We start from the raw sequence: 140,959 nt of genomic DNA, 5'->3' as shown, positions 1-140,959 counted from the left end.
GCCTAAGAAGATCTGAGAACAAAGAACTCCAAGTAAGAGAGGTTTGTATTTGGATTTTACACAAACTTTGCACAATTAATAATTGTCCTGCCAACTGATATCCCCTCCAAAAGTTTATTTTCAACATTAAAATCTTTGTCTGTTTTGGTCGTTGTTATCTTTCCACAACAGGTCATGCCCTGTTTAAGTATCTCCTCAACTTTTAGGAGACACTGAGTCACATAGTGACTCAATGGTCATTATTACATGTGGGCATTATGTTGAACCCAACTTTTTCCATCTTAAGAAGATTTACATTTTGGAAAAAGTGTCCCTCTAAACAAACTTGTGCAGTTCTTGAATGGCAACCGAACTCCAATGAGATTGGTTGCCATCAACGAACTCTGGTCCAGCTGCAAACCTCGGTCTCTGTCCGGTTGAAGTAAACTCTGACACGGTTCGAATGCGTATGTGGACGCCACATGGAGCAGAGACCGCTCCAAATGCAGGAAGTGGACTTCGGCGGATTCTGGGTAAGTTCAAGCAAAACAAAGTCTGAATGCAAGTAGAAAAAATGACTTGTGGTCTTTTACTAAAGACAAAAAAAATAAAATAATCCTTCAACCGCTAAAATCTGATGCCTCTTCATTTTTGTTTGCATTACGTGAAGGATTCATTTCTCTCCTGAGGTTTTCATGCAATTTCCTCCAGCGGGTTTTGGTGCAGCGCCACCACAGGCGAGGAGGAGAACAACGGTTTGGTTCGTTTTGACAGAATGAAATCAATTCTCACTGGCTGAAAATGTAACAAAAGCAGTTAAGAGACACTTTTATATCGTCAGGCTTTTAAACTCATTTATCTTGAAGTTTTTTCTCGTTTCTATGTTTGCGTCATTGTGATTTCTGCTAGCAGGGCTTCTGCCAATAAATCGATTCCATTTATTTCACGTGAAGTGGGCCAGCGAGAGAAACACATCTGAGCAGAACAGATCTGAACAAAAGAGGGGAGAACTCGAGAGGTTCAGCTGTAATTGTCTTCTCAGTAGAGGAGTCACCAGAGGGCAGGGCAGTGGCATGACTACATCTCCCAGCATGCTGCGGTCACACTGGCATGAGGTGATGGACGAGACGCTGGGGAAAAAGACAAAAAAAAAAAAAAAAAAAAAATTACTGATTCAATACATCCACCAACAACAAAATCATATTTCTGCTAATTCCTGTTAAAAACACAGAATCGTCAAACCGCTTCATCCAGATATATCAAATGGATACAGGAAGGAGGAGGTTGATTAAAGAGCTGCAGAGGAGGCTTCTCTACACCAGTTGGTGCGATCCTATTGGCCCATCTTGATGCCCCTTCCCCCATACCGATCCCAACTCACAGACTCCTACTTGATGTCTCTCATCTTCAGCACATTTCTACGTGCATCAAGCCAAATTCACAGGCGGCCATGGTGGGAAGAGAGAAATGAGTCCGACAGCAGTCGGGGGTTGTGTACATGGTGTAGAAATATTTATCGCAATCTAAGCGAGGAACAATATAGGTAGGAAAAAGTGGGGGTGTAAAGGGAAGAAGGGGTGGCGGCAGTGGAGGGGTGGCTGTTTTTGGGAAGATGGATGTTGTTCAGAATAGGAAATGGAGGCAGCAACAGAGGAGGGATGGGGGGGGGGGGTTCATATTGGGGAAGGGGTGGTGGTGGTGGTGGTGGTGGATGGTGGGAGACTGGGCTACATGACGTTTGTTTCCATGGTGATGGTCTCTCTGTCTCCCACATGGAGGGAGATGGTGCTTTAACATGTGTGTATCTGTGTGTCTGTGTGTAATGGCGGGTTTTTTTTCTCCAAAAAAGAAAAAAAAACCTGTTTGTTTGTTTGTTTGGTGGCCATTTTATTGCTAAAAGAGTAAAACCACAGTTATGAGCCGTGGCAATCTGCACTCTGAAATGCTTCCAGGGTTTGCAGTCAACACAGATTTCAGGATCATGATTCAACACAAGCCTACTGGTTTAAGAAAAGAAAAAAAAAAAGTGTCTTTTCTTGTCCAGTCCTGTTACCGGTCCAGAACCGGTCGTTGAGTTAAGGTGTAAATGGCCACAACTGCTGGGTTAACATTAAGAATCTTTCATCTTTGCTTTGAGATTAAAATAATATTAATAAAGATTAAATCTGTTGCCAGACAAGCACCAATTCCGACTGCAGAAATGCTCCCAGATCAATTACAGCGTTTTTCCCGCCCGTGTTTCCCGCCATCTCGCCGATTAACGTCATTAAGAACTCAAATTGCGGGAGCTGAAGATTTTGGTATTTGGTTAAAAAAAAAACACAGCGTGTATAAGATCTACAGCTGGGATGAAGGTGGAATTTTAATTTGTGGGGGTGTGGAGGGTTTCAAAAAAAAAAAAAACGTCAGACGGTGAGCGAGCCTGGACGCTTCTGCACGTGCGTTTCATTAAGGATGTGACACTGCATGTGTCGGAGAAACGGGGCTGATATCTGCGCGGGGCGTGACCGGCATGGCAAGAAGATCCTGTTGCGATCCGTGCCGAACTGGAAGAGGAGGAAGAAGGGCCTGGGAATTCTGCTCAAACCTGAAGGCAACATCGGCATCTGCTGTCGGGAAAGAAACACTGCACTTCTGCTGAACAAATCCAGCAGAAGTGCAGGGTTAGGGTTAGTGAGGGTTGGGGTTAAAACACAGTAAGCCGCATTTTGCTTACAGATGGTCAGACGCATGATTGGGGCAGAGGAGTGTCGATTCAGGGTGGACACACATCCATCCTCCTCCATTGACCACACATTTTTTTCCTCCTGTTTTTAATGTCATTATAGTATCGTCTACAATTTGGCACCCAGAAATCTGCACAAAAGCTCAAGTTTGAAAGAAAAAACAACACAAAACAAGAACTTGCAGCTGAGTCAGAAGAAAAGAATCGCTGTTGTTCTCGACAAACGGGTCAAGCCTTTCACCTGCAGAAATAAGAGGATAAGCTGAACTGCCGGAACTGAAAGTATTAGAAGAAAAAAAAAAAAAGCCATTAGTAACCCTAAGGTGATTAGTGATGCTAAGTAGTGTAATTTATGGATTTAAATGCAAAAGGCTTGGGTTTGATTCATCTTTAGCAATAATAAAGTGGTTAGTTTTAGGTTTTCTTTGCTCCGAAAACACAAAATCGTAAGTATTTCTGGTCTAGTTGCTACTTCAAATATCTCAATACGTTTTAAATAAGATCAAACTAACTTACAAGTAACTTTTCAGCATGTGTAGAAGCTTGTTCTAGCTTCTATGTTTGGCATAGAAAAGGCAGTTTTAATGATTGCAAACGAACGAAAATAAAATTTGATTTGTATTTTTTTCCCCTAATCATTTCAGTCTGAGCAATTACAAACCCTTATTAAAATGATATATCTCAACTGTGCCCATTGGCTAAAAAAATAAAAAATAAAATGCCAAAATTATACACAATGTTCTGATTTTGTGCATGACACATAAACAATATCTGCAGCTTCCGTTTAGCATCCGTGAAGTGTGTCAGTGCCTCTCAGTTTTCATGTCAAAGTTCTGGCCCTTTTGTTTCTTTCTCCCACCTTTCGTCATTCTCGAGGGTTAAGCCACAGAAGAAAGCTCTGTTTTTGTGAGAAAGATCAGCCGTGAAACCCATAATCCTCGCTCCGACAAGATATTTCCCTGGAGAGACGATCTAAATAAAACCGGAGTAAACCTGATGTTTGAACTAAACATACAATCCCTGCTAAGTCCGTCCTACGGTTTTTGAGACTTTACGGTAAATTAATGGATCGCCTTGGAATCTTTCCACGTAATCATCTCATGCAAAGGTTCATAAAATGTTTTTGAGCCTGGAATTGAGGATTTTGGCAAAATGCAGTGTTTGTTATTGGTTTCTCTATGATGTTTTTGATGTTTATGTATTTACAATGCGATGCACATTGAGCTGCCTTACTGCTGAAATGTGTGATACAAATAAACTTGACTGGTTGCCATTAAACATCTGAACAAGACGGGAGCAAATTCAACAAACGGCCACAAGAGGGCACCGTGAACAAAACGTTGTCACACCTCCAGTCAGATTCCTGCTATGTCTGAGAGACAATCTGTGTCCATCTGTTCACCACTGAGACCGACACTGTCTTTAACTGGTGCCTCTGGCTCAAAAGGGTCAAAGGTCACACGCCAAAGATCTTCATCTCTGTTGGCTCAGGCGCAAATATTGAAGCTCGGTGCTGCAGATACAATCTGTGCCAGAGGCTCAGAGGTTGGATGTTTTGGGAGAACTTTTGTTTGAGTGATGTTCACTTCAACCCAAAGTCATACGCGCGATTCCTCCGCCGTCCTGCTCAATGACAAAATTTTTATTTATTTTTTTGCTCAACTACCCTTAGATGATAATAGTCTCTAATTCCGGTTGTGAACTGTCTGCCACCCTTAGTTTGCTTACATAATGGCCTCAACAACCCTGGAGCGGAAGGTCACACGCCTCATTTCACCACCTTATGGATGCAGGGAAATAAGAGTCTGGGCTCTCTTCACACAAGCAAAGAGGCGGCAGAGTTGATTTTTACATAATGACAGCACGCATAAGTCATGGGCTAAAAACAAATGAGATCTGGTCCGGGTAAAGACGGACCTCATGAAAAACACTCTTGGGTGTTTTCACTTGAACGCAGAAGCCAGGATTTCCGAGTTTTAAGTGGAGAAAATAAAAATAAAAATCTGGAGCACATTAAAAGTGCTTCAAGCTTTCAAACATGAAGGAGCGGTAAATCTTCCTGGTAGCTAGCAAACTGCCAAATTTCCTTAAAAGGGAGTGGAAAAAGACCTCCCATTTCTTCAGGTCTAACTTGCTTTAGTTAAAATTAGTGTTCAAAATTCTACATTAATAGGAAACCAAGCAGAAATTGCACTCATGGGAGAGTTCCCAGGTGAAAACTACTGTTAACCAAAAACAAAAATGGCAATCTCACAATACCTAAAAACATCTTGATGATCCTTGAGAAGGACAATTTCATAATAATAACTACATGATGCCTACAGTCAAACGGGACGCTGTTTGACTGTAGGCAAACAGGTACAAGTTCTCCAAAGTTATGATCTGGTGTTGCTTTGCTGGTTGTTCCAGAACCAGACTGCCCTGCTGTAATTGATGAAACCTTGAATTCTGATTCATCCAGAAAATCCGGATGGAGTATGTCTAGCCATCAGTTTGTGGCCTAAAGTTAAAGTCCAAGAGCACAGACTCAAATCCGACTGAGATGCTCTGCAATGACATGCTTGAAAACCCAGAATGCAGCTGAATTAAAGCAATTCAGCATTGAAGGGTATGCTGATGGATCCATGATGGATAACACAATCTATTAAACTTTGATTGTGCTATTGGTCAAAGTCAAAAGCTCAATTTCACCAGCTAGATTTGCATGTTATTGCCAGTGTCCAATTATGGAGAGTGATTTTGCATAGCAATCGTGAAAAGGAGGGTAGAAATGGAGCACAGCTAAGAAAAGTTTTCCTAATGGTTGGAGGGTTTTCTATTCTAAAGGAAGAAAGAAAGCAAGCAGCAGGGCATAAGAACAGGAGCTCCTTTTCTTGCTGGAAGGTCAAATTATTTAATGTGTGCATTTACACATGTTCACAGATTCATCTGTACGTTTTATTTTTCTTGTTTGAATCACAGACGTGGGAAACCAGGAGTACTTTCAACGACTTGAGCTTAAATTCACCTGTTTATAACTGCTTGTCGTTTTAGTTGGGAAAGTAAACGCTTGAAATTAACATTCGGTGTCATATTTGATCCACTGCATTTGTATTTCTTCAAAAATGTCTTGCACAGCTATTCTAGTGTTTCACACTTTCTTTATTTTTCAGGATGAAGCGGACACTTCTGCTTCTCCTCGCCTTCTCAGGTCAGTCTGTCAGTTGTGCAGAAGGGTGAAACTCAAAGGGACAGGTCTGATGTTTATACAGGTACAAGTTCTCCAAAGTTATTTTCAGTACCTCCAGTGTCATACAGGAGTGATTTTGAAGCGATTCAGACCTTGTCACTCCACTGTAATCTTACCATGAATGCTTTAGTTTTTTTACGTTGACAGTTAAGGTACTATTAATTGTTATTGCAAGAAAAAAAAAGGCTAAATATTAAACGGTACAGTAAGATAAAGATAGTTCATTTTGCTGTTTGAGCTCATTTCCCACTGTTGGTTTCACAGCATATATTCTAAATCTAGATTATATTTATATAATATTGATTGTTTACAGAAGATGTGTTATAAGATGAGGTAATTAAAAAAAAAATCTCTTGTCCAGCGGGGGTTTATGTTCTGGCTACCAACTTGTTTCGCAAGTACCACTATGTGAGCATCCCCAAGACGTGGGCTGCGGCTCAGCGGTACTGCAGAGAGACGTACGCCGACCTGGCCACCGTGGACAGCCCAGAGGAAAACGACAGACTGCTCCTGGAACTGCAGGGATCCGGACAGTTTGCCTGGATCGGGCTTTACGACAACACAACGGGCTGGAAGTGGACAATGGGAGACGATGACAATAACAGTTTCCGACCTTGGGAAGAAAATCAGCCTGACAACTATGGCGGCAAGCAGAGCTGCATAGTGATGAATTGGGTAGGAGGATGGCGGGATGAAATCTGCAACACAGAGCGCCCTTTTATCTGCCTTGACGGTAGGTTACTCCACTTTTCATTTTCCAAATCTAGTGGCAAAGATGAAAACATAAGACAAAAAAAACATAATGAATGGATATATTTAGGTCAGACAATGGTTAGGATTAAAAACAGTAGAAGAAAAACATCTATAGTAGTTTGAAAGAAGAGAATGAGTGAGGATTGTCTGTTTTTTCTGCGCGGTTTCAGAAATTGACGGTCTGACCGGACGAGCCCCCACTTTCCCACTGTCTCACCAGGACATTTTCTGTGCTTTTCCTGAGTGCCATTCTATGACCGTAGGAGTGTAAAAAAGAGAACATAAGTGAAGTTTATTTTTTTGCTGTCTTTCTCTTGTCTTGTAGAACATGGCCCTTCGAAACATGTTGTGGTGTCTACATTCATGATTTGGGAAGATGCTAAGAACTACTGTCGGTCCAAACACACGGACCTGGTCAGAGTGTGGAACTCGTCTCAGAACAATGAAATCCACCCACTGATTGGGAGGAACCACTGGATCGGCCTTTACAGAGACCTGTGGGCTAACTGGTCTGACCACAGCCCACTGACCTTCACTAACTGGGAGACGGGCCAGCCTGACAACAAAGGCAGCACCAACATGACTTCCTGCGCTGCTGTGGATACGAGCACCAGAACCTGGTGGGATGTTGACTGCAGCGAAGAGCACGAGTTCATCTGTCAGACTCTGATTCCATCCAGTAGGAAGTTGAAGCTGCGCTTCCAGTCTGAGGCCGACCTTAATGACCCCGACGCCCAGCAGCAGATTTTACAGCAGGTACAGGAAGCCTGAAAACTGGTGTGTCCTCTCGAGTTTGCAGATCTAAAGGGAAAGTGCAGAATTTGTTAATTTAGGGTTCTGGTGTGAAGTTTTATGCAGTCAGTATCTCCACTTATTCAAACAAAAACAAACTTTGTTGCCGAAAAAATAATCTTTTAGTGTGTACAGAATTACTACTGATCAATAAATTAGAGTATGCATTCTTTATTGGCTCACATTTGTATATTAAAAATAGTTTTTTATTGGTCAAAGGTAAGATCTCCGTTACCTCTGCGTTTCCATTGGCTGTTGGTAGAAATTCACCACAATTAACAGAAACAAAAGGCTTGAAACTATCGTACCATATGTAATTAATTCATTTGTTGCACTTTTCAATTATATTCCTGTTTGTTGACTGTTGTAAGGCTGTAGATAATGTCTTGGATACTGCAGAAACTCATCAATTAAAGTAAACCGTTTTTAGCTCAATAACTTATAGGAAATCAGCTCTATACCAAACTAAAAATTACTTCATTGTACAAAAAAAACTTCACATGACAGATTGTACAACATCACTATTTATCACACACATAAAAAAGGCCGAAATGGATACTTAATATTTATAAAGGCTGGGGATTATAAAATCTCCTCCGCTTTGTTTGACTACATGTAGATATGAAGATCGTATTATGTAACTCTGTAAGCCATCATGTATGTGTTTACAGAAAATTAAGTCAGAAAGCCATATGACAATGTGCTTTGATCAACTTAAACAATCCGCCATAAAAACTAATCAATTATATCTTTCATTTAGCTCCACACTAAACTGGAGACTGATGGACTAACAGACTTCAAGCTCCGCTGGATCGAGAAAGACGGGCAGAACTTTCACAAGGAAACAAAGAAAAAAACATAAAAAATAAAAAAAATCTTCTTTTTAAAATTGAGTCTTATTATTTCAGTAGCATTTGCAACAGTTAGTCAAAGATATATTGTTTTTTTTTGTTCGGTTGTCTATTTAAGTTTCAGACGGAAGAAGCAGAAGACTCTCTATCTGTCCATATATGCATTATGTGAACATGTAACATTGTTTCTTTCACTCTGCTTTGTTTTATGAGGTTGGAAAATTGATGGACTGTGGTTCAAAAGTCTTGGATAATTACTTGTACTGCAGTCTTTCTTACGTTGGGTTACATCATACGTATAGGTTGCTTTATTCTTTAGTTGAAGTTTTATTGTTATACTAAATGATCTAACTTGCTGTAAAATTCTATTACCTTTATTTTATTTTATTTTATTCATTTCCAAAGCTTGTTTGTAGTTTAAAATGAAGTTAATATGCCAAACTTGTGTGGTCTGAATTACAGTTTGTCTCTGATCACAAAATGATTGAGTGACTCAATAAATCGGATCAAACCATCAATACAATGTGTGAACTTATTGACGTCACAATTTGTCATTTGTGGTGCAAAACATTAACATTGAGATTTTTACACATTTTGTTTTTGTTTTAAGCAAATACCCTCAGTGTGAGGTTAATACAGACTGCTAACAGACATAATATATTTAGTTCAAAAGGAGATTGTCACAAAATTTGAATTTTAATTGCAGAATTGTTGGAGTAAAATATGCATGATGACATACTTTACTCAGTCTTATCGGCATGAAAAAAAAATCTATTTGACCTTAAAAGATAAGGAATTTTATGTTCATGAATTTTGATTTGTGTGTTTTCACCAAAAATCAATCACAGATTTTTAAAAAAGAGTAAATTTACTGTGAATTAAATTAGGAAAAGACATATTTTAATGGAAGCCAACTAGCTGCATTATGGGTGTATAATATAAATAAATATCATGTGTCATAATGTAGATCGTAATGAAACTACATGATCAGCCTCTTTAGTTTTGTCTGCTGGCTTCTGGTATTTAAAGAACCATTGGGGGGAAAAAATTATATTTCTGTCATTTAAACACAAACTTACATGTGGTTTTGCTCATCTAATCAATTCTTACAAAGAGAATGAAAATAAATTAATCTATGTTCTTATTTGCCACTTTGAATGGATTCCCAGTAGTTTTTATGCCATTAAAAAGATGCTTGTCTAAAGCATGTGTTAAAATTCGAGCTTTATGTGACATATTATGTCAAATTTATAATTGCAGTGTTCTTCTACATCCTACTTTTATTTTTAAATCTTTTTAAAATATATACGCCACAAGAACAAAAGCGTGTGACGTTCACCCGTTCATTTGACTGATCCGTTCTCCTTGAGGTAAGGACACAAACATTTACAAATCTTTAATTGAAAGTTAGAAAAAAACAACTTAAAAACAAGTCTCTGCCTTCTCCCAGTGCTAACTAACCAACCAATCAGAGCCAGGAGGAGGGTCTTAGCGTTGTCAATCAGGCTCGTGTGTGTTCCGCTCCCCTGTTTGCTGTTTGCTTCTCCCCATCAGCAGAGCCTGAAATGAACGGCAACAGCAGCACATGGAGGAGGTGGAGAAGATTGATCTTTTCACCATCTCATCTTAGTTTGATAGTTTTAGCAAATATGTAAAATATTTCTTTGCAAAAGATGCAAACGAAAGATTTAATGCTTAAAATTCCTCCAGTGAGGCTGAAGAGAGACGAGTCTAAAAGATAAAATAAAAATACCCCAACAGCATTGCAAACCATTAACTAAGAGATATTGCTACCATGAGTATTAGCTTGGTGTATAAAGCTTTTGTCCTTAAATAAATAAAATATATTGAAAACTGCTTGTTGTTCTATCTCTGCATGTCTTTGACATTACATTGTATTTTGATGACTAAAAATAAATTCAAAACAGAGCAGAAACTAACTGTTGGATTTCGCTAAATTTGGCTTAGAAACACACAGATACGGTGCATTGCTAGGAGCCAAGCTTCTTCCTTTTTATATTTAAATAATGCCTCGCTGAATGCTCGCCTTGAAAATGGAAAACACAAAACATCTGCGCTATTAACAACCACTAAATGTCTTCCGGACAGTATTTTCCCTAATGACAGGGCCCAGGTTAGCCACCTCATTTCACACAGTTCATTTGTATTTGTTTTACATCCTGTTCTAATGAAAGCAGAAAATTACTCAGGTTGTGTTCAAGTACTTAAAATAAGGAGGAGAAACATTATAAAAGTAAGCAGAATCTTTTCATCGAAGCAAAGATCCAAGCAGGATACCAGAGCTCTCTTCAAGACCAAGTAAGCCTGTTGTGTATTTCTTATTTGATCATGCCTTTTTTGTCGTTATGGTTGTTTTTTTTTTTTTGCTTTTATTGACAAATTAGAAATAAAGCTTTCATTGAGTCTTAAACTTAAAAGAGATATCTCTAAAATGTTAATTGTCCAAAATATTATCAATATTATCAAAATATTATCAATCCTAAATGTTCATACAGTTTTTATTTTTGACTTTTCTCTTCATATAAATAGGATATGTGATCTACATGTTTTTTGTTTTGTTTTTTAACCCACAATAAAAAAAATTTTACATTTGAAATGTTTAAATTGACAGGATGAGGAAGACACTGCTACTAGTTCTCACCTTGTCAGGTGAGTTTTCTTTCAGGGGGAAAATGAAGCAATGTTTTCATTTTCTTAAAATAAAAAAGCTTCATAGTTATTTTTATCATTATCCTTGTCCAGCGGGGGTTTATGTTCTGGCTACGAACTTGTTTCGAAAGTACCACTATGTGAGCAGCCCCAAGACGTGGGCTGCAGCTCAGCGGTACTGCAGAGAGACGTACGCCGACCTGGCCACCGTGGACAGCCCAGAGGAAAACGACAGACTGCTCCTGGAACTGCAGGGATCTGGACAGTTTGCCTGGATCGGGCTTTACGACAACACAACGGGCTGGAAGTGGACAATGGGAGACGATGACTTTGTTGGCAATAACAATTTCCCACATTGGGAAGCAAATCAGCCTGACAACTATGGCGGCAAGCAGAGCTGCATAGTGATGAATTTGATTGGAGAATGGCGGGATGAAATCTGCAACACAGAGCGCCCTTTTATCTGCTTTGACGGTAGGTAATTAAAAAACCCTTAAATATTCACTTCACAAATCTGCTATCAATTAAACCATGAAAGGTTAATACTTTTGCGGCGCCGTACGCTGCAGTGGTTAGAGCAGGCGCTCCGCATTCACAGTATAGAGACATATCCATCCCAAGTTCGACTCCTGCGCTCAGTTCTTTGCTGCTTATCTTTACCCCCTTCTATCTGCTCCCTTTATGTCAAATTATTGTGTAAAAAAGGCCAACAATGCTGTAAAATGTTTTCAAAATAAAATCGGAGAACATCGGTCCTCGCTTTCATAAGGTTTTTTATTTCTGTGCAGTTTCAGAAATTGACGGTCTGACCGGACGAGCCCCCACTTTCCCACTTTCTGACCGGGACATTAAAAAAGAGAACATAAGTGAAGTTTATTTTTTTGCTGTCTTTCTCTTGTCTTGTAGAACATGGCCCTTCGAAACATGTTGTGGTGTCTACATTCATGATTTGGGAAGATGCTAAGAACTACTGTCGGTCCAAACACACGGACCTGGTCAGAGTGTGGAACTCGTCTCAGAATGATGAAATCCACCCAATGATTGAGAGGAACCACTGGATTGGCCTTTACAGAGACCTGTGGGCTAACTGGTCTGACCACAGCCCACTGACCTTCACTAACTGGGAGACGGGCCAGCCTGACAACAAAGGCAGCACCAACATGACTTCCTGCGCTGCTGTGGGTATGAGCACCAGAACCTGGTGGGATGTTGACTGCAGTGAAGAGCACGAGTTCATCTGTCAGACTCTGATTCCATCCAGTAGGAAGTTGAAGCTGCGCTTCCAGTCTGAGGCCGACCTTAATGACCCCGACGCCCAGCAGCAGATTTTGCAGCAGGTAAGTACTGTAAATGAACACTCTATCGTCAAAAAGTTCTTAACACCCTGACACAGGTTTTGTTTTATCTGACATTCAGCTGCAAGCTAAAATGGAGGCTAATGGATTAACAGACTTCAAGCTTCGCTGGATGGAGACTTTTCACAAAGAACCAAAGAAAAAAACATGAGGAAAAATTTTGCGTTTTTCATCCACCATTCATGAGCATAACCTACAGAAATTCACATCCATAGTTGAGTCAGTCAAGGACATTTTCAGTACCTCTTTTTTTGCTAAGCTAACCCTTTACAGATACACTATTGAACTTATGTAATCCTTTCTGGAATAAGTCGACCCACATATATGTTTATTTGCTTCTAAATGTCTAGGTGCACATTATACGTAGCTAATATCGTTAATAAGGAGAAACCTTATTAACCTGTTTAACAAGGTAAAACCTGACATGACTACCCTTAATTCCATATGCGTTTCCTCAACTTGAAGTATGCAAATGATTTGCTTTTCTCTTCACATGATGTTTTTATGCTGTACGATGCACCATACGTTCTATGGACCATTTAAACTTTATACCTGACCGTTTTCTTGAGTTTTATATCCAATTTGTTACTTCTTTTTTTCATTTGTTGGTTGTTAAAAGAATTTTAAAAAATGCAGTCTGTCTTGAGTTTTGTCTTTATGCAGGATAATTATGGCAAACGTACTTTCAGCTGACCGATTAACGTTCTTCGTTGCTATGATACATGTGTGATAATCTTGTGGCGACAACAGGATACTTAACATTGTGTACTTTCTTCTGAAAGTACGCAAATAAAGATATTTACTCTTTGACTCACTCACTTATGTAGCTCTAATAAAGAAAATGAAAACATCCTCATTACTTATATCCAAGCACACAAATTTGGAAAATGGCTTGATATATGCAGGCTAATTTTATATGACTCAGTGGAGCCATATAAAATTTTCTGCTCAGCATCAATAAATCCATAAACACGTGTATTTTATGGCTCGGTTACTCGGACTGCTCGTCTCAAACTGTGTTAATGTTGGCGACTGTGAAATGATGATGAAACAAAAGGAGCTCCATGAGGAAACGCACTCTAAAAATAAAAACTGTGGAACAAAATAGCACCTAAACAACTGCACTTTTAATCTAGAGCAGATTTAAAAGGTACATTCATCTGAAAAACACTTGGGACAGGAAAAAGAACGTCGTAATGTGAGTCAAGAGACAAAAGTTATTCCAAACACTGTCTAGATTAAGAGCTAGTCTGCCGTTCTCTAACATTTCCCACGAAACAGAGAAATAAATCAATACGAAACGTCCTTTTCTGAACTTCTTTAAGGGTTTCTGTCACTGCAACGTTTTCTTCTGCTTGAAATTAAGGGTTCTGATCAGTGTAAGATTCACATGTGAACATAAACGATTAATGCCTCATAGGTTTATTTGGAGAATATTAGGAAACAAATAGCATCAAGAAGACCAAGAGGAAGAGCGTAAAGGTCAGAGAGAATGTTTTAAAACGATATTCCAAGACTGGAATGAACTTCTCAGTGCAAAAACAGAAAAACTACAACCCCAACCCTGCTAACGTGTGGCACTGAGGCCTAATCTGATAGGCCAAGTAAGAAGATGAGGTCTAACTTAGATTGCCACGGCAACAGGGATCCTCAACTCCGTTGGGCGAATCTTTTAATACAACTCTGGCCTTTATGGAGAAGGAGGCAAGAAAGAAGCTGTTCGTTCTATTTTCATCCAATTGTCACACAAATTCCTAAGCAAACTTTTGAAATTTCTCAAAAAGGAAATCATCTACATCTTCGAAGTGAATCAACCAGGTTAAAGTGTTATTCTGTCAAATGGTGATGGCACCTATGGTTGTAATAAACAAGACGCACAGGTTGCCAACCTGCACGAAACACACATTTCACAAAAACTGAGAAGTTTCTTACCTCCAGCCGAATGTGTGGACTTAGAAATTTCTCAGACTTTCGTGTCTGTGGTAAGGCGTAGACCCACCAGTGGATGGGGTTGATCCACCTTCCCAGCCTGGACTGACTTTTCACACGACGCTCCGAATGTCCTCGTATTTTCTAGAAACTTTCTCAGATTAGTCTCAATTTTCTGAGTTTGCCTCACAAATTTGAGACTTTTCAAGCTCAGAGACATCCTCATTTTTTCCAGAAAATTTCAGTGATTAACCTCAAAATTTCTACGTTTCTTGAGGGAAATTTACTAGAACGCTGTCATAGAGAATAAGTGCATGAACTTACAGACATCCCAGATAAATTATTGAACAACTGGAACAGAGACAAATAAAAGGAGGGACATGAGTTTATCTTGTCGCCATGTCCAATGAGGTATTGTAGAAGATGTAAACAAATCTCAAGAGAGGTATCGCCATACCAATCCTTTCTTTTACAGCTTCTTTAGATCTCTCTCCCTCTGTACTAAAAAATGCTCACATGTGCTGTAGACAGAACGGCTCAGATTACACTTTGGTTTATGAGGTGATGAAAGATTAAGTACAGTCAATAAGCTTTTGTTGGCAGGGAGGTAACAAGACTACAAAGACATCGGCCCACCTCAACCGCAGCGGTCGGCAAAAACCTGCCCGCTAAATCAGTTTGGATCACCAGTCGCCATAGCAATGCCATAAAATGAAGCATCAAGGGATCTTGAACAGAAACCAGTCAGTCTAGGATTAGCGTTTTTTGTTTGTTTGTTTTCTTGGTTTTAACAGGCTGCTGTTTTTTCTTGTCTTTTTAACTCAAATTCCTGAAGATATAAAGATGACACCTATGACGACCCGTATCTGTGTGTTGGCAAGCATCGGTGACGTCAATGAGTATTCAAAATGACAGTCAGCCACAGAGTCTCTCTCTACGTAAGTGTGCACATCCCCTCATACCCACACGCACACACACACACACAGATAAATAGAGAGGAATACAGGAGCTGCAGCGTGACAGTAATTCAGCCGTGCCGTAGGCCGGTGCAAGGCCATCTCTGGCAACACCCTAAATGAGTTCTCATGTCCCCCACGGTAAGACAAAGCACCTCTGATAAAGCTGAGCTGCGGACCTCGGCTTTCTGCCACCTAACTGCAACTAAATCACAGTCCGCCTCCTGCTCTCGCTGTCAGGTCTGGGCGCAATGGGAGGTTAAAATAAAATAATGAAAAAATGAGGATGCAATAAAACATCTTGGCTAACAGTGTGGGGTTATGTGTGCGCAGGTATGTTGCTGTGAAGAGATTTTGTCACAAATTCAATTCAGTTTACCTGTACTGCGCCAATTCACAAGAAATATCATTTCAAGGCACTTTACCAAAAAAAAAAAGAAAAGTTAATTAAATCCAATTATACATACACATTACAATCGATTCAGTTATCAAACATTATTCATTTCGGTTCAAACATTTCCTATCTAATCAAATCCTGCATATTGTATGAGTCTTTTACTCATGTCAATTGCAAATCAAACTTCGGCCAGAGTCCTCCAACCTTAGCTTTACGTTGCTAAATGTTTTCACTAATCATGGACCTGAGAGACATCCATTTATTAATCCATGGGGTTTGATATGAAAAGGTTGAGCCCATCTCTTACAAAAGCAGCCCCCCACACCTTTACCCCCTTGGGGACATATTTTATCCTTGACTCCAGCACCAAACTCGACCCCTGCTGACCACATGAAGGAGGTCTGGAGACATTGATGGCAGAAAGTTGGCACCTTTGGCCATAAAACACCTGATTCAAACACCTGATGATTGGATGGGTGAATGAAAACTTTTACAAGTGTAGTGTATGTTGTAATTGCCTCACAAGAAAACTAACTGCTTTTAAAAAGGTGTACAAAATTTGGCGGGACATCTTAGCTCTAGAAAAGGGGCCTACTCCGTTGCAGATTGGTGATTGGACTCCTGATAGATATTTGGCTACATCAAATTCCATTAAGTTGCATGTTTTCATGTTTTTGTTTTTTCTAGAGCAGTGTCTTCATGTACTGTGAACACTTCACTATGTGTGCTCATTATCTTCTGCAGCTTGTGCTTTTTGAATAATGTCTGAAAGCAAATTAAAAAAGACTTCTAATCATTATGTCCTTTGTTCAACACAATGCTATAAAAATCACTTTCATTGCCCGTAGTCAGATAAATAGATTAGAAAAATCCAAGCAGACAGATTTAACAAGACTCATTCAACCATCACGTAGTTTCTGTTTGAAATCTATAACCCCATAAACATTTTATGAATCAGTTACTCAGAGTGTTTGTCTCAAACTGTTTTAATGTCAACGATGGTGAAATGATGATGAAACAAATGAGGCTACCAGACGACGTATTTCATAAATGAACCCCACAGATCAGGGTGCAGTGCTGGGCAGTGGAAACCAGTGGCAGCTGGTGAAAAACATTCTTGGTGTGGTTGATGTGCCAATAGATTTCCCTTCCAAATCCATCAGTCAAGTTGTCAACAGTTGTCGCCATCATCGAATTTGAATCTTTGGATTACGCCTGCATCGTCTTCTTGATTTTTTATTGGCTGTTGGCAAGAGAAACGTCAGGTAAGCATTACCGCCATCTACTGGTTTACCCGCATATTCCAGGCAGAGGAGAAATTCAAAGCACCCCAATGACATTGAATTCAGCGAAGCTGAATGGCCAAATGTTTCTTAGTTTCCCCTAGTACCTGCACACGCTATAAAGGAACACTGGCTAGTACATTTTTTTTTCTCTGCGAATTTCATTCCAAACCTAAGAGAAAGTTTCTGTATTATCAAAATGTGTGTGTGTGTGTGTATGTTTCCCCTTACTTTCAAGCTACAATTGCTCTGGAAGAAACGGATCTCTTTTCTCTTTCAATCTGCATTTCAATCAAAGCCCTTTAATGGAAGGAATAAGGGATTACGTTTGACACCAGCTCGGTCACCATTTGATGTAAACAGCTTCCCATCCCTGTCTCCATGTTTCATTAGTGATCTATAATGTCTTTTTAATGGCAGCCTTAAATTAGAACTCCGGTTTCAGCTGTCGTTATGAGTCATCGTCGTTTTCTGTTGGCTCAGCAGAGCACGCTCAGTCAAGTCGAGTTTGAACAGGGCGGCAACTTTGCCAAATGTATCAGTTTGGGAGTCAGCAACGCGAAAGCTGCCAAGTCGCATCAGCTGCAGAGGTGGAATGACGCTTAGTGATTAGCAGCAAGCCTGCAGACTGGTAGAGGTCTGCATATTGTGACTTTTATCACTTTGTTTGAGGACAGTAGAGTAAATGGACTTTTAGCAATTTTTAAAACAAAGTTCTGTGGGAAAAGGTGAACAGCAGATCAGATCTGAAAATATATAGTGATGGAACATCAGAAAAGTAAAGAGGTGTACCGACTAATTTGAATTCACACTAAACGACTACAACCAAGAGAGTGATTTACTGCAGGTAAGATATAACATGCTTGTAATTTTGGAACAGAGCCCCACTTTGAAAACACAAATCTATCCCTTTAAAACATAAAAAGTCACCTATAGTCTTTGATCACTTGAATGATGCTCAAAATGTGAAATTTGGCTCTTGTTGGCATTTCTGGTCTTTGTCAGGCATGCACAAGAATAAAATATGACCCCATTTCTGCAGCAATTCCTGAAAAAGTGACGCAGGCACCGCTGGCGTCCTCACTTGGCATTAGCCGCCAAACTTCAGCCTCATCTCACCGCAATTCACACGATCCTGTCTGATGAGTGATATTCAGCGCCGCTCTCAATCTCAGCCTTCACACTTCAAAAGCCACTCTGTCACCATCTTTGTCGTCGTTGGGTAAAAAGTCAAAGTGTGAACTTCTTCTGTTGAGGCGAACCTGGTGTGAGGTCTCTCTTTGTGACCTTTGACCCGCTCGTGGCTCGACGGTGCAAACGGCGTCAGAATGAGGATCACAAGCGCTGTGAACGACCCGGGTGAGATCAGCAACGTTTCTTTACGGTTCTTAGAGGGACATGTCTTATTACGGCGGATTTGATCCCATTACCTTGAATGTTTCCCAACTCTTTACAAAACAGTCATGAATCCAAATATGTAACAAATCCTTCAGCGTTTTGAACTGACGAATAGCATTTTCTAAACTTTTTTTTTTTCCTTGCACCTACTAGAGAAGCATGTTTGAGTAGTTCCACATCTAAAATCTCAGATTTTATCTATGTTGGCAGATAAACACCATGGACTTTAAGGCTTTAAAATAATTTTTTCATTGAATTTGCAAAATGTGAGAAAGAAAAAAATCCAACCAATAATGTCAGTACATTTGAGTTTCTGTCGAGCGCGTCACTTCGTTCTGTTTCGTTCTGGAGTCAAGAATTGCCTCTCTCGCATGTAAATACTTCTTTGCTGAGTTCATGTCTTGCCAGATCCTCCTGCGGTGTCAGTTCTCCATTGCTCTTCTTGTGACTATTTATTCAAGTCAATAAATGTCCTAAAACATTTTGTAAAGTGATAAGGATATTCAGCCTTTGAAAGACTCTTAAGGGTAATTTTGATCAGTCAAGTGACCCCAGACTAAATAAATATATGGTAATAGATTTTTACTATATTTTTCAACTATGACAAACAGCAAATTTTTGTGTGCTATTCAGACATATCATGTTTAGCATCGAAGTTCATTTTTCCTCAGCTGTGACATGCTGACATGTGCAAATGGCTTATTGTTCAACATGGAAGTTGTTTATGGCCGATACCGATATTTACATTTTTCACAGCCTCATATTTTATTTATTTGTTTGTTTTGTTGCTCTGGTTACAGTAGTTTTATGCAGACTGTCACAGATGTCAAAGATTAATAAACCCAAGTGGGAGAACTTGACATTCAAGTCAATGTTCAGCATCAGATATCATTATCAACACTTACACCTGAGCTCTGCTACCTGTACTTCTTCTCCTCCAGAGGTGTGCGTCGTTCGCCAGCCGATGTTGCTCCTCACGTTGCTCACGAAGCCGTAGTTGTGAATTAGTAATGGCTTCGCAGCCCTGTTACCTTTTTCATGCCTTACTGCCAAATATAGAGACGTGTGCGCGTGCGACTGAGCGCCAAGGAGAGGTTGTTATATAACTGCTGCTGACCTCTGCCAACATCCTCCATGACGGTATAGTTGCTGGAGTGAGCGGCAGATGGTGAGCACGGACACGGTTTCACTGCATTTACAAATACGCCAACCTGCCATTTTGTCTTTGCTTTGCCTCCTTGCACCACGTCCTGTTGTTGAATTGGATATATTTGTATTATTTTTCTTTTCCCCGTGTTTCAGGTTTCACTGCAGGTCAGAAGAGAGTTTCAGTGAATGGTTTTGGGTTAATGAGCTGTGGCTCTTCCAGCTGCGGCCGTTTGAGCGCGTCAGATGTGAAAACCCAACGGAGAGTTAAAGGGAACAATAAAAGCGAAAGGGAAAAAAAAAATTTAAATGATTCGCCGTGGCAACCAGAACCTGCGATGGTCGCCACAAAACCCGTAGACCATAAAAATCACCTCTGGATGAATCCAGAGAACGTTTTCTTTTAAATATTATTATTCTTAGTTTTTATATTTTCCAGTGCGCTGCTGTGCAAAAGTTCAAAGAAAACACTCAAGTCTCCACTTGTTTCAGGTGGAAACACAGAGTTGATGCATTTGGCTTCCTCTTCCTCGCTGATGGAGCTTCGTTTCGCTTAAATGAAACACTTTTCAAATACTTTCCGAACAAATTTATTCTCAGTTACGAGAACGGGACTCGAGTTGCTTTCTTTCACAACGCTTGCAAAATGTAGGCAAGTTTAACAAATTAAATAAAAGCTTCAGAAAAGCTGGATTTTCAGTAAAAGTCTCTGGGTAAACGTGGTTCTACTTAATACACAAGCTTGGCTGTAAAAAAAAAAAGCACTTTGTGTCGTACTTAACAGTTTGAGTTGTAAGAAAATTTGATCAATAATGATTTGATGATTTGAAAGTAAAGCGGTCAATAAACTACTTTATGTTATTCTAAAATGGCTGTTTGGGGCCTCAAAAAAAATTGGTCCAAGTGCCAAAAATGGCTCCCCGGGGGCCGCAGGGAGACCCCTGGGAGACCCCTGAACAAGAGAAAACTTGAGTCCATCAGTGGCAGAACTATGGCTGATGTTTGCAGATGTTTGTGTCAACATCTGGCAAAATCAGCTGGATGTTGACGTAACAAGTTAAAGGGGCACTTCTAAAGCAACGACAAACGAAAGAAAGAAAAGAAAGAGTTTGACGTTGGAATGAAGGCGAGTTTTCATGATGTCTTCAGCTCATCTTAATAAAGTGTTGCTCAGTCATCTCCTTTTTTCATCTCTCTATGCACTCCTTCAGAGAAATTCAGAGCTTCAGAGGTCAAACACGTTCAAGGCGGATTAAGCCTTGATGTTTTTTCTCAAAAAAAAAAAAAATTTTCAAAAATCCTTTATAGTTGATCGGAGAATGCAAGCGACGCAAATATCCTCCCTAAAAATGGACAAAGGGACCCGGGGTGGAGGGTATTTCCATAATCACATTTAGTTTGGGTTTGACTTTGCGTTTTCTAGAACTCACCGCAGAAAACAAGGAGCGAGATCAGGGGCCGGCCGCCACAGTTCAGATCTGTTTGCAAGTTGAATCCAGGACACATTTTGCTGCCAAAGCAAGCAGAGCAACAGAGTCGTTTTGAAAGTGACTTTGACTCCATAGGGTGCAGCTGGAACGAATCGGCGGTGTCTCCTTCTTGTCTGGTGACCCCGGTGGGGGGTCGGCCCCTCAGCACAGGGCATCTGTCCTGGGAAGGAGGGAGTCGACGTCAGGACGTCGTCTTCCTTCTCTTCGTCTTCCCTCTTCCTCCCTTCTCCGAGGAGGGCGTTCTCTCTGACCGCTGCCAGCACTTCAATTGGAACCACTTTAGGAAATAAGCTGCTGCCATCTTGTTTTTTCTTTTGTTGTTGTTGTTTATTTTTTTCGGTTTGTTTTAGCTAAAAGTCAGAAGAGCGGCGCTCAAAACGTGAAACTTTGATGGAGAAAAAAGAAAGAGGACTGCCGCCTTGTCCTTTGGTGAACGAAATGAAATCGAATCCAAACGAAACGTGATTTATAAATATGTTTCTATTTTTATTTTGTTCTATAGTGCATGTAGAACAAAACAAGGTGAAAGGAGGAAATAAAGGAGGCACAAACAGTTTTAAAGTTTTTATAAGCTATTAAAGGGGCAGAGTTTTGTGTTTTCCAGGCACATGGTGTCATTTTGTAGCATAATCATCATGCTACCTTCAGTTGTTATAAAAATGATGTATACCAAATATTACAACTTAGTATTGGATCTGAGTTTTTTTGGACCTGTTTTTGTTTTATTTTGTTTATTTGTTGTTGTTTTTTGGGTTTTTTTCCAATAAGATGTCGCTCATGCCTTTATCTTCAAAAGTTCATCTTTATTTTAAGTGTTGAGCCCCAGGAGCAGTTCGCTTCCACCCAAATCTATCGGAGCTTTTGCAGAAGAACTCAAATGTGAGTCTGAGTCGTTGCAGTGAAACAAAAAAGAAAATTGTTTCTGTGAAACAATTTAAAAATAATAATGATAATTTCTCACAGATAATTTTATTGGTTTTGCTCAAGCTACAACTCGGATTAGGTTGAAATCAGAATTTTAAACCTGCCAACTAAAGCAACTCTGAATAACCTTGAATCAATAAGTTATTGAATAAACTGAATCAATAACTGAATTCAGCTGGTCAGGTTCAACAATGAATCCCAGATGCCGTTTCTACAGGAATCATGTACCAGGACAGAAGTATTTCCTGAAGATATTGATCGGGTCCATCTTTTCATGAATTAAAAACAAAATAATTCAAGCAGTTTTGCGTTTTTAATAACAACGTAAATAGAAACATCCCCCTTCGCTCTTTTTTGATGATTTTGTTGCAAAAAAAAAGATGAGGTTCAAAGGTCAAACAATCAGCGTAATTCATCCGCTGTAATATTTAATGAATTTATTTGAATTTACTTTATTCAACAGACTCATGGTCCACAAGATACACAACAACACGACATAAAAAAACAAGAGAAAATGAAAAATAAAATACAATAAGTAGTCATAAAAAATATAAATATAAATCTTATAGAAGACTTGTATACCAATGTTTCCAAAAAGCCGACTGGTATCTTAGCGCACTAACAGAAGGCTGTGAGAACATTACAAGAAGATTGTTCGGTGAGTTACCCAAACGACACATAAACTTGTATATCAGATTTCTCAAAAGGGCCTGAAATGTTCTGACATGTGCGTTACAGAACATTTGACTTGCACTGCTGAACCTGGGTTTCTTGATCAACATTCTCAAAGAGTCATTATAAGCAACCTTAAGCTTCTGCATACTAGTTTTTTTTAAATTTGCACCACAAAGGAGCTGTATACAAGGATGTACAGTAAGCTTTAAACAGGCTTATTTTTACCTCATCAGAGCACATATGAAATTTTACTATATTTTTACTATAATATTTTACTATATTCGCCAACTCGTTTAATGAAATGAAATATAATCAATCATGTTTGTGTGTCTACTTTATTTATTATTTATTCATTTTATTTATTTGTGCGTGTGTTGTTTTCCGGTTTCCTTCTGTTCAGTGACCTCACGCGCACCGCCGCAGGTGTTTTTGCGCGAGCGTTTCTCCTCTCGTCTCCCACCAGCCGGTTCGGACTGACCCCTCCGAGCCGCCATCCCCGTCACCACACCGGTACTTTCCTCCCTCGCTTCCTCTCCACCTCCCTCTCTCTTCACCTTCATCTCGGTCCCTCCTTCTCTTCCTCCTCCTCCTCCTCCTCCTTCTCTTCCTCCTACTCTTCCTCCTCTTCCTCCGGCTGTTGTTGCGCCGCCGCTGCTGGCGCTTCTGCTGCAGCTCGCGACTTCCAGAGAGCCTCGCCTCCGGCACAACAAGTCCGCCCTCCGGTCCCCCCCTATCCTCCTCCTCCCCCGACCCGCCACCATCCACCCCTCCGCCCTCCTCACCGGCCGGGGGACGCTCGTCTCGCTCGCCGTAAATGCGATGTGATAAATGGGCCGCGCAGGATGTGAAGCCCCGCAAGAAGAAGAAGCAGCAGCAGCAGGAGGAGGAGGAGGAGGATGGCGAAACCGGGCTTGTCTGCGGCGGCGCTGCCGCTGCTCTTGCTGGGCTCCCTCCTCTCGGCTTCCTCCGTTAAAGCCGGTGAGTTGGACCACAGGTTGGTGAACGATGACCGCAGGTAAACAGAGGAGATCCGTGGAGGTGGTGGTGGGGTGGGGGGGGGGGACGTACCGGCTGAGCAAACACCTCCAGCGGGGCTGATGTGTGTAGTTTCGCAGCAACGCTGATCCAGTTTGTTTGTAGCGGGATCCCTTTAGTGGGAGACTGTCATGACACATGGATGTGATCTGCAGTCACAATGAGATTTGTGATGGGCTGACATGAGGTCATCAGGCTGCAGTAGCATGACTTTTAGGATCACTCTGACACAACTAGAGGCAGAAATGTCCTCATAATCCAGGTGAATGTCTTGAAATGGAATCCGAGATGAGATCGTAGCTCCCAGCTAGAGTTCAAGCCACACACACATACACACACTCGCACACGCATACACACACACACACACCCCTACACACACAGCGCAATCCAAGTTATTCAGTTTCAACCTCATCCAGACGATTCTGATTCGTCTGGACATTTTTTCAGCGTCCGTCACTTTCCCTGTGAGGTTATTTCCAGCCCCTTTTAAACGATGATAGATGACGCGTCCTGGGTTGTTCTGCGAGTTACACTCAACAGAGGAAATTTGTTTGAGTCCAAAGGTCTCACTTCCATTGTGTTTCCTGACCATGGAAGCTCACAGATGACGGATAGTCCTTTAGAAATCCTGTCTCTTGGAGATAAGATCGTCGAGGCTTTATCTCAGCCTGGAGAGATCACTTTCGTTTGGTCTGAAGATGTGTGTGTGTGTGTGTGTGTGTGTGTGTGTGTGTGTGTGTGTGTGTGTGTGTGTGTGTGTGTGTGTGTGTGTGTGTGTGTGTGTGTGTGTGCGTGTATGAGATTTTAGGAGGCAGATTTGTATTTCTGGAACGTTGTTTAAAATCATTTCGTGACCTGTGGAGTAGTCGGGAACGTTCTGCTACGTTCTGAGGTCTGGCTGATCCAGTTTGTTTGTAGCGGGATCCCTTTTATGGGAGACTGTCATGACACATGGATGTGATCTGCAGTCACATCCATGTGACTGCAGGCTGGAAAGTCTCGCAAAAGTCTCTTCATTTTCTCAGTCTGTCGCATTACAACCTCATCAATCCATTTCATTAAGTTTGCATGTGACATTTCACACATCAATATTTGGTCCATCAACTGCAAACCGAATAGGACATGGCTACAGTCAAAGTCCAGACCCACATTTAATTGACGATCTGTGGCTTGACTTTATAATTGATACTCACAGACAACTTAAGTTGATCGAATGGGTAAATGTCCACATGTACAAACCCCACATGTTATTAGGTTTCCATTTGGAAAACATTCTTGCTAACTTTGTATTGTCTGCCTTCCCACTTTATGATGGTTTACCTCAATAAAAATAGAGAGGGGAGAAAATGCATCTCTTTCTGCATTTGTAGTTCTGTAAGGGACTTGTTCAGAGAATATTTGTCCAGATGTTCGGGGGCTCAGGCTCCACAACTTTTCTGAGTTATTAAGGGCGCACCGATTTATCGGTGCCAATTTCCTTCATTTTGGGAGATTGTGATCGTGCCGATTTTTACATATGAAGCCGATCTTACCTAGCTCAAACGTCTAAGAATCAACCACTGTCCTCTTTTGCTCTCTGTTGACAGAGGTTTGACTGGGTCACGTCTGCACATTGACAATTAACAATAGTCGGAATTGGCAGGTTAAGCTTGGTGATCGGCCAGAAATTGCAGTCGGTGCACCTCTATGGATTGTTTTCCCACTGCCAATCAGCTCAGTTCCTTCTTTGTATTTGTCCATTTATTTATAGGAAATCTACAAATTTAAGTTTGGAGTTCCTACCAACATTTCTGTTTCAATACAACAATATTGGTGATATTGCTGATACTGCTAAACACAAATGAGATGTGGCAGTCGCATCAGAATAATACTGCTAATTCTGTAACACCAGCGTTACCATAATACTGCTGAAGCTAATTAGCACCATCTCTGCTGAAGTGGTTGACTTGTTAGCTGGCATAAATCAGCTAAATATTGGAAGGAGTCAGTGGGGTGACATTCCAGACATTTTCTTGACACTGCATGTCTGCATGTCTTGCTACTTGCTCATCTTACAGTAAATGCAAGCTGCCAATTTTTGCTCATTAGTCAGAAGCAAATATGGGATGCTGGCGAGACTGCCATGGAAACGGTGGACTATACCGATAATTGCCAATTAGGGTGTATCACGTAATGGGTCGAAAATTTCAAAAGTGTTCAAGCATGCTGTATGATATAACCAAGAAGCATTAAAAGGACTACCTGCAACATTTTCATTTTGTAGTCTTTTGTTACGTTTTAGGAAAGAACAGCTTTAGTGTTGAGAAAGACCAAGGAGTCACTATTGTGACCAAACTAAGGTCTAACTCTGACGTTAATTTGTCGAGCTGGACTCGAGGGAAATCCAGCATTTTGTGTGTTGTTACTGACACACACACACTTCCCGTCTGCAAAGTCACACACACACATTCAGCTCTATTCCTTTCCGCAGTTCAGAAATGGAAATGATTCAAACTTCAACAAGATCGGTCATGAAAGATGAGCGCCGTATTACATTCGCAGAATGTACGAAAGAGCAGAGGAGACAGAGGCCGAAAAACGTGTGAGAATCGGAAACAAAGACGGGTGGGGAGCATCGTCTTCCTGTGGGGAACCCCGACAGACTGAAGTGTGTTAATTAGGCTGGGTGTAAACGAAAGGAGATCGACTAATTTGTGGGTGGAGAGAGGAAGATCTGAGTGAAAGTGGGCTGAGAGAGCAAAAAAAAAGAAAAGAAGAAGAGTTCAAAGAGAGTGATCATGAGGAGGCTGTTCTGCTCTCCGCGGTAGGATTTATTATATCAATTGCAAAGTGCGGGAATATAGAATTTATGTTCTGTCCTTGCTAATTAAAAATCCTTCTGTGTCTGTGTTAGACGCTGCGCTGTCAGCTCCGCTCAATGTGACCATCAGAGAGCTGGAGGTCAACTCGGCTGTGGTGACGTGGGAGATCTTGGAGGGAGATCCCGTCATCGGATTCGCCATCACGCAACAGGTATGTGTGAGTTTGTTTTTTGTTTTTTTTTCTTCCTTTTTTTGCAATGCCTTTAGCAAAGAGGGCCTGAAAATAATGTTCAAAACAAACATTAAAACCACAGCAGGGTTGTAAGGGAGCTTAACGGCGCCAAGCTTCTGTTCAAATAAGCATTTCCATTAAAACCAGCTGGCATTGTATTTAACTGGTATTTTATTCTATCTGTTTTTTAGATCATGTTCTACAAAGTACATCTGTTTAGAAAATACAGCACTTTGACAAAATTAAATTTTTGGCGCTTCACCTAAATTTAGCTGACTTAATTTTGCATTGATGATGTAGATCTGTCATCTGTAGATGACCCTGATTCAAGTGTCATGAGTGTCTGATGCTTCAAATATATGTTGTATGTCTGCAACATTATGTAGCTATGTGGAAATTGTCATAGTATTGAAGCTGATAATAATCACTGTTTAAGCAATAAGGTTAATAATTATGTTGGCCAGTCGTGTTAGCATTTGCATTTCTGGCTATAAAACCATAGAAGATGTATTTTCAGATTGAACTTAAGTTATCATACAAATCTCAAAGTATCTCCTTAACTCTTCAAGCGAATCGTCTTGTTTTTGTTTTTGCCTGAGCACCAAAGTAATTCATATTCGTGCTCACATTTTTTATATATTTTTTTCATTAATTATTCAAACTGGAGCAGAAAATTGCAGCTTTCAGAAGCCTAGTTTCTGCTGCCACGTCGCAGCGCTTTGGAAATCCATGTTAGACGAACATTTTGTCCTCGTGAAGTTTTAATGGCTTAAGAAATTTCCTTTTATAATTGCCCGGTAAATAAAAGTGTCCCCGAGGAGCCTTGGTCTTTAATCCAGCAGGAGCCAATTGACCTGAGCAAGCAGCTGTAGCGGGGTAATAATGGCCATTTCCAGGAGAGTGTACATGGCCTAGAAAGCAATTTCTGTCTTTAAGCTTTACTGCGTTGTTAAAATAAACCCTGAGAGACTTTACTTAAACTTTTTCCCCAACTGTTCCCCTGGACAGGAGCGTAAACATTAGCATACATTAAGCCACAGCATAGAAAACTGAAGTTCCTTACAGAAATTTACAGTGGTTACAATTCAAATTTAGTTTGAACAAGGTAAACAAAAATGGATTGTAAGCTTGATTATTATTATTATTTTTTTTTTGTTTGCTTTTTGTTTTCCCCGCAGAAGAAGGATGTGCGGATGTTCAGGTTCATCCAGGAAGTGAACACCACCACCCGCTCCTGCGCGCTGTGGGACCTGGACGAGGACACCGAGTACATCGTCCACGTCCAGACCATCAGCATGGGAGGCAGCAGCCCCCCCAGTCAGCCCGTTCTCTTCAGAACGCCAAAAGAGTCGGAGAAAATGGCGTCCAAGAGTCCCGGTGAGATTCAGATTCTCGACAGGGTTTGCTCAGATTTAAACATCCTGAGTTGGGTTTCTCTTGCAAAATGTATGAAAAATGCGATTCGTTTTTACTCCAATACCCATAAATTAAAAAAAAAAAAAGCTCTATATTCACTGAAAAAAACAAAATGCAGGTTATCCAACTTAAAAAACAAATTGAGTTCATTTGTAACAGATAGCCTACCGTATTTTCCGGACTTTAAGTCGTAGTTTTTTTCTTAGTTTGGCCGGTGGTGCGAGTTGTACTCCGGAGCGACTTATGTTTGAAATTATTAACACATTGTTATATCATATCACGTTATTTTCACACAAAACCGCAAGAGGGCGCACTAGGCCTGTGTTGATAATGTGTGGTACAAGTCAAAGTCAAGTAGCGAGTCCAATTGAGAATCTGTGGCAAGACTTGACAACTGACCGTCGTAGACACTCCCTATTGAATCTGACTGAGGCCGAGCTGATTTACGGGGGTGACAAAAAAAACGGTAGAGACACTCTAAAAAAACACACACCTGCCACACTTTTCAGATGTTTATGCCCTTTCCCTTCCGCTTTGTTTTTATGCTTTTTACTTTGTGTTGAATCATCACATAAAATCCCAAAGAAACGCACCGAATTTTGTGGTCGGAACGAGACAAAGTGTGGTGATAAAACTTCTCTGGCAAAGAGGCGCCGCACCTGTCTCTGCTAGCAAACCGCGAGCCGTGTCACCAGGGCCTCCGAATGCTAATCTATATGTAAATACAGTTGTTGTGTATTTTTCCCACTGTGGACGTCGCCGTGTAGCTTATAATGGAACAGGATATGCTACAAACGAGGGAAATCGAAATTTGACGCATACAAAAACATGCAATCATGAGAGCATATAGAAACAGAGGCAATCATGTATCAGCGCATATAGAGAAAACAAACAATGGGCTTCCTTCTTTCTGCCTCTGTTGACACACACACTGAAAAATTTATTTTATTACTCTTGCCCCCCCACCCCCAGACTATATATGTCACGCTATTTTCTGTTTTCTGCGTCTCCCGGACGAACAAAACGATAACAAAAACACAAATCTCGGGCGTGAACTCCTCGCGCCTTCCAGCTTCTCTCTCTCGAGTACGCAGAGATCCTGCTGGCTCTTATCTGGAGCGGCACGCGGCGCTCCCAGTTTTATCACGTCCGACCTAGTTCTGCTACCAAAAGCGGCCGCTTCAGAGGGGACCCTGCAAAAATACTAACGCGCTCATCAGCGGCGAGGCGATAAGAGGACGCAGCGGTCTGTTCCCTGGAAGCCCCCGCACTGACTGAGCTCGCCTTGGTCCTGTTCAAGACACATGGTTAGAGCTCATGCTGTATTTATATAGCAAAAGAAAACAAAATCCATCTGTTGTAATGCAGCTTTCCTTCTCTGTCGTATTGAGGTTATGACACACCAAGCCCCCATAGAGATTGAAATTTCTGTTCATTCCTTCTTGTAAAGCTTGGTCAGATTGGATTTAGAGCTTCTGTGAAGATACATTTCCGAGTCACACCACAGATTCTCGGTTGGATTCAGGTTTAAGTTATCCCATTGTAGGTGTGTGGGGAGTCGTTGTCTCGTTGGAAGGTAGACCAAATCGTGATGTGGCCACTGTAGCTGTGATTCCATCAATGTTTTTTATGCACATTTTGTAGCACCGCATTAAGAAAGTAAAAGGCAAAATTCAAAAAAGCTTTCTGGATTTTGTAAAAACATTTTGTGCTCACTGGAGGTGGTTTTTAGCCTGGCCATTCTGCTTGACTTTCATCTCCCTTCAGTGACAATCTGGGGTTTCTCCCATTGAGCTAGATTTCTCCAGTAGGATTGCGGCCAAATAAATCAGCGAACAGAAGAAGAAGTTATCAACAACAATGTTTATAAATGTTTGATTTATAAAGTTCACAAATAACAGTTGCTCAATCCTGAGCAGTGGATTGTTTCTTTCCGTTTTGTCTGGCAAACGTTTGTGCAGACCTCTTCATTGTCACTAACGGTGGTTGAAGCTAACATACAGCTGCTAACATACGCTGGCTTTCTAGCTAGCCAGCTTTTCTGTACCTATCATGAACAACTTACAAATTTATCGCTAGTTGGCTGGACAAAGCTCATTTTTACCACCGGCTCACTTCTGTTGCCAACCTACGTGAGGCCAGACTCATTCTGGGAGAAAAAACAAAACTTTTTAAGTTTGGCTCTATGGTTTCTCTCATCGGTTTTTGACCTTAAATTTTACTCCGCGTGTCATTTGACTCCCTGAAGCCTGCAAATGCCCTGAATCAATCAAATGAAATCGTAAGACACCTTGAAGTTTGTCTTGGTCATACGGCAACATTTCAAGGGGTGTGAATGCTTTTGTGAGCCACCAAACATCTGGTCACATGACACATATTTAGAGGCGTGATTTGTCCCAATTGTTGCCGAGCTCTGACTTTGATGGATGAATCTGGTTGGTGTTGGTGGAAGCATTCATTAGCTGTCCTGATTAAATCTCCCGGCCATTACTGCTCTCCTCCCCCTCTAAGCGGGTATTAATCAGCCTGACACCACTTTGCATTTGTAGCCGCGGTGCGGGCCGGCACGCCGCTCGGCACTGCGTTTCTGTCAGACGGGTTTGCTTATCTTCCCAAACCGTCTATCGCTAGGATGGAGAAAATACTGCAGGTGTTCCCGGAGTATCGAGCTAAATCGCTGGAGGTTTCTTGGTAGTCTTTCCCAGCAATCACATTTTACGAGCCTCCATACTGTTGGACCTGTGTTGAAACTTTAATCAGTCTTTTTCTTGCAGGTTCTGCTTCTCCTTTTGTTCGCAAGTGATATTTAAATATGGCCAAACAATTCTGGACATGAGATGATTTGTTTCCCAGTGTTTTGACCTGCTTGACTGTTACTGAAAGCCAACCAATCTGACAAATTAAGACATATTTAATGTCATTATGCCAAGCCCTCACAGACTACTGTCCACATTGAGCTTATTAAAGTGCATAAACCTTTCACTCCTTCTGTCAGGCCTCGGGCTGCAGGTGAAGCTTAGAGGGATCGCTATGGTAACAGTGATTTCGACAGCTAGGCAGAGCAGAGATGTATGAAGAGCAAAATCCTAAACTTGCCCAGACAAAGACGATGTGTCACGAAGGCCCTCGTGGAACGGCGACTCTCCCCTGAAGGCGACCGCCACTCGAAAACAAACATGTAGCTTTCAGAGGGCGGGGTTCGCTGGCTTTCACCTCTACGGCCGTATGGTACGAAGAAACCACGTCGGTTCAGTGCAGTTCATTATCAGCGACGTCAGGTTGTCAACTCTCTGGCATTTTGAAATACTTTTGAAGATTTTACCCCAAATAGTCAGAATTTGTGCTGCCTGATCCAGTTTCAGTGGCATCTCATGGGACAAGTTATCGCTATATTCACGACTCTGTTGACCTTCCGCTGTTTGTGGAGGCTGGACACCGCAAGAAACCAAACGGCTAAAATCCACAAATACTTCAGTCGGCCTCTAAAAATCGCTTGCCGCTGCTTCTTTTACTAGTTCAGACGATAAATATGCAGAAGCTAACATCCAGTCTTCTTGAACTCCACTCTTGCGGATCAATCACCACCTACACCAGCTGTTGCTTTGTGACATTCAATAGCTGCAAGTAGCATTGTGCGCTCTTGGCTGTGTTTTCTTTCAAGTACATTATGCTACACACACAAAAAAAATTTGTGAATAATTTGGACTTAGGATAATATTAGTTAGACAAGGCAGCTTTCTGAAGTTATCAACTTAAACAAAGGTAAATAAAAATTACTTGTGGCGAGTTGAAACATTTTTTTGATTGGATATTAATTCTCTATTTTCAGTGTTTTGTTCTTGTGAGCTCTGAGCGTTTTGACAACCCTAATATTTAATTCATAAATATATGCGTTGTCTCCTACATGGAGGAATGTTGACTCTACAGTTGACCTTTAAGACTGTGGACGTCTTAAAGGTCACCTGTTCCTTCACACAGGCTCTTGTTTCTCCATCCCACCTACTTCTTTCCCCTTCTTCCAATTTCTGCTCCTATAGTTTTTTCCAGCCTGTCCAATTTTCTTCCCGCACCAGATACAGGACACTGTTCCTCTGATTCAAATGTGCACCAGAAGCAGACATCTAATTTCCACTGTCATACAGAAACTGTGCCTCTAACACACTGGATGGCGCTTAAAAACAAAGACGAACAGCGAAGAAGGAAGCGAAAGGCTGTAAAATGTGTCGTGTTTGCTTTGCCCAGCCAGCATGCAGAGGCAGGATGTTCTCTGATGGCAGCAGAGGGTGAGAGAGGCTGTAATTCAGAGTGTGTTCCAGCCTTTATGGCTGCGATTGGTTTCACGCCGCAGCGGCCAGAGCGCTGTCAGCGAGGGAAAGCCCAGTGACTGATTGGGTGAGGGTCTGGGCTCCTTTTGTCCCCGCAGTCGGCTGCTCTCACTTAGCTTTAATTACACAGAGCAGGGTGAAGAATTCACACCAGCCTGCCTCTCGTTCCTCACGTCGCCTGTCTTTGATTCTTTTTATCTTTCCCTGCGGAGTTTACGACTGTTGGGACATTTTTTTATTTATGCTCCAACTGCTGTTGAAACATAGTATCTTCCACCTTCCCTTTGTTGACTCTATGTGTGTGTTTGCGTGTGTGTATGTGTTCTCTCTGCAGATGAGGTGACGATGGAGGAGGTTGGTCAGGCTGCCCAGCTGAGGGCCGGAGAGCTCATCATCATTGTTGTGGTGCTCGTCATGTGGGCAGGTAATGTTCTTCTGCGTTATTGGTCATTTATCATCAGGCACCTTCCAGGACGGCAGTACCTGCAGAGTAATTAAGCTCTCTGATGGAGTTCCTACTTGGGAACAAGCATTCGGCTTCGGGTGCCATATTTCTGTGAGGGATAACTCGCCGCAAGGCTTTTCGGGCAAGTTTCCTAAAAGTTGTCAGAACTTTTTGGATTGGTTTTTATAATCCAAAAAGTTCAGTCAATTGGATCTCTTGCCTTTATATGTGAGTTGTGCTGAACCCCTGCACCATCACAGCACACCCAAAGAAAGTCTAAAATTTATTAAAAAACAAAAAAAAAATTCACAAATTTGAAGACTGAGCTCAGAAATCTTCCAGAAAACACAAAGGAAATTTCCGAGTTCTAAAACTTCAAATTTTCTTTATGTTTGTATGTCTTTTTGCATCTGACCCAGCAGCTCTTTCATTATTCCAGGTCTTATTCTGATTTGCTAAATATTATGTCTGGATTTGTAAATGATTTTTTGCCACTTTTCAGAAAGGTGGCCAAGTGTTATTTAAAAACAAAATAGCAGAGAAACAGATTAAAGACTTAATAATTATTTAATTTAGCCTGATAATTACAGTCAATCCTTAGAGAAGATCCTTTACTCTTCACAACAAACAGAAAAAGTTCATAAAAGTGGACTTCGTATCAAACGTATGGATCCTTATGACAGGACAGTTAGACAAAGTAAAGTTTTAGAGGATAGAAATAAATTCAGCTTTGGTAGGAAAGAACAGCCCCTCCTGCCATCTGCTGCTCCCACGTTTTCACGTATTAATCCTTATTAGAGTTGCACAACATGAAAAACTAATATCCACCACCTCCTAATGAGATTAGATAATACATCTTGCAGCTTTTGTTCCTCTATTTCCTCTCTCTGTTTCTTCATTTTGCATTTCTTCTCTCTGAAATCTCAATAAGCAAACTGCAGCTTCAGCAGCCGCCCGACCCTGCAACTCGAGAGATCCGGCACAGAATGCACCTCTTTTCTGTTTTTTTTATTTTTATTTTTATTTTATTATATGTTTCTTGTTGAACTGCTGTCATAAAAACAAGCAAGGCCCTCTTTTTTGTTTTTAATTTACTGAAGAAAAAAAGCACTTTTAATTGTTCAAAAGTTTTCGATTGAAAGTTTTGGGATCAAAATATCTGGAAGTTACATTTTCTTAATTCAATCGTCACACTCACTCACCCCCCCACACCCACATCCACACCCACACCCACACACACACACACACACACACACACACACACACACACACACACACACCCCCCCACACACACACACACACTAGTGCATACACACACAGCCAGCCGTCGCTTTCTGTTAAGGATTGTAAAAGTGTTCTGAAGACCCTTCAATATTACTTTGAAGGATTTTCTTCCACTTTCTCCGCATTTGGCCTTGAACTAATGTTGATTGCTGCAACACCATTATGGTTAAAAAGCCAGCCAAACGTTAGATGAGTATAAACTGATATGACTGAATATTTATGTTGAGCTGTGAAAACACAAAAATGTCACTTTAGGTTTGTAAATCTCAGCACACTTGAAATAAGACCAAAAAAAAAAACTTACAAGTAACTTTTCAGAAAGGTGGAGGAGCTTGTTTTGAGTCAACAGTTACTTAATACTGACAGAAACATGCTAGTCAGAAAGTAAAATAACCTGCTTGTGGATTTAGTCCTTTAAAAAAAAATCAATGAAGTAATTATTGACTTCAAATAAGCTCCTATATTTTGCTTAAAAGTTACCTTTAAGTTAGTTTTTTCATTTCAGGTAAACTCAGACATTTGCACTATAAACGTGACCAAAAATACTAGGTAGTATTTTGTATTTGTGCAAATTAAAATACCCCTAAAGGCTTTGTGCCTCTGTTTCCACAAATAATAGAGTGATAACTCACTCCACAGAAAACTACTCTTCGTCCTATTGTGGAAATATTCACATTTGAGTGGCAAGATGTCCGTTTACAAAAGTTTTAGTTTTTTGTTTTTGTTTTTGCCATACGATAAGTCTCTGATCTTACTCCACTATGCGTAACAAGATATATATGGTCTCTATACGTTCCATGGAGGGGTTGTTATGCGCCCAATTACTGGTAGCAGGGACTGAGGAAAATTCAAAGAGTAAAAGAAAACATAGTGGAGAAAAACCTGAGCAGCACACGATAGTAGAAAAAAACCAAACCAAACAAACTTACAGCCAAGGAGGCGAATTGTGTTTTTCAGCTCTTAATTGGGCCTGTGGGGCATGCTGGGGGATATCACAGGGAGATATCCCCCATCTTGCCCCTTGGTACCGCGATGATTAGATCTGCCGAGGCTGACATAAGCAGAAATACCAAGTCAAGTTTGGATTCATCCCATCACACACTCCTCCACCATCATGAATTATTCTCTTTCTCCTTCCTGTGAGCTTGTTCTCTATCTGCTCCCCGCATCGACAGCTCCCGCGTCGTGTCTCGCCGTCCAGATTCACATCCCGCCCCCCTCGGCTCCATCTGCTCACGTCTCTGTCTCGGTTCGTTCGGATCGGCTCTATTGACGTGTCGGGAGCACGCATCTGCCACGTCGCTCTGTCTGTGTCAGAGAATTAACAGGACAATGATTCCAAACGCATAGAGTGGTTTGGGCTTGCATAAGACTGGCTAACGTTAGCCTTTTGGGTCCAGTCCAGAAAAAGAACCAATTTAAATTAGATTGACCATTTTTCATTCGAACAGTGGTTAATGTCTAGACAGAATTACTTTTGGACCTTGTTCATAACGACAAAAGCATGAGGTCTTTGAGAATCTTGCTAAGAGACATTTAACCTAATATATCTCTGCAAGTACATATCATTTAAACCTTGTTCGGGTTGGAGAACATCCACAAATTCAAATCTCCAGCACACAGTTCTTGGTTTTGGACGTGATCTGTTGTGTGTTCATCCCACCCCACCAAAAGAACAGTTCAACGCAAACTTTGTTGGTTTTCTGTGTTTCTCTACACAATCACCATAAAGAGAGAGAGAGATTTTATTTCTAGGCGGCAGTTACTTAACAATCGTTCTCCTGTTCATCCCGATCATCCCTCAGGGGTGATCGCCTTGTTCTGTCGTCAGTATGACATCATCAAAGACAACGAGCCCAACAACAACAAGGACAAAGCCAAGAACTCATCAGAGTGCAGTACACCGGAGCACCCACAGGGGGGGTTACTGCGCAGCAACGTCTAGGACCAACCTTCTGTCGCCTTTTGCAATAACCAACCTAAGACCTCAGGACGGGTGAGGATTTTCACAAACTCTTGTGTCATATTGTAACAAACACTTGGCTTTGCTTTTATATATTAACATTATCTGTTGTAACCGATCAAACTAACAGGGAGCTACAGTTTTTCTACGTTTTTTGAATTTTTTTTATTTCTTTAGAATAACTGAACTGTGCTAAAGTTTATAACTGTGTTTCTTTCAGACCTGAGACCAACAGAAAGCCATTCTCAGAAAAAGAACAAAAAAAAAGGACAAAAAAACATTGCCGAATAGATCAAACCAACAAAGGAATCTTCTCGACACAACGGAGCGAGCTCTGCAAACGTGCAAAATCAAAGGCTACAAGCAGCCGAACCGGAAACGGCGGACTGTCGCCTCCCTCCTGCTGATCCACGGCGGACTCTTGACCGGAGCTGCCCGATTCACACAGTTTTGTTACTCTTCGTCGGTGGCATGGAATCCCCCCTGACCCTTCTGCCCTGGGAGTGTTGATTGTCGAATGTGAATGTCAAACTCAACGTGTGGACGCCAGCTCCAAGGTGGCGGGAAGTGGAGATCGGCTGGTCCAGGTATCAGTCAGCGCACAACTATGACTAGCGTTCATGTTTTCTGTCTGTCCATCCGCTTTGGTTCCTTTCTCTCTTGGTTCCTGCTCATCTCTCTCCTTGTCTCTCTGTGTTGGTGTGGCTCTGATAAGCACATTGCCGTTTGGTGCTCCTCTTACTGTGATTGCTTCTTGAACCCCTCTACAGTCCCAAACGCTGATTGCAGTCTGAGTTTTCTCCTTGGATCGCGAGTGTTGCATGACGAGTGTCGTGTCCAGCTGTTCTCTCTCGCGTTACCGTCAGTTCAAATGATGCATCCGTTCCATCGCCTCACTAAATGGGACTTTAAACTCTCCCATCAGCCCAGCAGATCACGTCTGACAGGCTTATTACCCCCCCCCCCACCTATATTTTGCCGGCGAGGTGATGACTGAGTAGAGCTATGATTCACGAAGAGTTCAAGGACTGACAAGGAGGGCATCACCCGTTTCTGACTTATCGTCACTCCGGGCTGTAAAACTACCGAGCCCCACGCGGCGTGCCGACTTTTAGAAAGTCGCCGCAGCGGGTTCGGGTGTCGTCATTCGTCACTGCATATTCAGCACCAGATGCTGCTTGTGGTCCGCAGCAGGACAAGCAGGGAATGTGGATAGGGCATTATCCTCTAATGCGATGCAGAATTTGGCCGCGTTTCCCCCGTGCGGTTTGGCTGAAGACCAACGGGGATGCCAGGAAGCGAAGGCCGTAAGAGGACACACTCAGACCCGCGCTGGATCCAGATCTGTCAATGAACGCGAGGCTCTCCGAGCTTCTGGTACACCCTGAGCAGGAGAACACCACAGGAAACAGGACAAAAGTCTGACATTCAGGAACTTCATCTTTAAGACCGGGGTACGTTTCTTCATATTTAAAAACAAATGACATATTTGTTAAAACTGTCACTGTGGCCTCATAAATGCCTTTGTTTTTTGCAGTAGCATAATCTCACACAGAAATATCTAGAATTCTGGTGAAGCCTTTCTATATAAAACTGGGCAAAGTGAAATGCTTTTACTTAAAAAAAGTATGTCTTCCACTTTAAATATGTCTTCCCCCCAAAGCTCCCAGGGCGTTGGGAGGGCAGGGTGAGTAGTCCCACAGCATTACAGATCCTTCACCATACTTATGGCATGGTTGCTTTTCCTTTAAACTTTGATTGACTTAAAAACATTAAATACTAATTCCAGTTATGCAATGGTTACATTTATTGTATAGATAATTGTTCGGGGAAGCAATGAATGTGCCAGCACAAATTTTGTGCTCAAAATGAACGTTTTTTTTTTTCTCCAAACGAATTCCACTAATGCAGAGAAATTAAAGGTAGGATTTTTCGGCATGTTTCGGCATAACAGAGATGAAAGGGAGATTTTTATGGTATTTTACTCATCTGTTCCAGGGGTGTGGAAATAAGTGGTTGGCCCTGGAAACGGTTATTTCTCAGGCTTAAAACACATGAGAGGCAAGTCACAGCGCCACTTTTGTGGTATAAAAAACAAAACAAAACAACAACAAATAAATAAACTAGAAATGAAACCAGTGGACATTTCTAATCAAATATGTACTTTTGCCTGTTCCTCCATGTCCCAGAACTCCATTGTTAGCAGACTGTTATGAAGTGTGGCCACTCTTATTTATTCTCCAGACTCTCTGCTGTAGTGCATGGAATGTGTATCGTCGCACCTCTGATAATAGTTCCCCGGAGCGACGCGCGAAAGTAAATCCATGTCAGATCAGCATTTGTTGCCCGGATGCCTTTATCAGACCGGCGTAAGTTGGTGGACTTTGGCGTTCTTCTTGTTTCGGAAAAGTGAAACGCAGCACCTTATTCACATTCCTGTTAAACAAACAAAAAGCTTTAATCCTTTTATTACGTTTGATCTGCTCTGACAGGATTTAGCATGCCGTTGTTGCAGCGTCAAAAGCAAACAGCAACGCTAATCAGCTGACAAACTGAAGTTGATTTATAGTGAAAGGTGAAAAGCCACATTTTTCGGCTTTTCTTTTACATTTGCATAGACCACAAGGAAGTTAAACAAATTGCTTTACTGCAGTATTTATATACCGAAAAGGGTTCTGATTAAAATAGCATTCTTCTTTTTTTTTATGCAAATTTGATGACATTACAACCACAAACTTCAGATTTTTTGGGGGGATGATGAGACAAAATGGAAGAAGATTTTCATATTTTTCCAGAATTAGAAAAATAAGCAGAAAAGCAAAGAGATTGCATTTCTTCTTAGCCTCATTTAAGCTAATCCCCTGAAATAAAGTCCAGTGAAAACGGCTGTTTTCAGAAATGACACGATTAGTCGTTCTTTCTCCAGGGAAGCAAAAAATAATCCACATCCAACTGACAGAGAACTGCATTAATTAAAGCAATTTAAAAAAACAGTCGCATCCTTAACATGGTTGCTAATAAATTTGGCGGCAAAAGAGGACAAAATGTAAAAAACAGTTCAACTCTCAGATGCGAAAATAAGAATATTATCAAAAAAAAAAAAGACTTTCTAAATATTTGAAACCCTTGCAAGTTCTTGACAAAGCTTGACCTTCACACTTAATTGGTTGGAACGCCATCGACTTGTTCATAGAAACGAGCGAAGGACTTCCTCAGAATTCCTCGGCTAAAGACAAGGCTTCATTATCTCCTTCGCTTCCTGTTCGGTGAAGCTGCTCTGTCCGCGAAACCCCAACCACCGTGTGACTTCACTCTGAAAGACAGTCAGAAAAGCCCCTCCAGACTAAAGACAGCGGCGGTTCTCTCTATTAGAGATAATGAGTTCATGGCTCAGTGCTCTGCTGGTTGAGATGTCCTCTAATCATCAGTCCAGATTTATGCGCTCACACACCTTCGGGCTGGATTTTAATGCCGTCTTGCACCAGGAGAAAAGCAGCCATTTTGTGGCGCCACCGTCTCACCCTGCCCCCGTCGTCAGCCCCCTCCCAGCAACCACCTCCTGTCCTCACCCTCCTTCATTCTTTCACTTATGACTTCGCCCTCATTCTTAATCCATCGCTCCGCTCTCCCTCCCTCTCTCATATACATCGCTAACCGTCCCTTTTTGTTTCTCCCCTGACTCTCATCACATCCGCTCTCTGAGGTTAGCCGCCGCTGCCTACCCCTCGCTGCTCCGCTCGTTTGTCACCTCTGCGTCCTGGACTGGCTGGAACGTCCACCTCACCTGGTAGCAAGTGAGGAACAATGGAGGGTGTGGAAATCAATGAAGAGGTTGAACCGAATTGACCGTTTTTTGCTACTCATGAGCACGCCCCAGTTTGGGATTACTTTGAGCGACTTTTCTTCGCAAAAACATTTGTAGATCCTGCTGGCCCTATCAATGGGATTAACCAGAAAGTATAATGTGCCCATCTATCACCTATTTTGACCCAAAAGCCTCTCTCCGGCAGAGGGTTACTTTGTTCAAAATAAGCGCGTCACGCAGTCTTGTACTGCGGTCAAACATGCAGAGTCAGAAACATGAGTGACAGGATGAGCGAGGAGAGTCAGACTGGTGTGTTCAGCCGCAAAGTTGCTTAAAAAAATCCCCACTCTGGTTAGAAACCGGCGACTCGCAAGCCGAGAGTTTATAGACCTGGTCTCAGATTCGACTCCTATCTTCAGTTTCTTTGACGACGTTAATCTGCCGCCTTCCTGCCAGATTACCGTCAGACACAAGCCACGAGTGCAACAAATCTTCTTAAATGAAAAACACCACGACGGACGTTTGAGTGAAACCGAGCCAGTGTGTCGCCGACTTCCTGCAATGACAAATTATCCTCCCACTGAGGCACAACCAGTTTCTCGTTAACGTTTTTCAATTATGTTCGAAACAAAACGGCTTTGTTTTGTTTCGAACATAAACAAAACGAAGGAAGGTTCAGGAAGGTTTCATATTCAACCTTCCTGAATATGAAAACTTGTAAAAGTAAACATTTCCTTTATTTATTTATTTATTTATTTTTATATCGAGCTTACACATAAAACCCTCACAGTGTCGCGAAACATGTCCGCTTTTTCACCGCTGCACGACTCAGGTGTTCAGATTCATAATGGTTCAAAGGTGCGCTCCTTGAGGAGGCGACGGGAGCGGGGCGCTGTGGCCGACAACAGACAAACGAGCTTTATCCAAGCCAAAGCCCCCGCAGGTCTGGGGCCAGAGTCAGAGGTTGCCCCGTAAGAAGCTGTGAAGATTTAAAGCCTCTGTTGTTGCCCCGTCTGTACAGGTGAAGCAGATGAAAGCCAGAGGAAAAACTCCACTCAGCAAATCTGGAGATATTTTTAATCCACCCACTCTGCTTCCTCTTTGTTTGTTTTTTTTTTTTTTTTTTGTTCACTGCCCTGCTTTCAACATGCACTCGAGTGTGAAGTATAGAACTGGAGGAGAGATGGAGTTTTTTTTGTTGTTTTTTATTTTTTCCCAACTGAATGATTTTATTCAGAGACACCAGAGTAAAAAGAGTTGAATAGTTCCCTTGCACTTTACCCATAAAATCCCAAGACAATACATTGAAGTTTGTGGTTGTAGTGGCACGACAAAAGTGTAAATAATTTTGCCAGGTTCTATCTGCTTTCTAACTCAAACCACTGAAACGAGCAGCTTCGGTTGAATCCTCGTTTTGAGCCGCGTTTTGAAGAACCCGGCCGGCGCAAACGCTTCTTAGTCACTTTTAGAGTATTGATCAGAAGCTTAAATGTGCTAATGAATGTCATATCAATGAGGGACTGATAACACAACATAAAACTTTATTATTGTAGGATTCTTTTTTAGGCTCTTGTGTGTTTCTGCCTGGATGGTTTAGTTGCTTTAGTTTCGTTCTCTGATTCCCTGACCCACACCCAGCTGTAAGGAACAGCTAACACGTTTTATACCTTCAGATGCATATTTAAAAATATTTTTTAAAAACTTGCTTGTAGGTTAATGTGTAACTTGACACAGGTTATCATAAAAGGCACCTCTGTCTTGGAGCATACCCTAAATTGCCAACTCTTTTGTTTATGCTCGTTAATAATTCGATAAATAATCGTAACACATCGTAGATAAAGAATAAAAATCTTCGGTTGGACTTGTTGCTACAGATCGGTACAGATGAATTCAGTTTTGGCAAATAAAAGAAGGAATTTGACTTATTGGGCCATTAAGGCTAATTCTGTCTAAACCACAGGACATTGTGGTTGAAAAGTGAGCACTAAGAAAACGTTTTACATAAATACTACTGTTGATTTTGGTTGAGAGATAGTTGGGACGATCCAATAGCCCAACCAAGTCTGACTCTCCACGGCTTTGTTTAGTCAAACTTTGGTCAAACATAATGAGCTGCAAAAATCTACATTTTAATCTGAGCTGACTGAAACGGATCGGCCAGCCTGGACGGCTCCATCCTGTCCTTGGATGTCAAGTGCGTGGAGGAGGCTGAAGTACTTCATCCGCGTGCCGACGACGACTTTTTTATTTTGTTTCTTAATCTGTCTCAGGAGACACGTTCTGAAAACCCACATCGAGTGACCTTTCCGGGTGCCACGATCAATCTGACGTAGAGGGTGATAAAAGCACAAACGTGCCCGGTGACTGTAATGCTATTGAGCCCGAAGTGGTACATTTCCTGTACCGATCTAATCCAAGCACGCCAACACACACACACACACACACGCTCATCCACCAACTCCATTCCCCTATGCTGGCTGCAGTCCAAAGGGACCCGTTTGAGGAGGTGGCAGAAGGCAGGCCTGGCCCAGAATGCTCAGTCACTGTCTGTCTCAAGCTACAGGAGGTGGCTGAACAGCTGCTCAAGGTGAGCAGGCAGTGAAACGTGCAAATGTGGAGCTCAACACTAGAGGAGACCAAAGGAGAGAGACAGACCGAGAGAGAGAGACAGAAAGACGCAAAACTCAAAAGGAAAGTTTTCTCAAATTCAAGTTGTCGCAGACGCAGAGCGTCAAGGGAAATCGTTGGACCCAGTCACTGTGTGAAGTCTGAGTGCTAACATGTCTGGCGTGATATTAAGGTGCCGTCCAACGAGGGAATCAATGACAGAAACCATTCCAGGAAAAAGAAATTAGCATGATGAAGTAAGTCATTCTGCTCGTCTAATTGTATTGGACTGATTGTAATTCATTGCTCTGCTTTACGTCCATTAATGCACTGCTTCAAGAGACTTAACTCTGTTGCATCTTTCCGACGTCAGATGTTTGTATGGACGTATGAAACCCTCAGTACAGCTACAATGTGATTTAACTGACCTCATGTTCCTGTAATACAGTGGATACTCTGGCGTACTGTGAACTCCGCTCACCCCGTCTGCGGACGGTTGAGATTTCATAGGTGAGCGTGCAGATTGCCTACATTTCCCACAATCCAAATGGACACTAGCAAGTTTGACGGGCCTAGTGGGTGCCTAGCCTCAATTCCTAGCCTTCACACATCTCTTAGTGTGGCACAAAGTGGTAGTCTGGCCGATGCTTGTCCTCGCGGCTACCAATCTGACCAACCCTCAACCTGGTCAGATTGGTGTCGCATACAAAACGGTGTGATGTGAACAGCATTTCCTGCAATTTGCTGTGCAGCTACGAGTACACGCACGGGGTTATAAAGTTGTACCTTTCTGGTACTTGGGCGCTCTCAAAGTGATGTACGCTCAGTGTGCGAGAGCCTTTCAGTCCCCTAATAACACCCCCAAAAAACTTAGTAACCCCAGATCCTTTAAATCAAACTTACGTTTACATTATTTTATTTACCAACTGAGGCCTACAAGATGGCTGAACCCCTCCTCCCCCCAGGTATGCCGACACTGTAGACGACAGAATAAGCAAATGTCAAGAACTCTGGATAATCCCATCAAGGCCCGACATAGTTTAGCAAAGACTGAGGCCTTTTACTTACAGCATAAATTTGTACTTTCAGTTCAAGCAAATAACCAAGAAGCATGGATTTATAGCAGAATAACAGAGTCTGTGTTTTATGTACAATCACGTCTGTGTTGACATTTTGATGTTCATGGGATAAAACCTGTTCATGAGGGCTAGCATGACTCTGCTATCGTTCACACACACACACATATATATATATATATTATTTCTATAAAAATATAAATGTCTAATTATGTATTGACACAAAAGAAATAAAATATTTTCAATGCACCGTCGATGTTGGTCCTTTTGTTTACTAGGAAAAATAAGCATTTTTGCCCTTGACTTTAACTTAGAAGTTGTTCTGTGACTTTCACTCATTTGCCGAAAAGTAAAAGATTTTATATTTCTCCTAAAACCATAAGCACTGCACATCAAAGCAACACACAAGCTAAAATATTTACATAAGCTACTTTGCTACATGATACCCAATCAAACAAATAATTGGTTTTGAAGCGCCAACCTTGGCCTTCGGCAGAGTCTCTTTCAGATGTGCATAATTATATTTTGCTAAATGGGAGAAGGTGCAGGACGACACCTGAAATCTAACAGAGAAATCTTTTTTTTTAGTTTTTTAATGGTCATTTACATCTTTGCAGTATTCATATGGCGCATTAAGGGTGCGGAGGAATACCTGAGGTGAACTCTTGTAGGTGTCACAGGGGATGCAAACTGACTTTGCAGTATTAACCAAACTGGGTTTCTTATGACACATAATCAGGCAGTCTGAGCCTCACAGGGTTTCCCCCAGAAGACCTGCTAAGCCTGATGGTTGGAGCGCTAGGCTCCTACCATCAAGAGCCCAACACGTCTTTGTCTTAAAAAAAGTACATGGAGGTGCATGAGCAAGCATCATAATTTGGAAATAACAGCATGTGAAGCATGTGTTTAACTGTTAAGATGAATAAATATATTCTTAATAACTATAACTAACCATATATATTCTCCCTGTGCATTCGTGGGTTCTCTCCAGGTACTCCCTCTTCATCTCAAAATCCCAAAACATGACTGGTTAAGAAAAATGTAGGTTTAGAAAGTAGATGGATGGAAGGAAGCTATTTATTTAGCATTTTCTGGTTTCAGGCCAAACTTTTAGGCCATTTCATTTTTTTCAGTGGATGCAATAAATGTGTTTATTGCCAAGCTGCATCATGTGCATCAATTTGCAAGGAAGGGTGGAATCTCTAAGTCACTCCAGCAGTGACCCAATATATCAGATTGCCTCAAGAGTTTGGCAGTAACAGCTGTTGTCTGTCTGAATGCTAATGAAGGCTGAGGGTGGCCAAAGTTGGCCTCCAGCATACGGGCTGTGACAAGGTTATATTGCAATGAATGTTGGCCGGGCCTGGAAACCCAAGGCTGGTTTATGAGGCTGCATCTGCAGGCACCATGTGTCAATATGACAATCCCCAACAACACACACCTGCTCCCCGATACACACACACACACACACACACACATAATTACACCCAGACTTCCAGCCATTTCAGGGCATCTTGTGGAACCAAACACATAAATTAGGCCGGAGCTCCAGAGAGCCGACAACAGCAGGTGTTCAGACACGCAGGCCAAGCTAATGGCGCCGTGTCAGGCGAGAGGCTGATGTTGGATTTCTGAAGAATGAAGTTCGGGTGACGGCGGACAATGACTGTGACGATGTCAGAGAAGGTTGATGGAGCCTAATGATGCCAACGCCTTTGTTACAGTGCCTGTCTGATGTGATGTGGGTGTCAAAAATAATGTTGATAACATGTATATACCTAGAAAAGAGGATGAGCAGAGCACACATACATCTGTCTCGATGAAATAAATGGGCAGTGGTTACAGATGAATCTTTGCCATCAAGTTTATTTTTGTTGCTTTCGACTTTAAAAGCAGGAGTTATGAAATCCACAGTGGATTTCATAACTAGCGTTGGGTTTTCTCTCCATTTTCAGCCTGCTTAAGACGAGAGCATAACAGAAGCCGGCCTTTCAGAGATCTTTTGTCTCAAAACTTAACTTGGCACACAATGACATCCTGAAGAGCATGCCCTATGGCTCCACACGTGTTCAAGATAACACGGCTCTGAACTGACAAAAACAACAATAATAAGAAAGAAGAAGAAGAAATACTGAGTGTTGAACTGGTGCACAGAGGACCAAGGGATACACGCAGCTCATATGGCTGCTGCTGCTGCTCCACATTTTGGAGAGATAAACTTTGCTGCTGCCGCCTGGAGGCTTGAATTTAACAAGCAGACATAAAAGTGACATCAAACTGGTAACGCGATTCCTCCCAAACCAAGAGCCTTGCTTATTCCTTTCATCTTACTGAATATCGTGCATCCGTTTCTTTCCCGCGTTTGAGGACATGAAGACATGCTCGTCTGGACGTTATTGGGTTTATGTTCTTTGTGTTCTTGTTTGCTCCGGGAGAAGATGCACTTTCAGTTTTTTTCTGAAAAGTACCTCCGTAGCAGAGAGAATAATTGCATAAAAATTCAAAAACCTCATTGTCTTTACGAAGGCTGTGCAAAACCTTTAAAAAGTATGAATGCAACTGATCTGTTTTTCTCCTGCTCTAATGTAACGTTTCCCCTGCTTAGATAATTCATACGTCCTGTAACTTACACTCATATGTTGTTTTTTTATCCTGTGCACATTTTATCTTGTTCCTGTATGTTTCTTAATTTAAATAAAGTCACAAAATGTGAAATAGAGGAGATATTTAGTTACTTTCCCAGTATTTGAGCTTCCTGCCTCGTCTCATTAGGGGGTTTTTCAGGCCCCACCAGGAATGGCATCTGCACCTTTCTCCGTGGAGACAATAGATATTTCCTGTCTGTTTCTGCCTGTGCAGACTTTCATCAAACTTACAGAGAGTTGGAGCTCCCTTTGAGGAAAGACTGTTAAATAATGCAGGTGGTTAAGTAAGCTTGTCGGGACGAATTGTAAAAAAGGCCCTGGTTCAGTGAGCCACAGCCTGTTATGGGGGGGAGACCGCGTGACTTTCAGCCCTCCAGAGAGCTGCTCGCACACGCAGGGCGAATACAGAACGTGGCATGGAACGTGTGGGAGCGTGTGTGCTGCGTGGAACCCAATGAAGCCGGGTGCTGGTGTCTGGTGTGTGCTTCCCGCTGGTTTGTGGATCCAGCCACCACATCCTCAGCAGGTCACGGAATGATCTCTGAGAGCCAGTAAAGTTGTGCTTGTAGTGCAGCACAGATCATCCGACTCGGAGGAGGACGGCCTCGGGACGCATAAGTCAGTCTGGAGGCGACAAGTGCAATTGACTGAAGATGTCCCGAACACTGAATTAACACTTTTCTGTTCTCCAAAGTTCCATTCATTATGAAGCCCAGGACTGCCCTCTGCTGGCTGTGCAAGAGGCATTGAAAGTTAAAACAAAACAAAAAAAGTCAATAAAGTAGAAATGATCTCCAGAATGTACAGTGACTATTTCCAGTAACTGTACATTCAGTTTCTTAGCCCTGCTTACTTCCATCTTAATGGAAGTACATTTAGCTCTCTACTCATTCCTTTCAAGACGAGCCAATGACAGAAGTTGAAGGCTTACATTCTTCTGCTGTGCCTCTTCATTCAGAGGACGAGGGAAAAGGCTTCACCCCCCGAATGACCCTCTAAGGACAAATCCTCTTGGCACAGAATTCCTCCTCAGCGCCTACCGCGTTGTCCTCTTTCTAGAGACGTGAGGCCCAGCTGTGGAGGGAGCCGGGTTCAGTTCTACACTTACCCGATAGCATGGGGAGGTCCCAGAAAGTGAGTGGTCTTCTTCACTTTCTAGAGGCTCTTTATGGTTCCTGAGTTTGGGAGGAATGGTCTGCACAAACTGAGGATGTGGTGGAAGATCCTCCTCATCTTAATCAACTTCCTTGTTTGCATAGCTCATGGTATTGAAACCAGAGACCAAATGTCTGGACTAAGCGTGGATGTTGTGGAAGGCCATCCTCATTATCAGTATCAGTATCAGTATTGTCCCAGTTCAAAATCAAGGCGGCGGATGCTGTCAACAAGACGCCAAGTGATGCACACAGAATGTCTTCCAGACTGTTAGTGTTTGGCGCCATCTAGTGGTGAGTGAAAGAGGTTCCTAAAATCAGAAGTGCTGAAAGCAGTTTTGCTGTATGAATCTGGGCTGAGTGATTTACTTTCCAGCATGTTGGTTGACTCACGCAGTCTGCAGCTGGAGAGCGTCAGTTTATTCTCATTACCAGCTGCTAATGCTGAAAACAGCGTTTGAGTCAAATGTTAAAAAGGTTTCCAAAAGAGCAAACTGTTTCTGAAAATGTAAACGCCAACTTCCTAACTGAGCTTTCTCGGCAGCTTTATATGTTGGATAAATGACCAAATTTTAACAGCGATTAAAATGTGACGAATTGAAATTCTCAGGTTTATTGCTTTGCGTTCACAATTTGTTTAATTGTGATCAGAAGCAGATAACTGTACAACTGTGATCCTGTACAAAGCTGGTTGATTGAGTAAGCAGTTTTCAGTTTATATGTTGTCATGACAATCATAAAAGGGCAGTACAGCTGTGAAAGAGTTCAATATATCATCTCTATAATCACAATTTTTAACTCGGAATTGTTTCCAAAAATGTAAATGAAACAAAATGTATTTCTTCCTCTAAGGATGAGCCCCATCAGTTGATTCTCGTCGTTGTAGAGACCCCGATGTCATTTCCAATTAGAAACAAAACTTCTTGGGTAAATGCAAATAATTTTAAAATGTATGTTAAGTCAAAAAATGTGAGTAAGCATTGAATTAATACATTTTATTCCTGTACAAAGCTGGTTGATTAAAAAAAAACCATTTATTAAGACAGTCATTCAACATGAATTTTCATTGCATCAGTGAGAAATAGAGGCATACTACAATATGCAAAGGACATAAATAAATAGAACAAAATTTCTGATTATACACAGAAGACTATGCGTTGGCGAAGGAAGGCCGAAACTACACAATAAATCCATGAAGGAAATGAATGACAACGGAAAACAGTAATTATCTTGCTGACGTCAAGGTTTGTCGTCTGATTTTCAGGTTAAACTGAAAATCATTTAAAAAACATTTAACAAAATCTCTGTAACTATTCAATGTAACCAAAGCACATACATGTTACTTCGGCGGCCAGGAATACTGATTAGGTGAACAAATGCTGCGTCATATGCCGATTGTGCCGAAAGACTCCACTCCATGTGGCTTGCAGCGTTAACAGCAGAACAGACGCAGTGTTAGTATTGCTTTGGTGCACAGATGCAGCAGGCTGAGCACAAGGACGGAAGAACTGCGCATGGGGAAAGTGCATAAGCGAGGACCACGCTGGTTCCCTCGTGCTCTCACTGTTGCCTCTTGGTAAATCTTACGTCATGTTAAAGGAAGGAAAGCCTCTGCTCCACCTCCTCTGCTGTGCTGAGATCAGATATCAGAAACCAAAGGAATCATCCTTGTGTGCGCTGAAACAGTGGTGTTTCCGTCAGTGCTGCCCCACTCAGGTTCGGTGAGCCAGTCTTGGGGCATCAGCCCAATGTCCAAGACCTGGGGGTTAGTACGCGATGCTGCCAGTCTGAGTCAATGTAGGAAGAAACAAGAGAGATATGAAAATAAGTGAAAACGTCTTTAAACCTCATAAGTGTCTGAGGTTGGGCTAAAACAATACATAGAGCTACACCAGTCAATCGGCCAGATTTTAGAGTTGGACAAATGTCCGTAGATTCACTGGAGAGCATGTTAAATACACCGTGTTCCAAATGATTGTGCAAGTGATATTATTATGATGGTCAGTATAATTTTCAACTCATGAACTATTACAGTATAAATCAAGTTTTACTGAACAAACATCCCCATGAGAACAGTATTGTTTTCAAAAATAAAAAATCTCAAAATGAACTGTTCCAAATTGTTATGCACAGCAGATTTTCTACACATCTTATGGATTACAAAGAACTGCAAACTGTCATTTTTTGATTGTGCAGCATTAAGTGGTCACATGTACTAGAATCAAAAGCTATTTCAATCAAAAGCATCTTAACAGACAGAGTTACATGTTAACATAGATCCTTCTTTGGTATCACCTGCACAATTCTTGCATCCATTGAACTTGTGAGTTTGTGGAAAGTTTCAGCTTGAATTTCTTTGCAGGATGTCAGAAAACCTTCCCAGAGCTGCTGCTTTGATATGAACTGCATCCCAGACTCAGATCTTCTGCTTGAGGAAACTCCAGAGGTTCTCAATAGGGTCAGAGGTCAGAGGAGGATGGTGCCCACACCATTAGTTTCTCCCTTTTTATCCCCATAGCATCAATGACACAGTGGTATTCCTAGCAGCTTTATTGTCATGCATGAAGATGATTTTGCTACTGAAGGTGCGGCTTTTCTTTTTGAACCATGAAAGAAAGTGATCAATCAGAAAGTCCATGTACTGTGTGAGGTCATTTTCACATTTTCATTGACTCTCAAGTTAAATATCTAATGTTTTCATATCTTGTCATATCATCTGATGATTTTCATCAGCAGAGAGATTCTTTCTCTTTCCCATATTGCTTGAAACTTGTGGCCTGCTTAATAATGTGGAACATCCTTCATAAGTAGATTTCCTTTAATTGAGCTCACCAGACAAACTAATCAACCAGCTCTCTGAAATGAATTACAGTGATTCAAAGAGCCCTGACACACAATACCATCTTTAAATTAAATAGCACAACAAAACAAAAAAAGATCCTTATGACACTTTAATCCAATTTGCATAATAATTTGGAACACAGTGTATAGATAAGCGCTGGATAAGTATTTTCTGTTTTATTCAAAACTGCTATCAATATCAAAGGACATTTGACATTGTCCTTTGATAATATCAAAGGACATATTTTTCTGTTTTGTGTTTTAGTTTTGAGAACAAAAAAAATTGAAGTCAGCTGGTTCCACTGGTGCATCACTCAGACTAAAGTCTTATCACTCTGTGTCACATAAAGACAGCAGAAAAAGTGTCTTTTTGAAATATTTCATTTGGACCTAATCAAAGGCTCCAATTGTGTGTGTGTGTGTGTGCATGGTTGTTTGTCTTGTCTGTTTCTGTCTTGCCCTGTGACAGACTGGCGACCTGTCCAGGGTGACCCCGCCTCTCGCCCGGAACGTAGCTGGAGATAGGCACCAGCACCTCCCGACCCCATTAGGGATAAAGGTGAACAGAAAATGGATGGAATTATAAAGTTTTAATATACTTGACTGTTTTGTAAATTCTGATATAATTTGGCTGTATAGAGGGCAATATAAGACATATCATTGACACATGGCGGGTGTCAACAAGGCTAAAATTAGCACTTCAGCATTAGCTTCTACAAATTACTATTCTGATGTAGTGCTTTATTGTTAGCTTATGATTAGCGCTTTAGCGTCAGGACAACTAACTTAGTTATCACTGCCCACCGCAAGCAGTAATGATTGTTGTTAGTTACAGTTTGCCCTTTTCGCCACTAGGGGGCCCATGCAAACAAACATTCAGCTTATGGAAAACAACTAACAAGAAGATGCTGAGACTGTTATCTACAAGTTACATACTAACTGCACACACTCTACCACCACAAGACATACCTTATGGTGAAGATAATGTCAGAATATCTAGATTAGTTTACGAAAGACAAAACAACTTGTGAAGTCAAATTGGAAAAAAAAAAAAAAAAAAAAATGCGCTCATTGTGTTCCACACGGACTTAAATGAGGGACGGACAACGCGGAAAAGAAAGCGGAAAGCGGAAAAGAAAGCCAGACAAAGAAGTCGGGAGTTTGTGGACTCTTTCAATCAAAGATCCTGGTCGAGTTGCAGATCTGGATGAACTTGTAGACGAGCAGAGAGACAGCCGGTAAGACTCGAGCTTTATTGTTGATGAGATCGGACTGCAAAGCTACTCACGATCTCCTGTCGGACTTCCAGCTTTACCTGCTCATTAACACCATCAACTACAACACGCCTGAAGTAGTATTGATTGATTGATTTTATGAATGAACTGATTGTTGTATTTTGAATAATGAATTTAGATGTTAAGCTTAGCTATTTATTAATTTAGCATTATATTAGAAATGACATCTTAAAGTTATTTATATTCATGAACTTAATATTTATGACTAATATTGAAAAGTGATGGTTGTATATTTAAATAAATGTAAATATGTTATTGAAAAGATGAATTTGAAATGTATTTTAAAGTTAAGGAACTTAAGTTTAGTTACTTGTTCATTTAACTTTAGTTATTTTGGGGGTTTGATTCACAGTGGGTTGCTTAGTATTGTTTATATGGTTTGTTTTCTTTGTAGTTTGATTGAAATTAATTTGTGTAAATTTACAAACAATTAAGTAATTATTTATCTTTGTTTTTCTTTTGGGTTTGTCCAAAGGTTTTTACCTGCTCTGGACCAAATGTGGAATATTCTGACATGCACTAAATAAATGAAGGATAAAAATGAAGAAAACTGCTTGGTCCTTTGAGTAAAATCCTGTTTTTAAAAAGTCTGCATCCATTCATCCATCCCTTCTCAAGTGGGGAAGCTGCACAAATCAAAAAAGAACTTGACAGTAAAAACCGGCTGCAACTGCTGATGGAAAAAGAACTGTTTCAAAAGATGGCGGATTCAGCTGATGGAAAGTCTGTTGTACAGGCAAAGATGGAAAGAACGACTGCAAAAAGGTTGTTGACTCGACTGATCAACAACATAACTCGGACGCATGAGGACATGACTGAAGAGGAACTAAAGGACAGTTTCCACAAGCTCAACATAGAGGCTGGAAAAGTAATGACGGCAAATGATGATCTCGAAGCAAGTCTCATCGCAGAATTGGAATCCAACTTTGGTGAAGATGATGGAATCACACTGACTGAACAGCAGAAATCTGACCTGGAAAAGACTGCAAATGAGTGTGAAGAAAAAGTAAGAGAAGTCAAAGGCTTAATCCAGGAGACCCTGTGGAGAACCTTTGGAAAGACTGAACTGTTAGTTGCACTTCAAGTAGCGGAATTAGAATGTGAACATGCTGCCACTATCAAACCAGGAGTGGAGAAGGAAGCATATGACTTCACCCTTAACCACCTGAGGGAACTCTTAAAGGCTGCAAAAGAAGCTCATTGTCACTGGAAAAGATGGATCCCTCATGGAGCACGAGATGAAATCCAAGATCGTCTGAGAGAATTGGAACTTAGTGTCCCCAAGCTGGTTTCCAGGACAGCAGAGTTCATTCATGCAAAGCTAAAAGATGAAGAAAAGAAAGATCAAATTGTAACTTCCCAAAATTATTCTTTACCAACCATCAAGCTGAAACCAACTTCTCTCCCAAAGTTTTTTGGAAACAAACGTGACTTTTATAGATGGAGAAAAGACTGGGAAGCACTTCAAAAACAAGGAGAACCAACTGGTTCAAAAGAAGTGAAGAAAGTGCAGCTGCTGGACAGTCTGGATGAGAAAATCACGAGAGACCTTCGCTTAACCTCCTATAGCACTCCAGAAGACATTTTTCAAGTCCTTGAAAACCGCTATGGAAATCAGACCTCTATTGCAATTGAAATTGTGGAAGAGCTACAGAGAATTCCTGCAGTTAGAGGTCACCAGCCAAGAAGAATCGTGGAGTTGATCCAAGCTGTTGAAAAAGCTCTTAAGGATTTAAGTGATCTTGGAAATACTGGAGCTATTAAGAACCCTCTGGTTACAAAGTCAATTGAAACTAAGCTCCCTGAAGTTTTGAAGAAGGAATGGCTCGTTTATGCAGCTGATAAAAGGAATGCTGTGACACCAGAGAATCGATTTGATCACCTGCTTGCATTTCTGAAAGATCAAGAAAATATTTATGAGCAACTAGAGCAACTGAGAGAGGAAGAGTCAAGTAGACGAGAGACCCGAATGGAGCAAAGACATGCTAGAACCAAGTCAGTCAAAGCAGTTGATGACTTTGCAAACTGTGTTGTCTGTGGTGACGGAAAACACAGGAAAAGACTTTACTTTTGTAAACAGTTCAGAGCATTAACATTAACTGAGAAAAAAGCTGCTGTTAATAAAATTGGTGCATGTAGAAAGTGTTTGGAAATACATGATGACAAATCATACTGCAAACCTGGATTCTTGTGCAAGAATCAAAGCTGCAGGAATGGAGATGATCCACATCACTATTATCTATGCCCAAGTTTTGAAGCTAAGAAAAGCAACACAGCCCAGAGGAGGAACCGATTCGGCAGAGAAGAAGACAAAAGCAGCAGAAAGTATACAGAGGAGCAAGAAGAATTTCTTAAGAAATTGTCACCTGAGTTGGCTAAAGACTGTAGAGATGTATTTTCAAACACTGCATCTAGAACTTTCAATACAACTCAAAATCAGTTAAATCTCCTGATGGACAGTGGAGTGCAGGAACTGCCAGTGTTAATGATGCTCCTTGAAGTAACTGCAAATGCTGGTCAAAAAATTGGCACATTAATTGATCTTGCATCAGATACAAATTACATAACACACAAGGCTGCAAGCAGATTAAATCTTAAGAGTGAAGAGATCACGCTCATTGTCTATGGAGTTGGGGGGATGAAAGTTTGTGTGGAGACAAAACGTTATCTTTTGAAGATTCGTGTGAAGACCTCCAAAGGCACCCTTAAACCTTACCAGCTTGTTTGCTATGGACTTGACAGTATTGCAGACATTCATAAGCATGTTAAAGCAAAGCAGCTGCAAAGATTTTTTCCAGATGTACCACTGGATGAACTTGAAAGACCTAGAGAAATAAGCTTACTTATAAGCCATAGGGAAGGTCAGTTAACACCACAAAGGATTAGAGTTGTGGGGAACCTTGTACTGTGGGATGGTCCCTTAGGAAAAGTGGTTGGAGGAACTCATCCAGAATTGTTTGAGGAACTTGCCATGACTGCTTATTCCACCAAAACCCACTTTGCAAGGTCAATGAGGACAGCTGCTGCCAAATATGAAGAATTAATTAATGAAATCCCACAGAATTCACCATTAAATCACCAGGTCTCTATCCAGCTGAAAGCATCAAGCACTGCAACTTCAAGCCGAGATTTCCTGGAGTGGTGGAGATGGGACAGTATTGGCGCAGCTTGTGAGCCTAAGTGTGGAGGTTGTCGGTGTGGAAACTGTCAGCCGGAGGAAAGTCGATGACGCTCGCTGAAGAAAGGGAGCTAGAGGTAGTGAAGGAAGGCCTCACCTACAATGAAGGAGATAGCCACACTAACGAACCTCACTGGCATGCTAGGTACCCATGGTTGGAGGATCCAGCATCCCTTCCAAACAACAGAAACGCAGTTGAAGCTACATTTTTTAGAACAGAGAAGCAACTGGCTAAAGAACCTGACTGGAAAACTGCCTACACTGAACAAGTGCATGACATGCTTCAGCGTGAAGCTGCAATTAAGTTGTCTGAGGAAGTAATCAACAAATGGAATGGCCCAGTGTGGTATGTAAGCCACTTAATTGCTCCAAATCCACACTCGGTGACAACTCCTGTAAGACTTGTGTGGAATAGCAGTCAGAAATTTAAAGGGATAAGTATGAATGACCTGCTGAGAAAAGGCCCAGATGTCCTGAACCAGATCCGTGCTGTCCTATTAAGGTTCCGAGAGGGAGCTTATGCTGCATTAGGAGATATAAAGAAAATGTATAATTCTGTTTGGCTGGAAGAAAGAGAAGTTCACCTGCACAGGTTTATTTGGCGTGACTCTGAGGATGAAAAGGTTGGAGACTATGCAATTACAAGAGTGAACATTGGAGATAAACCTGCAGGATGCATTGCACAGTTGGCGATGCGAGAAACTGCAAGTTTACCCTCATTTATTCACCTTGTAGAGGAGCGACAAGTCCTTCAAAATAACAGCTATGTTGACGACATTCTAGTGTCCCACAATGATCCCGACAGACTAAAGCAAATCACAGAAAATGTGGAGCGCATTCTCAAAGCTGGAGGTTTCAAACTAAAACCCTGGGTGTTTTCTGGGCAAAGTGGGAGGAAAAATTGTAGCAACAAGCAGGATGAGGAGAAAGTAAAGACCATGATTTTACCAAACCAAATGCGGGATGAGGACAATAAAGCACTCGGTCTGGGGTACATTGTCGAGGAGGACAAACTCCATGTCATGGTCAGCATAAATTTTTCAAAGAGGAAAAGAAAGATGCGACTTGGACAAGACCTCCAGCAAGACCAAATCAGAAGTCAAACTCCAAACCCTCTGACAAGGCGAGAGCTCCTCAGTCAGGTGTCTGGTCTGTATGATCCAATTGGCCTGGTGACTCCTGCGAAACAAAAGGGAGCAATCCTAGTACGGAAAGCTTTCCAAGAGGCAAAGAATGTGAGTAAACAAGTAAAAGATACCTGGGATTTGGCACTCTCCAGTGATCTTAGAGAAGAAGCTATTAAGCTTTTTGAAGAGTACTCTCAGCTCAGTGAGATCCAGTTTGTCAGATCATTAACTCCTTTTCAAAACTGTAATAACTCTTTAGCTATTACATTTTCAGATGGAAGCGAATGTTCTTATGGAGCAGTGTTGTACCTGAGGTGGGGATCAACTCAAGACCCAATCATTAGGCTGGTGGAATCCAAGGCTAAGCTGACTCCATTGGAACAAAGAGGTGAGGCTGTTAAAGCAGAGATATGTGGAGCAGTGTTTGCATCACGCTTAAAGAAGTACTTTGAGATGCATTGCCAAATTAAAATTGAAAAGTGGTATCATCTCATTGATAGTCAAACAGTTCTCGGAGCAATTCAGAGAGAAAGCTATGGGTTCCAATCATTCTTTGCTAACAGGATTGGAGAGATCCAGAGCAACACAAGAATCCAAGATTGGTGGTGGATTCCTGGGGATCAAAATATTGCTGACATCATTACTCGAGGAGCCAGCCCTCAAGATCTTGATCTTAACTCTAAGTGGCAACAAGGCCCAGCATTTTTAAAATCTCCAGTTGAAATTTGGCCTATTAAATCACCTAGGCAAATTGCCATCAATGCAAAAGAAAGTATCACAAAGCTGCAAAAGAAAGCATTCATTGCTGTAACCACAAGAACCAGTGTAAAGGAATCAGGGTTCAAACAAGAATCACTTGAAAATCGAACAGAGGTCTTGGCAAAGAAGCAGCGGCCATCGATATCCATACAGAACCTGGTAGATGTTAGCCGCTTTAGCAGTTTAACACTATTGGTCAAGACAATTGTTTGGGTTTGGAGAGCAGCAAAGAGATTTATAGGGAAAAATCAAGCTGTGAATAAACCAAAGTGGGAGGCAGTCTGCTCTGCAGGGGTAGTCTCTGTGAGAGAAAGAGAAGATGCTCTCAGGGATATTTTCCTTACTGCTCAGATGGGTGCCAACTTTCCTAACACAACCATGGATAGGTTGGTGATTTATCAAGACAAAGAATCTGGGTTATTAGTATGTGGTGGCAGAATACAGATCTTTAGAGAAGATAGAGTTGCAGTTCCCATCATACCCCATGATGCTTGGGTGTCAACACTGTTGGGCAGAGAAGCTCACAATGCTGCACATGATGGAATTGCTGGAACCCTATTGAGGATGAGGAAAAAAGCCTGGGTTGTAAAAGGACGAAGGATAGCCCAAAAGATTGTTGATAGCTGTATGGTCTGTAGGAAAGCTCGAGCTTTGAAGTGCCAGCAGTTGATGGGTGATTTGCCACCTGAGAGAACTGAGCCTGCTCCTCCTTTCAAGTTCACTTCAGTTGATCTCTTCGGACCTTATCATGTCAGAGATGACGTCAAAAAAAGGGTGACAATTAAGGTCTGGGGTGTTGTCTTTTGCTGTATGGCCAGTAGAGCTATTCACACCGAATTGGCAAGCTCTCTTTCCACTGAAAGTTTCTTGATGGCTTATCAGAGATTTACTGCAATCCGAGGTCACCCACAAAAGATCTGGTCTGATGCAGGCACCAATTTTGTTGGAGCAAAACCAGTTTTAGAGGAGCTCTATAGATACCTGGGCACCCAAAATATATCAGGTTTGGAAGAAACTGCAGCAAAGAATGGGACTGAGTGGGTGTGGAAAATCCTTCCTGCAGACTCACCTCACAGAAACGGAGCTGCTGAAGCTGCTGTTGGCATTGTGAAAAGAACTTTCCAGAGTCTTGGTCAAGAATTCTCACTAACTTTTAGTGAGTTTCACACAGCTCTTTATAATGCTGCCAATCTAGCAAATGAGCGCCCCATTGATGCCAGACTACAGAGTCGAGAGGGTTGTATTCAGTATGTCACACCTAACAGCCTTTTGCTCGGCCGAGCATCCCAGACAGGTGATGTAAAAATGTTTGACTTTTCCAGCTATTCATTCAAACGACTTGGCGCTATGCAAAATGAGGTTACTAAATTCTGGAAAAGTTGGAGGCAGCTGGCTGGTCCTAATCTTTTTGTGAGGAGCAAATGGCACACTTCCCAAAGAAATGTTGCTGTTGGCGACATTGTCTGGTTGTGTGACCAAAATGCACTTAGAGGACAGTTTATACTGGGCAAAGTTGTAAGTGCTAATCCCGACAACAAGGGTGTTGTGAGGGACGTAAATGTCCAGGTTGTCCCAAGTTATTGCACTCCTATAACAAAACATGTCAAGCAAAGATCAGCTCATCCACCAAAGAAAGATAAAATGAAAACCACCATTCTTCACAGGGATGTTAGGAGGCTCATCGTCTTAATACCTGTAGAAGAACAAACACAAAGTCAAGCCAAAGAGGATTAAAAAACCCAGAAAGTGACAGTGGATCTGCGATCTTCCCAGTGATTCCTGGAAAGATCGAGTGGGAGGTGTGAAGTCAAATTGGAAAAAAAAAAAAAAAAAAAATGCGCTCATTGTGTTCCACACGGACTTAAATGAGGGACGGACAACGCGGAAAAGAAAGCGGAAAGCGGAAAAGAAAGCCAGACAAAGAAGTCGGGAGTTTGTGGACTCTTTCAATCAAAGATCCTGGTCGAGTTGCAGATCTGGATGAACTTGTAGACGAGCAGAGAGACAGCCGGTAAGACTCGAGCTTTATTGTTGATGAGATCGGACTGCAAAGCTACTCACGATCTCCTGTCGGACTTCCAGCTTTACCTGCTCATTAACACCATCAACTACAACACGCCTGAAGTAGTATTGATTGATTGATTTTATGAATGAACTGATTGTTGTATTTTGAATAATGAATTTAGATGTTAAGCTTAGCTATTTATTAATTTAGCATTATATTAGAAATGACATCTTAAAGGTATTTATATTCATGAACTTAATATTTATGACTAATATTGAAAAGTGATGGTTGTATATTTAAATAAATGTAAATATGTTTGAAAAGATGAATTTGAAATGTATTTTAAAGTTAAGGAACTTAAGTTTAGTTACTTGTTCATTTAACTTTAGTTATTTTGGGGGTTTGATTCACAGTGGGTTGCTTAGTATTGTTTATATGGTTTGTTTTCTTTGTAGTTTGATTGAAATTAATTTGTGTAAATTTACAAACAATTAAGTAATTATTTATCTTTGTTTTTCTTTTGGGTTTGTCCAAAGGTTTTTACCTGCTCTGGACCAAATGTGGAATATTCTGACATGCACTAAATAAATGAAGGATAAAAATGAAGAAAACTGCTTGGTCCTTTGAGTAAAATCCTGTTTTTAAAAAGTCTGCATCCATTCATCCATCCCTTCTCAAGTGGGGAAGCTGCACAAATCAAAAAAGAACTTGACAGTAAAAACCGGCTGCAACTGCTGATGGAAAAAGAACTGTTTCAAAAGATGGCGGATTCAGCTGATGGAAAGTCTGTTGTACAGGCAAAGATGGAAAGAACGACTGCAAAAAGGTTGTTGACTCGACTGATCAACAACATAACTCGGACGCATGAGGACATGACTGAAGAGGAACTAAAGGACAGTTTCCACAAGCTCAACATAGAGGCTGGAAAAGTAATGACGGCAAATGATGATCTCGAAGCAAGTCTCATCGCAGAATTGGAATCCAACTTTGGTGAAGATGATGAATCACACTGACTGAACAGCAGAAATTTGACCTGGAAAAGACTGCAAATGAGTGTGAAGAAAAAGTAAGAGAAGTCAAAGGCTTAATCCAGGAGACCCTGTGGAGAACCTTTGGAAAGACTGAACTGTTAGTTGCACTTCAAGTAGCGGAATTAGAATGTGAACATGCTGCCACTATCAAACCAGGAGTGGAGAAGGAAGCATATGACTTCACCCTTAACCACCTGAGGGAACTCTTAAAGGCTGCAAAAGAAGCTCATTGTCACTGGAAAAGATGGATCCCTCATGGAGCACGAGATGAAATCCAAGATCGTCTGAGAGAATTGGAACTTAGTGTCCCCAAGCTGGTTTCCAGGACAGCAGAGTTCATTCATGCAAAGCTAAAAGATGAAGAAAAGAAAGATCAAATTGTAACTTCCCAAAATTATTCTTTACCAACCATCAAGCTGAAACCAACTTCTCTCCCAAAGTTTTTTGGAAACAAACGTGACTTTTATAGATGGAGAAAAGACTGGGAAGCACTTCAAAAACAAGGAGAACCAACTGGTTCAAAAGAAGTGAAGAAAGTGCAGCTGCTGGACAGTCTGGATGAGAAAATCACGAGAGACCTTCGCTTAACCTCCTATAGCACTCCAGAAGACATTTTTCAAGTCCTTGAAAACCGCTATGGAAATCAGACCTCTATTGCAATTGAAATTGTGGAAGAGCTACAGAGAATTCCTGCAGTTAGAGGTCACCAGCCAAGAAGAATCGTGGAGTTGATCCAAGCTGTTGAAAAAGCTCTTAAGGATTTAAGTGATCTTGGAAATACTGGAGCTATTAAGAACCCTCTGGTTACAAAGTCAATTGAAACTAAGCTCCCTGAAGTTTTGAAGAAGGAATGGCTCGTTTATGCAGCTGATAAAAGGAATGCTGTGACACCAGAGAATCGATTTGATCACCTGCTTGCATTTCTGAAAGATCAAGAAAATATTTATGAGCAACTAGAGCAACTGAGAGAGGAAGAGTCAAGTAGACGAGAGACCCGAATGGAGCAAAGACATGCTAGAACCAAGTCAGTCAAAGCAGTTGATGACTTTGCAAACTGTGTTGTCTGTGGTGACGGAAAACACAGGAAAAGACTTTACTTTTGTAAACAGTTCAGAGCATTAACATTAACTGAGAAAAAAGCTGCTGTTAATAAAATTGGTGCATGTAGAAAGTGTTTGGAAATACATGATGACAAATCATACTGCAAACCTGGATTCTTGTGCAAGAATCAAAGCTGCAGGAATGGAGATGATCCACATCACTATTATCTATGCCCAAGTTTTGAAGCTAAGAAAAGCAACACAGCCCAGAGGAGGAACCGATTCGGCAGAGAAGAAGACAAAAGCAGCAGAAAGTATACAGAGGAGCAAGAAGAATTTCTTAAGAAATTGTCACCTGAGTTGGCTAAAGACTGTAGAGATGTATTTTCAAACACTGCATCTAGAACTTTCAATACAACTCAAAATCAGTTAAATCTCCTGATGGACAGTGGAGTGCAGGAACTGCCAGTGTTAATGATGCTCCTTGAAGTAACTGCAAATGCTGGTCAAAAAATTGGCACATTAATTGATCTTGCATCAGATACAAATTACATAACACACAAGGCTGCAAGCAGATTAAATCTTAAGAGTGAAGAGATCACGCTCATTGTCTATGGAGTTGGGGGGATGAAAGTTTGTGTGGAGACAAAACGTTATCTTTTGAAGATTCGTGTGAAGACCTCCAAAGGCACCCTTAAACCTTACCAGCTTGTTTGCTATGGACTTGACAGTATTGCAGACATTCATAAGCATGTTAAAGCAAAGCAGCTGCAAAGATTTTTTCCAGATGTACCACTGGATGAACTTGAAAGACCTAGAGAAATAAGCTTACTTATAAGCCATAGGGAAGGTCAGTTAACACCACAAAGGATTAGAGTTGTGGGGAACCTTGTACTGTGGGATGGTCCCTTAGGAAAAGTGGTTGGAGGAACTCATCCAGAATTGTTTGAGGAACTTGCCATGACTGCTTATTCCACCAAAACCCACTTTGCAAGGTCAATGAGGACAGCTGCTGCCAAATATGAAGAATTAATTAATGAAATCCCACAGAATTCACCATTAAATCACCAGGTCTCTAACCAGCTAAAAGCATCAAGCACTGCAACTTCAAGCCGAGATTTCCTGGAGTGGTGGAGATGGGACAGTATTGGCGCAGCTTGTGAGCCTAAGTGTGGAGGTTGTCGGTGTGGAAACTGTCAGCCGGGAGGAAAGTCGATGACGCTCGCTGAAGAAAGGGAGCTAGAGGTAGTGAAGGAAGGCCTCACCTACAATGAAGGAGATAGCCACACTAACGAACCTCACTGGCATGCTAGGTACCCATGGTTGGAGGATCCAGCATCCCTTCCAAACAACAGAAACGCAGTTGAAGCTACATTTTTTAGAACAGAGAAGCAACTGGCTAAAGAACCTGACTGGAAAACTGCCTACACTGAACAAGTGCATGACATGCTTCAGCGTGAAGCTGCAATTAAGTTGTCTGAGGAAGTAATCAACAAATGGAATGGCCCAGTGTGGTATGTAAGCCACTTAATTGCTCCAAATCCACACTCGGTGACAACTCCTGTAAGACTTGTGTGGAATAGCAGTCAGAAATTTAAAGGGATAAGTATGAATGACCTGCTGAGAAAAGGCCCAGATGTCCTGAACCAGATCCGTGCTGTCCTATTAAGGTTCCGAGAGGGAGCTTATGCTGCATTAGGAGATATAAAGAAAATGTATAATTCTGTTTGGCTGGAAGAAAGAGAAGTTCACCTGCACAGGTTTATTTGGCGTGACTCTGAGGATGAAAAGGTTGGAGACTATGCAATTACAAGAGTGAACATTGGAGATAAACCTGCAGGATGCATTGCACAGTTGGCGATGCGAGAAACTGCAAGTTTACCCTCATTTATTCACCTTGTAGAGGAGCGACAAGTCCTTCAAAATAACAGCTATGTTGACGACATTCTAGTGTCCCACAATGATCCCGACAGACTAAAGCAAATCACAGAAAATGTGGAGCGCATTCTCAAAGCTGGAGGTTTCAAACTAAAACCCTGGGTGTTTTCTGGGCAAAGTGGGAGGAAAAATTGTAGCAACAAGCAGGATGAGGAGAAAGTAAAGACCATGATTTTACCAAACCAAATGCGGGATGAGGACAATAAAGCACTCGGTCTGGGGTACATTGTCGAGGAGGACAAACTCCATGTCATGGTCAGCATAAATTTTTCAAAGAGGAAAAGAAAGATGCGACTTGGACAAGACCTCCAGCAAGACCAAATCAGAAGTCAAACTCCAAACCCTCTGACAAGGCGAGAGCTCCTCAGTCAGGTGTCTGGTCTGTATGATCCAATTGGCCTGGTGACTCCTGCGAAACAAAAGGGAGCAATCCTAGTACGGAAAGCTTTCCAAGAGGCAAAGAATGTGAGTAAACAAGTAAAAGATACCTGGGATTTGGCACTCTCCAGTGATCTTAGAGAAGAAGCTATTAAGCTTTTTGAAGAGTACTCTCAGCTCAGTGAGATCCAGTTTGTCAGATCATTAACTCCTTTTCAAAACTGTAATAACTCTTTAGCTATTACATTTTCAGATGGAAGCGAATGTTCTTATGGAGCAGTGTTGTACCTGAGGTGGGGATCAACTCAAGACCCAATCATTAGGCTGGTGGAATCCAAGGCTAAGCTGACTCCATTGGAACAAAGAGGTGAGGCTGTTAAAGCAGAGATATGTGGAGCAGTGTTTGCATCACGCTTAAAGAAGTACTTTGAGATGCATTGCCAAATTAAAATTGAAAAGTGGTATCATCTCATTGATAGTCAAAGTTCTCGGAGCAATTCAGAGAGAAAGCTATGGGTTCCAATCATTCTTTGCTAACAGGATTGGAGAGATCCAGAGCAACACAAGAATCCAAGATTGGTGGTGGATTCCTGGGGATCAAAATATTGCTGACATCATTACTCGAGGAGCCAGCCCTCAAGATCTTGATCTTAACTCTAAGTGGCAACAAGGCCCAGCATTTTTAAAATCTCCAGTTGAAATTTGGCCTATTAAATCACCTAGGCAAATTGCCATCAATGCAAAAGAAAGTATCACAAAGCTGCAAAAGAAGCATTCATTGCTGTAACCAACAAGAACCAGTGTAAAGGAATCAGGGTTCAAACAAGAATCACTTGAAAATCGAACAGAGGTCTTGGCAAAGAAGCAGCGGCCATCGATATCCATACAGAACCTGGTAGATGTTAGCCGCTTTAGCAGTTTAACACTATTGGTCAAGACAATTGTTTGGGTTTGGAGAGCAGCAAAGAGATTTATAGGGAAAAATCAAGCTGTGAATAAACCAAAGTGGGAGGCAGTCTGCTCTGCAGGGGTAGTCTCTGTGAGAGAAAGAGAAGATGCTCTCAGGGATATTTTCCTTACTGCTCAGATGGGTGCCAACTTTCCTAACACAACCATGGATAGGTTGGTGATTTATCAAGACAAAGAATCTGGGTTATTAGTATGTGGTGGCAGAATACAGATCTTTAGAGAAGATAGAGTTGCAGTTCCCATCATACCCCATGATGCTTGGGTGTCAACACTGTTGGGCAGAGAAGCTCACAATGCTGCACATGATGGAATTGCTGGAACCCTATTGAGGATGAGGAAAAAAGCCTGGGTTGTAAAAGGACGAAGGATAGCCCAAAAGATTGTTGATAGCTGTATGGTCTGTAGGAAAGCTCGAGCTTTGAAGTGCCAGCAGTTGATGGGTGATTTGCCACCTGAGAGAACTGAGCCTGCTCCTCCTTTCAAGTTCACTTCAGTTGATCTCTTCGGACCTTATCATGTCAGAGATGACGTCAAAAAAAGGGTGACAATTAAGGTCTGGGGTGTTGTCTTTTGCTGTATGGCCAGTAGAGCTATTCACACCGAATTGGCAAGCTCTCTTTCCACTGAAAGTTTCTTGATGGCTTATCAGAGATTTACTGCAATCCGAGGTCACCCACAAAAGATCTGGTCTGATGCAGGCACCAATTTTGTTGGAGCAAAACCAGTTTTAGAGGAGCTCTATAGATACCTGGGCACCCAAAATATATCAGGTTTGGAAGAAACTGCAGCAAAGAATGGGACTGAGTGGGTGTGGAAAATCCTTCCTGCAGACTCACCTCACAGAAACGGAGCTGCTGAAGCTGCTGTTGGCATTGTGAAAAGAACTTTCCAGAGTCTTGGTCAAGAATTCTCACTAACTTTTAGTGAGTTTCACACAGCTCTTTATAATGCTGCCAATCTAGCAAATGAGCGCCCCATTGATGCCAGACTACAGAGTCGAGAGGGTTGTATTCAGTATGTCACACCTAACAGCCTTTTGCTCGGCCGAGCATCCCAGACAGGTGATGTAAAAATGTTTGACTTTTCCAGCTATTCATTCAAACGACTTGGCGCTATGCAAAATGAGGTTACTAAATTCTGAAAAGTTGGAGGCAGCTGGCTGGTCCTAATCTTTTTGTGAGGAGCAAATGGCACACTTCCCAAAGAAATGTTGCTGTTGGCGACATTGTCTGGTTGTGTGACCAAAATGCACTTAGAGGACAGTTTATACTGGGCAAAGTTGTAAGTGCTAATCCCGACAACAAGGGTGTTGTGAGGGACGTAAATGTCCAGGTTGTCCCAAGTTATTGCACTCCTATAACAAAACATGTCAAGCAAAGATCAGCTCATCCACCAAAGAAAGATAAAATGAAAACCACCATTCTTCACAGGGATGTTAGGAGGCTCATCGTCTTAATACCTGTAGAAGAACAAACACAAAGTCAAGCCAAAGAGGATTAAAAAACCCAGAAAGTGACAGTGGATCTGCGATCTTCCCAGTGATTCCTGGAAAGATCGAGTGGGAGGTGTGAAGTCAAATTGGAAAAAAAAAAAAAAAAAAAAATGCGCTCATTGTGTTCCACACGGACTTAAATGAGGGACGGACAACGCGGAAAAGAAAGCGGAAAGCGGAAAAGAAAGCCAGACAAAGAAATCGGGAGTTTGTGGACCCTTTCAATCAAAGATCCTGGTCGAGTTGCAGATCTGGATGAACTTGTAGACGAGCAGAGAGACAGCCGGTAAGACTCGAGCTTTATTGTTGATGAGATCGGACTGCAAAGCTACTCACGATCTCCTGTCGGACTTCCAGCTTTACCTGCTCATTAACACCATCAACTACAACACGCCTGAAGTAGTATTGATTGATTGATTTTATGAATGAACTGATTGTTGTATTTTGAATAATGAATTTAGATGTTAAGCTTAGCTATTTATTAATTTAGCATTATATTAGAAATGACATCTTAAAGTTATTTATATTCATGAACTTAATATTTATGACTAATATTGAAAAGTGATGGTTGTATATTTAAATAAATGTAAATATGTTATTGAAAAGATGAATTTGAAATGTATTTTAAAGTTAAGGAACTTAAGTTTAGTTACTTGTTCATTTAACTTTAGTTATTTTGGGGGTTTGATTCACAGTGGGTTGCTTAGTATTGTTTATATGGTTTTTTCTTTGTAGTTTGATTGAAATTAATTTGTGTAAATTTACAAACAATTAAGTAATTATTTATCTTTGTTTTTCTTTTGGTTTGTCCAAAGGTTTTTACCTGCTCTGGACCAAATGTGGAATATTCTGACATGCACTAAATAAATGAAGGATAAAAATGAAGAAAACTGCTTGGTCCTTTGAGTAAAATCCTGTTTTTAAAAAGTCTGCATCCATTCATCCATCCCTTCTCAAGTGGGGAAGCTGCACAAATCAAAAAGAACTTGACACAACTTCTATTTAAAAATTAACACGTTTTATATTTTGGAACAAATGACCTCTAGAAATCCAACTTGTTTTCTACATCCTTTTTTTTTTCAAGATGAATACAGTCCTGAAGAATTCTAAGATCCAGAGTTCCAGAGTCCCAGAAATTATTGGAACTCTGGCTGACCATGTGACCAGTGTAAGTACCTATAGCAGCTGAGAAGTAGCTGCTGGATGCAAGAGAAACGGCTTGTTGCCAAAGAATGTGGAAGGTTTACTTGTATGACTTTGATGCTTGTTAGACATTCACTAATTGGACTCGAAATAAATCAGGTTGAGATAACCTGATTTACCTTAACCTGGATTTATTCCTGGTTTAATTTGGTTCTCCATGAAGTTCTCTCAAATGATAGCAGCTATTTCCAAGACAAAGTCTAAAGCTTTCAAAGACAAAATTGGTTAGAATGATGTCAATTGGTTATTTTTGGTGCACAAGGCCATTTGATGAATAGGCCGGGGAGGTGAGTCATATTTTTTCCAGGAACATTTTGTGATTTGCCATGAATGGGAGGATAGAGACGCTCAAATTGATGAGAAAATTAGGTCTCCTTTGTGTTTCCACATTATTTGTTCTGATTTGGGAGACCTGGATTGGCTGCAGACATCCATTTACTGTGCAGAATAATAAAGTTACAAATCATGGGAGACATTCAGGTCGCCTGAACCCTGGTGTAAAATTATTTCTCACTACTCCACTTCTGGAACAGGCACTCAAAACACAGGAGGTGTTGAACAATAAAGTTCCTGCTTCTTGAGTCGATTCACACAGTGACCGTGCGATATGCAGTTAGTGTTAAAACCACAAACTGCAGCAGGATTTTGTGTGGTATTACTAGGTGAGTTCTGATGGCAGAACTGTATGTTATTTAGGCGTATCATAGTGAAAGCACACCACACTTGTAAGATTTTTTATTTGAAAAGTTAATACTTTTTTTCATTCCACATTTATGAGATAATTTGTGTTGATATATCAAACAAAAGCCTCAATTTATGTCAAATATTTTGGTCCTAATGTGACACAATGTGATAAAGACTTAAAAGGGTCCGTCTTGTTTGAAGTATGTGGACAATTTACCCAGAGATGCAATAAAAAATTACAGATGCTACTGACACACATTACTGACCTATAAACAGTTTTATTGGCTTTGGTAGTGATTAAATGAAACAGAATCCGGTTAGGTTAGTGATTAAAACTACTCATGGTTGACTGTGACGCTTAACTTTACCTGGAAATGAACCATAGCTATCCAGAGCACAGCTGGAGACACAAACACACAGCAGATTGAGCAAAATAACCAGTTTTGTTCCCAATTTGTAGGGAAATCACAGATTTGGAGGCTGCAGTGCATAGAAATCACCAGTGGGTGGCACCGTAATGCCAAGCAAGATGAACAGAAACCCTGATTTGACAGGCTGAATTTGCAACAGGAATCAACACGGTTTAAATATGGATGAATAAAAATGCTCAAAGCTTATATCCCACCTGGAAAAGGCTTCATCCAAACTGTCTTCCATTTCCTGGAAGAAATTTAAAAAAGGATATTAACAATGAGCCACGAAAGATTATGCCCAGTTTGTTGTTTTTTACAGTTTCTATTGCAGGAATATAAGCAGAAACCTCACATTTTCTCAAGCTTAAAAACAGAAAATATTTGATAACTGTCTGTGAAACAGAAACAAGTCAGAGAATATCGTACCGAGGCAGGACTGTTGTTGGTCTCCGAGGGCCTGTGGTTATCCAGCTGATCGCCGCCTGTATTCCCACTACTCTCCACCAAAACCTTCACACCACCCTCCAAGTCCAAAAGGATTTCTGTGGCTGCATCTGAACGAAGGAAAAATAAGAGACTGTTTTCATGTATTCAAATGTTTTAACATCTGTTGTTTAAAATGCCTCATGACTGTTTTGTGTTTTGTCTGTTTGGTGTAAAATTTAAGGCAAATCTATCAGGACAGAGTAGGATATGTTTTTAATACCCAATGACTGGACTAGCTGTTCTGTCTGTGCAGCCTTATACCATGCTAACTCAGCAGGTGTTGATGCTCAATTTGACATGTCTGTTCAGACTGTAAATAATTTAAAATCACGTAATTTTGTAGTAACTGATTGAATAGGGCTGTTTAGACTGCTGTGAAAAATCACATTTGGCTGTTGGGTGACTGTGCCCCTAAGAGTGCCCCTGCATGGTCAAATAATTTTTAACTGAATTATTTAGAAAATAAATCCACTTCATACAAAGAATCTTCATCACTGCAGACAGAGCTAATGCATAGCGTAGCACTTGATTAAGAAATGCTATTATTAGAACTAAAATATTTGTTTGCATGAAAACCGAAACATTGGCATCAATGGATTCTTCTAAGTCACCAGGCAGAAAACTAAAGCTACTTGGTTTTATACCTTAATCAATGTGCAACACTGTTCCTATACTGTGTATAGTGTACAATTTATTTCCGGATGCTCTAACATTTAAAATAAGAGTGACAGAAGATTTGACTTCATTGAGAATATGTCCCAGTACTCTTTCTCACCTGTTCCTTTCAGACTCCCCAGACTGTTGGACCTTTCTGAGTGGGAACTGCTGCTGCCCTCTCCCGCAGAACCAGACTTAACTCTCACACCTTTCTCTGCAACAAACAAAACACCTCCCATAAAAACCATCCAGACCAACAGCCGCCAACAGCCTCAAGGTGCATTTAGGGGAAAAGACAGAAGAAAGTTGGCCCCACCTTCCTTTGCCACCTGCCAGAGCTCAAAGGCTACTGTGAAGGCCTGGGCGACGGTCAGGGCTACGGCCTGCGCCTGAAATAAACACAAGAGAAGAGCAGAGCTAATGACGCCCTGTGACAGGAAATACTAACAGAATATGACAGCTCATATTTTATTCAGTGAAATCAACAGATTGGAGAACCTTGATTTACTTAACTGAAGAGGGGAAAAGAACCAGAAGTACACACTGAACCAAATATAAGGGATGGGAGAGGTGTTAGCTTGAATTCATGCTGAAGTTTATCAACATAAAGTTCATCAATATAAATATGACTTCTTAGTTTTGTATTTTCAATAAAAAAAAAAATCTATGCAATTTGGAATGAGGCTATGACACAACAAAATGGGAAAAAAGTGAAGTGGTGTTAATGCTTTCCAAACACACTGCATCTGATACATAGTCAGCTTTCCTTTCATACAAGAAGTCAAAGGAAAAGTTTAATCTGAGAACAGTGTCCGTATATTTGGTACCCTTTTCTCTTTTTATGCACTTTTTTTTATGTTGCAAAATTCACTTTAGAATTTATTACAGGAGCCGTAAAAGAGTGAAATGAAAACAGAAACACAGAACCTACCACTTTCCTCTTGGAGCAGAGGTAAGCGTGACACTCCAGGGTCCCATTGAGGGTGTTCTGAGCGATGTAAGCAAACACTTTGTCATGCTGCTTGTCCACCGTACAGTAGGATATCCTGCAGGCCAAGAGGAATGGATGGTTTAGGTCTAATAGACTTTCTGAACCTGCCCTCCATCGCTGCTTCGTTTGTCACACCTGTAAATAGAGACGCTTTCCAAGAGTTTATTGGTAGACCTGTCCAGCACCGCGATCCCTTGAGGGGAAACCTTCAGGCTAACCTTCTGGGGCTTCTTCCCACTGGCTTTAGTCTGTGCAGCACAAACATAAATTTTTGATTTTAATGGCATTGAGAATTTTATGTACAGTAGTGGGATCCAATCTTCACTGGGTAAACTGGGTTTTATTTCGGGATTTATTCACTTTATCACACTGCAACCACTTCAATTAACTTTATTGGGACTCTCATTTCCTCTGTCACATAAAGTATCAATAAAGGGGTTATTATTAGTACTGAAAATGCAATTACTTGCACTAATAGCACAACTGTAGGACCGTTGACACACTGAAATCACCCATCTTATTTCTGCTGCAAATCAGCAAGCAAATGGTGTTTCTACAACCTCGCATGACCATCTTGCATCTATTTGTTGTCAACTTTGATTGTCCAGAGGAAAATGAAGATAAGAAAAGCTTTGGTATTTTGGAAACTTCAGTATTTTGGAAACAAACATTAAGCATCTATCCAGCTGAGGCCAACCGATTCACTGATACATCACTGAGCTAGTCTGAACTAAGTCCGCAATGATTTTAATGCATTTTATTGTTCCAAATTGTTGTTGTTTTTTTTTTTAAGAAAATACATATTTCAATGGGGCACACAGTGGCGCAGTTGGTAGCACTGTTGCCTTGCAGCAAAAACGTCCTGGGTTCGATTTCTAGCCCGGGGTCTTTCTGCATGGAGTTTGGGGTTTTAGAAAATGGATGGATATTTTAATCTAAAAACTGGACTCACTAAACTGCCCTTAGGTCTGACTGTGTGTTTGCATTGTGTTTTATGTGACAGGGCCAGAAACCTGTTGATTGGATAAGAAAATTGTAATCTATTTTTCTTTGAACTTCTAACATAACCGTTCAATAAAGTACATTATCATTCATAGATATCCTGTTGCACGGTGTGAATATTATAACACCAACAATTTCTATCAAACAAACGCCTACGCAATGATGAGCAAGAAGAGATTTTAAATCCCCTAAAAAGAAAAGCTCTTTTACACCGACCGTAGCAATGATCCTCTTCACAGCAGCTGCCGACAGTTCCTCTCCCTTGGGTTGATCCACAAGTGTCATGCCTAGGTGCCGGAGGTTAAAGGTCATCCCCTCTAAAATGGTCTCCCGTGTATCTGTCCAGTTTTCTGGAAGCTCTACAACAAAATGTTTTTATTTTTATTATCTTGAATTGTCGAACCAAAGTACAGTTTTTAGAATAATCTCACTTTATGTTACTGTATAAAAATACTGTTTTTCTATAAGGAGCTTCATGTCGGAGGAAATGTAAACATCAAGTCGAAAACAGTATCTGTGCCAAAGGTCGATGCAAAGTAAATACTTCATCTACAGAAAAAACAAAAAAACAACTGACAACTTGCATTGGTAACCTGGACTTTGACATGCTGTGATACAAGGAAATTGTCTTTTTTCCCTGAGAGCATGACATTTTTTATTTCTTTTTTTTTTTGGCACCATTGGCTTTTATTTGACAGCAATATGACACAAATGGGGCAAAGTAACTGAGGACAGGAGTTGAACTCAGTACATCTGCTCTAACCACTGCGGCACATGATGCCCTGACATGACCGGTAAAAAAAAAAAAGGGGTGTTTGGTAGTTATGAAATTAAAATCGGATAGGCTAAAAGGACAGTATGTGCCTTCATGTGGTTTCTTATCAGGTTGTGCGTGGTGCCTGGCGGCCCTGACCCCGTGTGTCTGTTTACAGAGACTTTCTCGCAGTCGGCGAAGTGGGGGAAAGGGTGCGCGGTGTTAGTGAAGATGAGATCCTTACCTGAAAATTCATCCTCCCAAAGATTTTTTTTATCTCCTGCGAGATTCAGGGAATACCACACATTTGTGCAGTCATGTTTTAACTCAAGATTTGTAGCAAGAGTCCATAACCAGATATGTTCCACTAAACCCCGGCTTAAAGTGACAAGCCGACTGATCAATGCCCCGAGTCACAGAGTCAACATGCTTTCAAACGGAGCTTAACACCGTTTTTTTAACCTTATCTCTCATTTTTCTGTCTCCAAGGGGGAATACCTTGCAAGTAATTACAGATGTTATTTTTCCTCCCTCACAGGAGCCACTGTTTGATTTCCAAGAACCAGCTTTTACAGTTTTTCGGGAGACCTCTACAGCACACCAACAGAGCAGGTACCAGGCACCGCTCAGCCTGAGAATGTGGAAGACTCTGGGTTCAGCTGCGAGAACTACGTGTGAGGAGAGGAAAGACAGCTGTGTTCACATGGTGAACCCTTACCGTTAATAAAAGTAATCCCCACTATAACTTCAAGACCGCCTCATCTACTGTGTTTAAATAGTAATGTTTATTCTTTTGAAATATGTTGTTCAAGCCAAATCCATGATGATAACTCCATTAGATTTACCAGCTTTTCTGATCTCAAATTTAGTCTTTCTTAGTGTTGCACCTTCCAGTATGTCTTGTAACATTTCATTGAATCGGTTAGATCAAGTTTCCACAAACTGAACTCTTTTTTTTTTAATTATTTTTATTTAATATGAGAACCAAAGAGAACTTTCTGTTTAGCTCTGCTACCTTATGAAAGAAGATAGTGTGTTAAATTTTAATTGTTAAATTTTTTAAAGGAAGGAACCCAAAGATTTGATACTAGAACCTTAAACATGTATAAACAATTGTAAATAGACTAGTTTAAAGACAAACTTCTTCAGTTTGATGGTCGAAGAGCGACAGATTACTTTTTTGGGGTACTAGATAAACGATCAACTCTCTTAAAACATCTTACTTTAACCTTTCAAACTGCTCTTGATCAGGTTTCTCAGTATCTCGTAAGTCTTTCAAACTTTCTTTAAGTCTACATACTTTGCTATTTACGTTCTGTTTGGTGATTCGCCAATTTTGGAAGAATGTTTTTTTTGTTATTTGCCTCTTTACCCTGTCGTTTGAATCATACAGGCATAAAGAGACTCCGAAACTCAAGGGACAAACCAGTATTGTGTCTTCATACAGCCACGTAACCAAGTTTGACCAATGAAAAAATATATTGAACACCAACAAGCTGTTAAATCAGTTAATGGATGAGTAATTTTTCGGGTTTCGTGTTAGGTTTTTGCTGATCTTGTCTGTTCCTTTGAGACATGAATGCCATAAATGGTTCACTCATCTGTTCAGACCAAACACCAATTTTTTTTTTTTTTTTTTAGTTCTCCACCTTCTTTAGCATAACAAATGCGGCCATGATTGGGTACAGAATGTTAGAAAAGCAGGCAAAGGTCCACAGAATAACACAAAAAGACCTCCAGAGAGAGAAGAGGAGAGATGAAGAATACCTGGAGTACACTATACTCATTCAGGTGAAAAAAAATTTACTTAGCAGTGGTTTAAAACTTTTCCATGGTATGTATTGTTAATAAAAGGTGAACGTCTGAAACAAGAAGAGTTGATAATATTTTCCCCCAAGAAGAAAAACTCCAATGTTAAGTCATCAACACCAACCTTTCTGCCTCCAACATTAGAATCCTGACTTGTTGCTGAGACAAAAGTCTCTTTTTTAATTTTCTCACAAAGTTATCACTTTACATCAAAACATAAGAGGAATTCAATCCAAGTTGTTCGTGGCCAACGATTTGATCAGATGTTAAGTGGAATCTGGAGTGAACAGAAAGGTATTCTGAACAACATCCAGTGTTCAGCTGGATGGAGGGTCTCTGTTCAACACTATGACAACAATGTTGCTGATCCAATAAGTTCCGATCGACGGGGCACACACTTTCCGGCTCCTGTGTGTGTCTACGCTCAACACTGCATCACCAAGGAGACCACCAATGGGGGTTCTACAACTTCGGACCTCTCCTGGTCTTTGTTTTTGGGAAGGCATTGAAGGGGCTTGGTGGAAAGCCAGTCGCCTGCTGCCATCTCACTTCTTTCTTAACTGTAGCCACTTTCACAAAACACTTTAAATCTAATATTTGACATCTTCCGGACAACTCTGTGTGATTTCTGACAAAAACCTAAACGAGTTGGCAAGAGCAAGAGCAGTTGAATGTAACTCAGTCCTCTCGCATCTCTGGGTGATCGCATGTGTTACTAATCACACTGGTTGTCTTAATAAAAGTTTAGCTTTCTTTCCAGCCCTTTAAAATCAAAGGGTTCCAGTGCTTATTGTTTGTGGTGGCAGCGATTACATAGAGTTAGTCCTTTGTGTTTTCACCAAGGTTTTGATGAAGACCCTGTATTTGCACCATCATCTCCAAAAGTTCCACATCATCCTCAGAACAGAACCAACCTTCTTTGCCTTGGCTCAAAGAAGTACAGCATGCCCTGTCCTTTGTTGTAGATGTCCTCACGATTACATCTCTTCTCCAGTCGGACGCCAAGGTATTCATGTTCCTCAACCACACTCACTTCTTCTCTTTTGATGGAAATAAGATTTGAGCTAACCCCATTTCCCCTGAAATCTGCAATCATCTCCTTTATTTTGTTCAAATTCAAGATAATAGTTTCTACACCATCCCACAAAGCGGTCCACCAGTCTCTGTCCTGAGCTTCTTAACCATCTTAGATACACCCAACAACTGCAAAGTCATTTGAAGATTTCTACAAATGACAGAAGTCGGAAGTGTTCAACATAAAAAGCAACGGTGCGAGTACAGTGCCCTGTGGTGCTCCTGTGCTACCCACCACCTGGTGAGACACGCAGTCCTTCAGTTTTACAAACTGTGGTCTGTTTGTCACCTGAGAATTGATCCAGGCAGTTGTTGAGAGCTCTAATTCTGTCTTCACTGATTTTTGACAAAGTAAATCAAATAAAATATTTGCTTTAAATCGCTACTTCACACTCATTTCACATTAATATTTTAACCCTTTGCAGTTTGTAGTGATCACGAGGTAGGCGGATTACAGAAATATTATTTATTGAATGTAATGACCCATGTAGATCATGTAAACAGATGATCTGAAAGGGACTTTGGACACATCTGACAAATGCATAGAAAACAACAACAAAAAGACAACGCTTCCAGGTCTCTTTTTCACTCAGAGCGTAGAAACCCAGCTCTGACATTTGTGAATCCGATTACTGGAAGAAAGCCTCCAAGTTATTTGGAGAACTTGTCTAACATCCTCTACAACCTCTGTGGCCTGTGTGACTTTGCATTCTGTATGCTTTCTATAGATATTCAAGTCAAGATTCCAGATCATTCCTGAATGACGTGAGGACCACAGCCAACTGTGACTGATGAGAGAGTCGGGATGACTTGTTCAGTTTGGCAGGTGTCTCCACAAAGCAGAAGGTGGAAGACAAGCTGCCACTGAAATCTTTCTCTGGGAAACTGGAAAGCCGATCCAGACAAGTCACAGTAAGACCTGGAAGTTTGGCTGGATGATATGGATCAGCGCCAGTAAGGAATGCCTGCCCCGCAGTCAGTGGAGCACCTGTTAGTCTGCACTACAATACTCCATTTTTCCTACAAGTAGGTCAGCGCCTGCATTTCCATGAACCTGCTAATTCCGTGGGTAATCAGTGCCTGAAGGGGTAAGAAGTTCTTTTATAGCTAAAAAGGCAAACAAACGAGCTCATTCACAGAAATCTGACTCCTTTTCAAATGGTCAGAGTTAAATTATAACCTAACGGAGCGCTTCATCTAACTGCTGTTAGATCAGCACGTCAGCTGATGTACATATTTATGTTTACTTTGATATAAAAAAATAATAAATTTAAGACACTGTCACTTGACCTAATACTACATAGTTGTACCATCTGCTCTAATTATTATTGTTTGTAGAGATTTGTTTTCCTGGTTTTTAAACCAGCTCAGCCTGAAATCGAGCCAAGTGCTGTTTTTACAAAGCAATCAAGAGAAACAAAATTAAACTTTGACAAAACAAAAAAACTTTTAACTATCATGAGAATAAAATCAAAATAAAACATAAAACGATTACATAAATATTCACCCCTTTTAAGTCAGTTTTAGTCTATTAGCATTAGTAGATGCTCCGTTGTGGCAAGGTTGCAAACTAATGATGACAATATATAGTTGTCATTATTTTGTAGAAATCAGTTTTCACTTTAAACATTTGTTGATTTTGTCAAAAAAAAAAAAGCAACATTTTGTTTGTTACGATTGATTTGGAGTAAAAAGCGTAAAACATCCAACGGGGCGGTGATGAATACTGTTTTTAGGCACTGTAAATGGACAGGGTCATAGGTCAGGGTACTGAGGTGGAAAGAATAAGATCGTTCTAAGGAATGAGATTATCAACAATTCCCCAAATGCTGCCGCTGTGAGGAAATCAACAAGGCGATAAAGAGTCATTGTATCCAGGCCACATCACAAAAGCCTTGAGAAACTTTTGGTGAGAAAATCCAAAAATCCCATTACTAAAAAAAAAAAAAAAAAAAAAAAAAACGATTCTAAACTAATGTGTTTTGCATGTTAAATACGAACTAAAAGGTTGTTTTTTTTAATTGGCATTTTATATGACGGGTGAACACAAAACTGTGAAATGAAGGGAAAGTGATTGGAGGTTTCTCTGTCTGTGCTGAAAAAAATTAAAAAAAGTATTCCCAAAACACGATGTTGTCACTGCCATTTATCACCACGGTGATGTGAAATGTCATTTTGCATTTTGAAGTAAAAAAAAAAAATCTATTTTAGTCTTAAAACGAGGCAAAACGTCTCTGCTTGGTTTCTCATGGAGACTTCATAAAACATCTGGTTTGTACTGGAATTAAATCACACAGAGGTGGATTCTATTAGCTAGTCAGGCAATTTAAGGCTACCACAGAAAAAAGGGGGAGATTTATTCGATTATTTATTTGATTCGAACCGCGTATTCTATCCACTTCCGATTGGTTTATCGCAAAACCAAACAAAAAAATACTTTCGCAGTGAAGTTGCTTAAAATAGAAATGTCATGTTTATCTTTAACAATAGTCTACTTAAGTCACGTTACTTTAAAAAAAAACAACAGAAAAACCGCATTACTTTTTTAAGTGACAAGAACGGCCTAAATACTAAACTGACCGTTTGTGACCTCAGAGGATCAATAAAGTGCGCCAGTGAGTAAACGTTGACGTTGCCATGGTAAATAGTGAACTATTTTAGCATTCCGTCTCCGTTTCTGCTTTCAGACACTTTTACGGGAGTCTGTCTTACTTCTGTGTCTGCCGGAGGTCCACGACTGCTTCGCCTTGCTCGGGCTCCGGATAATGGCTCTTCCAGCCGACCTGAGCGCATCCATGTCGGTCCTCTGAAGTGCGGAGAGTCGGTGAAAGTTTTTGGGTTTTTTTGCTGCCGCGAGGAGTCCAGGGAAAACGTTGTTGCGCTGACTGGAGATGAGGGGCGGGGGGAGAGGGAGAGATGGACAGGTGGTGCTTTCGAGTGCAGTCGGAGATTACGCTTATCTTACTCTCAGGACAGCGCGAAAAATGTAAAATACCGACTTGAAATTATATAGTTTCAAATAACTGTCGACATTTTTCATATTTCATTGGTTGGAGTAGCTGCAGACAAGCGTATTTTAGAAGCAAAAAAAAAAAAAAAAAAAAAAAGATAAGGTGGTTGCCAGCCACCGGCAGCGAAATAGATATTTTCAAACAACACCTGAAGGCCGCGTTGCATTTTGATAACGAAAGTTTTCAGATTTTTCCCTAAAATACGCGTAAGCTAAGGAATGCGTTTTTGGGAGGCGACATTTAAGAATAATAAATTAAAAAATTATTAAAGCTTAGTTACCGAGAAGCTCAAAACTAAAATTTGTGCCACGACTCAACTTACATTTTAAGTGTTGACCTATTTTAGTGCTGATAGACGCTCAAAACATTTAATGAGTTCACTATTTTAGCAAATGCATCACTTTTGTACAACGAGTCAATATTTACATTGCTTGCTTCCTCTTCATTACTTCTGCAATTTAGCTCGAGAAATCAAAGAGCCTGAGTGAGGTTAAGATCTGGACAGCTGGTATTTTAAAGGTGAAACATTTATATTGCATACCGAGCCATGTTGTTTCATTTGCCAGTAACCATTGAGAACTCAAGAAGCACATACGTTTTAAATGGAGGTATAAAAGCGCCGCTGCTCATTAAATTATTCATCATATGCTACTTAACTAAATTCCTAAAAAAAATTATCATGCAATTTCAAATAATACATCAAATGAGCAACTGATTAAATGAATTTTAAAGTTGTTGCAGTCTATTATGACTATTTCCCCCCTCTCTTCTCATAAAAGTGGTTTAGACAATATTAATATTTAAGTCACATTTTCTAATTCTTTCTCAACCTGACAGTTATTTAGCTGTCGAGTAAAACTCGGTGTTAACACGCGATGTAAAACTCAGTGTCACCCTCTAGTGGTTAGTATTAGAACGTCAACACAAAAGGGGAAACAGAACTCCGCATTTTGCAACGCCACCAGCAAGACTTTCTTTAATGGTGAGGCTCAAAGTGAACCGTGACACAGCCACCGTTACTTTGAGTGAATAAAATAAAACCTGGCAGAACAATAAAAAGATAAAACAAAGCACTTTTTTTTCTTTTTTTAAACCTTTTCACTTCCTTCCACACAAACTTGTAAAAGCAACTTGAGAACTTAAGTTACAATGCAAGAGCGATCCACAAATGATACTATTTTTCTTTCTTTTTTTTTTTTTCTTTTTTTTGCAGTTTTAACATAGGCGACATGACAACACAGGATGGTCAAAATGGTTCAGGGGTAGTAACCTTTTTCCCTTTTACACAAAAATATTCACAGAATTCTTCCTGGTCTAAAAATAACAATTAAAAAAAATCATAAGAAAAATACAGAAAAGAAAACAGTGTATGATGGGAAATATCAAAACAAGTGCCTGTCATAAAAGAAAAAAAAATCTAAAAAAAAAAAAAAATCAATAAAATGTGAATTAACACAATGTGTCCAACTGACCACCTGCTGCTTCGCTGTGATCAGCCCAGAACCATGTAAACACAACACCATCCAAATATGTTCCAATGACATAAAAAAAGAACAGCACGCTGCTGCCAACATTATGCTAGCTACATCAATCAAAGTACGGATGGGAACCGAACATCAACACTTGGCACTTAAGAACGGAAATTAAATAAGCAAAAAGAAAAAAACAAAACAACAACAAAAAAAAACATTCCCCAGTAAGTTCAATGTACATTGTTGTAAACAAGATGCCGGCTTGAGGGCATGATAAGAGACAATCAGTTTGGGTTGGCGTTTGGCATATTAAGCCCACGTCCAGTGTTTTTTTTTTTTCCCTTTAAGTCTGCTAAACTGCTGCCATTGAGCTGCAATGATCATACGTTTTCTTTTTCTTCCTTTGAATACTGACTTCTTGAAAATGCTCTTTTTTTAAGCACTCAAATAAAATCTAGACATGTCGGGAGTCAGAGAGAGAGAGAAGTGTGACTTCGAAGTGAGATGCTAATATCCCAGGATTGCTAAGCAAGTGGTTTCCGCAAGGCACTGTTACGTTTGCAAATTATGGTAACCGAGCAGTTACCTCGACATCATTGAATCTGGTGAGCGACATGGCCTAATGTGTCCTAATTTGGTCCAGAAGTAAGAGGGAACGGTGTTCGTGGCGAGGCGAGGAAAATTGTAATGTCAACGTTTTTGGCAGTGCCTAGGCCTAATTGAGCAGTTGTCTTCCGAGGGGGCGGCGCTAGCTACGTCGAATTCTTCCACTTGCTGATTGTCCTGGAGAAGCCAATGTTCCAGTATGAAGGAGACAAAACCGTATCTTGAGAGCGACAGAATTCAATAGCACGGTTCCAGATATACGCACATTGTCGAACTGAACCGAAACATCACAAAACAATCACGGATCTAAATTAAACGCAGATATATCCAAACATGAACTGTTTTACATTCATGTATCTCTCGCAGGGCTTTTACTTTACTTTGCTTTTCTTTACAGGAGAGTCTCGGACGAACCGAACTAAAAACCATCCCTTTCGTCTCTTTTAAGCCATCGTTTGAAAACCCAAAAGGAGTTTGAGTTTGATCAATTAGACACTCGGTCGTGAAGAAAAGTGGTCACGCTGGAAAGGGGAACTGACATGAAGCGATGTGTGATGGCTCACCTGTAGACATTTGGCTGACAAATTGTACGCAACCCCTTCGAAATAAGAGTTCTCGTAATAAAACCGAACCCTCCTTTGAACAAAGTAGAGAAACCCTTTTAGAAGAAAATGGAGGGACTTCGTGTGTCAGCGTGTGCTAAGTGCAAAATCTTGTCAAGAGGGTTTCGGGGGACGGGGGCGCTGGTAAAGGCTAGTAAACTTTAAAAGAACCCAAACCAGTAGAGACGGTAAAATGAGAAAAAAGGGAAACGTTCTGTCTGACGAAAAAAAAAAAAAGAAAAAAGAAGAGAGTCACTTTTTCATTGGCTGGTAGACTGAGGCATTGGGGTCCAGGGAGGAGGGACTATTGTCCATGAACTTGGAGGAGTAGTGCGGGGTGACTGGGCTCAGGTTGCTGCCGTCTGACGAGTAGGACAGGCTGGGCATCACAGCCATGACCTCTGCTATCTTCTGCTTCAGCTCCATGATCTCCTGCTCCCTCTGGTGGATCTGGCCTGTGTAGCAGGAAACAGATAAAGTTGTTCACAGCTGTTTTTCTATGGAAAACAAAGTCATTATAAAAGGAATTAAAGGCTTACTAGATTAAATTAGTTCCAATTGATTAACTAATGTCGTCCGCTTAGATCTTCTGTTCTGTGTTGTAGTTTGGCTGCTGTCCAGCAGAGTACGCCACTGGGTATCCTTAAGTTTTAACTTAACTACTTCTCCTATGCTGTTTTTTCAGCAAGTGGCCTTCAGCTAATGATTAATCGATTGTTAAATTAGCTGACAATTATTTAAATTTATCGAATAATCATGATTAGTTGGAAGTTAAGTCATTTAATCTTATAAATTTGTTCAGTTGTGCTCATTGTTCAGTTGTGGGCTACTGTTAGTCAACATCATGACTAAAAGTACACGTTTTCTTCATTTATTTGTTGGGATACCTTGTGCTATCTCCAGCTGCCTCTTGGCATCTCCCAGAGCGGAGAACAGGTCCAGTTTGATGCGGGTCTCGGCGCTGAGGCTGTTCTCCAGATGCTGGGTCTTCTCCTGCATAGCGGACAGCGCAGACATCAGCACCTCCGTGTCCTTCTCGTTCTCCTTGTACTTGCGCAGCTCCTGGAGTGCGACAGGAAATTGGATATGAAGGTGATGTTCACTGTGCACATTTTACAGTTCTGATTTACAAAACAAAAGCCTCTGATGAGAGATATAGACGTATTTTGACAGTAAACAGTCCCACCTGACACTTTCCCTCCAGATCCCTAATCTGCTCCTCCTTGAGCTTCATGTCCATGCTGAGCTTCTTGCATTCCGTCTCCAGCTCTCTGATGCGTCCTCGGAGAGAATCGGTGGACTCCACCCTGGCGGACAGATGAGGACAACGTCATTTTATAGGTCTGAAACAGCCGTTTTGTGACCAAAAGAAACAAAAAGAGGCACCTGGTAGCGGCAGCTAAAGCGACAGCTCTGGCCGCGGTGGCCTCCTCCATCTTCTTCCTCTTTCTCTCCTCGGCCAGCTGTTTCTCAGCCGCAGCTCGGGCCTCCTGCTCGGCCTTCAGCCTCTTCTCCAGCTGGGATATGGTCTGCTTGTCCTTCTGCTTGGCCTGGACGGCACTGTGGAGCCTAGAGGGCAGGGAGGCATCGTCAGCCTGTGCATCGTTTCTAACTTACAGTGCCTTGTGGTGCTTCACACTTCCTGAAATGTTTCACATTTTGTCAAATTACAATTATGGAGAGTTAGGGCCACATAACAACAACAAAAATAATAATAATAAAATTTCTCAAATTAAGTCATTGAATTACAAGAATAAGGTTGTAGAATTACAATATTTTGTATACTACTCATCATCATCATGAAGGTCCAAAAGCTCATACTATTGCAAAAACACAGTCAACATTTTACCAGATTCTCAGATCATTACGACTATTCTCCAAATACGACTTCTCCAAATATGACATTATTCTGGAAATGGAATTACAAGAATAAAGTCACAGTAACTCTATTTATTTTTTAAGTTTATCTAGAGAAGCTGCTCATTACCTTACATCAGCGTTTAGCATTAACTTAATTTCGAAGCAAGACCTAGAGAACCTGCTGCTAGATTACAAATCTAGAACAAACTTAGAAAGCGCCATCTACTTCATAGAATCAAACGCAGAGAACCGACATCAAATTTGATCAGATCAAGAATCCAGAGAAACCCGTACTAGTTTATAAATTACAGAATACTTATTCCTATTCTTGTTGAACATGTGGAACCAATATGTCGTTCTATACTTTTACCTCTTTGTCTTTCGTTTGTACTTCCTTCTAATTCCTGTAAAGCACTTTGAACTGCCTTGTTGCTGTGTAAATAAAATTACCCGACCTTATTGATTTATTTATATCTTTTTAGATTTCAAACCTCAGTCAAATGTTAAAATTAGAAGTGATGGACTGTCGCAAAGCAGTATATAGTTGTGAAGTACAGCGGTTTTGAAATGGGGATGGTGTTTTTAGGGTGATGAGTCCAAACACTGTGGAGGCTAAAATGGTCAGTTTTGTTTCTTTTTTTTATTATTATTTTTTATTTACACCTTTGGGCGATATGGACTTCAACTTTCATCACAATATTTTGTTGTACTGTTGTGATAATGATAGAAGTGACAATAAGAAGTATTTATTACTCATTTTTAGGTAACAGTATGGCTGTGATTGCATGACACACAAATACAAATTGGTCTTACATGTTACCATTTGTACGTCTTCAGCACACCAGTCACATAAGTGTGATTTGTGTCTATTTTAGGAGATTTTAAACATCATTAATTGAAATTTATTGAGACAACAACAAATTTAAAGTCTAATAAGAAATTTATCACAATAAATGATATCAGGGTTTCCTCCAGAAAACGTGCTGAGCCTGGTGCTTGCGGTGCGAGTGCAGTCATCCAGCCGGCCGCCATGTTTGAAGTTTACAGGAAATTTGAAAATACTTCATAGTTACGCATTTTTGGAAGACTAATACCTCCATACTAACTGTAAAGTTTTTAAAACAGGCAATCATTTTTTAAAAATTAAGACAAATTAACAATACGAAGCCTGGTGAGGGCACAAATAGTGACTTTTGTGGATGAAGTTCTTCCTCCTCACTTGTTCTGCAGCAGCTCGTTGTCCTGTCGCAGCTGGCCCAGTTCGGAGCGGAGGCTGCGGTCCTGGCTGCTCAGCGAGGAGAGCTGGCTGCGCAGCTCTGACTCCAGCTGCCGGTTGGCCTGCAGGTCTGCCTTCAGGCGCTTCACGTCCTGCTCCAGACTTGGAGAACACAGAACTTTATTAACGAACAAGTTTTCATCCCACAAACTCCGGCACTGGCTCGGTTATTTAAGTGGAGAATATGAGAGTGAATTCGCTTTAACATGGTGAGAGTAAGTCTTACCGGACTAGAGTGTCCGGCTTCCCCAGCTGGTTATTAGGGATGCAGTTCTCCACCGGGTCCCTCTGGCCTTTCCCTGACCCCTTCTGCTTCTTCTCGTTCTTGCCGGCCGAGGAGCCTGACGGTAGGCTGCCGTTCGTGGAGCTGTGGTTCCGCGGGGAAGAGTTGGTGCCGGCGTTTTTGTAGTTCTTCCCCGTCCCCCCCGTTTCCTCTTTCGCTGACATGTGAGCGTTCCCGTCGGCGAGCCCGTTCTCCCCCGCCAGGTCGTTGTTCAGTCTCTTTGTCCCGACGTAGTTCTCGATAAATTCTGCCTCCTGCAGTTTGGAGTCCAGTGAGTGTATAATACTGTTGTTATTGATTCCCACCGTGTTCTGTTTTTTGCCCTCTCGCTCTTTCGCCGTACAGTCCTTCCCTTTCTCGCGGTACTCCAGCTCTGGTAATGTGATCGAGGAGCTTTTCTTCCCGGGCGGTGCTCCGTTTTGGGTAATGACTGTGGGTTCTACCTCGGAGATCCCCTTGGCTAAGGCAGCTGGGTGAGAACGAGCACATGGTGAGTTAACAGGATAGACATAAACACCACTAAGGAGATTTAACTGGCGGACAACTTGAAACATATTTGGCCACAAACAACAGCTAAATCATGACCTTGATTGGTTGATACAAGCAGATATTAAAAGAAAGGTCCTAGCTTCCTTTGCTTAGCATTTCTGCTAAAGGGAAGAAAGTATTGGATAACAAAATCAACCTAAAGTTTAGTCATTAAATAGCCAAATGAACAGGAAAACTTGAAAACTAACTCTACATAATTATGTTTTGAATAACAATGTTAGCCATTGTTGTTCTCATCTTTATTCACACAGCAAAACGAAAAATGATCAGCAAGTAAGCTTACTGAAAATTAAAAAAGGTCGAGGTTTCTGCTGGTTTCTCCAGCTCAAAATGAAGACTTTTTAAGACCTTTATAAATGGAATTCAAGACCTATATCTCCACAGAAATGTAAAAAATGTCATAAATTTGCCTCTACCCATGAAAAATGCAAAAAAATAAAAATAAGTAAAAAGCTAGCTGGCAAAGGTATGTTAGCTGTAGCCACAATCATGTCACGTTGTAGAACACAATTAAGACGTCTGAATGCTACTCAAACTTTTGCCAGGCAGAAAAGTCCAGAGAGAAAAACAAACAAACAAAACAAACAGAATAGTCATATTAAGACAAAATTTAAGACTTCTGATCAAGCCAACAGAGTTAAAAGCCTTGGTTTTAGATAGTTTTTAAGGATGCGGACACCCTGATGCAGTTTTTTAATGTGCCACTTTTTGCGTTTCGATAAGCCAATGTCTGCTTCCGCCATAGTGAATAGGATCTCTTGGGTTTTTGGGTCACCAGCTGGGCAAAGCAGGCGACAACAGGAAGAGTCTGGCATTCTTGCGCAGTGTCATAGCTTAGGAACAAAAATAGTTTGCAACGTCAGAAACACACACGAGGTAAAATAAGATGCCGACAAGGAGGTTGAGACAATAAATTTGATATTTTCCAAGCAACACAAGCCCAATCAACACTAGGAGGCCTAGTCTGGAAAACTCAAAGGGTACACAAACACAGGTGTGACCAGTGCATTTTATCTGATTAAACCTCTCTCTGATACCAGTGAACTTAATGTAACCTTGTCTAAATTTTTGAAGGTACATGTCCAGTTGTTGGGTGTTTCAGTACTTTTTGCACAGCTTGCTCTTCTCTAGCAAGGACCTTAACTGCAAACTTCACAACAGGCGTTAGATTCATAGTTGAACATTTCCTCGTGGAAAAACAATTATGCAGTCCTCCGTTCACATTATGAGACCAATACGATGCCCAACAGCTGACCACTAGATCCACGACACTGCGAGGCTTTAAACAGGAAGTTGTCAGACAGAAGTCGCCACTCGGCCAACAGATATACAGAGACGGGAAGAGTCACAGAAACGCATACAAGCGGACGTCCTTCGGGTGCAGTGTCCTGCCAAACTGAATGATGAATGCCAATCAGTTCCTGGCATATTAAGAAAGGAGAGAGGCACCCAAGTGTCATGTCAGACCATTCAAAACCGTTTACAGTGACGCGGTTTCCGTCACAGGCAACCTGGAAGACGACCAGACTCCACTGTCTGGAACACATCATCGTCTTTCATGGGAGCATTTACACGGGACAAAGGACCAGTGGGGCTCAGTGTTGTTCTCTTGATGAATTTCAATCCACATCAAGCAAAAATGATGGTCACCAAAGAGAATGAGGACACTGTAAATATTCAGAGAATCCTTCGTAGAAAGTAATGAAACGGGTGAAATAGTAATGCTTAAAACTATTTTTCCTCCCTATAATCCTTGAACATGGTGAGCAGGTTTAAATGGCCATTTTTACGAACATTAATTTGTTCTTTAGTAGATCATTCCGTTGCAGAAAATCCTGTTGTTTTCATTCCTGCAAGGCAGTGGAGACTAACCTTCTTCTGCTTCCCGCTCCTGCCTCTGCAGCATCTGTTGCTCCGGCGGTAGAGCCTGCTGTAGGAGCTGCATGTAGAACTCGTTTTCCTTCTGCACCTCCTTCTGTTTCCTCAGGCGCATCTTATAGCTGACGTAGCTCTTGAAGCCGAAGCCCAGGGTCACCACTGGATAGCCGATACTAGGAGGAATAATAACGAGACTGCCTTTTGGTTCCACAGACACCAAAGCAAGGGAAGGGAATACTTTTACGCGGCAATGTGTGCTTAAGGAAACTCCTTTGACTGAACGATGCTTACCAGTGGGCGGCGAAGGGTCGACAGAGATCTACGTGGAAATTCTTCAGGTCTTTGAACCGTATGGCAGCTTCGATGTACACAAACAGAATCCAGAGCGAAACGGTGGGTAGACAGACTCCTCTCTCTGGATGAAAAAGAGCGACGTTAAAGCGGCCACTTCCCAGACAAGAAAACGTTGAAACCAACTGAAAATTTTTTTGGCTAACCTGTGTGCCACACATACTGCACCCACACGTAGGTGCTGGCTGCAAAAAACAACCACTGGACGGGGATGAAGAGGAGGCATATGATGTCCGACGTAAATGCCACACAGACGAAGAAAACAGAGAATGCCTAAATGGAGAGGGGGAGGATACAAAATTAGATGCTACTACATTTTCCAAGTCAATTGATACCAAACATGACTAAGACTTTACTTCAGGTATTTCTACGTTGGCAAAGTTTTACATACCTACAAAAACCAAACTGTGAGGGGATGAATGGATGGAACACGAGCTGTGTTTCCACTACAAGCAAACTTTGTCGATATTCCGCTAATGTTGATTAGCTATTTTTTTAATGTTGAAACAATTTTGCAGTTGTTTCCCCTAAATTAAAATCACATGTGAGAAGTTATTGAAAAGCATGCCACATAATTGTCCTTCTTCCACTTCTTGTCGTCTTTATCTTTTCTGCCAGTAGTAACGGCCGGTTGTTGATCTCGACCCGTGTGATTGTGAAAAAAGTGTTTCCATTGTAGTTTTGTGAAATACACCAATTTTGAGACAGCTGAAAAACCACCTCATCCTAGCACAAAAGGTTTTTAATCGAACATTTTAAAATCGCCGTGTTTCCATTACATTTTTGTAATTCCAGTATATGCAATCTTATGGTCAATGGAAAGGCAGCTACTAATTCACATATTCTTCCACAAATATTCTGACCTGCACGATACTTGACCATATTCCATACTTCCTGTAGGAACTCTGTGCACAGAGGGAACACAGACAGGCACTTACCAGACCCTGATATCTGAAAGAATCGTAGACGCTTCGGATGAAAAGCCAGAAAGGCCACAGGTACTCGAACCTGAACTCCAGCACAAAGTCAGCCAGCAGAACCAACACCCACACCACCAGGAACTTCAGGTACAGGAATGTGCTGTGAGAAGGAGGCAACGAGTTAAAGGGGAGGTAAGGAGGCGTCTTACGGATAAGGAGTCTAGTAACGATTATTTGTTCCGCTTGAACTTTTCCACACTAGCTAACCTTATACAAAGGTATTTAGCTTGACTCTAGTCAGTAAACCAACGCCAACTACTTACCATTTATATTGTTGTAATTTTAATCACTTTGTACAGTGATTATAATTCGGGTATTTGTAGACCTTCAATGTATTTTTTTAATGATATTAGACAGCTTCATTGGCTCACCTGCTCAGGGACTACAGATGGAAACTAGCATAAGCTAGATATGGTGCAAAACACCTTTTATTAAAGCTTTTTTGTACATTGTTACTGTTATTAATTAACTAAACAAATTAAATAAACAGACCATAAAGGATAATTGTAAAGAGAAAGGGAAATTAAACAAAATAAAAATCTATTAATTGTGGTGTGTGACTTTCTATACCGGCAATCAATACTTTGTGAGATATTGCAATTATAGTTTGAGTTCTTTCCAGTTCTAGAGACTAGAGATTCAAACTGTTGATGGAGAATGACTGAAGACATGTATATATTTTAAGTCAAGTTTAACATATTAAAACCTGGGTTTAGGTCTGGCCTTTGACTGGGTCAATCTAATTTATGCATGTTCAGTGTTGTTGCCCTGCTGGAGGATCAACCTCTGGTCAGTCTCAAGTCTTTTGGACCCTCTAAATGTTTTTTCAGTTTTCTTGTCTGTGTTACAAAACAATTAAAAAAAGAAAACTGACAGCATGATTCTCCCACCACTGTGTTTTACAGCGGGGAAGATGTAATCATGGTGAGGAGCGCCGTTAAGTTTTCTGTAGTATACAGCATTTTGCAAGTAAGGCGACACGTTTGTGGTGTGAAGGACAACGGGGGTTTTTTATGACTATTTGATATGGAGTATTCAACAATGTTCTGCAACTGAGAGAAGGGAAATTATAATTAAAGAGCAAAAGGAAATGAAAAGAACAACCAAAAAGTGTTTTTCAGACCAGTGTGTTGGGTAAATATACAGAATGAATTAAATGATGAGCTCAAAGTACAAATATAAAATCAGTTAAAAAAAACAAGAACAAAAAAAAAACAGATTTTAAAGTATGCTGAATAGTACATGTAGGTCAAAGTCACAAAATTGCAATTGTTGTTGTTAATGACGTATAAATAATAGAGTTGTGAGAATGTGAAATTTAAGCATCATTTCATGTGGGAATATTTTAAGGCCTGAATGTTGAAGTGTATGAGAGCGAATATTTAAAATTCATTCAAACTTTTTGTACCTATTTATGTATCAGGTGACTTCTGACGGCACTGGCCTCTATTTCAAAGGGCTTTGATACACAGGCATGTCACAATTTCCAGGTTTATTCTTAAGAGGATTTGAATGCCTCGTTTTGTGTCCGCTGCGTCCGATAAGACGCACCAACTTTTCTGTTTGTAACAGTTCCAGGAGCACCAGCAAACACTCAAGATGGTTGGATGAAAATAATAATAATAATCATCTGAAAAAAAAACATATTTATACATTTCACTACTGATCTGTGTTGAAACATCTACACTCCCAAAGCAAATGTAAAGTCATTTCTCAATTTGAACGCAGCCAAAACACAGGATAGGCCCTGAAGAAGCTGGCTGAAACCCCACTGTGTGGTTTAAGCTCTCCATGTATAATAAATGGGGGGGGTCATGTCTGGACATGCTGCCCGGCACAGCTGCTTTCCATTTCGTGTGGATTGCTACCAATCAACCAAAAGGGGCCGGCCGGCTGTTTGCGTTGCAACAAGTTAAATTAAACCGGCTGTAAATAAGACATTGTTTCATTCATACATTTAAATGAAGCCTCCCCCCCCCCCCCCTCTTTCTGCCAGACAAAGCACATGTGATTTCAAAACGAGCGCCTCCGTCATTACAGCTTCTCTCACAAAGTTCCACAGCGTTTTCTTCCCCCCATTTTAACCGGGCACATTTCCTCGGGGTGTCATTTATTAATAATGGCGCTCGTGGAGTTATTCAAGCACTAATTCAAATTTGATCAGAATTTTTTTTTTTTTTTTTAAGGCTTACGCCGTGTCTTACACGCCAGCTTATAAAACCGTTAAGCCGGGCCTGATACTGTGGTGGGGGGGGGGGGGCCATTCACGTCCATTCAGTTCACATTGAAACACGAACGCACCACAGGCTGTCAGTCGCGTCCTGACACATACAGAGCGACGCCATTGTTATACAATAAGGTCCCCTCCAGCCCCCCTTTTTTTTTTTTTTTTTTTTTTTTGTACCTGCTATATATACCCTCGGTGATTCGGTTCCGTTTTAACGGCCGTCGGAGTTTGCTGCAGTCCGCATTGCGCCGCTTCATCCTCCCCCTGTTGATTCTCTGTTGATATCGCTCTGGTAACTGGAACTGGAAACGTCACCCGCTCATCCTAGCATCCCCGCTTGTTCCAATTACCCACCATTGTAGCTGTTTTATGCTCATGAAACAAAGAAATAAATAAAAACAGTCCGCCGAAGGCCCTCCCCCTTTCACGACACGCTGCGTTGCTTGCGTCTTGACGTGTCGCGGCGGCGACGTCGAAGACGTAGGAAACATGGCTGCTCCCTGCTAGTCGAAGCGTTTCCCTGAATGTTTTTTGTTTTTTGTACCTACTTGTGCAAAACATTCATTTCCGAACGGTAAGTCTCATGAGATTGTACGTTCGTTTCAGTTTGGGTTTGGTTTATTCGCCGTAGAGACGCTTAGAAAAAGTCAAAGTAGGCGCCAATGTGCGCAGTATTTCTCACGTTTTCTTAACCACGTTTGTTTGGGTTTTTTTATGTATAGCTTAGCCCCTTTTTCCTCCAAGCCGCAACGTTTCCTGTTTCAGAAATGTTATATCACTTTAGCTTAACAAGAGGAGCCGTCGGTGTAAGCGAACTCAAGAACATTTGTGGATTTTTTTCAACTTTTCAGTTTTCGGGTGATTGAAACTGCAGTGAAGCTCACTGTGTCAAATATGGCAGCCAGATGAAGCTTTTCATTAAAGCTGTAAAGTTTTTACCCAGTTGGGAAAAAAAAAGCATTTGAAAACTCAGCAGTGCCACCTGCAGATCTGAAAACGAAGATCAAGAAATTATGCAATATGCGTAATATTTTATTTAGATACTTATTTGGAATACAAAATTTGACTGTACCTCTTATTTTACTAAATTTTACTTTTAAAATGTAAGCTACTTGCTTGTGCAGCTGGGCAATAGGTGTGCTGTTGAAATTAATGTTAAAAGCGCCATTTAAAAACAAACTATTTAAATTAACAGGCCATAAAAAACTGGAAGAATCAAATGGTATCAAGGCTGTGTATGTCAGCTTGAAATGAAAATAGTTTCAAAGATTTTTAAAGCTGAGGTTTTTGGAGAGATGCTTCACTACTCGACCTAAAATATATAACAAACATGTAGTTAAACATCCCAAAAACTGGCTCAAATTTTTAGAAATTATAAAGCTTTAGTAAGCACATGTTACTGGTGAATGATCTACCTTTTTCAGTGTTTACAATAAATGGCAGGTAATTTACCTGCAATTGTCTGTCATCCATCATAAAAATGTTTCCTGCTGTAAGATTTTGTACAATTTTGCCTTTTACACATTTATCCAAATGTTAAAGGGATTCCCATGCTAAAATGTGTTTTTCTTTAATTGTTTGTTTTTAAGCTGTTACATAGCAATAAGCTCTGTGTTTTGACAGATGATTAAGACAGAGAAAACGTTCCCATCTGTTGAAGAGCAAGAACAGGACGAGAAAGAGGAAGATGAGGAGGACGACGAAGAGAAAGGAACCACAAGTTCAGATAATAATAATGACGATGAGGAGAAGGGTGAAGCGGAAGCAGGAGGTGGAAAGGAAGCAGAAGTGTCGTCTACTGCGGAAGGAAAGAAGCCCTCCGATGTCCTGAATCTAAACAACGAGGTGGTGAAGATGAGGAAGGAGGTGAAGAGGGTGAAGGCTCTGATCATCAGGAAGCTCACTCGTCAGATTGTCGCCTTGAAGAAGAAGAAGGGAAAGGAGGCAGAAATGGAGAGGAATCAGAGGAGAGCAGCGAGGCTGCTGGAGGAGGTCCACAGCATGAAGAAGCTCCCTCCAGACAGGGTACGGCCGTCCCGCAATTTCTCTGAAACCTGAAATGTTCTGTGTTTGCTTGATTCCACAGTCAGGGGTTAGCATTTAGCCTCATTGTTAGTCCTTTGCTGTTTCCAGCTTTCTTCCCTCATGTTAATCCCCTCTAACTAGAGCAACTGTTACACCTGTCCTAGTAAAATCCAAGCAAAATGTATTTCTATAGCAAAACAAACAATGAGGTGTCAATACTTTGCTCAGCAAATCATTAATTTTGCAGCTCTAACCTGATGCGTTTCAATTTTTTATTTGCCGACAACTACAGGTGACCAAAACGGCCTTGCAAAAGAACCTCAACTTTGAGCACGTTTGCAAAAACCCCAAGTCAACCATGTTAGACAGAGCCGTAGCACGCATCGCCAGCCACCCTCAGTTCAGGAAGAAGATCGAGAGCATCAGAGCCGCCGTCAAAGACTTCAGAGAGGAGCGCAACAAGCCCAGAAAACTGGGGGAGCACCCGAAAGGTCAGAGAGCACCAGAAAAAGCCACCCAGCTTTCACCAGACTCAAGACAGGACAGAAAAAATGAGGATGAAGACAAAGACAATTCTTTGAACCAACAAGTGGAAGACATTAAGGAAGGAACAGATGTCCTTAAAAGTGCTGAGAAATCAGTTGTACGATCACCTGCTCCCTCTGATACCTCAGACCTTCACAAGCAAGAGAAGCCAGAGTCTACTAGTGCTAAAGCTACTGTAGTTAAAAGCAGCATGAAGCCTAAGCCTCAAGGTAAACACAAAGAGAAGAATTCCTGTCTTCAGTCTGTTCCTGAATCAGCTCTCGAAAGCGTAGATGAAGAAGAGAGCGACGTAGAGTCATTGGACGACGAAGAGAAAGAGTACTTTGACGACAGCACGGAGGAGCGTTTCCACAAGCAGTCGTCGGCGTCAGAGGAGAGCGATGAAGACGACTTCTTCATAGGGAAAGTTAGCAAATTCAAGAAGAAGAAGAAAAAAGAGACGAGCGGCGAAGTGGAGGTAGATAAAGAACAGCAAGGGAAAAAAGATCCGGGTGACGCGAAAAGCGACAAACTCCAGAGTGAACTGGACGAGCTGGAGTCCAGGTTGAAGTCCAAACCCTTGACAGTTCAGTCTGTGTTCTGCTCGTCGCTGGCCGGAGGTAAGGGCGGACGGGGTGGCCACATAGGGAAAGGGACGGTTAAATCTGGAGCTCCGGGGAACTCCAAAACCGGCGGAGGTTTAAATGATGGAGGCTCTGGCAAATTACAGTTCACAAAGCAGGAGGACAGAACTTCAGATTCTGAGGCCAAGTTCGGCAAACGCCCCGAGTCGGACAGAAAAGAATCTAGGTCTGCCGGGAGAGAAAGAGGCAAAGATGTCCGAAAGCAGAAGGACAACAGGGGGGGAGGCTTCCACTCCCATCAGCCGCCACAGCCGGCGCTCCACCCATCATGGGAGGCCAGCAAGAAGAGGAAAGAGCAGCAGGGACAAATCCTGGCATTCCAAGGGAAGAAGATTAAATTTGATGATGATGATGACTGAAGGAATTATTTTAGAACTGAATAAATTTAGCCTTCAGGAATGTATTTTGGTTGTGCTCATCTTCTGTCCCTCCTAGATTTAAAGTCTATTGCTTAGACACTTGTCATTTGTTCAAGAATAGATGCAAGACGGTGTGTTGAGGCCATTGTGAACTTCTTTGTCTTTAGTGATAAAACTTAAGTCTTAAGATGTTTTCAGCATCAGGATATGACGGTTTAGTACTTTTTTTTTAATTAAACTACTGTGCTTTTCAAGGAAAATTTCTATTAAACTTGGATTTTTATGAGTATGGACATGGAGATGTCACCTATTTCCCTGTTTACATTTTCTTAAAACTGTCAAAGTGTGACGTGTTTACTTACACTGCGGAAAATCTTTCACTCAACTAACCATTTCTCGTTTATGCTAGCCCCTGTTATTAGGTAAGTTTAAATCAATGACCAATTTTGGAGGTTATTTTACCCTTGTGGCTCCATGTTTCTTCAAATATTCTAAGCGGTGTCTTTGAACTTATTGAAAATAACTGAATAAAATATTCGATCATGTGAATCTTTATCTTCTCATCATGAGCCACAAGGTTGTTGAGACAATCGCAGAAATGTCTATCTTTTTTTTTTCACTCTTATTCAGATGCGCCACCTGATGGCAGAAGTAATCTGAACCATTAAACGTTCAGATTGCGTGACTCTAAAAAATTTAAATTATTATTTTGAATATGAAACTAAATATATATCGTTTAAAAAGATAGTCTGAAGAAAACATGGCTTACGGATAACCGTGATATTTAAAGATTTATTGCAACGTTTATCTATGTAAGTATATGTTACTCATGAAGAGAGCAAAACATTTTTCTGATTAAAATTTTAAATTTTTCCCCCATTTTGAAGAACCCGTTTTTGTGTCCCACCACAATTCATGGATTACTAATTGTAGATACTGACTGACTAAATCACTCCATACTCTGGACAAAGGTAAATGTGTTATTGACAGGAGCCTTAGAAGCGTATTTCAAATACTAACTGTGACAATCGAGTTTTATCATTACTTTGAAGGATCTGTGAACAAACCTGAGTTGTGTCAAACCCCAAGAACTTGTGATCGACTTGAATTACTCGATTGTTTTGAAGTCAAAGTTCTACAATTCAGCATATACGATTTAATCTCCATCAAAAACGACAAGTAGGAAAATAGAAAGGAAACTCCGAAGACTGTAGTTTGTAGCACAGTCTCTTTGTTGCTGGCCTTAGTGGTGTGGTGTTAGTTTTGGTAATTTAAACACCAGTTATTTACGACCTCAAAGGAATTTGGATCTTGGAATGACATCAAAACCATTTTAGTTGTTCAAGCTCCAAAAGAAGGCATTAATAGCATCAACATGCACAGTGACCCGTACTAGTATTTCCTAATAGTAATTAGCCTTAACAACAATGTGCTTTTCTTAGCACAACTTTCAAAATTTGTACCACCATTTTCAGTGAAAGAGGACTGTGTATGAGATGTTTAATGAGATATAGGCGAGAGTGATGTAAGGCAGCCATTTGGATTTCAATGCTGTTGGGGGTCATTAAGAAAATTCTGACATTTCTACCAACTATAAACCGGAGCATTTCGACAGTTTTGTCAATCATTGGATATGAACATTTACATGTCGGCCCCCTATCACCAGTCTGAAAAAGTTTGTCTTCCACGTTAAAATGGCCGCGCTTGGAAAACTTGGTACTGAGTTTGGTTTTGTGGTTCTTGCTCTTAAAAACTCTTGGGATAATTGGTGCCTGAATACGGTCAACGTTATTAAGCCGAACTTTGCTTAATGACGCCTTACGACGACTTTAGTAATGCTTACTTTACCCGAATTGATGCAAACATATGGCTTTGTGACGTTAGGACATATGAAGTTTGTTGTTTCTCGTAGGATTTAGTTGGACGAAATATTTGCCTAAATTTAGTCAAATTCTCAAACGAAATAATGCTATTATAATAATAAAAATAATAAATAAATAAATAAATATTTCGGATACTTTTATTTTGAAGGCCACCTCTGACGTTTGTGTATATCCGGAGGCTGCACAGGCGTGCTTATCCTCCGCTGAGGCGATTTGGCGCGTAATACTTTTGTATATTTCTGATTTCGGTCGGCGCATAGCCTAAAGCAGGACCCGAGTGATGCTAAAGTAACTTTTAAGACGTGTGCGAAATGTTGTCAACACCAATAGAGGAAAGAAAGTACTTTTGCAGCCCAGAGGTAAGCTTGGGAAGGGGGGAGGGACTGTTGTTTCAACAAGCTAAGCAAACTTTTAAGTTAGCCTTTGCCAACGTTACGCTGCAGACTCGTGCGTCAGGTGATACACGGAGTCGACTTGAAGCGTCAATTGTTTGTCGCGTGTGTAACAAGGAGCTGAGAAGTGAATATTGAATCAACGTCGCCCCTTAAACAGACGTGGCAAACTTGATGAACGTGTTTATTTGCTAAAATTTTCTGCCAGGCGAATAGCAGACTGGAACTGCAGCGCCGTGTACCGCGCGAGCCTCAGGACGAAGGTGGGACCATGGAGTCTGTCGCTGGGGGCAACCAAACCAACATGGGCATAGCCTGTCAGACCCATAATATAAAAAAGGTCAGGCTTTGCAATCCTGCTTTCTTTCTTTCTTTCTTTCTTTCTTTCTTTTCAAAACTTTCGTTACACATTTTGTCACATTAAAGCCACGAATATTTAGTGTGTCTTTAATAGGTGAAAGTACAACAATAAAGTTATTTAAAAACTAATTAACTGACACATGATGTTGCAATGAAAATATAATGTGCAACCCCAGCATAGACCTTAGTGTCTAGAGCTGCAAAGCTGGAAGAAAGATTCCTCAACAAAAATCTACTGATTGACTCAGGAGGTATGCATATTTTGGGACATTTAAAAAAAAAAAAATTATATCAGTCCTGGTAGAATTTATGAAAACTTTGTTGATATTTTGACAAAATGTAAAAAAATAAGATGCGATTACTTTAAATGCTAATAATCTCTATTTAAGTGTTAGTTTTGTTGTGCAATGACCTCAGTGTCCAATACTCATTCCAGTTTAGATATCAGAGTATGATTTTGGGTCATTTCTCCCCTCCCCCAACCCACAGAAGCCATGCTGCTGTTCCAGAAGACCCGTGCCGATAACTCTCTGGTTCTCCTGACGAGGAAGTTTGCTCAGAGACTAAATCGCTCTCTGAGTGGAGTGGTGGACCTCAACTTGGTCTCATCGGAGCTCAAAGTGTCCAAGAGGCGTCTGTACGACATCACCAACGTGTTGGAAGGGATCAATCTCATGAAGAAGACGCACAAAAACCACCATCAGTGGTTGTAAGTACAGTTAACTCTTATTATTCATGTATTGTCATAGGCAAAATAACTCTTACCTTAGCTGGTAGGCAGTGCATAGTACTGATTAAAGTCGCCTAACCAATTGAACATGAATAGAATGTGAAAAGATCTTAGAAAATTGCTTCAATTAATTATGAAATTGGGTTCAAATTGAAGGCAGCTCAGACAGAATGTCCAGTGGAAAGCTGCGTCAATCCAAAACTTAAATGTAGGAAATGGTTTCAAAACAATCAGCAACTTCCTCTATTGTTTTTAATTAATTGATTGATTGTATCTCTTAATCAAATATTTATTTTTGGAAGATTTTTTCCTGGGAAAATCTGGATATAAGATTTTATTATTATTATTTTTTTTTTACTAATGTGCTCACCCATGGCGGACATCTTGCTTGACAAGCGTTTTTCACAGCTTCCGTTTATTGGAGCTTTGAATTCAGGTGAGCTGTACGGTGGAATATTAGGACCAGACAAAGCTTTTATTTCTTAAATTACAAGAACAAAGTCTAATAACAATAGATTCTAAATAATACGAGAATAAGGTTGCAATACAATGAGAACTCCTTTTATCATATCAGTACATCTGCCACAATAATTTTTGCTGGACGATAAATTGTCTCAGACAATTTGAAAACTGTGCGTCAGGTGACGCACAGTTTATAATAATAATATTGTTGCTCTGAGATAACTTTCAGGTTAAATATTGATGAAGGCATAATAAAGCAACAACAAATTCTCAAAAATTAATAAACTTTCAGCTTTTTTGAGCATGTAACACTGCGGCTTAAAGACATTTTAAATTTCCAAAATAAATAAACAAAACAGAAACAACAAATAAAATGATTTATGAAGTCTTTGTAAACACAATTGTCCCTTAATCAAAGGAATAATTGAAACCAAATACCAGACTGAAAACCTTTATCATCCGGTTTGTGGTAGAAAGAGAGAGAAAAGAGAAAATCGATAAATAACCCAAATGTAAGCTATTGAGCTCGTTTCAGTTTATCATGTCATTAATTGATTTATTGTGACAGACTAACAGATCAAAGACTTATTTTCAGTAGCAGGACTTTGACATGATGGTGTTTTATTTTTAAGAAAGAACTACAAACCGAAATGTTTACGTCAAATTGTGAGAACTTTTGACGCTTTTTTATTTTAAAAGCCACTTTTTCAAAGTATTTTCTGTCATTTTGTAAATTTTTTTTTAGAAGAGAGCAAAAAACTTTTATTTTTTTTTTATCTTATTATTTTCAAAAAAAGAGAGAGATTTTATTTTGAAGTGGCATCACCCAGCTTTATTCTCCTGTGCCCAGGTGCGGCCCTGTGGAGAACAACCTCGCCAGAAGCCTGGAGGCTCTAATTGAGGAGGAGGAGAAACTGGACGAGCTCATCCAAATATGTGCCCAGCAGATCAGCAGGCTGTTCGAGGAGAACTTACACGACAGATATCCTTGGATATATTTGGACGTTTTTGTTTTGTATTTACCTCCAAATATACATCGGTTACTTTCCTGAACTCCACCGATCACGTACGCCTACCTGACTTACGAAGATATCAGGAGCATTCCGAGTTTTGAGCAGCAGACTGTGATTGTGATCAAAGCGCCGCCCGAGACTCGCCTTCAAGTGCCACATCCAGAAGAGGTACACATATTGGCACGATTTCAGATTCTTTTGAAAACTCACTCCATAATCACACCGTCCTCTTCTTCTCTGATGCTCAGAGCTTGCAGATTCACCTCAGAAGCGCCAACAGGCCCATCGACGTCTTCCTCTGCTCTGACACGCCGGTTGCCATGGAATCTATGGAGACGCCGGCTGTGGGCAGCGCCAGCGGTGAACAGGTCCAGCTACCCGCCTCTGTTAAATCCTCCTCTGGACCTCCTTCCTTTTCAATGCAGACGTCAGCCAAAGGTGAGCAAATCACTTTATGAAAGGAAAAGAAAAATCTATATGAACAAACCAGGCTGTGTGTGGAACAAGGTTATTATAGTTAACTTATAGTTAACTCAAACTGAAATTGAGAACTATATTGTGTGCTTTTAAAAATAACTAAAACATACTGAAATTATAGATATAATATCCTTTGTTTTTGTGTTTATGAATATATTTTTTAGCCTCTTGAACTGATGTGAAATGCATTTTTTCCCCCTCCACACAAGCAGTTTACGTCGGCTTTTGGCAAATTACTTAACTCTATACTGCTGGTGGCGCTTATGCTAGCCCACAAAATGATGACGGCAAAAGTTGGAATAAAATGCCAGTCAGTTTTTTCTTCAACAATAATTTAATCCATTTTCTGAAATGGTTTCTTCTGCGTTCTTCTGGTTTCTTCATTGTGTAAATCAATGTACACAATCGCCTTACGCTACTTTCAACTTTGAATTCTGTACCTAAGAAATAACCAACGTATAAAAAAAACTAAAACTACGCTATAAAAAAAACTAAAACTACCGCTATAATTAAAACTAAGCTAAAACTAGACAACATTTAACTATTAAAATAACAAACACACTGTCAAATCTAAAAGAATCTGAATTCGACAAGTCACAACAAATTCAAACTAAACTATAATGAAAAGCCCAAACCTATTATAATCCTAGTGTGGAAAAGTAATAATTTTCTAAACAACCTAAAGTAATCCTCAAAGTAAATATGAGTAATAAAAGACTAGAATACAAATGAACAGCATGCATAATGAAAAAAACAAAGACAAAACTTTGCATAATTTTCTCATTTTCCTTCATAATATTCAAGAAAATGAAGGCTGACCATATTTCATAAAAAATGACTCCATTTACACTAACAGTATGGATGAGTTGTTCCAGTACAATAGAAGATTTCATCTTCTATTGTACTGGAACACATCAATACCTCAGTTTTGTTTCTCTGAGCTAATCAGAGGCTGATTTGGACTTTGCAGTTAACTATTGTTAACAGCACACGTACAAACATGACCTGGTGGGCGGGGCTAACGGTCAACCCTCTCTCACAGCAGAGTATGATGTTTTGTAAAATGACAAAACCGGCACAAAAAAGTTCAAAGCTCAGTTTCTTTTTTTTTTGTAACTGATTCATTTTTCTTTCTCCATCTCTTCCCCCTATCCCAATTGTCTTTCCAGAGAATGCTAATGGTAGCTGTGAAACGAAAGGTTTCTCAAACCTAGAGTCTGAGGTGACACCACACTCGACACCGTTAAGTTTCATCCCTTTGACGAACTCGTGCAGTATCCCCCCGAAACTCGAACATAGCTACGCCATCCCGTCTCCGATCTCCTCCTTTGACAGGGATTGCCTCATCAGCTTGACCACAGATGAAGGCGTCACAAAGTTCTCCTCAGCCTGACATGGAGATGCTGCGTTGCTGAACAGACTCTGTTGGAATCGTCATTCAGGCTGAGGGGAAATAACAAAACAAAACAAAAAACACTACTCACTCAAATTGTTTTTGTTTTGGAACTTTTACTACCTCAGAGGAAACGTCACTCTGGACTTGCTCCGGAAATGCTAAAAAATTCAGGCTTATTGGGTGGAAGCTGTTGGGCTACAGTGTTCATCTATCAGAGATCACTAATCTGTTTAAGATTGAGTGAGAGAACATGGATAATTTTTTCTACTGGATGTGATGGCATAAATGGCGTCGTTATGGTTGGCGTGATGATGCCACCAGGAAGTTTCCACAGAATCTGCCAGTCATTCTGTCGTCCCATGATGTCTTGAAAAGACATCCATATTTTGTGCCCACTCACCAACATTTTATCTCATGACTCCAAACCTATTTCCACTTTTTGCCTGTAAGCAGTGCCAGTGTACTTTACAATTTTTTATTGTTTTGGTCTGCAGGTGGATATCAATTTTATTGATGAATAAAATAATTATAAAATGGAGAAATCTCATGTTTAATTAATACTGTAGTATTTTGTAAAAGACTATGTTAAATATTATTTCCATTGATTCCCCCATTGGATCTTGCATAAAATAGGACCCCCTGATCAAACTAAGACAAAGCTGAGCCACCTGCTGTCAGTAGAGATTATTTATTAGAGTTACATAAAAATGTTTACTTTCAATAGAGTAAGAGCCATTGGTTTTCAATACAGGTACAAAATCTTCCTGTGATGGGTCTTAATTAATAAGTGATGGGGAAAAAATGACCACCACTTGTCCATCTAATTAATTTGCACAGATTATAAAAACCTTAATGTTGTTTCCTAGGATTGCCCTGATATAAGTTAATACATTTATATGACTGAAAAGGCACAGACCGGTAGGAGATTCTGACTGTATTAAACCCTTTTAGTAAAATAAGTTTTAATTTTTGTAAGTTTTAAAAACACTATTTTTACATCTTTGTTAAAATTGTCATTCTGTCCTGACAATGTAATATAAAAATGGAGCTCCTCTGCCTTCTCTCTATGGTCCTACAGCCATCTGCAGAAATACAGTCAGAGCCAGGAGTAGAGTCTTAGCGCTGTCCATCAAGCTCATGTAGGTTCACACCCCTCCCACTGTTCTCTGCTGGGCTACAGCTAGTTCCCTACAGTGGAGGCTGTCTTGAATGCTAAGGTTCGTTAGCATAGCCACCGATGATGGCAGATAAAGTTTTTCTGTAATAAGTTGTTTTCAAGCCCACATTGAGCAGTGCATACACAAGCATGTTTGACAATACTAAGACCTTCCTGTTGGTTCTAATTGGCTGCATCCACCAATTGTAGTTTTAAAACTTAAATACCTTCATCTCCAAATTGTTAGTTTCTTTCCAAGCTGAAATATTTCCAGAGTCAAATTTGACTGGCAGTGCGCAGCAGCATGTTGGGGAGGGGTCACACTAGATTACTTTTGGCAGCGAAAAGATACTCCTCGTTAAAAGGTCTGTGAAGACTAGTTACTGTTGGACAATAGACTGCTTTTAGGCTTTGGTAATGGTAAACAGAATAAGGCTGTTCCTGACATCAGTATGGACAATTCAAGTTTAAAAGCCTCAACATCAAGTCTCAATCAGTCTCGAACCGGTACATTTTGTACGTAATATTTGTCTCATAAAACCCTTACATACTATAGGTCTTGACTTGACTATAGGTTTTGGATTGGTCCATTTCCCTCCACTGCAGTCTTATTAGAACTCCCTGCCAAGACTCTGTCTGAAACTCTCTTACTTTGTAATTTTCTCAGGTCTCTAGCTCCTACTTGCTCTTCAGCCTTCTGATCTGTAGACTTTTGATTGCACTCTTAAGGATTTGACATTGAACATTGCTGCAGTGAAAAGTCTCATGACAGTATTTTTGTCATCAGACCATTCAGAGAGTGGTATGCCCATGCAGGCAGTGTGCCCTCTGGTCGATGTTAAGAGTGGTGTGGGGGATTGTCTCCCGGTGATGCTCTGGACCTCTGAAAGCATCGACTTTTATTTCTCCGTTGTCACAAAAGCCCTTTATGCCTTCCATTTAAGGACCTGCCCTACATTACGAAACAATTTCAACTGTGACAACTTAATAGTTGTCGGGTGCACACGGCTCTGAGGGCGTTAGCTGTATTTCAGCGCACACTTCGACTTGTCATGTTGAGAGAAGCTCAGGAGGATTTGGCAACACTAAAGAGAAGTACTGTTTGGTTTTAGTCTGCTGGTTTTAGCCTGTTTGCCTGGAATTATCCTGGTTTAGCCATTCAGCTCTGCTAAAACAACAAAACTGGGTTCTATTTACACTTTTTTGCTGCATATTCAAGGCCTAATTTAGTCTCCATGGTGCAGAAGTGTAAATACAGTGAGAGAAATAAGTATGTGATACAGCTCTGATCTTTAGAGCTTTCCCACTAAAGAACAGACAGGTCTGTAATTTTCACCCAACTCTACCTCAACTGAGTACAACAGAGTATTACGGCCATAGTAGGGAGAACAAGAAAATAAGATTGCGACAGTCATAATATCCTGAGAATAGTCATAATATTATGAGTTGTACATGAATAAAGTCGGAATATGAAAAAGTCGCAACAATATGAGAAAAAAGTCATATTACGAGAGTAAAGTTGTATTATAAGAATAGTCATGATATTACGACTTTATCATCATCATTCTACAACTTTATTTTAGGAATTATTTGGACTTTATTGTCCCAAAACTTACAGTATTTTCTTAGCGTGGCCCCAATAATCCATCGTACATGAGAGACGGACTCTTAAAAATAGTAGAGACAATAACATTTAATTGATCAGACATGAACTGTAGCTATTGAGTTGGTTTGCCCACAGTGCCGGAGGGATTTTGGCCCCAGTTACATACAGATCATCTTCAAATCTTTCAAAATTCAGGTTCAATTCTCTCCAATATTTTCTATTTGGTTTAAGTTTAGATCCCAAAGCAATACATTAAGTCACTTCAGGAGCTTGATGTGCTTCCTATGGAGCCACTTCTTACTTGGTCCTTCTGTATATTTTGGGTCATCATTTACAGGACCTGTCTGTAAAGCTCTTACTGAAAGAAGTGTTGCCCTAAATCTCATGACTCATGGCCCTCTCCATTCTTTCCTCAGGAAAACCCACAAATCTGCTTTGATGGTGGTGACGAGCAGTGGTGTCCAAAGTCAGTCCTCATTCTGTATGTTTTAAGTCTCTCCCTGGTTATCACAACTGGATCAATTGATGGCTCATTTCAAGCCTTAAGAAGAACATTGTCATGCTGAGGGGGTTGTTAGTACCACCAGGGAGAAAACTAAAACATGCAGCAGCGTTGCGGCCCTTGAGGACCCACTTTGGACACCACTGGTGAGATACTTAATCAGGAACTAAATTCAGCACATTTTTCTTCTTTTGGACATTTTTACCTTTAAACTGTTGCGTTATTTTGCTTCATTTTCCACTCTCATCCTTACCATCTATATATTCATACTTTTATGATTATCTTATTAAGTACGCCAACTTCTGTTGGTTTCAGGTTACGTTTGCTGGAAAATGTGCTGTTTAATGTTCCAAAGAAATGAGCAGAAACCGCTCTAGAAGGAAACGTAGTAAACATGAAGCTTACATTTTATTCATCTATATATTCTAATGAGACAGTTGACCTCCATAAGAGAAAAATGTTAAAAAATAAAAGCAGTACTTCTCCTCTGGGGCTCTCTTCCCATTCTTGAAGCACCTCAAACATTTCTCACCTCTCTCTCTCTTCATACTTGGTGTGAACCTCCCCCCCATGGAGTATTTATGTGGCGACACTAGGGGGCAGCGAGACCCCACAGAATCTCAAAATGTGTCCCGGCTGCTTCAGACCCGATGTTGTTTTCAAACTGCCAGATGAAATGCTACCGTTTGGTTTCCAGAAATACAGCATTTGTGAATACAAGCGGAAATGAGTCAAGGTGAAGTGTGGAAGTTCTCTTGTGTTTTTGAGAGTGGAGAAGAAACCAAGGTGTCAGACTGAACACCTGCATACAGTGATGACATTATTTCAGAAACAGATATTGTTTCTGGAGGGTTTTTTTATGGTGTTCTATGAGATGTTTTTGGTAAGAAAAACTTGTCCCGAAATGATAAAGAACATCTGCAGAATGTTCCAGACTCAGAGTCAGGTTAAAGGTTAGCAGATGAGGAAACACTCTGACCATGTTTTCTTCAAAACGTGACTGAGTTTTTAAATAAATTAACTATTTCTGCTTTATTAAACCATTTAAAACTAGAAAAATCTTTAAACTAATCCAAAATTCTGTGAAATTCCAAGTGCCGTAGCTATTTTTAAAAACTTTTCTCATGTCTTCAGCATCCACAAGCAATCTCTCTTTGTCTTAGCTGCAGCATCTCAGAAAACACATTATCTCCCCAAACATGATGATGTAATCCTTTGGCCACCTGCAGTATTACAGCGGCGTCCGTAGATGGCAGTGTTGGACCTGAAAATCCCCCCTCCTTGAACTCTGTCAACCCAATTCCCCCCACAAACAGTGGCATATTCAGTCTGAGTTCATGGAGAGTCACTGGATCATTGCTGGTATTGATTCATGTGTGGTTCTGATTTTTTTTTCTTCTTCTTCTGTGCCACTAAGATGAGCACATTGGGTTGGGGAAAGAATTTTTTTTTTAAACATTGGTTTGTATTGAGTCGGCCCTGGATGTCAGCGCACCTCCAGGAGTTAAAGAGCAGTCAGTTGTGTCTGTCAATCAGCCAATCAATTTCTCCATGAAGGTTCGTTCTTAAAGTGCTTTTTCTTGTCACCTGCAAACTAATGACGCACAGCGGGAGGCTTAAAGTGCTGAGCAAAATGCACAGATGGCTGGACTTTAACAGCGACATAGGGCAGAGTCGCCACTTAAGATAACATCCATCAGGTTTTGTGTTTGTGTGTTTTTTTGTTGTTGTTTTTTTTTTTTTTTTGACTCTGAAGGCCAGTCCGGCAATCTCTTTTTAGCCAAATTGTGCTACCGGTTCCTGCGCCGCACTGTACTCCCTTCGCCCGGGCTGCGGTTGTGACTGTGAAAACTCACAGAGGCTGGAAGAGAAAACAAAACTCGTGGAGGGTTAAAGAGGGAGCACGAGAGAGGGAGAGAGCGTACTACTCGCCTCTCATTGGCGGCGGGAAAGCACGCGGCGTCTTTTTACGCGGCGCCACCCGGCCAATCGTCTACCTTTTGCAATGTTTTGGGTTTATGAATGAAATGGATAGTGAGAAAGCAGCGCAGGAGTAGTTTGATTCACCACTCTGTAGCTCAGGGTGGAGAGTCTATTCTGAAAAAGAAAAAAAAAAAAGGGAAAAGAACAGGTGTACCTGCAGTTTGACTCAGAGTAGCTGTGGATGTGGAAGAATGAATGCTGGATTCAGAAGAAACTTAAGGTGGTTATGTCAGTAGAAACTTGTTGCCTAAACAGTGCTGATACCCTTTTCTTGTAGAAAATATATATATTTGGAAGGTGCAGGAAACTTAGCTTTTTTTCCAGAAAATACAGCTGTCCCTTAAGATTAAAAGAAAGAATGAAAAATCTAACGGAGATTCGCAGAACACTCCACCGAACAAGCACTTTCTTAAATCCTTGATGTTTTATATCATGTAATGATAGTTTGCTCTAACTACTGAGTTATATTTCTTCTACATTTCACTTTGGTAGTGTATTTTTGTAAATAGGGTTCTATTAACTTATGTGTAGTAGTTATCTTACCTGGGGTTGCTCGCTCTCTTTTAGAGAGAGTAACCGAACAAGCACTTTCTTAGAGAGCGAGCAACCCCAGGCTGCTGAATATGTTTGATGAATTTTGATGAATATATTTGTACATTGTCAACTAACCAGTAGTCAGAGTGATAAGTGGACGACTTACATGTTTCCACAGATTGTCTTTGAAACAAATGTCTTTGTCAGATGTCTTTTTTTATTATTATTTTACAATATTTGAAATTGATTAAATTAACCTAGCCACTAAAGATACTTAAGCTATTTAATCATGAAGGAACATTGTGAAAACATGTCACAAATAATAGAGTAGCATCTTCCTTATTGAAATGAGGACAAATTGTCTTTATGTCGACATACGGTTAGGGCTGTCACAATGAAAAAATTTAACCAAGTGATAAATTATCCCAGAAATGATTGCGATAAATAATATAATTTTGAGTCCTTGTCCAACTAATATGAAAATAAAGGGAAATATACCCACTGAGATAAAAAAAAACTGAAAAACATTTAACATTCTAAATGTTAAATTCTAAATATCCGAAATAAATAATACAGTCAAAACAACAATAATTAAAACAGACTATGAAGTTCCTGCAACTAAAACTGCATTTTAATAAATAATAATCATTCAGCTTAGACAGGGTAAACAGGCAAAAGTGCCAGGAACTGCAAACCAACTACTTCCTACTGAGTATCAAATATTTGTAGCATTTCTCAGTGATATTAAAGGACTGTTGTGATTTAAAAATTATTAAACTCGTTTTAATTGATTTATTACTTATTGTGATAGGCCTACACACTGTAATTATGTCTTGATGGAGCATCTTTCTGCTACTGGACAAGCTAGCTGCTATATAGCCGGACAACAAAAGGCCTAAAAGACCTGTCTGTACATCTTTTCCTTTTTTTTATCTGCATTTTTGTGTTTATCTTCCTGTTAATCACTTACCCTGTGTATATTATATCCAATCACACAGAAATGCAGTGATTTTGCATTTTATTTCTTTGTAAATGTACAAATTGAGCAGGATTACATCCATACTGCCAATTCTTCAGCTGATGTCCCTCCGGGGGTGGCCTTCATGGGTGACTGCCCTCCCCTCCCCGGAGGAGACGATTTCCAAGGGGATTGACTGTAAGATGTCTCTTTATTGATCACCCAAAGGGAAAATTACACATTTCGGCATGTTTTTCCTCTTCCAGCATCACTGTTTGAATTGTCCATTTTGAAGTGGAGTTCTTTGTTTTTATGGGTTTTATTTCTTTTCTTAAAGCAAGAAAAACGCAAGCCTATTGCACAAAAATGAAGAAGACGTTAAATTTTATAATATTTAAATGTATTTTTTCTTAAAATGAAGGTTTTATGAATACAAATGGACTTTTGAAATTTCTAATCAGTGTGGAATATTGTAGTCCAGCTTTGACTAGGCCATAAAGTGTGGATTTCGATTAATTTCATTTCAGGCTTCAATCATTCACCTTCATAGCAGAGGACCGTAATTATAGCTAAAGCGCAGTGGTTAATCCAACTTTCTATTCAGCACAGAAAGCGAGCAAGTATTTCCTGTTAAAGGTAAGTTGCTTCTTTCTGCTGTCGCCATTTGCTTGCTCTAGAGGAGGCCAGTCTTTCTCATAACTCATAAACCATTTGGCTTTATAAACGGTTTCAAATGTGCACTGTACGATAACTTGCGTCGTAACTTACTTTAAAACTGTTAGCATGTATGAATGACTGATCTGGTCTTGTATAGTTTGCTTAGTAAACTTTACAATTAATCATCAGACCAATGTATTGATTGGTCTGATGATTAATTGAATAATCAAATTAAAACAAGGTCTCTTTCTGTAAGAGCTACTTAAGCTAGTAAAACAAATGTATAAAACAGAAAATGCTATAAAGAACAATTCAGTTCCTTTTTTGTGCTTTAACATCAACCTGCCAGCGGAACAAGAGATGAAAATTAGCCACCTGGCTGTGATATCTTATAAATATATCTTGCCCTATTTTGAAGCTTGAACTTTAATAAGACAACATATTTCTTAAAATGTGCAAAATTTCAAATGGCACTTTTAGTCCCAAGTTTGAAGTATGAAAAAACTTAAAGTATAAAAACAGATGATAGTTCACATTCACTTTTTGTTAGCATTTTATTTGAAAGAAATAGAGAAATACAGAGGTTGTGCAGCTGTGGCACAAACTGCAGTGTTCAAAGAAAAATCAACCAAAAAAATGCCTTGACTGAAGAAAGGGCAAGTAAATGAAATGCATAAATGGTTAAGTTCATAAATTAAAAAGTTTCTAGATATTATTTCCAGATGAATAGTTTTTTTTAAGGAGATCAAACCGTAGATCACTGGTCTGGCAGTTCATCGGGCTCCACATCAACTTTAAAAATTAAACAACAAAATCAAATTGAGAGATTGGGAAAACTGACATTTTTTATATATATAATGGTGCTATATAAATAAGCCAAACGTTGAATAAAATGAGAATTAATAAACAGAAAATCTGAAAAAGTATTGTGCAGTTTTAAGATCTCATTGCAGCTCAAGCACCCAGTAGAATTGTCACTCCTTGTGGTTGTAGGAGGCTGGGAGGATGGTAGGCAGATCAATTTACTACTCCTACATGCATGAATCCATAGCATAGGTCAATTTGTCGACTGCGCATTAGAAAAAGTCATTTTACTCTGACATGTGGTCTTCAGGGGCTCATCTGCTCAGAAGTCTGACCTCTTCCCGGGAGGCTTCGGCTGTGGCTTTGGTCTCAAACGTTAATACCACCACTGACATATCGGCATATTCATATCCAGGCTTCGAACCGCAGAGCCCGGTCTCAGAAGGGGAGGAGCAAACTTTGAGGTTACGCTCCTCGATTTGATCTGACACAGCTGGATTGTAGCTTTGATAAATGTGGAGCAGTTTGCATGTTAAGCCTTGTTGTTTCTTCTCAGGTTTTGAGTTTATTTGATTTTTTTTTCCTGGATAACAATTTACCTGCGTAACGATGATGCAGCCATGACTTTGGATCTTCCCACAAACACCCCTATCTCCTGTGGGCCATTTACCTTCCTCAGTTCATCTTGGATAAATCAAACATTTGCTTAGACAAAACCAAACATGAACCAGAACCTAAAGGCGCTTAGTCTTTGGCCAGTGGAGACAAAGACCATTCGTTGTTATTTGCATGCAATTTGCATCGTATCCCCCGTCCCTCCCCCCCACGACTGTTTGCAATGTCAGGAGGCCAAATTAAACCGTGTTCCGTTTAAGCCTGATTTACATCTCATTTGCATGGGAGTTGCTTAACCGGGGCTACTTAGCTGAGTGACCCCTGTGGAAACGCCTTACCTCGCGCTCAGAGGAGGTAAGATGGCGCGACAGGCTAATTTCATTAAGCCAAAGCAGCCGTTCAACTGAGCGAGTGCCTTTGGATGTAATCATTAAAAAGGGACGACGGCTTGCAAGCTGTTTGTAATCAGGCCGTTTCTGCGTGCATATGGACATTGTGTCATATTTACTGTAAGGATGAAAGATTAGGCATGGGGGGGAATGGCGGGCGGCATCAATCTCACTCAGCATCTCGGAGCAGGCACATTAATCATCACATCTAGGGGAAATCATCGCTCGGCGACCACTCTCCGCACACATGGCGACGGTCGCCGGCTGAGGGAATGGACAGAGGGAGAGTTAGTGGCTCACTGAGCACAAGCGCCGCAGCCAATACTTCTTCATTGATCCTCAGAAGTTGGACTGGATCTTAAATGGCGTTTTGTTTTTTTCTCCTTCTCTTGATAATGTGCTCACAGGCAGAGAACAGATACCAACTTCTGCTTCTCCCAAGTTGATCATAGATTTCTTACCCAATGAGGCTCCTGTTGCCCCCCTCTTCCCATCTTCCCCTTCCTATTCCTCCACCCCCCCTTAAGACTTTTACATCCGTTTTTATTTATAGAGGGAAAGAGAAGGATCCTGGGTAGATGGGTTCCCTTGGAAATGATGTGGGGGGATTTCAATAAGGAGAATCAATTCTGGTTTGTTTGTGGAAGCTTGCACACAGACATCAACGGGGGCAATATATCACCCACAGAAATTTCATCATGCTGTTTGTTTGCTTTGAAAGGAATAAGGGCAAGACATGGAAGCTAGAAACAGCCAACTTATTCCACAAGGAATCGTGGCCCTGCTGCGTGCTAGTTTTTCTTCTGGTATTACCTCCACTTCTGTTCCTGTTTTATTCCCTGAAAATAAGGTTATATATGAAATAGAAAAGTAGTTTGATTCCAAGTTTGCAATTTTACCATGTGTCTGAGGCTTTCAAGAATAGTGAGAATATAATGCGCTACCATCCATACAGCCAGTAGCTGCTACTATTGTGAACATTTATTTATGGTACAGATTAGAGGCGCAAAAAACTAATTGCTTCTATAGAGATTCAAAATCGACTGATTCATAGATTTAAAATATATTTACAATTTGTTTTGAATAGATGTAGACAAGTTGTACATCTTTGCCACTTATTTTTGTGAGTATACTGCCTATTGCATTGTTCGTCCACTAACCTACCGTAGAAGGCTTAGAGGAGCCGGTGGGAGCCAAAACGATGGATAAATTCAAAAAGATAAATTCTTTCTCGTTGGCATTTTTAGTATTCATCAACACAAACTAGGAAAGAATGTGCTAATGTTGATTTTGTGTGAATTTCCAGAATTGCAAAATTGTGAAAAAACATTGGGACTGCCATGACTTTACAGTTGTGAAATATATTTTTCAGTTTTCACACAATGGGTTAGATCTTCATTTCATGAAGGCTAGGTTTTAACCTAACCTTCGTTAAAAGTTCTCTACAGATTTCTCTTTGACCTGCTGTTGTTCGCTGGTCTTCGTGAGGCTCTTTGTTCACTACTACTTTCTGACATACCTCACAGTTATACTCTCCTTTGTGTTCTTCTGTCACATAACATCTAAAAAAATTACTCTGACGGTTTTGGTTGTAATGTGGCAAAAAAAAAAAAAAAGTTGAGGTCATTTTAGTCTTTCAGCAAGACACTGTACTGTAGTTCCTCTGTCAGTAACATTTCAAGGCAACCTCTTCAATACCAATCCAAAATGAAGACACAAAGTGTCATTATTATCTTCAATTATATCTTATATGTCAATATCTTCAAACTTTGAGATATTGACAGAATTTATAAATGCATTCCTGATGATTAATAATGGGTCTTGTCAGACAAATGTCACCAAAAGCCTTGCATACCTTCAGACGGTGCTTTCATCGGAATCCCATACACCGATGAATGAGTATACAAATGAATAGTAAAAGCCCGTGAGAGCTGTCAGCTGCACGCTAATGTAAAACTACGATGAAATCCTCCTTTTTGCTGAAGAATTCATCAGAAGCTTTCACTCGCATTGTGCGCATTATTTGAGCATGCGTCCATCATTTTAGAGCGGAATATGACTCTTGTTTCCTGCCGCTGCGCTAATCCCATCTACAGAGGAGAATGAAAACACCGTTGTTACCTAAATCCATTATTCCCTCTGTCAGCAGACCAGCCAGCACTCACACACTCATTGGCAGTGTTTAAGTGTTTGGTGCGGTGTGAGGCACTTGGCTGCAAACCCGCGCACGTGCGCACACACTCGCTGGCTACGTCTAATGAGGGAGAAGGCCTTGAATGGTTCCTATGCTGTGATGCATTAAAGTTTAATAACCTGTCCTTTCACTTTGCTCTTAGGAACATGCTCCACAGCTGATAATTGGAAAGATATTTGCTTCTTTCTCTTGTCTCTTTTGTCTAATGGCTGCTTTCTCTTTAGCTTGGGTCCATTATTTGTCCTTGAAGGAGTATTTCTTCTCTTTGGCTCTTTACTCGGAGCTTAGCTTATGAAAAAGGTGAAAGTGGCATATTTAGTTCGGCAGCAGTTCTCTCTGTAACATCTGCCACATTTGGCCTGTACAGTGATGGCGAATGAATAGGCATCACTCATGAATAGTCAGAAGGCAGTTGTGTTATTAAATTTTAAGGTGACTGGCGTTAAATTAGGTGTAAACAGTTCTTGACTGTAAAAGAAATTCCTGTAACAGCGAAGCTCACAAGGGATAAAAGATGTTGTCCTCTGCTTTTGATATTTTTGATAGCATGTATTTCATTCTGTTCAAGGTGAGGAAAGAAGAAAAAAAACACCTTTAGCAAAGCAAAAGTTTCCAGAAAAAAACAAAACCTGAAACTAAACAGAATTTGTGGTTTAATTAAAAAATTTCCAGCTGAAGGTTTACTAACAAGCCTTTTGCAATGCTGACCTTAACCTGTGCTCGGAAGCTATTGAGCTAGCATCCATTGCAGGCAAATTTTTATGACAATGGTGCAAACACGGTAGCTAGTGAAAACCTTAAACCTCATTAAAAACATTTTGCAGGATGTTTTTATGTGAAAACATCCTCCTAAATCGATCAATAAAAAGGAAAAAACTAACAGGTTATAAATCAAAAATAGCATTTTTGATTTATAACTTTTGGCCTCAGTCAGAAGAAAAAAATACATTATGTACATGTGAATTGAAAAGTGTCCCATCATTTGAATTGTTGGAGCTGGAATGTAGCACCGAATGAAAAAATAATCAAGGTGATGCTGTTTCTATTGTATAAAACTTAAAATTAAACTTGATGCTAAAATCTTGTAGGTCAGAGTCTCAATGACCTACTGCTATAGCATATAAAACTGTATTTAAAACTGTATTCACTTCTTAATTCAACCATTTCAAAAATAAGAAAACTGTTAAAAGCTGAAGGTCTCTTTATTGACTTAAAATGATTGTAAAACTGGATTATGCACCCATGTTGCATGATGAAATAATGCATATAGGGATTATGAGACAAATATCCCTCGCTCTCATTTTTGTTTCAACATTGCATTTCATAAACTGTTTTAAAAGAATCTTCAATTAGTGTGGATTAATCCAGTCCAGGATCAGCTCATCCTTTCGTCATGATTTTTATGTGATGGGACTAAGGTCACCTTAGCTAGCAGTTGGCTAAACCAAGTATTTTTTCTACCTTGCGAGGACTATGTAAACAAATGTTGAAGTCGGTATTCATATCAAGACATAACCCATCTGACCAAGTTTATACATAATGTTCCCCTTGCTGATGCATTTGTGTAGGTGGCTGGTATACCCTTATACATTGGAGATTTTGTAATGAAGGGCAACTTCATGTGTTGATGCCCAGAGCTGTGTGGCTCTGAAGTGCCTCATGTGCAATCACAGTTGGTGGAAGCCTGTCCACATTGGTGTTTCGCCACGGGGCCAAGAGTGTCGTCTCAGCGTGGGGGCTTGTTTAATGCGCTTTGACCCAGAAACTAGAAGTCTGACCTGTTTAGCTTCTGCTTATAGGAAGTCCATCCTCCCTGGCTCTATCTAGCTCTCTCTCTCTCGGTCCCTGCCCTCCAGACCTTTTGTGTTGTCGTCATCTCCAGTTCTTTACTCAAAAGCATTGATTGAACTTCTAAAACTAAAACAGCTTAGAAATCCTGAGGTCAAGCTTATTTATGAGGGCACGTAATCTGTTTTTTTGGCTTTATTAACCCAACTGCTCAAGTCTAATTCGGGCTTGTGACAGAAATGTTGTCAGTTGCTCAAATCTGTAATGATGTTAGCTCTGAGCCACCTTCCTAACAATAGACAATAGTTTGATTCCAGATCAACAGTGGTATGCAAAAGTATGCATATTTCTTGAACTCCCACATTCTGTCCTATTACAACCACAGCTTTCTATGCAGTTCAGTGGGATTTTGTATCATAAACCAACACAAAGGAGACAAAAGAAAAGGGAAACATGATCTGGAAAATGGGGCATGTTTTTGTATTCATTCCCCTTTATTCTGATAACCCCAATAAACCCAATCCAACAATGAGCCCACCTGCATATAAGAAATAAAGGGCATCATGAAGCCCAAGGGACACCATAGTCATGTCAGGGATGAAATTGTGGAGATATTTGAAGCACAGTGTCTCTCAAAGCAGTTTTCCCACAAGTCATGTAGAAAAAACATCAAACTTTGTTGAAGAAGGAGCTCTGGTCAGATGAAACCAAGGTTGAACTTCCTGCTGCACATACAAAATACTATGAGTGGCATTGCACTTTAGTCTGAACACACTAGCCACACAGTAAAATGGTTTTACATTTGGTTTTTCTTTATAAGGGACATGGAAACTGGTCAGAGTAGGAATATTGATGGAGCTGAATACAAGCATGGAAGAAAACCCATTAGACTGAGAAACTATTTGAGACTAAGTTAGAGGTTCATCTTTAAGCAAGGCAATGACCTTAAACATACAGCCAGAGCTGCAATGGAAATGTTTAGATCAACACGATTTCTTTCTTCTGTGTTAGAGATGCATAGATTCTGAATGAACTGCTTCTGTGAACTTTCAAAGACCATCTTCACCTGGTCTGCCTGAGCTTGAGCATGTTAGTGCGATCGAAGGGTGAAGGACTCAAGTCTGTAGACGAGCAAAGCCAGGGGGGGTGCGGGGCTGTTGCCGGGGGGTGCGATGAATGGAAAAAATAATAATAATTCTCAGGGAGATGTTCATGTTTTAACCCCATTTTGCAAAGAGGCTTTTTTAATGTATTGATGATAGCAAAGTTGAATATTCTTACAAATAAAAAGAAGAACTATGTTTGACATAACACTGACAGCAAAGAATACTCTTCTACAATATAGAACAAAAAAAAAAAAAACAGCTACACAAAAGTGTTTCACTTTAAAGATGGTATGTAGTTTGTTTTGTTGCAACCTGAAGTGTGAAATACATTTCAGTGGAGTTTGAAAACAAAATAAGTCTATAAGTTTATGTCTGGTTGACTGATGCGTGTGCCCAGTTGGATTTTTTTTTTATTTGTCTTTTGGGGTGATTTTATTGTAATCCATAGGGGGCCCCAGAAGAAAATCTTTGGGAACCACTGTCTTAAGAGACTCGCAGCTGTAACTGCAGCGAAGTGGTAGTTGCATGAAGTATTAGTTCAGGGGTTGTTGAATAAAAATACAAATTTACATAAAATCTCAACAAAAAACATTGGAGTTTGGATCTGTAATGTGATAAAATTTGAAATAGTTCAATGAGTATGTGTGCATTTGCAAAGGATTGGATATTATCATAATAGACCATTACAAAACTTGCCAGCGGGCGTCTCTGACTTTAGTCCTTGACTCTTGACTCTCGTGGCCTGTTTGGCTTGGTTGTGTTGAAACAAACAAACAAAAAAAAGGCTTCGATGCTCATTTCATTGATTTTGTATCTTTTATGTTTTATAGATGGTTTTCAAGTCTTACTTTAGGAAAGAAAGTTTTTCAGAAGCTAAGATCACCATTTATGCTGTACATGGAAATACACTCACACTTGCCACACTTCTCTCCCCTGCACCCCGCTGCCCCTGTCTCTCTCCTGTTATTGTGACTTATATAAGCTGTGTTTCTGTTTGACCTCTCACCGTGGTGACAGAGAGTGCTGTTAGAACGTTGCCCAGTCAAATTCAATCAGGCTCAGCAGAAAATGTGGGGCCAGTTGGTATGTGTGAAGTGGGAAAGCCTCCTAAAACAAAATAAGTATTACTTTGAAAAGAAGTATATAGTTCTGCCTGATTTTGAGAACTCTAGAATTATAGGTATTACATATTTTGAGCAATAACCACAGTTTTTTTTAAATCATGAAATACCCCTTTATCGCCCATAGAAAGCTTCGAAACAGATGCTAGTATTAGCATAGCTAGTGACCAACACTTTAGTAGTCTGGTTTTTTTTTTATGCGTAAAAAATTTATTTTTCTCGCGATTACCAAATATTATGATTTAAAAGTGTTGGAGCTTTATTTGGTTTGTGATATTAGCCAGTGCGAATGAGTTGACTTTTATTTTAGTCCAGTCTGTCAACACGTCAACCCTAAAACTTCTTCCTTTTCTGCTTCAAAATGAGAGTCTCAAAATAAAAGGAGGTAACTGCTAATTTCAATTGTTTCAAAAAGCTATACATATAAAATGTTACTCAGTAATTTAACACTTTGAAATTGGGTCTCTGTCACTTTAAAAACTCCACCTTCAGGAAGTCATAATAACATGACTCCTCTATTAACCCTTTAACGTTTTTACCAGCGCTATGCTGGGAACGAGCTTGTACAGTGATCTCTGCAAATGCGTTTGCTAATTGCTTCTGGCTAGTCTGAAGGAGCTGAGTGGGAGAGTTGCGGTGGAGGGCTGTTCTGTGAGACAGAAGTTTGCGTCTTGAAGGTCGAGCTAGGTCCACCTTGCATGCATGCAACACCTGAATGGTTGCCATGGGAGATTTAAGGATTTCTCAAACATACATGAAAGAATCAAGGCAACACTCCAGGTATGTTATTGATGAGGAAATTACATTATAACATAATTTTGCATAGCAGTACCATGTAAAACCAGTATTGATTTTACATAATATTGCAGCCTTAAAAAGATGCTCCATTTTGTATCATATTTTCAAAATGAGATGGATTACTGTAGTATCTAATACAGTTTGTTTCCATGTAAATGAGAGGAGAAACATTGTGTTCGTGAATTTTTGACCGAGCAGCAGGTCACTGATCTTTTTCAACCTTTGACACTCCTGTAAGTGAGCCTTTCATTTCTCCAACCCACTTGCAATTCAAACATTATGTCAGTTGGTTTTAAGTGGCTAAATGAGAAGTGAAGGATCAGAATTAACTCCTGTCAACACATGCTTATGTAAACTCCACTTTTCAGAACAACTTCATTACAAAGTGCAACTACGTACGCGAGGAATTGTGTGTTCAAACTGAGGCATGTGTCCATGTCAACATGTGTTTGTCGCCAGCCACTCAGCATCCCCCACCTCCTTTCCCGCCGTCTGGCCGATCCTAAATGTCAACCCCCCCCCTCGCTAACCCTCCCTTCTGTGCGACGCGGGAGTTGTTATGCAACTTTATCCCGAGCGGCACAGCGTCGCGGCATCAACAAAGCCTGCCGGCTGCAGATCTGTCCTCGACAGCCTGTTGTTTTTGTTGTTTTTCTCTCTCTCTGTGATCACCGACTACATTAGCAAGTTAATTATATGACCTGACATATCCGACTTGGTCAGAATCTCACCAGGAGCTCAATAGGCCCATCCTGCGCGGGCTGCGGTAAACAAGTTGGAGAGAATCGGGTCAGACGATAGACAGCTGTCTGCTTGTGTGTGTGCGTGCGCGTGCATGTGTTTGCATGTGGGCCTGTTCTCGCGTTGCTAAAAGTCAGCCTTTCTGTGGCCCGGTTCTTTTAGCGACTGCTCCCTCCCTTCCTGTGTGTGGCTATGTAACCCATGGCCTGGTTGTTGGGTTCTTGTGCACTGAGTTCACCTCTCCCACCTCTCTCTCTTCCCCACTGCCGTCCCTCCAACCAGATGAGTCATGGTAGGTTAATCAGGCCCAGAGCTTTACAAGGATAACTCAGCTTGACAGCGTAGACACACACTAGTCGCCGCCGCCCATTATCCCCCACCGAGAACAGGACGGGCATACGGAAAGAGAACCGATGATTGAGTGGTGCAGAAGTTTTCCGTCATGCACAGCTGATGTTTTTGGGATGCATGCATGTCTTTGCATAAGTTATCGTGGACATGCGTCTCCTTTGCAGCCTGTCTGTCAGTTGCGACGGGTCAGTAGGTGCAGTGAGTTGGCAAGTTGGGGTTTTTCCCAGGTCAGTGCCAAGGCCAGTACCCAGAATAATTATGGTCTTATTATGTGTGTCTATGTGTGTGTGTGTGTGCGTGCGTGTGTGTGTTTATTTTACCGGAAGATTCTGTTCTTCCCCTCATTCTTCTCACATTCCAGCTCTACACAGTGTCTGAAGCCAGTGGTGCCATCTGTCAGTTTGGTGTGCGTATGCTCATGTGTGTGTCCACACACCTTTTAAAGGCAGAGGGAGAGTTTTATTATGCAAAATAGAAGAAGAACAAGGGAGAAAAAAAAAGCTGAGGGTGGCAGCAAGTGAAGCGGCGAGGAGAAACGGAATGGAAATGATTCCATCCGTGTGTGTGTGTGTGTGTGCCTTCTGCCAGAGAGCTGCAAAGTCAGCCATTAACTTGACCCCTTCCTGGCAGCCAAAATGTGTTTTGGTTTGACACTGTTTGCATGCGTGTGTATGTGTGTGCGAACTGGAAAGCAGCAAGTAGCACCAGTTCTCTTTACTGGAAGAGGACTGTGAAGCTGGAAACGAGCGACTGGTGTTCAGTGTGCAGGGGCGGAAAGAGAAGCAGCTGTACTTTCAGGCTGGTGTTCTGCTGGCAAAAGATTGTTTTATTCGAACTGAAATCATTTGCCTTGGAGTGCGCCACAAGAAGACGGAGTTATTTTAAATATTTGTAATGACTGCAATTTGAGCAGAGTTAATAGAATGCAGCTTTGGCAGATGCAGCTAATATATTGTGGATTATGCATCAGCTGGAAAAGCAGAAGGTTGTTTTGAGTCATCCAGAAGATGAGTTTTGGTTTTTGCTCTTGTTGAGCTTCACCACAAAGCTTGCTGACGATTTATTTAGTAATGAAATGTAAAATAAATTAGAATTTTAGCTAAAACTCCTCGCTTCTGCATCGTTCCACATTTTCAGTGGTTCGGAATGTAAAATAAATGATTACAGTACAAATAAATTTGGTTTTCATTTTAAATACATTGTCACAATATCTTGTCAGCTTAAGCCAAGGCTGTGGATTCTAGATTCGCAGGAACAACATCACCCCAAACAATTAGAATCTGGAGGAACAGTACATTTAGAAATCAGCCGAGTTCCTGCCTACCATAGCTGAATAACATGATTACGGTGTGGAGAACAATGTGCCTATTGGTACACCAAGAGAAGTCAAATGTTCTGGTGGAGGCAGAGTGATGGTGTGGACTGGCTTTAAGTCTCACTGGAGGAACAAGACATGTCATCATTGGAGGCAATCTCCCTGTAGAGATATTGATTTTGAGATAATTTTGCTACCAGTGGCAACTCTATTTCTCTACAATCTGTGTCTGAACTCTGTTCTCTAACATAACAGCGCTCAGCATCGTGACTCATCGTTCCAGAATACCTCCAGATTTATGGAGCGGATAGAAAGGCCTCGACTGCACGCCTGCAGTTCTGACCTCAACCCCATTAAACACGTCTGGGATCATCTTGGAGCTGCTGCTGGTCACTAACCCAACCACATTGGGTGACTGGAGCAGATGCTTGTTGGAAGATTAGGAAGCTATCCCACAGCAGTGTGTGACCAAGATGGTGACTAAGATGAGGAAGTGGTGCCAGGCTGTTGGGTTTGATTGTGGTTCTTCCATAAACAATCACAAAGAGGTCCCTGTGTGGCTCATAACACACCGATTATCCAGTCTGATAACGCCAAACAGAGTAGCCGAGGAATACTGTGTGAGCTGTTAAGTTTGTTTGTGAATGCAAACTGAATTCAGTCAGTCCATTTGTTTTCTGGAAATCTGCATATGGCAAAAATATACACTGAAAATACAGGTAAAGTCTTATTGTTAAGAATATTCATTCAGAACATCAGATGGACACTTCAAGCTGCTCAGACCAACCAGTCTGTAGCGATGTCTTACAATGAAGCTCCCCAACTTTTGTAGAAACAGCTACCCAGTAATTATTTGTGAACCAAACCTGTCTGTAAGCTCTTCAGGCAGATCAGTATTTAGCTAAGACGGTAAAACCTGGCCAAAAATGAAAACTTTTCCAGCTCAGGATCATCCATACTAGGATTTTTCTATTTTTCGAAGGTCTGGACCCTCGTCTATTTAGCAGAACCACCACTTCTTTTCCAGGAATAAATTGTCTCAGGCTTTCCTCTTCCTGAGAAATTGAGCTCAATGGGAGAAATTTTTTGTGGAGAACTTCAGGATGATGAGAATTGAATGATATTGCACAGGAAGACAATCTCCAGGCTAACACTGAATTAAAGCAAGACTATAAAGTTTTCCTGGGTCAGGACACATTTCAATTGGTTGATGCTGCTCATTGTACCTTTGCGTCTTTTCCCCACAAACCTCTTTGGTCACTCTGAAAGTGAACGCCTGTCCACGACAACCAGCTGGTGGCATTCCTTTGCCAGTGGAATGCCATGGCCTTCCTGTTGTGTTCTGGTAGTTTTTGGAACTCTGATAACCTGAAAAATATAATCAGTAGTTGTGTTTCCATTATAAATGTTCACAAAACCTTGTCGATATTAAGCTAATGTGAAAAAAAATATTTTGCAACAGCCGCGTTTCCATCAAATAAGAAATGCAATTGAAATCACACGTGGATAAGTTTCTTCAGAGAATAATCCTCCAATTATTTACTGTTGTCGTCTTAGACTGTTGATTATGCAGTCATCCGTGTGATACGGAAAAAGTGTTTCCGTTGCAGTTTAGCGAAATAAACCAATTTGAATACGGGCAAAAAATTCACCTCATCCTAGCTCAAAGCTTTTTTACTTTATCAAAAAATCAGAGTATTTTTTGAAAATGACATATTTTCAATTGAGCAAACATATTTTGGAAATGTCAAATTGCGCAATTTCATGGTCAGTGGAAACACAGCTAGTTTTGTACTGAACATAAACTTAAAACGTGGCTGTGAAAAATATTGCCTTTTGGGAATTTAAAACCTCAAAACAAACAACTGAGGCATAATTGGCTGAATTAATTCCTCACAGTCTCGTCTTTCCAGTTAATGACATAAATGGGGAACTATTTGAAATTTAAGCAAAAATGTGGTAAACCCCGGCCACAGTTTGTTGTGGATGAAAGACATAATTGGATTTTATTGCTTCCACTCCTGGGTCAGGCGCCGACCACATCACCACAGCTCAGCCCTAGTTTGTTGCTCCCGGTGGCAAAAATGTGGTCTCTGCTTTGGTCGTGTTTGACTTGCAGCATCTTACTGTAAAACTCAGTCAGAGCGCGCCACATCCGACTTGCTTTACAGCAGCTGAATCATCTGGTCTTTGTTGCCGCATGTTTTATTTGCCCTCCCGACGAGTATTTAAATAAAATGCTAAATTTGCTGTGCAGCTTTTGGAAATAACATGTTTTGTTGTGCAGTACGTGGACATTTTGTTTAATATGGGGTTTGTGCACTTTTTCACATTTTCTGATTGATTGTGCAGTAATTTTTCTTTGTGATGGACTAAAAAATTAAGGCATAGCTGTAAAGTTGCAGGTAAATTATAGTGTTTTCAAAACATTTCTGCAAATTTTTTACTTAAAATCATTGTGTATATTTTAAAGCAACCTCTCACTTTGATACCTCTGGATGAAAGGTGGTGGAACTAACTGAGGTTGTCACAGAAAGAAATTTGAAGTTGAAGATTGAAATAATTTCATAGTTTCATTGCATTTCAGGAACCATTAAAACAGACATTTCTACAAAATCTATTGTCCAGCTAACTGTCGTTGTGTAGCAGATCTGCTTAACAGCAATGCTTTTGTAGGGGTTCTCAAGGCACGACGCATTCAACCTGTCATATAGTGTGTTAAAAGAGGGGGAAATGTGGCACAGTAATGACAGTAGCATTGGGCTGCTAGCCTACAGGGACATCATTAAATAAGATTAGAAACAGCACAGAGGTGATTTTGTTTGGCCCGTGCTTCAAAGTTGTCAGCTGGCTGACTTTTAGCCCTAGCGGTCTCCTATAGCAAAGCTCTCTGACAGATGGAACGTGGACATACGCGTCTGTAACACTGCGGTTGCATGGCTGCCATTCTTTTGCAGTAACGGAGCGGCGTCCTAATGCCCTTCAGAGTGCGAGAAGTCCGCTGAAGTGCAAAAGGTCGGACAGGGAGAAATATACACTTACATATTCAATTAAAAGCCTAAAAGAGTTTCATAATTTAGCTCAATCAGTTTGTAAAAATGTTGCTGCCTTCAACAAAGGAACACCCAAGTACCTCTAAAAGCTAAAGAAATCTAGTGGAGTTGCTGAGAAGTGTCAAGTCTTCAACTTGACACTTTGGAGACTTGTAGCTTCCTGCTGTGCAAAAACGCACATAAAGACCACTTTAGCCACTCTCGACACTGAAGATGTGACAGCAGTGGTATTAAACTTGGGTAAGATGTGCCTTTGTGTCCACACGGCGTACAGAATCTTCACCTGATTGGACCATATTGTCATTGTCCCACTGGAGTGTTTTTATCGTTCCTGCCCTGCAGGAGGTGTGACCGCCTGTAGGCCCATAATTGTACAAAATCTGGAAATATGATACTCGTGTCAGGACCGCTTTGCTCTCCTCAAGGGTAACTTTTTCCAACGTGCGTCTGACTGCCTCGCTTTCATCGCCCCAGGGTGCCGCGCAGTAAAATCAGTACCAACAAAAACCAAAGCAAGAAATGTTAACAGAGACACCAGGAATATGGAGGAAAATATCATTTTAAAGTGCAGCGTATGAGAAGAAATGACATAGATTTGGCAAAATCTATATGTTAATGTTAGGTCCCAAATTAATGATGTTACTGCCTTCTTAGTATGGATTTCCAGACTTCTACCACACATCCAAAATATTAATAGTTTGAAAAGGTTGATTCTATGCTCATAAGTCAAGATAAAATTGATTGATTTAAGTGATTCATTGATGTAGTTATTAATAACAACCAACTGAGGCGACCAAAGCACTTTACTGTGAAAGTCACAGAAAGAGAGAACAATATTAATGTGGTCAATCTTTACGCATCACCTTGGCATCATCAAATCCACTTTTATTTAGCCAGCCTTACACAATTTCAATATGAAGCATGCTTTAAAGGTTGTTTTACCCTTCCACCATGCAAGAGAAATTCTGGACAACTGAGTTATTTTTAGAGGAACTCACTTAAATGTAACAAATGCTTTTAAAAGAGGCCTGCTTAATTATTTTATTTCATAAAGTTGTATATAAATGAATCAATATGATATGTTACTTGCATTAACTGTTTTTATTATAAATATATTTTTTTCATGATGTAGCCCCAGGAAAAGTAGCAACTGTTACGACAATGGCTAATGGGGATCTTAATGAACAAAGAAACACAAACATATCCCTTAATCATATCCAGCCACAAACCACAGTGTAGTTTGCTGTGATTTTCTGTGATGGACCAATGAAAATATCAGAATACTTCACAGCAATCCACAGATGTTTCCATCTAATCTGTATGAGCCTGAGCTACTCTGGAAAAACACCAGGTGCTGCTCTGAGTTGGTCTCTCGCATAAAATCCCAATGTGATATGTTGACGCTTGGGGTTGTGACATAAAAAACACAGCATAAAAGAATTTCACCGGGCACCCTGGTTGTCCTTTAAGGCGCTTAGGTCAACAGATGCAACACAACAACTAAAAGGATTACTAGTAGGTATTTGCGATTATTTTTCACGAGTCACAAGTAAACATGTCTGGAAGGAGAGAAACACTGGAACCGTGGAAAAGCAATCTGAATACCATTTAGACTCCACAAACTTAAGCTTTAACATACGTTGAAAAAGTGTGGAGATACTTGCAAAACCAAGCGTTCAATCCATGGCAGTTGAATACAAAGTTGATAGTCACTTATTTGTATAGAAAACAAAGTGGGAGATTTTCATGTGAAAGAAATGGCTTCAGAAATTAGTTGTGCACTCGTAAGTTGCCGACTTCTTACTGTTACAATAAAAAGCTTTAATAGGTAACATAACGAGGTGGTTTTCCCTCCTTTTGGTTTTATAAGGTATAAAGGCAATGATAAACAAAACCTACTGGTATTCATCAGTCTACTCATTATAGGGATGTTGTGACAAGGATTCTTGGTGCTTTCACACGGTAGACAGAACTTGAAGTAATGAACAACCTTTTCAGAGGTAAACAAGTCAAAATCATGCTGGGATTTCTCTGTTTTATTTAGGCTCAAAATGCTTCGTGGTTCACTGTCATTTTAGTCCCGGGGTTTTGTTGACCTTTTTATAGGTTATTATGAAGTACAGCTGTCTACACTGATCAAAAGTCACAGCGTCGATAATTCGTCTTGTTGCTGTTTATGTTGACTGGGAGTTTTGGTCAATTTAAAAAAAAATTATTGTCAGTCCCTTTTTGTAAAAGGACACATTTTGATACAAGTAGTTCTATGGTTGCATCTTAAAATAATTTTGTGAAGATAAGGAATAATAAAATAAAGATCAGAGAAGAAGTTTGAGCTTTAAAATACTTACTGGGTGTTTAAAATCTACCTGTTCCAAGTTGCCATGGTCCTCAACATAATCTGTGTCTTTATCTCGATATCTATGTAATCTCATCTCCAGCAAAGAGATTTTACTGTAGCCATGCAAAACTATTCTACCTTTCAGGAACAAGTTTTTGGAAGAGCAGTATTTCCTGATACTTATACGCAACACTTATAGGTGGCCCCTTTTATAACATACCAGTACCATTTTTAACTGCTCTTTGCCTCCAGAGCTGCCTAATTGTAACTGGAATAGGTTCATCAAGGTTTCAGAAATAATTCTCAGAATTGTTGTCCACATTGACATTATTTTGTGATTTGACAACTTCCAAAATAAGTAAAAGCTGCTGAATTGGATTGAAACCTTGACCAAAGAGGCCTTTGGAGTTTAGTGAGCTCATAACCATGTTCGACGACTTTGAGATGATTTGAGCTTTGTCACATGGTACATTTTCCTGCTGCAAGAATCCATCAGAAGATCAGTACATTATAGTCATGAAACCGACCAAGCTGTCTTGTAGGTATCTTTACCTGAGTATAGATACTCTGGATGTGGTGTTTAAAGGATGCTCAGATGATGTTCACAGGCCAAGAAATTATAATAGAATATATGGCATTATGCCACCACTACTACCCTAAACCAGTAGTGCCCAAACTCGGTCCCGAAGGGCCGGTAGTCTGCATGTTTTTGTTCACTCCCACGTTTAATACACCTGGATGTATTATGTCAGTGTTCTTTTAATTAAAAGAACACTGACATGCTGAAAAGGTTGTTACTACCACCAGGGAGAGTACTAAAACATGCAGGATGCTGGCACTCGAGGACTGACTTTGGGCACCCCGTGTTTTACTCTTTCTAAAACTATTATCTGAAATTCAGAGCTGCCAGACCAGGACAATTTTACAACAATTCCAATGTTGGTGAGCCTGCACAAATTATATTCTCAGTTTCCTGTTCTCAGCTAACCAGAACGGTCCCCTGTTTGGTCTTCTTCTTCTTACTTAAAATCCTCACACTATCCCATCTGGCAGCAACAAACATGACTTGTTGAAAATAACTTGAATCCCATTTCACTGCCTATTTTGATGGTCAAACTTCAACAAACCAGATTCTAAAATAAGCTTCTGGCATGTGATACTTGAAGCCGCATTTAACAGTCAATTAAACAGCTTTACCTGATGAAGGAACTGTTGAATCACCATTTAAAGTCTAAATATTTATTTATTCCTAACTTAGAAGTCTAGATCCATCTTGATGAAGTGACATACACAGAGTTATTGTTGCTTTTTGCATGTGATTGATTAGCTATTTATGTATTAAACATTGTGGCATCTGTGTGTAGTTACTGTTTGAGTTACACTTTAATTTTTGCAACCAAGGGATCATTTGTGCACCAAGGATCCAGAGAAACCAGTTTAAACATCTCTGTATATGGGGACTACTCAGTCCTCTTTGTTCAACTCCACATAGATAGTTGTGTACACAGAAACTCACTAGGTTTTGCTTCTTTTTAGTGCCTGAAGTGTTCATTGTGACATTTGATAACAGAGAACTTTAACTTTCACTTCTTTCTCACCCCCAGTCCTCCAAACCTTCTCTTTCCTCCTGTCTTTCTCTTAGAGCAATTAAAAGAGTTAGCCTTGCGAGAAAAGGCTGTTGAGAGGCGGTTGGTTTGTGTGTCTCGCCACACAATAGCCGCTCTCTGTCACTCTGGCGGAGGCGTGATGCAGAGTCGGCCCAGACAAAAGAGGGAAGAGACAAAGTGAGAGAAAGCGCTGGAAGTTTGAATCAACACAGAGATTTGCCTGTGACACACTCATCATCATATCTGATGCAGACAGAATCATCCTCTAGCTCGAGATGAGGAACGAATTTGTGTGTGTTTGCATTTGTCTGCTCGCACCCCACATCCTCCTAATAACAGATTCCGATCACCGCCCCACCATTGTCTTGTTGTTGCCTCTCGAGAAATAAAGCAGGAAAGATAAAAAATGATGGCAGAGAGAGGAATCCTAATTAATTGTGATGAATATGCAGATTGGGTTGAATCCTCGGGACAGCCGGCTCTTTTCACCACGATCTGCTTCAATATTTAGACAGAGCTTAGGGACAAAGACAAGTCTGTGGCGAGAATACAATCATCCTCAATTTAACTTCATTGCTAGTCTTTGGACTTCGTGGTGCTTGTGTGTATGCGTGTGAATGTGTATGCCTTTGGTCTTTTTGAGAATCGTCCATCTGTCTCCTCCCTTATGGCAAGAACTTGCATCCTCAAAAGTCACTGAGTGTGCCACCTCTTACCATTGTTTTTCTTGCATTAGATTAGTTTGTGTTCCTCCATGTGACGTTATAATATTGAGCTTGGCATTCTTCCTTTCTTTTCCTAGTTGCAAGCAATTCTGGCTATTCTAATGTTTATCAGGTTTGAGAGCAAGTTGAAGAGATACAACAGAATCTTCTCTTGGGTTCAGTCAGGATTCAGGCATGAAAGGTGAAAGCAGAACCTGTACTGATGTGTTAGGGAGCCAACCTTGAATGCAAATTTGTATCTCTATTGAATGTCCTGGAGGGCTGAACCACATCAATGACACAACAAAAACCTTTCTCTTGGTCAAACTGAGTGAAGCTGATGCAGAGGTAATAGACAATGTTGGCTCTGAATGTATTGGGTGAAACTTCTCACCTGGCTGGGATCCTTGTAGTGATTGGGTCAAATATGAAAGTTTTGAAACTTTCATGAGCTTTGTCTCAGTTTTCTCTGAATGTAACCAGAAAAGACAAACCGGACAATAGAAAAGGAGAGATCACAAGCCTTTATGGACTAATGGGATTGTAGTGCAGCAGTAAAAACACCTGCTGATTCTGCAGCTGTTTTAGAAGAACTTTGCTCATTGGAGTGTATTATGGGAGTATACAAAGTAGTTAGTTGATCGACTTGGGCTCTTTAAACAAACCCTGGATTCTGCTTGGGTATCTTGAGTAGAGAGTTTTGTTTGGTTACCTATAGAGGGGTAATTAAGAACTCATTGCCTATAGATTGGGAAGTCAGTTTTCCTGGTTTTAAACTTCATAGAGTGAACCAATGACTCCACATGTTGACAATTTCCTGACAGATCTGATTGGCGAACGGTTGGCTTCAGCTCAATAAGGGTATCAGGAGGCTATTTGGTCAATAGATTACAAAAGACAGGCACTTACGTTGAAAGAAAACAAGACTGGCATATCAGGTAACACATATTACCTCTTATCCAGGGCTTATTGCGGCATTCTTCCAGCAAAGATGTAAAACATCTTCAAACTCTTGTAATAAAATTTTTAGTTCAAATTAAAAACTCAGCCTTTCTTCCTCAGATCCACAGTCTCCACCATCTCCCACAAAATGAGGTCCTTTTGTGAGAAAGTTGATCATTGGGAGACCAAAGTTGATGAGATTAGATAAAATAAGATAAAATGTATTGTCCGCAAGGGGCAGTTTGTTTTGCACCCAGCAAGAGATCAAATGTTGATAAATGTAGGAACAAGCTCTGCTGCTCTCAGCTCTTGTTAACGCTCACCTTTTGCTGACACTTTACTCAAAAAACATTTCAAAAACAAGACCTTGTTTGCCGTAAGGAAGTAAATATTTTCAACACTCCAAAAGTCCTAAAACGAATACCACAAAGGAAAACATATCTTGTGTTACTAAATAGCTACCTTGTCAAATTGTTCTCTGGAACTTTGTACCTCTAAGATTATGAATTGTAAAAGGTGCATTAAAAAATCTTTACTAGCACCAAATAATACTGTACTGTCAGTATTCAAAGGCATAATTAAAAGAGTGAGAAATTGGCTCAATTAAAACACCAAGATATTCGTCAAAGTGAGGCCTGTCCTTCAAAGCACTTTCAGTATATTGGCAGTGCCTTTTCTAAAGGTTTAAGGCTTTTGTTTTGAAGTAAAAAGGAAGTAGTTCTTGAGTTGCCATACTGCATTGATGTGGTAGATTAGGAAAGATTTTGCTTACCAACAGCACTCATCTATTTTGGCATTGACAAAACATTTACACATGTTCAATTTTTTGTGTTGCTGTATTGAGGGTAGTCGTATTACTAATTAGGTGTTGAGACATGAGTGTGATTTCTAGTAACGAACTGCCACAACTGGTAACTGGTTGCGAAGAGACAAGTCCGACTTGTCGAAACGCGGTTAACTTTTCCAGTGTTGCTATAAACCCCAAGGAAAATATGGCCCTGTGACAAGTGCCAAATCGATTTCATCAAAGTGGATGTTCGTATTCTTTTACTTTTAATGTGTGAAACTTTATTTTATTTTATTTTACTTAGGTAAATGCAGCAATGACCCATGGAGACCAAGATCCAAACGACCTGAAAACGACTGTTTTCTGGAAAACGTTGCTGTGGTGGAAACGTGCCTTCAAGGGGCGACTTCACTCTATTATTAAGAGAATCTGTTCTACATTAGCTGAAAGTACTAAGCTTTGCTTTTTAAACAAGTCTCTTCCTGTTTTAAATACAGACACAAAAAGTGAACTTTTCTTTTGACTCTTTGGCATCAGGACCATTTGAAATTGAGACAAGCATGAAAACCACAATATATGGACAAGTGAATCCAAGACTGGAAAATGCTGCTATGATTTATTTAATTTTTTTAATTTCTGAGTCCTTCTGTTGTACAATCTTCTATGAGCCGAATGCATCATTACACAATCATAAAAAACATATCTATTGAATTATATATCTAGTAATTTAATCATGTCCAATAAAAGTAAATGTTTACATTGAGATTTACGTCAAGTTCACTTTCCAGTTGTTTTTTTTTTAAAGAAAAATTATTATGTAAAATTTACTTTTTAAACTACATCATGTTGTAATGTTATTCCCTCATCAGAAACAATACCTGGAGTGTTGTCTTATTTCTTTGAGATTTGAGAAATCTTATAATTTCTCAAATATAACACAGCATCCATTAAGCTACGTTAATAGAAGAGTTATGTTGATTTCCTGAAAGTGGAGTGTCGGAGGAGGAGTGTCTTAAAGAGACAAAGGCCCAATTTCAAGCCGTTAACTCACAAAGTAAAAATTTTTTTGCAGTCTTATTTTAATATTTTTATAGTAACTGAAGGTAACACAGTTACTTGAATGTGCTGTAAAATTGCATTATGTGGCTGGAGAAAATACATAATGTGCCTTTAAGCATTACCCCGGAGCAGTTCTGAAAAAAGTCCAACCCACTCAGACCAACAGAACGCAGAAAGGGGGAGCAGCTTCATCTGTAATTGAAAATAGAAACTAGAGGTACATTAAATAAATTTTTTGTCTGTTTGTGTTGGATTTTGTTATGATTAATGCAAAATATTTTACTTTTTATAAGAAAATGTTTTCATTTTGTTTTAAAAACATGAGAATATACTTAAAAGTAATTAAGGGAAATTTCAAATAATGAGCAAAAATTGTCGGCTGGAAACGAACCTGAATCTGTTAATGTCCACGTACAAAAAATAAAACATCTGAGAAATCATAGAACCCAAACTCAGGAACATAGAAACAATGCTTTAAAGCATTTACTGCTTTCATTTCTTTTTGTAGTGTGCGTGCGTGTGTGTGTGTGCGTGTGTGTGTGCGTGTGTGTCCAGATTCTTGTCTTATCTTATCCTCTCCTGTCCAGCCAGACGGAGTAGTTGCTTGAATCATCTTCTGTTTGCACACACGTGAGGACGCAATACACGGTGAGTCACTTCAGTATCTGCAGGCCGTACTGTGATCTCTGAACCAGAGACTGGCCAGCAAGCGGCCGTTAAACAGTTGGTCGTCTGGTGTGGGCTGAGCGATTGCAGCCCGTCTGTAAAACTGTTTCTTTTTCTCCTGCAAGCCTGACGTGGAGAGCTACAAGTGAGATTACTTGGACTAGCCACCTGTGTGCACTGCAAGTTATTGATCCCTTTCCAGGGTCGATGAAGGGACTTTACAGGATCCTCGAGCACCTGACCGTATAGTTTGCTTCTCTTGGTCTGTTAGGCTTCCCTGCTGATAATTGCCTCAGTGTAGACCGAATTTCTTTCATCAATTGCTATTTTCTCTCTGTCTCCCTTTTGCCTCGACAAAGCAGCTAAAGGCATTTTATAGTTTCTCTTTTTCCAAAGTTTCTCTTTGGAAATTGAGATCTTTCGACCCATCTTCAGTTCAGTCATTGACTCTGACTGTGAGGTCTAGGCTGTGTTCAAAGGTATATCTCCACATTGATCTCTTAAGATTAGATGATGCACAACTGAGACCAAGTGACATTTTGACCAGAAAGAATCTAATCACAAACTTAGTTTAAGAAATATAGAATTTAAAATGCTCCATGCCAGGGTTGAGCCATCCAGATATTGCAGTTTTCTCCATACTTTTAATCTAAAGTGGTCCTAATACAAAATTGAAACTATTGTGTTTTCGCCAATGGAATGAAAGTTTTGTAAAGCAGTTTCGTTACAGTTCAAGTTTGATCAGGTGAAATAAGATTTAATCCAGATGTGACTCATGCAGTCCATGTTACCTAAAACAACTGAAACATCTATTTAGTTAACCTCTGCATTGGGAGGTTTTAGAAAAGTGTTGGGGAAAATCAGCAGTACTTCTGTTTTGTGCGCAGCTTTTCATATTTGCAGTTGTTCTCTTTTGCTTGTATTATCTGTGATTGCAGCATTTTGTCTGTGGTTGTGGCACTTTTGGATTGAATTAGTTTTCCTGATTGTAGTTCTTTGCTTCTGTTTTGCATGATTGCACCTTTTTTTTGCGTGGTTTTTCTGTTGAGTTTGCATCATCCATATGTTTGCAGGTCGTTTTGCATTTACACCTTGATATTACTGCTAATAACTAATAAGTATTTGATAATATCAGTCAAAAGAAATATGTGAAAAAAATTTAAGATTTTGTAAAATTAAATTCACCAAGCGTATGATTTAATTTGGACTTGACTGCATGTGTTCCAAGTATACTTGCTGAACATTTAGATAGGAAGAAATGAAGTGACAAGCTAATCTGTAGCAACATTAACAGGAAAAAGCTGTACCATTGTTGATCTGCACCAGACTAATGGCTATGTTATCCTGTAAATGTGTTTATAGTCGCTGCATTCACTCTTATCAAGCTTGTAAACTACATAGATCCATGATCATTCTCAGCCCAGTCTTATTAGGTTTGTAGCAATAAATGTTCAGCAGCCTACAGATTTATGCTAGCAGTGTGACACTTTCTCCGCCCACCCTATGCAGTGCGTTTACATAAACACGCGTTGGTAAATGTAAATGATGTATTAAATTTAAAATGAAGTCCATCAAAACATAGACACAGGAGCATATGAATTTCTCTGCTCACACCTACACAATAGGTCATTTTATGTGCAATAATAATCAAAACGACTACAACTTATTAGTCCAAGTTGCCCAAGCAAGCATCACACCCCCTAAAGTATGATGAATCTATTCATTGGAAAAAAGTTTGGATTTTTAAATAAAATTTCCAATTTGACCTACCTAATGTAGGTCAAATTGGAAATTGGAAATTTGACCTACTTCAGGTACCAATTGAAATTCAGTACCAATTTCAATTGGTACTGAAATTGGCTTCAGTACCAAGCCAATTTCCAAGTTCACTTTGCTTGCAGTTACCACCTGGAGGCAATTAAATATAAGATCTGTCTTGACGTGTAGAAGCACTGAAAATGACTCTGTGTCTAAATATACAATTTGTTGATGAAGATTCTTATTAAATATGGAGCTTGAAAGGGTGTTGGAAACAAACACACACATTTCAACTGACAATAGTGTGTGTGTTACTTTTTTAAAAATTTATTTTATAAATTTCTGCTTGGGAGCCCTTTGATGTAAATATGTCTTTTCCCTTATGCCTCCCAATCTGCTTTTTTACTCTCGTTGTAGTTTTTTCATTTTTCATTCTTCTGAATAAGTAACCATATTCCATAAGAGATTTAACAGTGTTCCATGACATCAAATTAATTCTTCATCCTTTTGCTGGAGAGGTTGGATTGAGAAGTGCTTGGACTCGTTAATGTGACCTCTTCTGGTATTTTCTCTCCATCATTTTTTTAGAGTCAGTCTCCCACATACTTCATCCTAAACTGGAAAGTCGACATGTGGTCAAGTGGTCCCGGATCATTCGTATACGCACACACCTATCATGGAACGATGCAAAATTGGTGTAAAACAACCAACCACAGCCAGGAGGAGAGTCTTAGAGCTGTCAATCATTATGCGCTGCTCAATGTACTAATGAGCAGCGCATACACAGAGAAACAAGTTACCGTTACAGAAAATTGTTTATCAACCTGCGCGTTTGTTAGCATGGCCAACAAACGCGCAGGTTTGTTGGCCATGCTAACAAACCTGTGCGTTCATGATAGACTATGTCATGGTGAACTAGTAGCAAAGTAGCTAAGAGAAAGGGGGAGCTGCCCTTACACAAGAATGATTGACAGCGGTAAGACCCTCTCCCTGGCTCTGAGGAGCTCAATTTCCCACCCACCTCCCCTATCGATTATTTCTCTCATAAACTCATTACAAAGTGAGAGTTTTAACAAATATGTAAAAAAGTTACATACCGTAGCATTAAGATTAATGTTAGGAATAGACTAGTAAGGGTTCGGGAAAATATGTGGGTTATGTGTAAATGGAGTTACTAAACTTAAAAATACAAACTTGTGTATTTTTAAGGGATGAAGGTGAGCAAGAGCTTAAAACTAGGTATGTTAGCTGTATTATTTAGCACACTGGAGAGCATATGAGTGAATGGTAACCCCAGTCAACACGAGAGACAGCGGGGCGCAGCCTCCTGTTTGCGTAAGTGTGTACGTGTTTTCATACCGAGTAGAGGTACAGATGGTGCATCTGTGGTGTCTTTATGTATCACCGTTTACCAAAAGAACATGGCCCAGGACTGACTTCCATGAGACGGACCGACAGTCACTTCACACTGCCTGACGCGGTTTCCAATTTCTCTGAATATGACAGAACAACAAACAAGCAAAGAGGACAGGGGGAGAAAGCGGATACCGCTGGGTGGGGGCAGAGGTGATCTTTCCGAGTAAAGCCTCTTAGAGCTCTGTGGATTTACACTCTTGTCAAGTGATTTAGAGTGTGGGTGCTTTATTCACTTTGAAATGACCTTACAAGAATGCAGAGATGAAAAAAAATCCCCTAATGTGGAAATATATATACATACATCTTTTTATGGGTTGGAAATCTGATTTAGCATTACAGATTTGATTTAGTGCATATTTTAGATTAAAAAAAATAAATGTATCAGCTTTTATATTCATTCAAATTGCTGATGTTGTGGATTGTAACCTTGAACTTTGAGATGAAGAAACATTACTACTAGAGAAGCACTTAGAAATTGTTTGGGTGGTTTTCAACTTGATCCACCCAGACCCGTGCAGTCAGTCAAGCTCAAAAATCCAATTTTTTTTCCTGATCACATTGGGCTGACAGCAACACTCTTCAGTCTGGATAGTGCTACTCAGTCAAATGTATGGTGAGGTATTAAAAATAACGAGGTGTTAAAAAGATTTGAAGAATCACAGCAATCTAAGAAGCTATTTAAAAAACAACATGTCTGGAAAGAGTGAAATTTTTAGCTGATAACAGGAATAGACTACTGTATCCTTTTCAGGTTTAATGTATCTGTTATGTTTAATGTATCTGTTATGTATTTGGCAGTCTTTTGGAAGTGTAAGAGTTGAGATAAGGGTCTACATTCAGTTGTGAGATATTTGAATATCTCAGTTTGAGATATTCATCTCAAACTGAGATGAATATCATTCAACAATTTACAAGATAAACAAATTAAGAATTTTTGCTTCAAACAAATTGTAGTAGGAGGTAAAGTTCAGGTGAGAAATTCATAAATACTGAGCTGTGAATCGGCAGGTGTCCACTGTATTCAATGATCTTTCTCATTTCTTTCAGCATTCAAGTTTATGGTAATTTATATTTTTCAGCATTTTCAGAATTCAAACACCAAAGGATAATGTTTGCAAAACAGATTGTATATGTAAAATACTGATGTGTGGGAAAGTTTTCGAGTTGCTAAATAACAGCAGAATGGTGGTCACTGGATTCTAAAACATACGGCAGCCATATTGGATTATGAAGTTGAAGTTATTCTCTTTTGAAATTCTGATATCAGGTTATTTTTTCCAACTTGCAACTAATTTTATTCCAAACAAGGATAAGAATACATTTTTTGTGATTATTCTTTGCAAAACAAAACAAAAACATGAGATAGTCATACTTATTTTATTGGTTTCTTTTTCTTTTCATTTTTTTTTTTTTTTTTTTTGAAGATTTTCACAGTGAGGTGAGAAGCTTAGTATTTTGTGAGGTCATACTTGTTCCAAAATGTTTGCTAACAACTGATTGGGGGACCATAAATAAAATGCAGGCTACAGTTAGCAATGTTAGCCATAATTTCAAACCTGACCTCTGTAGTAAATAAGTCTTTGTTTAATTTGGGGTCCATGTGGACGGTATGGAACTGACTTTGCATACATTTTCTATATTTATGCCCCCCGCCTCCTCCCAAATGCTTTTTCTGCCAACGTGACATGCAGTGGAGCTCTTTTTCACCTTCATCATGCGGTTCTGGTTTTGGCTCTTCACCCGGCTTCAAAGTGTTTTTCTTTCCATTTCCTGTTTAATCTCCCTCTGCTTGGCCACTCAATCAAGTACCCACCCACCCAGTAAACATGTTGGCATACAAGTAGTGTTTTTCGAAAGCAAAACAACGTGGGGGGAATATGACCAGAATATGGAAACACTTAATCTCCCTGGGTGGATTGGTATCAAATCCCCAGTCGCATGGCTGAGGGAGAGAGAGACCGTGGAGAGACTCTGTGTTCATTTTGCCAAGGCCAGATGGTGAGGGCAGCTTTGGTGCTGCACGGCTTCTCTCTCCCTGCCTGTCAGGCCGTGACACACACGCACACACGAGCACAAACGATTACCTCAGCCTGTTCGCGCTCTACTGTGTGTGGTGGCCCAGACTTATTAGATTAATCTTTTATTTGTCTGCTTCTGTTATCACTGTTTTCCATCTCAATGTGTTGCTGGGATTAAGAAACAGTCTCTGGTTTACGCTCTCATTTAGATGGCTTGTAATCTGCCAGACTCTGTGAAGTTGTCAGTCGCACAAATACATCTCAAGTCTATAAAAAAAAAAGAAATGTCTGTGCCTAACAACAAGCGATATAAACATTTACTTACCTTTTTTCAGTAGCATTTGTGTTTATTCAGAACAGCAATGTCCATCCTATACAGGGCTTGACTATGATTTCTGTCACACCAGCTTAGTACATGCAATTGGAACGAGACAAGAATGCTGAAAGATTTCACAATCTCTTTTGACTTGATTCACTTTGCCACTGCTCCTTGAAAGTGGACTCGGTCGGGTTGCTACATTGGCAGCCATTTTGGGGCGCCATCATAAATATCTGTCCAGTATAAGTAATGTGTGTAGGCCAACCGGTTTTCATTTTAATGAATGAGAAAAACAAACCTATACAGTGTCTGAAAGAAACTCCTATTTTTAACAAAAAACAGGAAAAAAACAAACATTTAAAGTGTAAACAAAGTTTTACAATATAATGACAATGAAATAGAAATATTTTGCACATAAGTGCATAAATTTTCATCTCCTTTAAAGTGACTAACCTACTTCAACAGTGGTCCAGCCAATTGTTGTCTTTAGTCTTGGAATAAGTGGAATGGGTGCAGTAACTGTCTGAAGTGACTGAGATATAAAGACACCCGAGTCTGAAGGTCCATTCACTGTTTCATCAGTATTCCAGCATGAAGACAAACAAATCAGAGAAAAGGTTGCTGAAAGTCAGAGGATGGATACAAAAAAAAATCTCTAAGACACTGAACATCTCCTGCAGTTCAATTAAATTCATCAATAAATGGAAGGAATGTTTTACTTTACGGTATATATTTCTATTTAATTATCATTAGTTTGTAGATATTGTTTTAATGTTATTGTCAGAAAAGCTGAACTATATCAATCACGACTGATTTGTGAAACCAATAAGAGGGTAAAATATCCAAGACGGTGAGCTTGTTTATAGACACTTTATGTAACTTTTCATTTGAATTGCATCTGAAATGAATGTTTCTCCTTATAGCCATGGCGTTCTGAGTAAAACGAATGTATTTGTGGATAGGTGTGAAGTAAATGTGAAGCCACTAAGAGGAGGATGTTTCAAATAGCTAAAACATTTTTTGTCGAGAAGAATGCCTTCTTGGTTTAAACGTTTCGGTCGGTTGTTAAATGCTAAAATGCCTTGCCATAAGTGAGTCAGTGAGCTATTAATGTATTGGTCTCCATATATGATGGGAATACAGTAGTACAGACAAAATATGGTTTCTTTGGTACAGTTAAAAGTCTGTTTGTTTTCCCAATGTAAGCAAACCACATTAGAGTTGACTGGCAAATGTCCCAAGACCCACGTTATTATTAGGCAGACAGGAGTCCAAATGGGAAACCGTGGACTATCCAAAGAAAGCATGTGTAAAAACACCAGAGGACTTTTCTTTGGGTACTGAAGAGAGTTGGAATGAGTTTGTGCAATACTAATGTATCAATTTTTGTCAAAATTAAGTTTGTTCTGCAGAGTTCTTCTCTGTGGCTTCAGGATGTGACTTCATCTGGTGAGGCAGATGTAAGTCAGTCCTGTTCCATGTAGAAGTGTCTCTACTTTGTCACTGCTGAAACAGGTGAAATTTTCAGAACTTGGTTCATGATGAGGACTGAGTTCTGGTATGTGAAGGTTTTTTCGGACTATGGGAGAGAATCCGAGTACGTGGAGGAACTGGATAGGACATGCAATGTTTGCACAGAAACGCTTCAGCCAAGATTTGAATTGGCAGCCCTGCAATTGTGAGGCAACAGTGCTAACCACTGAGAACTGAAGCCGACATGCACAAAGCATATGGAATATGGCCATGAACCAAGAACTGCAAGGCTGTTAATGGCAGCATTTTATTATTTTTGGGAGATTGTTCTGCCTTTGCTTTGTCTTTTGGAAGGAAAGTGGAAACCAGCAGTGGTTAAGATCAGTGGTATGGCTCTGCAGATCCAGAATGTTCCTTATTTTGAAAAAGGACAGCTTTATGCTTCTGTACAATGGAGATATGTCTGGAAAACATTTTGAGTATAGACGCACATACTTGTGCCATATCATTAATTAACTGTGGTAACTTTCTTCGGAGCCAGAAGGATTCAGTTCATCTGTTCTTCTCTCGATGGTCATGAATTACTTCCTGCTTGGCGTTGTATCAACACAGCTGAAGGCTTCAGATCAGAGAATCGCCAAAACATCTGCTTTTCCACTGCTTACAATGGCTGATGATGATTTTATCTGGATATTCTGCCTGATATTTGCCCTGCTAATAGTCAGTCTGGAGTGGGAATTTGTCTTTGTTTTGCTTTACTATGCTTTCCGTCATATGTGGCTATTTTAACCACTTTCTGCAGAGATTGATAAAAAAAAATTTTATCTCGAAAGTTTCTGCATCCTGAACATTGATTTGTTGATTCATGACTGACTACAACCAAAAAGGTTATCTTTGGTTCTTTATCCAAGTTTCTTCTGACTCCATGTAACTCATTCTTGTGTATCCTATTCATCTAATAACGTACAGAACAAAAATAATACTTTATTCATTAGTTACCAGACAAATATTTGATCCACTATCTCTACAGTATGTCTTTAGTCAATAACAAACCTGACAATTGCGTGTTACCAAGAGAATCATAACTTAAAGCGTAATCTTCAAACTCATGGAAAATTAAATTCAAATGCCAACTGATTGTTTTGGAGTAATAACAAGAAAAAACATGTCTTTATTTTTTTTTTTTATGGATGTACCATCACCAGATTCAGTTTCTCTTATCATTGTCCTGTCAAATCTCATGCTATCCTAATCTTTGGAGGAACAATAAAAAACCCACACACTTCACTTACCTCCTGTAATCGTATCAATGTGGCACCTGCACTTTCATCAACACCTCTGAGTCGCCCTGCGTAACAGCTAAGGCAGCAGCTGTTTCCTCAACACCGAGCATGTTGGCCACTGCAGATGCTAGCAGTTAATTAACTCTTCCAAGGCCACATGTGTGTCATTCAGTCTGTTTAAATAGCAGCATTATCAGGATTAGGCCTCTATTCAATATCGTTGGTCAAGGAAAATGCTGCCTGCCTTGAGACTCAATAGCTGGTGTTGATTTTACAGACGGCAGGTCTCCACTCCTCCGGGTGGCGTGTCTCTGTAAGGAGAAGTCAAGAAGTTCCAGTATTAATTTAAAAGTCAAATTTCTCAGTGGCCCTAATTTAAAAATCTACACATTATTGCTGCATCTGAACATATGATGTGATTTTGATAATGCTTATACACCACAGTAGTTCCCTAAACTTTCCATCTCAGTAACTTTTCCCCCCATTTTGTCACATTACAATAAACAAATTTCAGTGTACCTAACATTGAGCCTCACCTTTTTCTTTTTACTTTTTCAATGACAGTACAGTCTAAGTGGGATGGTTCTTGGAGCTTCACCTGCAGATTTACCATTAATCACTCATGCCAATATTGATATTTAACAGAATAATCTGCATTTATTGATGATGATGAGTCTTAAAGCCCTCAGACCTTTTTTTAACTTGCAGAATAAAAAAAATCTTCTGGGCTACAGACCCCAGTTTAATATTTTTTATGCATTGGAATGATATTATTGTTTCTTTTAGATTTACACAACCCTGTTATTAAAACTATTGACAATTCCTTCCATTGAATTCCAGAAAAATAAAACAACAAAAAAATGGCACCCTTGTATGAGGATAGTAATGTGAATCTTGTTTTACAGGGAAGGTTTTAGAGAGAAGAGAGAAGACAATTTTGTTAAACATAAAACAAACAAGGTGGCCTCAGTTATTTCATCTTTCTAACACCTATCCTGCAGCTGTGGTTTGTTTGACCAGGTGTTTTTTTGCTTTGGATTTGTCAAGCAACAACCCAAATATTGAGCTAGATAGAGTGTGGGATCAATGACTCCCTTGTCCTAATTACCCCATTATTGACTTTATTGGTCCTAGTAGTGTGTCTCATAAGACTGTTGTTCAGAATGAAGAAGCTTTTTTGAATGAGAGGCAAAACGTCTTCGAGAATCAAGATCGGTCATCTTCCAGTCACTTAAGACAAATAAGCAAAATCATAAGAAGTTTGTAAGGCGGTGAATACTTTTTGAATAGTTTGTTCCACTTCTTGGTTTGCCTTTCAACCAGTCCTCTCACCCAGCCAGTCCTTCAAATTCAGCAAGACGAAATAGTTAATGTTTGAAATCGACATAAGGTGTTTATTAAATGTGTGCAGCCATAACAGTAAAGAACCCAATGCAATAACCACCAATTATAAATATATTGTGTGAAGAATTCTAAATATATTATGTGAAAACATTTCAATAAATACTAACACTGGGGAAAAAATGGAGGAACCGCCACAAAAACCAGGCAGTTCATTTTACTTATTTTTTTTTTTCATGGTAACCGATAAAAGGTTATTTATTTTAGGATAATAAGCTAATAAAAGGAGTACATGATGTACCGTACGACGAATAGTATTTCATCCTTAATAAAATAAATCTTGACAAAGAGAAATGAACTTTCTAACTCAATATGCAGTGCTCAGTGTCGAAACGGAGGGTGTTTTATAATTTCCTCCACTGCTTTGCCTCGGAACTGCTCAGCTGTATTTATCGATTTCCTTCCTTTCTGCCAGAGTCTGAATCCTGAAACCAGCTACTTCCAAGTCAAAAATGCCCTTTCTAACCTCTCTAAAGCTGGGTCCAAACTGGTCCAATCAATCCATCTGTCTGCAGAGGCCACACTGCAGCTTGCACTTTACTGCCACTATACACCCACGGACATGACCCTCAGAGTGTATTTTTACTCCCATCTCCCGCTTTGTTTTCCACTCCAACTGCAGGTAACCTAAAAGCCAGTACTCTCCGTGAATGCTTTATGTGCCAAAAACGTCTCGGCAGAGCCATTGTGCTTGTACGATTGTCCAATCACATTAGCTTCTACATGAGAGGGTTTGATGACTTCGGCCTTTTCAAGTGATTTAACCAGTGTCACCTTGATTAGTTACTTTGCAGCTTTTCCTGTCACTCAAATTTACGAGCAGAAGCTTAAACTGTCTTAAACTGTAAATATACGAGCCGCAGCTCCGCCGCCCTCGAGGGGGAGGACGGCGCGCAGAGAAGCACTGAGCGCACGCTGACCCCGGGCGGCTCCTTTGGAATGCTCCGCAGTTTCTAGGAACGCTGCTCCGGGCGTCAGCACTGACGCTCTCACATGCCATATTTTAAGAGAAGCATAGAGCATTTGTCAGCGCAACACAGGCAAGCATTGTGGGAGCCGCTCTTGCGGTTCATGGACAAACAGGCCCAGTGGTCATAAGTTCTGTTCAAGGATTCCTAGAAAAAGTGTAGCAATACGAGAGAAATGTCTGCAGAGATCTAGTTTCTGGCCAAAGTTTTCCCAACCTGTGAACTTGTCTCCATTCTGCCACAGCCACAAACGCAGATGTGTTTTACTGGGATTTTATGTGCTCCACCAAACGCAACAGTGTTCTTTTGAGGAAGGACGGCGAAAGTGAAAAATGTTAAACACACAAATTAAATAACATCTGAAGCCTTTTGGGTGTACAGGGTTTAGCGGTAAGGGACTAAATGCATTTCAATAGAAACGCATGCCGTACCAGTGTTTAGATTAATCAGACCCGGCCCAAACCCATATTCACCATGTCTGAGCCAGACCCGACTAATTAACTTTATAGGACTGACCCCGAGGTAAACCTGATATATTTACTTAAGATTTTACTGCTGTTGTCCTTACACTACGATTTAAGTAGGTAATGTAACTTCTCCTGTTTTTAGCTTTTGTTTGACAAATTTCAGCTTCGTCTTGTCACTTGATGTAACCGCAGGGTGAATAAAGTGCAAATCATCTGGGATGTGATTGACAGGAGTGGAACAGGGTAGAGCTGCAC

At 40.3% G+C, this 140,959-nt stretch overlaps 10 protein-coding genes and 1 long non-coding RNA gene across 20 annotated transcripts; 8 read left to right on the top strand and 3 right to left on the bottom strand.

Moving 5' to 3' along the window:
* Nucleotides 1-5,514: 5,514 nt before the first annotated feature.
* LOC129376315 (C-type mannose receptor 2-like) lies at nucleotides 5,515-8,648 on the top strand. The gene is made up of 5 exons (XM_055055909.1): nucleotides 5,515-5,587; nucleotides 5,857-5,894; nucleotides 6,295-6,666; nucleotides 7,012-7,442; nucleotides 8,239-8,648. Exons 2-5 carry the CDS (start codon nucleotides 5,858-5,860, stop codon nucleotides 8,338-8,340), a joined length of 942 nt encoding a protein of 313 aa, XP_054911884.1. The 5' UTR covers nucleotides 5,515-5,587; nucleotide 5,857; the 3' UTR covers nucleotides 8,341-8,648.
* Nucleotides 8,649-10,962: 2,314 nt separating this feature from the next.
* On the top strand, nucleotides 10,963-12,953 carry LOC129376265 (C-type mannose receptor 2-like). The gene is made up of 4 exons (XM_055055827.1): nucleotides 10,963-10,999; nucleotides 11,093-11,473; nucleotides 11,906-12,336; nucleotides 12,416-12,953. The coding sequence occupies exons 1-4, from the start codon at nucleotides 10,963-10,965 to the stop codon at nucleotides 12,503-12,505; spliced, it is 939 nt and encodes a 312-aa protein (XP_054911802.1). The 3' UTR covers nucleotides 12,506-12,953.
* Nucleotides 12,954-23,063: 10,110 nt separating this feature from the next.
* fndc5b (fibronectin type III domain containing 5b) lies at nucleotides 23,064-72,270 on the top strand. 2 transcript variants are annotated; one of them, XM_055055912.1, is made up of 7 exons: nucleotides 23,064-23,530; nucleotides 26,481-26,599; nucleotides 27,799-27,997; nucleotides 32,696-32,785; nucleotides 35,896-36,086; nucleotides 36,274-36,640; nucleotides 72,122-72,270. In XM_055055912.1, the coding sequence occupies exons 1-5, from the start codon at nucleotides 23,449-23,451 to the stop codon at nucleotides 36,033-36,035; spliced, it is 630 nt and encodes a 209-aa protein (XP_054911887.1). In that variant the 5' UTR covers nucleotides 23,064-23,448; the 3' UTR covers nucleotides 36,036-36,086; nucleotides 36,274-36,640; nucleotides 72,122-72,270. The 2 variants fall into 2 exon arrangements, with proteins under 2 accessions (XP_054911887.1, XP_054911886.1); XM_055055911.1 differs by lacking the exon at nucleotides 72,122-72,270 and having other exon boundaries at nucleotides 36,274-36,755.
* Nucleotides 37,349-40,647, bottom strand: LOC129376318 (uncharacterized). The gene is made up of 3 exons (XR_008607738.1): nucleotides 40,249-40,647; nucleotides 38,336-38,489; nucleotides 37,349-37,437 (listed from the first exon to the last, which is right to left on the bottom strand). It is a non-coding gene; the product is annotated as an uncharacterized LOC129376318 (long non-coding RNA).
* Nucleotides 48,321-77,380, bottom strand: ldlrap1a (low density lipoprotein receptor adaptor protein 1a). The gene is made up of 9 exons (XM_055055910.1): nucleotides 77,179-77,380; nucleotides 71,046-71,188; nucleotides 69,963-70,075; nucleotides 69,768-69,882; nucleotides 69,153-69,225; nucleotides 68,955-69,050; nucleotides 68,120-68,247; nucleotides 67,906-67,940; nucleotides 48,321-49,127 (listed from the first exon to the last, which is right to left on the bottom strand). The coding sequence occupies exons 1-9, from the start codon at nucleotides 77,261-77,263 to the stop codon at nucleotides 48,980-48,982; spliced, it is 936 nt and encodes a 311-aa protein (XP_054911885.1). The 5' UTR covers nucleotides 77,264-77,380; the 3' UTR covers nucleotides 48,321-48,979.
* Nucleotides 52,279-59,339, top strand: LOC129376308 (uncharacterized). 7 transcript variants are annotated; one of them, XR_008607737.1, is made up of 2 exons: nucleotides 52,279-56,169; nucleotides 59,082-59,339. XR_008607737.1 is itself a non-coding variant. In XM_055055899.1 (2 exons), the coding sequence occupies exons 1-2, from the start codon at nucleotides 54,702-54,704 to the stop codon at nucleotides 59,117-59,119; spliced, it is 1,506 nt and encodes a 501-aa protein (XP_054911874.1). In that variant the 5' UTR covers nucleotides 54,678-54,701; the 3' UTR covers nucleotides 59,120-59,339. The 7 variants fall into 7 exon arrangements, 3 of the variants coding, with proteins under 3 accessions (XP_054911874.1, XP_054911873.1, XP_054911875.1); XR_008607735.1 differs by lacking the exon at nucleotides 59,082-59,339 and having other exon boundaries at nucleotides 52,279-55,889; nucleotides 56,056-58,822; XR_008607736.1 differs by lacking the exon at nucleotides 59,082-59,339 and adding an exon at nucleotides 56,345-58,822.
* On the top strand, nucleotides 59,590-63,694 carry LOC129376309 (uncharacterized). Of its 2 annotated transcripts, none has more exons than XM_055055901.1 (2): nucleotides 59,590-63,299; nucleotides 63,473-63,694. In XM_055055901.1, exons 1-2 carry the CDS (start codon nucleotides 60,575-60,577, stop codon nucleotides 63,616-63,618), a joined length of 2,871 nt encoding a protein of 956 aa, XP_054911876.1. In that variant the 5' UTR covers nucleotides 59,590-60,574; the 3' UTR covers nucleotides 63,619-63,694. The 2 variants fall into 2 exon arrangements, with proteins under 2 accessions (XP_054911876.1, XP_054911877.1); XM_055055902.1 differs by lacking the exon at nucleotides 63,473-63,694 and having other exon boundaries at nucleotides 59,590-63,019; nucleotides 63,186-63,405.
* Nucleotides 63,744-66,389, top strand: LOC129376314 (uncharacterized). Its single transcript, XM_055055908.1, has 2 exons — nucleotides 63,744-65,679; nucleotides 66,209-66,389. The coding sequence occupies exon 1, from the start codon at nucleotides 64,020-64,022 to the stop codon at nucleotides 65,040-65,042; it is 1,023 nt and encodes a 340-aa protein (XP_054911883.1). The 5' UTR covers nucleotides 63,744-64,019; the 3' UTR covers nucleotides 65,043-65,679; nucleotides 66,209-66,389.
* Nucleotides 77,381-78,425: 1,045 nt separating the features above from the next.
* On the bottom strand, nucleotides 78,426-89,986 carry maco1a (macoilin 1a). Its single transcript, XM_055055903.1, has 11 exons — nucleotides 89,739-89,986; nucleotides 87,293-87,434; nucleotides 86,501-86,627; nucleotides 86,295-86,418; nucleotides 85,998-86,176; nucleotides 83,520-84,045; nucleotides 83,237-83,395; nucleotides 81,544-81,726; nucleotides 81,344-81,464; nucleotides 81,045-81,219; nucleotides 78,426-80,612 (listed from the first exon to the last, which is right to left on the bottom strand). The coding sequence occupies exons 1-11, from the start codon at nucleotides 89,816-89,818 to the stop codon at nucleotides 80,410-80,412; spliced, it is 2,019 nt and encodes a 672-aa protein (XP_054911878.1). The 5' UTR covers nucleotides 89,819-89,986; the 3' UTR covers nucleotides 78,426-80,409.
* Nucleotides 89,987-90,015: 29 nt separating this feature from the next.
* srfbp1 (serum response factor binding protein 1) lies at nucleotides 90,016-93,158 on the top strand. Its single transcript, XM_055055904.1, has 3 exons — nucleotides 90,016-90,135; nucleotides 91,185-91,586; nucleotides 91,879-93,158. Exons 2-3 carry the CDS (start codon nucleotides 91,185-91,187, stop codon nucleotides 93,112-93,114), a joined length of 1,638 nt encoding a protein of 545 aa, XP_054911879.1. The 5' UTR covers nucleotides 90,016-90,135; the 3' UTR covers nucleotides 93,115-93,158.
* A 2,024-nt stretch (nucleotides 93,159-95,182) lies between these two features.
* e2f3 (E2F transcription factor 3) lies at nucleotides 95,183-100,345 on the top strand. Of its 2 annotated transcripts, XM_055055906.1 has the most exons (7): nucleotides 95,183-95,356; nucleotides 95,598-95,728; nucleotides 96,237-96,458; nucleotides 97,792-97,923; nucleotides 98,008-98,122; nucleotides 98,203-98,392; nucleotides 99,601-100,345. In XM_055055906.1, exons 1-7 carry the CDS (start codon nucleotides 95,309-95,311, stop codon nucleotides 99,822-99,824), a joined length of 1,062 nt encoding a protein of 353 aa, XP_054911881.1. In that variant the 5' UTR covers nucleotides 95,183-95,308; the 3' UTR covers nucleotides 99,825-100,345. The 2 variants fall into 2 exon arrangements, with proteins under 2 accessions (XP_054911881.1, XP_054911882.1); XM_055055907.1 differs by lacking the exons at nucleotides 95,183-95,356; nucleotides 95,598-95,728 and adding an exon at nucleotides 95,873-96,000 and having other exon boundaries at nucleotides 96,239-96,458.
* The last annotated feature ends 40,614 nt before the right edge of the window (nucleotides 100,346-140,959 follow it).

The sequence above is a fragment of the Poeciliopsis prolifica genome, unplaced genomic scaffold (assembly GCF_027474105.1).
Source record: "Poeciliopsis prolifica strain line A6 unplaced genomic scaffold, Auburn_PproV2 SCAFFOLD043, whole genome shotgun sequence".
In the NCBI taxonomy this organism is placed as follows: Eukaryota; Metazoa; Chordata; class Actinopteri; order Cyprinodontiformes; family Poeciliidae; genus Poeciliopsis; species Poeciliopsis prolifica.
This window is presented reverse-complemented; position numbering and strand designations above follow the sequence as displayed.

Excerpts from the sequence above, each read along its gene's own strand:
- LOC129376309 (XM_055055901.1), top strand. The coding sequence starts at position 60,575 with ATGGAGCAAAGACATGCTAGAACCAAGTCAGTCAAAGCAGTTGATGAC. Across the intron at positions 63,300-63,472 it reads GACTCCATTGGAACAAAGAG|GATTGGAGAGATCCAGAGCA; the intron begins GTGAGGCTGTTA and ends CTTTGCTAACAG.
- LOC129376314 (XM_055055908.1), top strand. The coding sequence starts at position 64,020 with ATGGGTGCCAACTTTCCTAACACAACCATGGATAGGTTGGTGATTTAT.
- srfbp1 (XM_055055904.1), top strand. The coding sequence starts at position 91,185 with ATGATTAAGACAGAGAAAACGTTCCCATCTGTTGAAGAGCAAGAACAG. Across the intron at positions 91,587-91,878 it reads AGAAGCTCCCTCCAGACAGG|GTGACCAAAACGGCCTTGCA; the intron begins GTACGGCCGTCC and ends CGACAACTACAG.
- ldlrap1a (XM_055055910.1), bottom strand. The coding sequence starts at position 77,263 with ATGGATGCGCTCAGGTCGGCTGGAAGAGCCATTATCCGGAGCCCGAGC. Across the intron at positions 70,076-71,045 it reads TGAAGAGGATCATTGCTACG|ACTAAAGCCAGTGGGAAGAA; the intron begins GTCGGTGTAAAA and ends TGTGCTGCACAG. Across the intron at positions 49,128-67,905 it reads TTGGATGAAGCCTTTTCCAG|ACTGGCAGCATCGCGTACTA; the intron begins GTGGGATATAAG and ends ACATTGACTCAG.
- LOC129376265 (XM_055055827.1), top strand. The coding sequence starts at position 10,963 with ATGAGGAAGACACTGCTACTAGTTCTCACCTTGTCAG. Across the intron at positions 11,474-11,905 it reads CCCTTTTATCTGCTTTGACG|AACATGGCCCTTCGAAACAT; the intron begins GTAGGTAATTAA and ends CTTGTCTTGTAG. Across the intron at positions 12,337-12,415 it reads AGCAGCAGATTTTGCAGCAG|CTGCAAGCTAAAATGGAGGC; the intron begins GTAAGTACTGTA and ends TCTGACATTCAG.
- LOC129376315 (XM_055055909.1), top strand. The coding sequence starts at position 5,858 with ATGAAGCGGACACTTCTGCTTCTCCTCGCCTTCTCAG. Across the intron at positions 5,895-6,294 it reads GCTTCTCCTCGCCTTCTCAG|CGGGGGTTTATGTTCTGGCT; the intron begins GTCAGTCTGTCA and ends TCTCTTGTCCAG. Across the intron at positions 7,443-8,238 it reads AGCAGCAGATTTTACAGCAG|CTCCACACTAAACTGGAGAC; the intron begins GTACAGGAAGCC and ends TCTTTCATTTAG.
- maco1a (XM_055055903.1), bottom strand. The coding sequence starts at position 89,818 with ATGAAGCGGCGCAATGCGGACTGCAGCAAACTCCGACGGCCGTTAAAA. Across the intron at positions 87,435-89,738 it reads ACCGAGGGTATATATAGCAG|CACATTCCTGTACCTGAAGT; the intron begins GTACAAAAAAAA and ends TCCTTCTCACAG. Across the intron at positions 86,419-86,500 it reads GCAGTATGTGTGGCACACAG|AGAGAGGAGTCTGTCTACCC; the intron begins GTTAGCCAAAAA and ends TTTTTCATCCAG.
- LOC129376308 (XM_055055898.1), top strand. The coding sequence starts at position 54,702 with ATGACGCTCGCTGAAGAAAGGGAGCTAGAGGTAGTGAAGGAAGGCCTC. Across the intron at positions 56,170-56,344 it reads GACTCCATTGGAACAAAGAG|GATTGGAGAGATCCAGAGCA; the intron begins GTGAGGCTGTTA and ends CTTTGCTAACAG.
- fndc5b (XM_055055912.1), top strand. The coding sequence starts at position 23,449 with ATGGCGAAACCGGGCTTGTCTGCGGCGGCGCTGCCGCTGCTCTTGCTG. Across the intron at positions 26,600-27,798 it reads GATTCGCCATCACGCAACAG|AAGAAGGATGTGCGGATGTT; the intron begins GTATGTGTGAGT and ends TTTTCCCCGCAG. Across the intron at positions 27,998-32,695 it reads AATGGCGTCCAAGAGTCCCG|ATGAGGTGACGATGGAGGAG; the intron begins GTGAGATTCAGA and ends TTCTCTCTGCAG.
- e2f3 (XM_055055906.1), top strand. The coding sequence starts at position 95,309 with ATGTTGTCAACACCAATAGAGGAAAGAAAGTACTTTTGCAGCCCAGAG. Across the intron at positions 97,924-98,007 it reads GAGGAGAACTTACACGACAG|GTACGCCTACCTGACTTACG; the intron begins ATATCCTTGGAT and ends TCCACCGATCAC. Across the intron at positions 98,393-99,600 it reads AATGCAGACGTCAGCCAAAG|AGAATGCTAATGGTAGCTGT; the intron begins GTGAGCAAATCA and ends TTGTCTTTCCAG.